The sequence below is a fragment of the Anser anser genome (genome assembly GCF_964211835.1).
Source record: "Anser anser genome assembly, chromosome: 2".
Lineage (NCBI taxonomy): Eukaryota > Metazoa > Chordata > Aves > Anseriformes > Anatidae > Anser > Anser anser.
This window is the reverse complement of record NC_139721.1, coordinates 137268018-137411121: the sequence shown is the minus strand read 5'-3', so window position 1 is coordinate 137411121 and position 143104 is coordinate 137268018. Positions and strand designations below refer to the sequence as shown.

Sequence of the window (143104 nt, the reverse complement as noted above, 5' to 3'; positions counted from 1 at the left end):
GACGTTTAGATGTAGAGCTTAGGGATATGGTTTAGTGGAGTACTTAGTGTTAGGTGGAAGGTTGGACTCGATGATCTTGAGGTCTCTTCCAACCTAGAGAAATCTGTGAATCTGTGAATCTGTAAATATAACCTGTGGGGCATCAGCACTGTGTTTCAGTGTTCGTGGCTGTATTGAGATGCCACACGCTTACAGCTGTGTAAGAACTTGAACAGGAGAGGGCTCATGTCATGTTGGCAGTGGCTGCCTTACCACCTGGGGACAGGGAACACCTGTCCAAGAAGTAGGATATTGTGGTGGAAGTGGAGGAGGAAGAGTAGAAAGATAAGACTATCTGGGAAAGAAGAAAGTTACAAAATATTTCAAATATTCCAAATTTATCTTATTGCTGTTTGTGACACTTTCTGAATGTATTTTTTTCTTATGTCCTCGCAATTGCTGACAGGTGGTGATTCCATCATGCCAAATGAAGGATAGTTCTTTCAGTAACAGATATGTGCACAACAGAGCAAAAAAATGCATCTGATGGAGATTTCCTGTCCCACAGCCGGGCTGTGTGCACCCTGCATGCTTAAAGGCAATAGAGAAACAAGCAACTCCTTACTTTGAGTGTCGAGGAATAGAAAAGGGGCAAGAGGGAGAAAAGAAAGGGTAACCAGGCTGAGCACCTTTCATTTACATGTGTGCTGCCATAGGAAAACTGCCTGGCTTTGTCATGTGTCAGGGAGGTCCATGCTGCAAGGGGGATGCTGCTCCCGAGTAAGCAGCTGCTGCTGAAATCTTTGTGCCATCCCCTCCCTTCATCTGCACAAATGTCCTGCATTTTGTAGCCCTTCCAAGAACTGGACTCACATTTTGTGTACTTTTTCTGCATAGGCAGCTATGCGTTGCCTTTGTCACACTTACAGCTGGAAAAAAAAACGAGAAACTGTTGTTGCTTTCTTGGCAAGCTCCCTCTTCCTGATGCTCGTTGTAAAAGCATTATGGCACAACACAGACAATGCAATGATCCCCTAGATTGCCTGGGGGACAATCTCTGTTTTAGAGCTTGAAGGCTCTAAAAGCATCCGTGGCTGGCTTGGTTTTCAGTTTGACAGATCGAGACTATTTTGAAAATGGACAAAAAGCAGTCAGAGGGAAAATGATCTTCCTCTAGTATTGCTCGTGACTCTAAGACAGAGGAATGAATCTGAATGGAGGAACGACTGCTAACACAACAAATTAATTTAAGAGGACAAATTCAACAGCCTGCAGAAGCTGGGAGGAGAGGTGCCCAGGAGAAGCATCCCGTTTGGAAAAACAGTTCAGCAGAGATGAAGCAGTTTCAAAGAAGCAGCACCATTCTGCCCTCCCTTGGGGTAAAATTAGGATCATGCCATAGTAGCTACTCAGGCTGCACAAGGCATATACTGGAAAACCTGAAAGTCAAAGAGAAATAAAAAGTGAAAGCAGAACTGGTACCTATGGGTATCTACAGTTGATTGATGCAAGTAGAGAGGGGTAAAATTAATCTAAAATAGAATGGAGCAACATTTGCTGAAAATAACGTTGGCTAAATGCCTAAGATTGTAAGTAACAAGCTAAATTTGCACCTATATCTCTCTTATGAAAGGAAGGGAGAGAAAAGAATCACTAGGAAGAGGAATAAACTTTAAGGACCTCTTTGGTGTGGCTTTCACAGAAATATTAATAGTGATTGATGTTTAAAGAGATGATGAATATTTAGGAGGCAAGGCCACACTAGGAGAGGGAAGGAGTAGCTTAAAGACTGTTTAGGCGAACATTCCTTAATGGAAATGGCCAAACTGTATCTGCTTGAATAATTACTATTTTTAACCAAAAAAAAAAAAAGAAGAAAAAGAAGAAGTTACATAAATAGTGAGGTCCCAGATGACTGGAGAAGGACAAATGGACAAATGTCATTAAGGGAAATAAGCTTTTCAATAGTGGAAGAAACTGTGGTCTGGAGAATTACAGCTTAGGCAACTAAGTTTTTTTACCCAGAAAGATTCCAGAGGAAATTTCATTCCAAGAACAGTATAAATTATTTGAAGTTTAGAAAATATAAACCAAAAAAAAAAAAAAAGGAAAATAAAAGGAAAAAAAGGAAAAAAAAGGAAAATTAGATTAACTTAGTATAGAAAAGAGACATCTAAGTGAGCCCATAATTGAGTAATATGAAGAGAGATTTGGGTGGTTTTCTAGGTTGCCTGTGGGGGTAGAGCAAGGAAAAAAAAATCGGTTTAAACCAAAGCAGTGAAGACACATTTTAGATATTAGGTCAAACTTTCAAATGTTAAATATATCTAAGTAGTGTCATTTGTAAAATGGAGTGCAATTGGCAAGTCCCCAAGGAAGACAGTGAAGTTTCCTTGGTTTCACACCTCCCAGCGGTGAACTTTGCCGTGAGTCCCCTGCAGGCCTGGTTGGCAAGACCGGCTTCAATGGGTCGTCCCTGCCGGTGGCTGCTCAACTTTAAATGGGAGCTGAAGTTTCTTAGCAAATCTCTCTTAGATTTGAGCTTGCAAAGCTGAGAGTTGTAAAGCACCCACTGGGAATGGTCTGGATAGAGGTGAGCATGCATGGGTCAGAGAAACAACGCCTGCACATCCTACCTCAGGAAAGCAGGACAGCCCCGCACTGTGCAAGCCTTGAGCTTAGGAGAAGCCCCCTTCATTTGGCATGATGGAGTCACCACCTGTCAGTCCCTTTTTTGGTCCTGAAACGTTGCTATATGTGATGCTGATGGGTTCACCCACACTGCTAGAAGTGAGAGTGACCCCAAGGTTAGGCAAATCAATACATCGCTTAAAAAAAAAAAAAAAAACATTAAAAGAATTACAGTTTCTGTTTGTTAGGCAAATATTCCTACCATGTACAGAGCATGCAGGGTAATGGGTTTACCCTGACCCAGATACAAGAAGTAACTGAGGCGCGGGCACAAAATGATAGTTAAGCCTTGCCTGTGGATTTACATCTAATTTAACAGTGGAACTCCTCCAAGGGATGCCAAAGCTGAGCAAAAGGTGAGCAGCAGCAAGGCACATATGTGTGGTTACCAGGTCTGTGACAGCCTTGGCTGCCTGAAGAATGTGACATTTGTGCATGCGAACACAGGCTGTGCCGGAGCACCAGGCAAACCTGCAGCTGGAAGAAGGCCACGTGAATGGGGGGACTGAGATGGAAGGGAGATCTCCAAGCATGGCACAGCTGACTGGAAGAGACCGAGTTTTTGCCCACTCAAAAACAAAACAAAACAAAAAAAAACCTCCCATATCTTAAAATATATTTTATAAAAGGGCTGAAGTCTGTCTTAAAACTCATATGGACGTTTTACTCCCCTTTTCCTTCTGGGCAGCTTTTCCAAAGCCTCCCTGGCCCTCAAGATCAACACTATTTCTGAATCTCTATCCTAAACTGTCTGCAATTTATTTATTCTTTGTTTTTCTTGTGCCAACACTGTCCTTAACTTACCATCGCCAGGGAGGAGCCACATCCCGTCTCGGGCTTTGTTTTGCTCTTAGTCTGAGGAAGGCAAGTATCCGTCGTTTTGGAGCCATGCATGGTGCAGTGATCCCCATCCTAATGCCCAAAGAAGCTGGCTTGAAGAAACAGGGGGGGATGCAGCCGTGTCAGGGGGAGCCTTGCTAAGCGGTAGAGCAATGGTATTACTTCTGGGGTCACTCAGACTTTCCTGGAGGATATTACAAGATAAATAACAAGTTAGGAATGAATCTCCTAGATGGAATAGATGGGAAGTAGCAGCAGTCCCTGTGCTGAAGCTGAGAGCCAGGAGAGGATGTGGTCGGTAGGACAGGGCATATGGGTAGCAGGAATTTGATACAATATGTACATCCAGAGCAGTGTCTCTGTAATTCTCAGGAAAGATGCAGCATGCTGCCCCCTCAGTGACTGACAAAGACAAATTAGGACAGAGAAAAAAAGCTGTTCTGCCCTGCCTCTACCTCTGCTTCACAGTCCCCTCAGACAGGTGACACACAGGGAGAAATCATCAGGGAAGAAATACTGTGTCCTCCACTGACCCTTGGCTTTATCCTGCAGATAGGGCATTCCTGTCACACTATCTGCATCACTACGAGATTTAGGCAGAATCAGTCCCTTACTACACGTTTTTCCATGAAATAATAAGGTCAGTCTGTCAATTACATTTTTCTGATGACTTCTATGAAACTTGGATTTTCTCCTCCTCTTGCCAGCAGCATTTTTTTACATTTACAAACGTTCACACTTGGCTGTTAAAAATTCATTCCTAAGTCTAGATATAGGTACCCAAATAAATGCAGGCTCAATCACAGAGCTCTTGCTTCTAGAGAGGGGGCTGCAATGTGTTGATATCTCTGAAACCAAAAACACTTTTACTTTGTGAGCCCATAATAGCATAGCCTGACTTGAGGCAGCTACCCCGAAAATGTTACCCTGTAGAAATAAGACCATTGCTAATACAGTGAATGTATTATTCAAAAGATTCAAGATAAATGTTACAAATCCCAGATTTCTGAAACCTTTCTCCAAACTGAAACTTAACCTTTAACTTAAAAATAGAAGACTACGTGTGTTTGGACAGAGTGCCTAACAATATTTTTCATATTGACTGTTTAAAAGGGGAGTGAATCTGTGGTTTTGCTCTTTTCACTTAAAGTTCAGGGAAAGAAGAATACAACGTGCATACACAGAGAGAAAAATCTGCAAGCTTTGCAGAGCCATCACTTTTGATGTCTTAACCAGGTGGCAGAGGACACCAGTGACAAACAGCAGACAGTGCAGAGACTGGCAGCTGTCTGTTTGAAATGTTCTGAGCTTTGTGCGATCCACTTGGGCTCGTTTCTCATCTCATTCTTCAAGAACTGCCACACACTGAGCCTGCACGATGCCTGCAGTGGGCAGGGTGCACGCAGATCATCTCCAGGGCCTGAAGGCCGGGACTGCAAGTCGCCCAGGTTCAAGATGGCAAGTCGGCAAACACAAATTCTGTTTCCTTATTGTTTGCTCTTACCCTTTCTGTGTGATTACTGTTCTTCATGAACGAGAAGGGAACACTAATTCTTCAGCAATTCACAAATTAAACAGAGTTACACAGAGCCGTACTCTTATGTGCTGTGAAAAAGAATGAAATACAGCATTGTTTTTTTCTTTATTTGCCATTTCTTAAGAAATAATACATGTCCATTGCTGCAAAACTTATTCCAACACTAAATATATCTTTCAATGGAGGTTTGGCACAATTGGTTTTTAATGTAACTGTTTGCAAAGACGGAAAGGCAGAGGAGAAAGCTTGGCTGACCTAATATAATTGTAACATCTCATAATACCTCCAGGATAAAATATGAGTAAAGCAACTCCTCTAAAACGCAGGTTGAAGACTGGCTGTTGGAGAATGTGTTGCCACAGTCGAGTGTCATAATGTTCCCAGGAAACACTTAGGTATTCAGATAATGTCTCGACATGTCAGTGCAAGAATATATCTGTATTTCAGTCATAGGCCAGCCTTGCTTAGATGCAAATACAATCTGAACTGGACTCTTGCCCACAGGGCTGGACATTGGCCAAGCAGTGAACCCCAATGGGAAGAAAAATTTAAAATCTTTCCATCCTTCAACAAGTAAAGATGTTCAGGTGAAAAGTCTGCAAGATAACCTAGTCAAGCTCCCTCCTCGTAGTACCCAGCACCACATCGTGCCTGTGCTGTACGTTTTGAGGCAACAGGCTTCTAAAGTGCATTTCCTTGTGCACAGTGTGCGTAGTAATTCTCAGGCTCTCAGAGCACTGCAGGCAGAGCCAACAGGGTCTTCATGCTGCACTCATCCTGAGAGCCCATTTTTAATGTGGAATACCTGCTTTTGTATGTATTATTTCTAGAGGTCTTTACAGAGGTGCCAGGGCAGTTTGAGTGTGTGCAAACAGACTGCAACAGTCTGAGTGGCTATAATATTTTTGGATTCTTTTCTTTTAACCCGGTTACAGTGTGAGATGCAAATGCACGCTGGGTTAAACTGCTTTATCCCCATTTGTGAATCTGGCACAGTGGCTAAGGATCATGGTCCAAGAACAGTAGCATTCCCAGGCTTTGTCCCAGAGCTGTTCAGCATCAGTGAGTAGGTGGTGACGCTGCATTTCTAACACCCACTTAGTGTTAGCAATGAACAGTGAGACCGACACAAATGCAAAAAAAAAAAAAAAAAAAAGGCAAACCAGAATGACTTGTTTCTAAGAACTGTGACTAGAAAGAAGAGCAAGGGAATGTGATCTTTTCCCAGCTGAAGGGCAGGTCAGATTCATCATAAACCACTTCTCATTCTGATCTGCTTCTTCCTCATCCATGAGAAATTCTCAGCAGTAGGGTCTAACTTAAACTGCCAGTGTTCAGTCTCCAGGAGGGAGCACAGGCAGTTGCCTTGGTGTGGTGAGTAAATGTTTCCTGTATTTTTGTGCATCTGATAATGTAAGAGCACGTGCCAAGAAGCAAACTCCAGTGAGGGTGGGAACTCCTTTCTCCTATGAACCTTACTGCCACTGAGGCTTTCCTGAAGGATGGAGAAACTGAAGCCAGTCCTCACACTGTCCTTGTAGCAAAACAAACAAACTGAAAAACAGTCTCTTTGGAGACTTTTAGCTTTGCATTCAACATCAGAAAACAAGACTTGGTGGCTTCACGCCATTCCCAGCACTGGCCAGGACATGACTAACGCTGCAGGTTTATGCTAAATGCAAACCATGGGTTATGAAACAATTTCTCATCCACCGAGTCCAGGTACACAGCCTTGCTGCATCTTGACATTGATCCTCTTTTCTCCTCCATCCCCAGATTTCATGAAGCTCGAACTGTACTGCACAGGTGGAGCACCCCAGGCAGCCTCTGGCCAGGACAGTTGGCGTTGCAGGGACATGGAGCAGCTACGCTGGCTGTGTGGGCACAGTTTAAGTGCATTGCTGTGGTTGAATGAAGCAGATCTTTCCCAGAGTTCTTGACCCTGATTTTTTAAATAGTACAGTAAAGGTCTTGGCCCAGTAAAATTACTTTCATTTGATAGCAAACTCAAAATTCATTTATAGACCTTCCCCCATCTTCTGCTGAAATCACGAACATAATAAAAACTGGCTCACATGAACACTGTGTGCCCAGTGGAGCAGGTCTGAATTTCTCATTTCCTTTCTGCTCCTGCTATAATTAAAATAAAATGTTTGATCTTCTTTTGGATAACATTTGGAGCTAGTTTTCTGCAAAGGTTTGATTGGATCCTTGAAAACATTTTATCCTACCATTGTACAGTTGAAAAACTATCTAGGACAATCTTTCAAATTAACAGCATATTCCTCTGTGTTTGCAGTGGAAAGTGACTTTTCTACAGCTGAAATGGCATGACAAGTATACGTAGAAAGAGAAAACTATGTGCTGTCAGTCATCTGCTAAGCAGAGAAAGCCCCGCAAACCTGTTGGGCACGGATAATACTGTGCACAGAATGGAAAATTAAGATTTAAGGTGGGGATGAAGAGCAGGCTATGTTTTATTTATGCATTCTCGGGTGCTGAATGATAACTGCTAAGCTTAGGTAAGTAAACATCACAGGCACAGGGAAGAAAGACTAAAACACCCCTGTGTGATGATGGCCTGTTTCCTGCCACTCTCAGAGTCATGATTGCCCCCTGCCACATGAATCCAGCCACTCTTCAGAAGCTCTCCACTACGTGAAGCTGACTGCCCATGGTGCACAGATGCACACTGCCTCTGCCCATGCCTGGTCCACCCACCTGGCAGCATCTCCCACTGGTACTGCTGGTCAGTACCAGGGTATGTTACTGGTTTGGTCCAGATTTTTTTTGGTCTTATTGAAATATCTATGCTTTAAAAAGTGGACCTATACTGTAATGCTTGGACCAGCCACCAAACAGAAAAGCTGTGTTGGTATCGGCCCAGTAAATTGCTTGATGTGATACTTCAGAAGGTCTTAGGTGGGAAGGATCACAGGAGATGCCCCTGAAGGGGTCAGACACAGAAAAATAATGAATCATTGTAACAAGGTCACAATTGTCTTTCCCTTGTTGCCAGCTCTCCCCTGCAGAGGAGCCAGCTCAGCACTTGAGGCTCCCAGGGCAGTCGTGGTTTGTGGCAGCAGCACTTTTCCCTGTCAGTGGATTTTTCTCTCTTGAAGGTGATTCCCCACATTGACTCACAACTGGTTTTAAAAATGAGATTCTTCTAACTCTGAGACCTTATTTGAAAACCTAAAATGTTACCATGAGAGGGGCAGTGATATCGTCATTACATCCGAGGGTCAAAACTCAAGGTTAGGATGTAACCCATGTCCTGGAGAGCAGATCCCAGCTGTTCAGGCAACTGTGTCCTACTACTTATTTTATTGTTTCATTTTGAAACTAGTAAGGCTTCTCGACCTAACATTGACCTACCATTTCCCAGCAGAAGGTTGTTAACAACAGCATTTATGCAATGGAAAGGAATTTTTAATCTCTAGTTTGTCATTTCAAGAACAAATTGAAATTATCACTGATAAGCCCCATCTTAGCTTGATGAGACATTTATAAAGATGGACAGGTAATATGTTACCCCTACAACTATGGAGAAAAAGTGAAGTTGCTTAATAAACTCTACTTTTGCTCAGTTCTGCTGCAGCATCCAAACCAGCTGAGGTTAAACAACCGTTTTGCTTGATTTTGAGAATGTGCTGCACAATAATAAGGCTTGATTTCCAAAAGGGCCAGAGTTCAGAACTTTCTAGATATCAGGTGCTTTCAAAATGCCCTATTTTTTCTTACTCAGGAACTTGGAAGTGTGTCCATCCAGATCTTCCTTGCATCTGCTGTTATTTCACTTGTGGTATTTTCCCCAGGCTTCCTGTAAGTCTGCAAAGTCTGTGTTCCGGGATACAACCCCTTTCCTATAATGGGATCAACATCTGAAGTTGCACAGCTTGTGGTTCTTGCCTCGTAGTGCCTGTTTGCCTGCACCACCGATGCTTGCTCACAACCCTCCACTTGCTGATCCAAGGAAAGAGCATGGGAAATGCAATACCCAGATCCTACTCTCCAAGAAACTCTGGTAAATGTGTTCAGGAGCAGGACCACAGGTCCACTTTTACATGGTCCGTAACACAGCATCTTCTGCTCCCTAAGGCATGAGAGGCACAGTACCCAACCCAACCAGCAAATCTATTCAGCGGTTTGTTGGTAGTGCCTCCAGTAGGTCAACACCGCTTCCTCTGCACACAGAGAGACTAGCCTCCTTGCATACAGTAGGGTGTGGGCACTGTGTCAATGTCCCAAAAAGATAAAACAGCAATGAGGACTGATTATATCCTGTGAGCTTAAAGGTTTAGAGATTTTTGTTTGTTTGTTTGTCTTGTTTATTTATTTATTTATTTATTTATTCTCTCAAACAGAAAGCTGAGCATTGACTTCCTTCACTTCTGTCTTGGATTGCTTGGTGAAATTCTCCTCAATTTTATGACATTAAAGCAGGGGTATAGTTTTCCCTGCTCTGGGGTGATGAAAGCAGAATATGGGTCTGGAAGGTTAAGGGCTGCCTAGAGGAGAAACTGCTGCCAAGGCTTTCCTGTTGGGTGCAGGTGTAATGACAGCCTGAACTCTCCAGCTCTCCTTTCCCTCTCACTTATTTTCAGAGCTCACCTGAAGGTTCACTGCTGCCTCATTCAATCTTATTTAATGAGGAAAATAATCTATTTAACATAATTCACAGTCTCAGAAGTCTGACTGTGGTAATAGAGAATCAACTAGCTAATCCTCGCATTAAATTTCCAGTTTAGATTTTATGTTACTTGTGTCAGTTCAAGTCTTTTTAAGGTATCTGAAGATACTGGAGACTGAAATGTCCTTCTGAAAGATAAAATGTCATTTCTGGAAGACAAACTTCATCTTCGTAAATTTTCAAACCTCTTGTATAACTCAATATTAACTATTTGAAGTAAATATGACATTGAAATTAGCATGTGATTAAAGTTTAAACTATGCAATAAAGTTAAGATTTGGCATATCAGAAAACACTCCAGTGTTTCCAGACTTAAACAGAAAAATAAAAATGTTCTGAGATTGCCTTTGAGCAAATGCATCAAAATATGGTCATATTCACTCTTAACCTTTCTGTGAACAATGTCAGTATCCTCTGGGTCAGCCTTGCAGCAGCAGCTCCCACTGCCTCTCCTTCTTCTTTTTCCAGCTGTTTTCTTCTGTCTTGGACTCCTAAGCAGAGCTGGCATTTCTCTTATCTCCATGAGCTTCTCCGCACATCTAAGCACGTAATTCTCCCTTGTAACTCCCCCAGTCACTGGCTCCTGGTGTGCTCCACAAATAATAATTCTTGCTGACATTAGCAAGCCATGTTGCTCTTCTGGTTGTTGTGGATGCTCTCCAGGTGATCTGGCTGATAAATATGGTTCTGCGAAACAGCTGGACTCTTACCAAAGCTCCTCTCTGTACTCTCCTTCCCATGCTCTGTATTGCTGTATTATCATCCGGTCTGCAAAATGTTGTAATTCCCTACTCTTTCAACAGCAGCCATGAAGTTTATTCAGTTTTTTAAAGCAGAAGGAAACAAACTTCTTGTGTCCACCCTAATGAGATTAATGATTTCTTTCTTTTTCTTTGCAAAGTTATTCAATTTCATATCACTGTTTCCCTCTTAGTTCAGTCCTTGCACTGTTAGGACATCATAAAACAGCTCACTGAACATCTTTCACATTTAACTCAGTTTGCTGGAAGAATTTTTTCACGACCTATAAACGTGAAGTAGAAAATTCATCCCATGTCTACTAAGTGTAAAAAAGGACAATCTAAGAATGCAGTACCATTTGCTACCAAGTGAGAATCAATTCAATATCTGATATTACTGTGAACATTTTTGTTTATCAAAACTCTGGTGTGCCTGGGAGAGCAGGGCACTACCATGGGAGGCACAGTGCAAGCAAAAGGCAAAACTAAACAAACAAAAAAGAAAACCACAGAAGCTAAGTCACACATTAAACCACTTGCAATGTGCATAGATATAATTGCTGGGGTAACAACACTCACTGTTTTGTCTGTTTGTGGAGAGTTCCTGCTTATCACATACTCAAAACAAAAGGCAAAGCCGTTACAGAGGTCCCACACCAGAGAGGCAAAATCTTCTTGTGGCACTGGGCATGAGCTCATTAGACAAAATATCTGGCACCTTGAATCCCAGCCTGAAATCCAAACACTTCTGTTTGCATTTGTACAGTTGCTGTTCGAGGCTGCATTTTCCTATCTCCACAGCAATAAGGGTGGGAAATTAATTCCAATTATGTTTTGCATACAATATCAGGGGTCTCAGGTGAGGTGCAGTGCCAAATATTTAAATAGCTTAGTCTGGTTTGGTATGGAGTGCCACTTATTTCCTTGAGACCCAGAGCCAGAACTGCTTGCTTTCTTGTCCAGCAAAGGAGAGCAGTTCCTGTCCATTTTAAGATAGAGAAAAATTTCAGTAGAAACAGCATCTTTCTTAGCTTTTTTCATCCTGTTTTTGTTTTGGTTTGGTTTATCTTGCTTGTATAAATAAGGATGCTCTACTTCACTTTTCTTTTTCCTGTGAAAAAGAAAAGTTGAGAAAGGTTTTCTGCATGGCTAAGTCCATTAGTGGCTGAGTGCAAGTTTTCTTGAAGGAACAAATTTCACTAAACACTTGCATCCACATGTGAACTCTGATAACTTGTTTAAGCCTGTCCAGTTGGCAGACACATATCTAGAGTTAGTAAGCCATTTCCTCTTCCAGTTATATCTCCTCAATCTTTGACAGGTTTCCCAGCTGTACTACAAGCAGAATAGCTGAAATGGATATAAAAGAAGAAGAAAAGGGAGAGGAAGACTATTTCCCTTGTGTTCCCTTGTGTCCCTTCCTCTTGTAACAATCCTGCCCTACCTTACGCAGCAATGGAAGAGCGTTATTCTGAGTTGTGCATACCCTGCTTCCGGCATCTTGTGGTGCTTAAGGTATGGAGCAAAACAGCAGGAGCTGGAGGTATAAAAAAGTCACTATGGCTGTGATTACCAAGATGTTTCAGCTTCTAGCCCTCCTCAGCTTCTGAGATTAGAACTGTACCCCCTGTTGTCCATCAAAGTCACAGCAACTTCATGTACATTTATGATATTCTGAGGGAGTGTGGCCATTACGGCACAATATTCTGTTTTTGAAAGTAACTGTAGGAACCAATCAGTATTTTAATTTAGATCAATCATTCCCAGGGATTTAATTCATGTTGTGTTCTTTTAATCATTTTGGTGTGAAAATTAGTTTTGTCTAGAAGAAGATATTTCTTCTACTTGGGCAGATAAGGTGGTCAACTTTTCTAGAAGCACAAAATACTGTGAAACACAAGACCCAGACTGATAGATTACATCCATCCACTGATTTCCATAAGAACAAGATTTCATTCATAACCTTATTTCTGTAGCAATAAACATACCAATTTCTTTACTAAGCTTTATTTAAAAAGTCATTTGAGTAAAAACTGTAACCAGGACATTGTGTGTGCTATTTTTATGGAGGTACTCAGGAATGAATTCGTCATGGCAGTATTTTTTTCACCAAAATTTGTTTCTTAGGTAATTTTTCTGTCTAACTCAAATATTATTTGTCCAGGGAATACAGCTGTGACTTAAGTATAATCTAAGAAACCACTGACAAAGCAGCATTTTACATGCAATGAAATTATTTCTATTTGCCCCCCCCCCCAAAAAAAAATAAATTAACAAAGACATTGTGTTCTACAGTTAAAATAAGTAACTAAGTGTCTCCATACAAGAATCTGGGCTGAACCAACTTAATTGTCTTCTAAACCAATTTATTTAAACCTTTGCCACCTCCCAAAACAGTCAGATGCACAGCTGGAGGGGGAGTCAGTGTGACAGCATAAGGAATTTGAATCACGCTGCAGGATGACGCTTTACTTTCCATGGGACAGGGAATTGGTCTAGCAACTGATATGGAAATATTGCTGTAAAAATAGATCTTTAAAGTCTGATAAGGAGTCCTCTAGCTAGCATAGGTGTTCTTACCCCCAAGAACTGATTAGCTGTACAACTTCCCTGGCTATTTGTCTGTATTGTGCAACGTTTTGTTGGAACGGATAAAGCAGCATTGCTTAGCAGCTGCAATTATTTCACCTAATAGATTTATGGCATTTGAGAACTACAATCAGTCAGATACTCTCTGGAGGGAACATGTAGTTACTTAAAAATACATGTGAAATATTTAGGGTGAAGTAATTTGTCTGGCACAGGGAACGGTGCATCTGTATGATCTAGTCCATGGTCTGTAACTGCTCTTTGCTTCGAAAGCACTTTTAAGGCTTATTTGACTTGATTAGCAATGTAGAATAAAGACTGAAAATTTGAAAAAGAAGCTGATGCCAAAGGCATTCACTGCAGAAGCCCATTCAAAACATGCAAGCAGTGTGACAAATCCCACCAGCAGAATATATCAGTGTAACAGCACTGACTTCAGGGGAGTAGTAGCATGGAGAACCAGCCTGGAAATTTGTTAATAAGGGCAAGATTAAAGCACACATACATGAAACTTTGTGTATTTATCGGTAGCTGCTCTTCAGCTGTGTGCATTCAAAATTTAGGTCCTCAGATTTCCAGCCGACTTCAGATATTTAAATTTCTGTAGATACACACTTATTTTTCTCTAGTTGTGGGAGCTGTAAAGCCATTTTGTTCTGGAGAGGTAGATGGAGAGATGGCAAATACTTAGGTTTCTCATATGAAATTCTCCTGGTTTCTGTCATCCAGGTCTCTCTTTTTTGTGTATTCCATTGGAATATAATTATGTTACTGATGTCTTTCACTTCCAACGAATAGAATCATAGAAACATTAAGGTTGGAAAAGACCTCCAAGATCACCTGGTCCAACTGAACAGCTACCACCAATATCACCCACCAAACCATGTCCCTAAGTACCATGTCCAACCTTTCCTTAAACAACCCCAGGGACGGTAACACCACCACCTCCCTGGGTAATTTTGTAATACTGAATTACACAATACTTTCAACAGTAGAGACTGGGAAAAAAACAACTAAAACTAATCTGTATGGTGAAACTGGAGTATTTATGAGGGATGTGTGGATTTATAATTTTTTACCAGAGGAAGGCACTGACAATGGGTCTTCACGTCTGGGTAAGGGCTGTAACTATTGAGCTAAGGGATGAAGCGGTAGGAGTAATATTATTTAGTACAGACTTCGCTCCAAGGAAGGGTTCAGAGTGGAGATTCCTAGCTGAAATGATTAGTTAGCATTCTGATGAGACTCACTAGAGTCCCTTGGGCCCACTTGCAGCACACTGTTGGCTACCTGAATTATTAGCTTTCCTGCCTCCAATTTGCTGGCAGCTAACCTTTTCAGCATGCAATTTAGGACATTTAAGAGTGTCATCTGAGGTTATGGCTTCCTACATTTGGTCTGCGATGAGACTGTTATCCTCAGTGGATCTCAGTCTGAATTTATTTCTCCTTTTGTTTGGTGAATCACCTAGTAACTAATAATGAGGATTTTCAACATAGCTGAAGCTTTTCTGTACATGTTAAAGTTTCTACTGCCACCCAGATGAGCTGCCACCCAGTCACGAGGATGGGGCATGCAGAGCCCACCAGAGGCACCACAGAGTGCTCCGTTACTCACCCGGTCAGTGCTGGCAATGCTTTTGGTGTCATTTCTCTACAAATGATCTAAATCATCTTCTAAATGTTCCCAAATCCTTCTGCCCAGGGAACAGAAATCTGAGGATGGCTTATAAAGGGAAGCCTCCCACGGGATACTGCCACAGGGCCTTTCGGCCAAAAATATTTCTTAAATGTTAACCTTAAGGGTTTATTCGGGCTTTTTGCATCTTGAAATTATGTTTTCTACCAGTTCAGGAAGAACATCCTTTTCAATATTTATTTGTTCAGTACAACAATGAGATCTGGGGCTAAATGCTACAGATAAAAAGGAGTTTGAAGTAACTTGCAGAAGTGCAGCCAACACCTCTAAGTAAATGCCATGCCCACATGACTCTGGGTGAAATGGCATCAACCATGAGAGTGCCATTTCTCTTGCATCTTCCCAGTCACTCTCTGTCCTTTTCTAACCTGATAGCCTCCCCATCCTCTCATTCTTACTGTTAGTGATTCTGCAGCTTGGCAGAGGCTTTTCAATGTGCAAGCATACCACCGGCAGAATCTCTTCCAGTGGGCTGCTAACAGTTGGCATTAGATAAAAGAGTAATTCTAGCCTAGCTTACTGAAGTGTTTTCCTCCCTTTCCTTGTAATTCATCTGAAACAAACATGGAAGAAGTTGAAGCTGAGGGCAAACAAGGAGAAGTCCTGTTACCTGTCTATCCTTGTGGTATTTCTTGAGATATTAGATGCAGAAAATCTGCATCTCAGAAAACTGTCAATTCATGAAGTAAAAGCAAATGTTGTTTATATCTGGGAAAAGGCTCAGATGGAAGCTCAGGTGCTGTTCCAAATATTTAAGCCATCCAATCCAAAGGAGATCAAAATGGTTTAAAAGGGTTCATTGCCTTGTTGAACAGTTCCTTGCATTACTAAGCCAACAAGTCACTAATTTCCTCATTAGCTGGAAAACAACCCCTATATGAAAGGTGTCAACAAACTTAGAAAATTTGCTAAAAGGTAGATCAGTATTCTTAATTCACCCAGGACATTGTACAGGTTTTCAGCTGACTCGTCCAGCTGACAAGTGCCAATTCATAGCAGGTATGGGTCTTTCCACAGCAATAACATCAGCAGTCAATGTGAGACGTCATGAACACTTACCTGTAATCTATAAGCAGCTAAGCTTTGTTGGGTGCACTCATTGCAGTCTAACAGTGGTCTACCTTGGTAATTGTTAGGTAGGCACAATTAGTCAGCAACTATATAACATTAGTGGGTCATAATCTAGGCTTATGGTAAATTTTCACAGAAATATTAATTAATGAAATTAATTAATTAATGAAATACTAATTTATCCAGAGTACCTATATATGAGCTAAATATCCCTCACATGAAAAGAGTGATCTCATTCGCTTTTTAAAGATAGCCCCAAAGTCTCTGAGAGCTCTGAATATAAACTCCTTGGTATTTTTAACAGGCTGGAAGGAGAGTAGAGAAAATATTTCTGCTGTGGTATAACTTGAATTTTGTGTTTTTAAATCCCCTTTCAAGCTGCTCCTTCTGAGGAGCCCACCAGATGTGGGCTTCAGTAGCATGGCACATATGCCTGCATGCAAGGAAGCAGACACACACACACATATGCTATATTGATTCTTTTTTTCTGGAGCTGGCATAATCAGCACAGTTTTAATAACTTGACAGTTGATGATCCATCTAGCTGAGAATCCTCTCCCCAGTACAGAAGAAAGCAACGGTGAGCACTTGTAGGGCATGCAAGGAAGGTGTCTTCTGCTCAGATTTTGGAGATGGTAAAGCAGAGCCAGGGTGGGGAGGGAAACAGCAACAGCCATGGCCAGTGCTCACCGGGGCTGTTGAGGAGCAACGTGTCTCACAGAGTTCCTCATCTGGAAAAGAGAAGACCGCAGCCCAACACAGCACTGGAAGGTTTCCAAGCCCAGTCACAGCGACAGGAAGGCGCAATGCATGAAGCTGTGTGTATGTCACGGGGAACTGGAGGGCTGAATACTCCTGAGGTGCTATAATGTACAGGCTGGAGCTAAAAATTGGTGTTACTGGAAGATGAGAAAACTTGTGCTTTGCAGGAGTAGTTCAACCTTTACCTCAAATCATCTCTGATTGCAGTGAGCAATGAGATAAATCTGCTTTTTTCACAATTTTTCAAATTGGGTCCAATTTTACATTTTTATAAACTTCCCTATCAAGCTCATTGAGTATAATTTCCTGTTCTGTTTTCCAGTAACTGGTGAAGCGGTACCTCATTTCGTTGTGGGATATGTCAGCTCTGTGTGGCATTGGAGCTGGAATGAAATAATAAGAGGAAATATATCAGGGACAGGATAAGTTCTGTTCCATAGCGGAAATTGAAATTGTGTGGTTGTCCCACAGCATTATATGACCAGCCTGTCCAAATGCAGTCCAGCCTTATTCAAACCTGGTTTCTAATAACACATAAGGTGATCACTTCCTCAGTACACTCTGCTGCCAAACCCCAGTGGAAGAAAAAAACGCGACAAGAGCTGGGCTTCACAGCATTGTGACAGCAGGACCTGGGAAATCTGACTGAAATCTGTCTGAAAGTGAATTTATTCCACCTCTGAGCCATAAAAAATAGTTTCTCAAAAACATTAATGAAAGAGAATGACTTTACACAAGGAAAAGTTGTATTTCAAAGACCATGCATTGAATGTTTTTGAGCCATAAAAATGAAAAGAAAAAGAGAAAATGGACAGTCCTCAGGACAGTTTAAAGGACTCTGACCTTGGAAAAAAAAAAAAAAAAACACACAAAAAAAAAAACAACAAAAAAAACTTGTCTCAATACCAAAAGAATTACTTTAGTATTTTACTGATTGCTACTTTTTAAGAACATTTTCTGGTTTAATTGATGTTCTTAGCTGGTTTTCATTTTTTTTACCAAGAACATGTGGGAAAAGTTGTTAAGTAGTGCTTATCAACAGTAAAAGGCAATAAAGTACAGGCTGAGTTACATGGGGGTACAACAGTGTAAAGCAAGAACTTAGGGGAAGGAAACAAATGGAGCAAAACTGGTGTGCTTTTCTGGAAGATGTCATACTTGGTTGTGGTAGGGCATGTCTGAAATTAAAACTGCTGATGAAAATGGAAAAGTCAAAGTTAGCTAAGAAGGTTTTAAAGCCAAATCCTATAGTATGAAGTTAATCTTTACTCAACTGAAATTCCCCAAAACTTCACTAGGATTATTAGCTGGAAAAAGGTTGGAGGGTTAGGTATTTGGATAAGAAGAACATGGTGGAATGCTTCTGGGTTAGGTTTATGGAACATCACATAATAGTGGGCTATAAAACCAGAGGTTATAATAAAAGCAAACTGCAAACACTCTTTCTATTTTAACTTTTGGGTGAAAATGGGACTTAGGAATTGAAGGAACAGTCTATATTTCTTGCAAATGCCTCTAACTAGCCAGTAGTTTATGTTGGAAACTAAATGGGTGACAATAGCTTCTTTCACACTTCAGCATATTAATAGTCCTTAATTTAAAAAAATAAATGCCTGATCCTAAGATTATGACTTTACAAGAATAGCCTATTGCCTACATTTTGTTTTCTGGGCCCATTTTATATAATTAGAAAGAGGAATCTAAGTGAGCTCATTATATGTGTACATTTCTCTGCATAATTTGTTTTATACATCCATCTTTTAGATGACAAAACTTCAGGGACCGAGTCTTTTGCAAAATATCACATACATTGTCAGTCTAAATAAAGAAGATAACCTCATGCAATAAATACTGCTGAGCAACTTCAGCAAAATAATGTGGCTACATCTGCAGCTTGTAAAATGTGGCAGGATTTTATTTTTTGAAACATTTTTGAGGTTTGGAAATGAGTCAAAGATATCTGAGGAGACTTCCACCTGTAACTGCCTATGTCATATAATGCTGCAATACCTGCTCTTTCCTTTATGCCAGATTCTAAGCCTGCGTTCAAAGGAAAAGAATCCAAATATTCAACATAGAGCAGAAAATGCAAGCAAAGAAACTAAGTATAAAATAAATTTATTTGTTTGTTTGTTTTGTTTTTTATAAAATAAAATTGGCTGCCATTTGCTCTGTTTGCTTAGAGTATGGAAAAAGTGTGCTCAAAACAATAAGCAAGACCGTGAGTTGTGCCCTGAAGCAGCTAAGAAACCACAGTTGGTAACTGGCTTGTGCAGTTACCAATTATAACTGATGTGATTCTTCATTTTTACCGAGTAACTGAAGGAGTAAAAGCATTGGTTTGTTGTTGTTGTTTTGTCTGTTTGTTTGTAAGAAACTATTCTGGAACTTGTCTGTGTGTAACTTGAGGCGTTTGGTGCATCTGTCCATCTGACTGATAAGTTATTGGCGGATGATATGGCTCTCTAAAAAAATAGGGGGGTCTGTTCGTTTGTTTGTTTTATTTTGTTTTCAGTAGTCCCTTGGTTGGAAACATCTGAGGCAGAGGTACAGTGACATGGACTGTGTGGAAGAAGCAGACAAAGCTTTATATATATTACTAGATCCTCTGAGGGCTTAGAATCAAAAGCTTTGGCTAGCTGAATTTGCCAGTGAGAAGTCAGATATAACTGATGCTGCTTGACCAAAGCTAAAAGGGAACTACCACAGTGGACAGAAGATGTCATATATATATATATGAAGTAGTAGTAGGTCTTTCCTCTGTTTGCAAGAGAGGAACCCATTCCTAGTTGGGTTTTGAGGCCCCCAACTTAAGCCATGGTATTATCTCGATCCCCACATGTCCCTGATACCATCAGGAAGTACGATCTCTGGGTAAGATGGTTTCATGCACCTGGAGGCATGAAGATGACATCAACAGGAATTCAGCCCTTCCAGAATGAGGTCACATGGTGGTCAGCGCGTTAGAAAGAACCCTCTCCCAACCACTGCTGTATCTGGGATTTGGTCATTGTAGCTTTCAGACAGAGCCTGGAGAGGTTGATTTCACAGGATTTGAATCACCCAAAGTGAAGTTTGTCTGTTACAACAGTCTTTTTGTGCTGTTTCAGGCAAATCACTTATGTCCTCAAAGATGTAACTTGAAAGTAACTTTTCTTAACTTCATGAGAGCTACATGTCCAACTGGACTTCGGAAGATGCATCCTTTTTCCTGCAAAAAGGTCATGAAAGAAGCTCCCTTGTTCGTCAGGGAGCACAATTAGAGTCAACAACCCATCACCTGGGAGACTGTGCCTTCAGGCCTAGCCATATGCTTGGTGCAGAGATGTCTCCAGTTTTCTTGTCAATAGAACTTCTAAGTTCATGTGCAGTGTCAAGCAAACCCAGCTTTACATCTGTTCTCAAAGTCTGTCCAGGACAGAAGCAGCCTCCATGCGTTCATGCAGGGCTGAGATTGAGCTAGTAACTGCTGCCTCCAGGCTGGAAGTCTGGGGGCACGACGCAGAGACGCCTGAGCTGGTTCTCCAGGAATTTATGTGGCTGTAACACTTTTTTTATTTTTTTGTCTGCACTGCTCCATTATCCACTGAACCTCAGCCCCTAATCCCCTGATAACAGGAACCCATCTGTAGATTAAACATCACTAATTACTGCACTAATGGTAGTGATATAAGCACTCTGAATGGACTCCTAGGTTTTGTAGATCTTCAAATGAGGTAACATCTGTTTTTGTCTGTATTTTTTCATCGTCTCCTCAGTCAAATGACCGTACTGATTTTTCATCTGCCAGGCTTCCAATATTTCTCACTGATATGAGAACTGTATATGAAGCAAGTATACATGAAATCTCTGAGTAGACTTGGTCACAGAATTACAAAAGGAAAAGCCTTTCTGTTGAGAAATATCAGTCTGATTGAGACAGACTGTTTCATGAGAACATGTTTCTGTCAACAGCATCAGCAGAGAAAAGAACAAAGCATTTTTCTTCCTTACATTCAATATATTTTGGTTGGACTTGATTACTCTGATACTTCTCTTGGTAAAAATGATGCACTTGAAATGTAATTCAATCTTACAAAACTAGTCTTTCATTAAAAAAATATTTTTTGTTGTTTTTGCTTTTGTTTTGTTTTGTTTTGTTTTTCCCAGCCTAACAACAGAAGAAAATATTTGGTACTTCAGGGTTACCCAGAGGACAGGAATTTCATTTTTTTGACAAAGAGCGTTGCTTACAAGGTCTACATTTCACATTTGTTGAGTGCTCTAATTGCTTCTAGACTGTGTTCTTGGAAGTTCAGGAACTTCCTTACAGGGTGGCTTCTGTAGAAAGATTTCCATCAGTTCGTGGTTTACTCTTGCATTGGTCATTGTCAACTGTCAATATGCTCGTGAACCTCCCTGCTGTTTTTATGCATGACTGGATCCATAGGAACCTAAATCTCTGGCCTTTCCCATGACCTGCTACCAGGCCACCCCGTAAGGGCTTTCTGATTCAGGTCGTGTGAAGGAAACCAGTGCAAGAATCATTGCACAACACATAAGGTTTATACGCATTTTCCCATGCCAATCTCCACCCATCCCAGCCACTAACCAAATAGTAGACATGTTTTCAGACTCAGGTGAATACGATAGATCTTTCATCTTCCTTGTATTCATCGTAACATTTATGTCTTCCTCCTTTTTTCAGCAGTCAATTAATTGAATTATCAGAAACTGACTGGATTGCCCAGAGATTTCCAAAGTAAAGACAGTAATGAACAGCATAGCTAGCATCTAATTCTCTTTTGGGTTGAACTTTGAAAGGGAATTGAGAAATAATTTACAGTAATATCACAATTTGTCCCAAAAAATGTTAGCAAAAAATCAGGAAGTCATTACCAGAAAATAAAGTCTTCCTTTTTGGATGATGTCAAGGATGAATTTGGTGCAACATCTTCATTAGCTGAAAGGACTGAGACTTTGACAGTTGCTATATATTCATCTCATTCCCATTTTTGTGATTATGTGACATGGCAGCACAGAATCTGACATAAATAGAAGAAAAAGGAAAAAAAATATATATATATTAAAATAAAAAATTAAAAACAGCCTGTTTATCCTGGTTGATCTTCCTGAAATATTTAAAGCTAATTGTATCATTATGAATAGAATAGAAATGTTTCTGTTGGGTTTTCAGTAGTCCACTTTTACTGGATTGCTTTCCAATTGGATGACAGGTGTACATGAAATTCAGCCTCTGGCCACCGAAAAACATCACCCTTACTTTACACTGCTTTGTGGCCTCTTCCCATGGCCTAGCTCTCTTAACTGAGCTGACAGACCTCTCTTTGCACTCTTTACTGGTCAGTCTGCTTCCTCAGTTCTTCTCTTTCACATATACAAGTATATGTATATGCATGAACTTTTGAACTTTTGATTGACTTTTAGTGCTTACGAAGAGGCCAAAAGATAGCTCTCAGGTCTTTTAAAACCTGCATATTACCTAGCCAGCTGCTTTTAGGGCTGCCTGTAAGAAGCGCTTGCAATTTCTTTTTTCTCCAAAGGAAGAGACCTATCCTCTGAGTCCTGGCCTTGGACCGTGAGCACATTCCATTCTGTGCAACCAGGAACCTTCGAGAGCAGAAGCATTCTGGTCTGGGTTTTACTGGAACTGGAAGCAGCAAGTGAAAGGCTGTGTATCTTAGGAATCTGAACAATTCAATATGTCAACACTATTTGAAGATCCACGTGTGCGTCATGTTCTTGTTTGCAAGCTAATTAGATTACTTGTTTTGAAAGACGGATTAATGAATTAATCACAGGGTGCGGTGGACGTTTTTTCTTAATGTTCTGACACTAATTTAATATGAGGGCTTATGAGGGCTTTTTTTTTTTTTTCTCCTACTTATGATTCATCTCTGAACTGGAAAACATGGAAAGTGGAAATGTGAAAATGATAACCGTGTTAGAAAATGAACGTGGTAACCATTGCCATCTTTGGCACAGCAAGTTTTCTTTCATGTTATCTGGAATTGTAGATAGTACCAGCAACCATGGAAAGGGGAATGATATGAGAGCTTTCTAGTTAATAAATCAGAGCTGAATGGAATAGGGTGTGGTTTGATTGCGCAAAATGCCAGACAGGTTTGTTTTGCAAAACTGAAACCACAGGTGGTTCACATCTTGATATCTTCTCATAGTACAGCATTTATGGAAATTCTGCCATATTTTTGCCCTTATTCAAATTAGCTGAGTTTTGAGCAACTCCTGTTAGTACTGACCCAAACTCACTGACTCAACAGCAGAAGCCAGCAGAGACTGGGACCTGGACCTGGACTCTGCGTAGAGCAGGAGACCTCTCTGGCCAACTGGCAGCCGCACCAAGTCGGGCACTTATGTGTGCATGGTCATTTTCACTTATTTTCCTGGTTTTCAGCTTTCCAGTTTTAGACAGCTCCTCACATAATGGGCCAAACTGTTCATGTCCTTCTCTTGGTCACCTAACCCACCGAGCACAACATCATGGGGTCCTGGCAGCTGGCACACAAGTAGGGAAAGCATTTAGATGTTGGGCAATACCAAAGCATGCAGTTCTTAGCAGGACAATTGGCATGAACAATGAACAACCTGGTCTTCTGTCACTTTGAAAATGAAAGGTGGAGCCAGATTTTTGAAGATATTTACCTTAAGAAATAGAGAAAGAGATAAATGTCTAGGGGCAGAGATAAGGTGCCCTAGGCATTTTTTTAAAAGTGTCTGGGAAATTCCCACTATATCAATAGGAGTTACGTAGCTAGGTACCACTAATCAAACACCTTTGTAAATGTGGTCTTTGTTTCCTAATCCCTTCTGGTTCCACCTTCAGTGTGGCAGACAATCTGTGCAGATAGATACAGGACATACAGTTCCTTCCGCAGAAACCTTCTTTTGGTTCTCCTTTGTCACTAAAACCAAGGAAATGACAGAGACCAAACTATAGCCTGCAAAATCTTTATTATTAGTAAAGGGGACGTTGTAGAGACTAAGCATATCCCATAGGGTCTCTCTGAGGCAAGGCAGAGTTTCCATGCCTGTTGATTAGGAAAATAACCATTTTTTCCTGAAAATTGAATGACTGCTAAATGGAAACTTAGCAGACAAAACACAGAGAAAGACTGAGTCCTAATCACGTTTAGGAGTGTGACTATCCACGTATCTGAAAGAAAATATGAATAGGTCTTACAGCAGTGAATGGATTCTAGTTATAACGCATCCCATTGCTAGGTATGGTATGTATTTAATTGCATATTGCAATTTCTCTTCACATCTGCTTAGTTTGAATGTAATATAATGGAGAAAAAGCTGCCACAGTCACTCAGCAGCTGCAAAAATATAGAAGTCGTGCTTTGGTGTGCTTTATGAGGCATTTGCTCCAGTGCTGCTGAGACTTATTTCATCAGCTGGAAAAAAAATATATATTCCTTATTTTATGTATTTGGATGTCTGCTGAAAAAAATATTCTGAAAAATATTACCTTCAAGCTGCTGCTGACTACAGTGATGCATTTCAAAGGTCTATTAATAGTGTGTGCTTCCACCTGAGAGGCCAGATAGCTCCTTCTTGTTTCTTTTTGCTGTTTGTACATTAGCTGGCGTACGGTAGTGCTGTAACATTGCCGCGTGGCCAACATGTTTCTCATTGCAGTGCTCAAAGGATGTAAATCCATCTTGTTGCTTGGAGTCTCCCTCACCCCACAGCCACGTCCCCATCCCCGCCAGGAGCGGATGCACCAGCACTGCCTCCCTCCCCATGCCCTGCTTCTCCTGCTCCGCAACCTGCGTGCCCCTGTGCCACCCTGCCCAGCTTTGAGCTGCCCATAGCTGCAGACAGCACTGACTCTGACATCAAAACCAAGCCTGAGGGCTGTGCCTCATGCTAGTAATAGGGATTTCCCCAAAAAATGGTTAAGGAAAGCACCCCGAGTACCCAGAAGTGTGGACTCACACGGGTCCTTTGTTTTCCGGTGGTGTCCTCAGAAAATTGATTTGCATTTCCAGGACTGGGTTGCTCTTCACTGAAGATATACTCATACTCTTAGGAAAATGTGGGCTGAGAGGAATGTATCTTCACATGTCATCTGGTCCACCCCTGGCTAACACACGCTGAGCAAGAAGCCAGGCATTGAGTTTCAGGGCTGCTGCACAAGCACCGTGTGGGCAGAGACTGTGGCAGTGGGCAAAGCAGGGGCAAGCCAGGTGAGTCAGCCCAGGCTCTCCCTCCTCCTTCCAGCCAAGGATTTCCTAGCAAAGGTACAAGCATCACCGCACAGCTTGAAAAAATACCTCTTGTGTCCTCTTCAGCCTGCAGATGTGACTTTTATTTTCCACTGATTTACCTTTCGCAAGTGTTGAAAACACACCTTTCCTATTTTTGGAACCCTCTGAGCTATTTCATGGAAGTTTCTTCACAGGGCCAAAGGTTTCAGTGACACACTCTCCCAGGGTGTTTTGCTGCCCCAGGGTCCAGAGACAACCTCTGCAGTGGCAGCAGGTGAAATGAGAAAGCCTTCAGCATGCTTTAGTGAGGAAAATAGAACAAAAAGAGCTTCTTGAAAGAGAGAACTTCAATCCTAAATGCCATTAAGCGCTTGCTATCACATTCAAAGGTGTAATTCTGTCTGCTGGAGATAGGAGTATTAACTACAGGTGTCTGTTCAAAACTGAGGCAGTAAGTTTGATGATTCTCTGTCAGCTCCATTTCAGCAGGTTTGGATAGATCTCTTTTGTTGTATGTCTGGAGATCAAGAGAAGCTTTCCACCAGCATAACTACAGAGTGCAGTCTGTAATCTTTTTTCAGTCTCAGTTTTAAAAAGAAAATACAAAATTGAAAAAAAAAAAAAAAGAGTTCTACTTCACCAATGCATTTACCTTTTTCTGACTGTTTGCAGCTTTAAATAGTTCTGTGAATATCAGAATATATTAAGATTCATACTGTACAGTCTTCTTGTATCACAGCTTAGATTAATTCACAGTAAAAGGATGCAGAAATCCTGTTAGGAGATCAGCTAAGGAACCCATTTCAATTGGCAGTAAAAGACATTTAGATGAGGTGTCCAATAACATTTAACATATCAGAAAGAAAAACATCCAAGCTATCTAATGACTTTAAACTAAACTAAGGAGATTTAAAAATTCCTCCTTTAATATATACACATCAGTTTATCTCAATATTACTTTATATTTTAATAGAAGAGTGTCTTGAAAATGATGTAAAAGCTACAGTTCTTTTTAAAGTTGCAAAGAACAATCCCTGATAAAACCTCATCAAGTAAATGCCTTTAATACTAAGGCAGATATTTTCCAATGTTTTTCTATAGTAGGCTTCATAGTATTTTTGGTACTGATCCTATCTGGAGACATATCAGTGTAAAGAAATGAATTAGTGGGTTATTTCCCAGCTGAGAGGAACCTATTGTTTCACCAGAGCACACACAGTGGTTGTGTGGGCACTAAAATAAAAGTAGGGAATAGTTTCACTGAGATTTTTGTTCATCGGCTTGCACCCAGGGATAGGAATTGTCAGCACAGTTAAGGCAGATACACGTGCTGCTGCAGAAGAACACTGCTCTGTGCAAGACACTTTCCTGTGTTTGAAGGCAGTTGTTGGAGTGTTTGGACTCGCTCCAGGTTTTGTTGAAATCATGGGAGAGTCCCTCTGGCTGGCACAGCGGGAGCTGTACTGACTCCTTGTACTCCAGCGTGGCAGCCCGTGTCCCTGGGAGAGCAGTAAATACCATTTGTCATCACTGTTTTTCTCATCTAACTTCCCTCCCACTTTTAGAGAGCAAAAACAAGGAAAAAAAGTTTTGCTGGCGTTGCGGGAAAAAAAAAAAAAAAAAAAGGAAAGAAAAAGGAAGAAGAAGAAGAAAAAGAAAAAAGAAAAAGAAAAAGAAAAAGAAAAAGAAAAAGAAAAAGAAAAAGAAAAAGAAAAAGAAAAAGAAAAAGAAAAAGAAAAAGAAAAAGAAAAAGAAAAAGAAAAAGAAAAAGAAAAAGAAAAAGAAAAAGAAAAAGAAAAAGAAAAAGAAAAAGAAAAAGAAAAAGAAAAAGAAAAAGAAAAAGAAAAAGAAAAAGAAAAAGAAAAAGAAAAAAAAGAAAAAAAAAAGAAAGAAAAAGAAAGAAAAAGGAAAAAGCCTTGCTAGACTTACTCCTTTCTCCTGGAGGCATTTTTATAGAATATTCTTTTTTAACATCAATAAAAATCAAGATTTCTCTTTGTTGAAAACTACAGTGATGATGGAATGCCTGATCCTTGTTTGATAATGAGGTATATTTTTCACACTTTACTCTCTTGACTCTTTAAGTAGCTTTTATTAGTATAATTTATCCATTTTTTCTGGCTTCCCACCCACAGAGAAAAATATTCCATAGAGAATATTGTTCATATGCATTTATTAGTTACTGTGAATTCTAGTACTGCATTTCATAATAACCTTCAAAAAGTTTAATCTTGCATTGCCCTCTTAGAAAAGATCCTGCACGTTTGCTAAGCAAGTATTAACTCACCTCCAAGAAAGTTCACTGAGCAAAAAAGTTGTAATTCAGCTGGCTGATATGTAAGAGAATTTAACCTGTAGTTAATATAATAAAGCCTTTGTTGAGGATCTAGCATGAGCAAAAATAAGGCTTAATATTGCTCACCAGGCTGAAGCTGGGCCCCACCAAGTGAGATGATCTGATGTGCTTTCAGTTCAAACTGTCTTTGAAACCCTGCATACAAAAGCAAATCAGCTGTGCCTGGAAGAGCATCCAGTCACCTGAAATTACGGCCAGTCCTGTCAGTACAAAGGGAATCTTCATTAGAAGGGATGTATTTTGTTCCCACACAATAGACACAATGTTTTATATTTCAAAACTGGTCTTTAACCTGTCTGAACCACCCCTCCCTCCTTCAAATATAGTTCAGACTTAACTGAGGATGCTCACTTCTCTGGCATCAGTGTGGAAATCACGGCTCACGATCACATCAGTTGCCTAATACCTCAGACAACATGGTTTTGTACTTCTTGTTTACATCGATTTTTGAACATCATTGCTGTTCATTAGTCTTCATGTATTATGATTAATACTCCTTCTCCGCAACAATTAAGTAATTTATCACATGATAGACATTACTTTACAGGACCACCATACACTGAAAATTTAGGCTTGCTTCAGCAGAAGCAAGTATCTCTTTGCTAATTATCAACAGTGATAGTTATGCATAATAATATAAAACTTTCTAGATAGATAATGAGGTAGATTTTGCTTTCAATAATACCAGTGTAAATGCTTATTAATTCTGGCACATCCACATTGCAGTTCTTCCAGGTGTTCACAACCATAGCTGGAGTAAATTTATGTTGTACAAGATGACGAAGAGTTGCCCTCAGCGTATAGCTGACTTTTAGGTTTAGGGACTAAATTTATCACCTGTGATTGAGACACAAATTCACTGTTTTTTGTGGGTTTTTGTTTGTTTGTTTTAATGTGGTCCATTATGTCTAATGAATGATCGTTCATTAAAACATTACATGCTTTCCTCCACCTCCTAAGCTGATGAGGACCAGTAGAGAAATGGAGACATTCCTGGCACTCAGAAATGCGACTCCGGGAGTTCCACCCAAACTCATTGTCATTTTGCTCCTGAAGCATGTAATTGCGAGAAAGTCATTTACTAGGGCTAGTCACTGTCAAAATGAGACTTGGTGAAATCTTCCTTGCCGTTATTTAACCTATCATTAAAAGAATTATGTTTCCACATGGATTATTTTCTTTTCTCTTCTTGATACTTGAAATTCCAGTGAAACACAAAGAGGAAGGCACTCTCCTCCTCCTGGAATACTATGCAAAGCAATGCCCTGAGTGTTGCAAAAGGGTAAAGATAAAGAATCAGTGCAAATTTTCATTTTTATAGTTTCTGATATAATTCTTTGCAAAATATCAGTAAGAGAAGAACTGGAATCCTGGGTTGCAATGGAAAGTTAAAGATCAGTGACCTTATTTGCAATGGCATTTAGTCAAATCTGCTTATTTCAGCAGCTGCTGCTGAGCGGCAAGTATGATGTAAATCACTAGTCATGAGTTTCAGTGGAAGTTTGCCTATGCAAGACAAGACGAACCCAACTGATTATAATCACTGCTTCCCTCCTCTGCAGTAGAAATTTGTGTTGTGACACACTGTAGCTGCTGGACACTGGCTACTATAATAAAAGTTAATTTGCAGGATGGTGTGGGCTGCATTAATTTTCAACATGGCAAAATACTAACAGTTGACCCAACCTTGGGCTAGTGTTGTTTCATCAGCAAGCTGAAGAAGGAAGTAAGTCATGAGTCACATAAAAGGCCATAGATAATAGAGAATTATTTAGGTTAGTCAAAGCCTCAGAAGTCTGGCGGGATATCAGAGTAACCTAAGAACATTAAGCAAAGCAGCAATGTGGCAGCTGAAATTCTTTGTGGCTGAAAATAAAGAGATTAAGGCAGTTACCTCAAAAGAAGGTGCAATTTATACAAGGCACAATAGTGTCCCTAAGAGACTGAAAGGAGCTTCTATGGCCTCTGCCCTAGTCTTCTCCCCAAGTCCTCCAGAATGCTCTACAGCCTGCCCGTCAGGAAACCCTGCAAGAATAAAACCTTGGGTTTTAGGTTAAATTCCTGTCTGACACTGGTTGGATAAGGGATTCAAACCCAAGCCTCTGATATTTCACTGAGTATGCTAGAAATGGGACCTTAGACTTTGAACTATGTTTTTATGCAAGAAAAGAAAGAGCGTGTGAAGCAGCCGCACAACAGAAGACTGCAGCTGCCTCTGCCATGGTGGGGATGGAGCCCAGCCCATCAAGTCAGCTCTTGCTAAGCCCTTTATTTGGCCACAAGCAGAAGAATATCAGCCTCTCGGATCCCTGCCAGGATGAGACACCACCTGGGTGTCACCTTGTCCGGGACATGTTGTATCTGACCAGGCACTGACATCAAGAAATAAGCTGAGATGGAGCAGTTCTCGACTCTGGGGCTTCAGTTCCCACATTTTCCTCAACAACCTCTTTATATCCCAGGTCCACTTTTGCATTTGACCTTAAGATATTTCCAAGTGATAAAGAGGATTAGTCCATTTCTCAAACATGTATCCCAGAGTCATGCTGTTAAAAGACAGTCGTCCTCTTCAGCTAAAAAGTGTTTAAACAGAACTGCAACTTCTGAAAAGGGCTGCTGTTTCTAACCCAGTCCACAAGCTCCAATAAATGCAGGTGGTGTTTCCCAAATGACAGTGCCAAGCATCTAGAAATATTTCAGAGGGACACTCTGGGTTGCTGCTCTGTCAGCACCACTGAAATTCACAGCCTGAGGGAAGGGACGGGGGCAGTGTCCGCAGTTAGCATGCCTTGTGTTCCCCAGGAAGCACCAAAGCCTTAGCAGCCTCCTGGGGCTCAGCAAGCAGCCCTAGCCCTAGCCAAAATCCTGGCGGTGTTAGGCCAGCATGCCCCTGGCATTGCCTCCTCCTCAGGGCTGAGTCACAGGACAGGGTTAGGCTGAGGGATTCATTGAAGTAAGGTGGGGTTTGTTTCTGAGGTCAAGAACCAGAAACAGACTGGTAGGAGCACTACAGCTGACTGCTTCCATCGCAAGTCCAGGGCTGAGAGAAAAATCAGTAAGAAAACCAAATCTTGACTAGTTTTGCCAGCATGTTCCCTTTCTGAAATGGGGATAAAGCACACTCCTGAAACTTTCTAACCAAATGCCGACGTAATTTCATGCAAATAGCCTGCTACCCTCACAAAAGCTATTCAGGTAGCGCAATGTCTTACAGGACACCCAGCAGCAGATTGTCTCAGCTAGGCACGCTTTTGACAGCAGCTCCTTATGCAGCCAACTGAGCCATAAAAACTGCTGCGGATGAATGACATCAGTGCAACTTGCAGGCTTCCTTCACATGAAAACCTCAGCGTAAGGAAATGATTTCAGAGACAACTAAACTCTGCTAGTCATAATTAGTAAATAGTAGGTTCCATTACACTTATTGGTGTATGCAACTAATTCACAGTAATTAACAGAATGATGTGACAGGACAAGCTCTTATTTTTCCAAAAAAAAAGATTTTATTAACAATACTTATGGATTCATATTAGAAAACACTGTAGGTGAAATTAATCAAAATTCAGACGTGGCTCAAGTATAAAACATACAAGAAGGTGCAATAATATCACCACAGGCATAATGTAACAAAATAAATGCAATAGTTCCTCAAAATAGGGATTGCACGAGATTTGCAGAAGCTTCTGTTTTTCTCTTTTAACAGCCGCCACATAAACACAAATAACAAGACCCTCATAACGTAAGCAGTGTGGCCCCGTAAAAAAATCAATAGAAATATGCTGATTTATTCCTTAAGAGGATCTGGAGCACAACATAGTTGAAATTTCAAATGTCATGAAAAAGCAATGGCTACGTTTTCATTTTAATATCCACGTAGCTTATTCATTGCCTTTGTCAGAGTACTTGTCAAAGTATCCCTATTCCCAATTTTCTTCCATGGGATGAACCAGACTTAAAGTTTATACTTCCACCATTATGAAAGCTTCTGAAAGCTTTGACTACCAAAGTGACTGTGAAGGCTAGTCTACTGAAATGATAGTGCCAAAGTATGTAAAATGGCAGGGCTACTAGCCTCTGAATACTCTTGTGAAAAATTCCTTTTCTTTAGCAAGCAGAATATGCCAAAAAAAAAAAAATCCACTGCAGAGATTTAGCTTTGCATTCTCCTTAGTTATACTAAGAGACAATCGATTTTTTCAAATCTTAATTAATTTGTAACTGCTGAAATATTCTCCCAAGGCAGTAGTAACATTCCCCCATAAAAACATGGAAATCTAAATACGTGGCTTTACCAAAGTATTACTGTGAATACAACAGAGTAGAAGAACCAAACCTAGGTTCATTCTGCTTCTATTAAATGCAGTCCTTTATAAAAAGTAAGTTGGAAAAAAATGCAGTTCTGAAAGACAGAACTACATGTCAACGTATAAAACAGTGTGGAAACTATGTTACAAAAGAGGAAAGTGGAGTCAAGAAAGTGTTTCAAACATTCAAGTGCGCATTTAGGTTTAAGACTTCAGGTTACGTGTCTGAGGCTTTTTAATCAGTTTTCTCATCATCTTTCTGCGGAATACATCTGTTGTCTTTTTCATGGTTGGTTTCTGACTCCCTGCTAAGAAAATAAAGAAAGTAGTTAGTGAAGCAGTATGACAAAACTGTTACTACTGTTCATTTTTTGGATTTATTTATTTATTTATTGTATTGTGCTGTTAAACCTGTTCACCTGATAATAACAGCCATGTCAGAAACTGCAAAATGTATTCTCAACACCCTATTCTCACACATTGCAAGGTTTAGAATGCCTCCATTTTGGCACTGGGCCCCTGTTTTGCTGTTCTTTTTCCTGTTCTAGCTGCCCTGTGGTAACACCAGAATGGGATTAAACACCTTTCTAAATTGGGGAAAAAAAAATAAAATAAAATAAAACAAACAAAAAAACCACCACCACCACCAAACTATTACTACATTTCTTTGGGCAAAAACAGGGCAAAGTCTAAAATATAACCAGTGCTTGTGGGGGGTGAAAATGTAAAATAATTTGGGTTCCTGCACTGAATGACGTTTCACACAGATGCTGTGGAGCGGTCAAAGGCAGCAGTCGGGTTATTTCCAGAAGAGCTTATGCAACTGTTTTCTTTTCTCCTATAATCTTCTAAAATGAAATTAATCAGATAGTTTTTCTCTCCTAAAGCTATAGATCAATGTAAACAGCAGCTGCATATTTGCACAAGGAAGGTTAACTGATCTCATCTTTAGACTCAAGAAGGTAACAGGAAAGATACTGGGGAGGGGAACTATAGGAGCAGGAGAGAAGTGGATAAAGTTGCCTTAAAGATTTGGTTAATGTTGCTGTACACTCCCAAGCTATACAAATTAATATGTATAGCTCAGCATTAATTAGTACTAATTATGGCCTCAACTATGACCTTTGGGTGACCACGCCTTCCTGAATTTTGAAATACCCAAGTTAGTGAAAAAGCTTATAACCGATCCTCTGGGCTTTGCAATCTGCTGCACCAGGAATGAGGTGGATAACATTTTTTTAATGTCTTTCCTCCATAAGGAGAGGGAGCGAGGGAGAACCCCCAGAGCAAACCTGGCTGGGTGTGTGCAGGATGCTGAAGAGGCATTTTCCTGCCTCCTCTCTCTTTGCACGCTTAGGCTGGAGCCTGGCCCTGCCATTCCCCAGGTAGTAATAGGTGCAAATTAGGTAATCGCTGGCATCTCTGATAGACCTAGCACGCTATTAAAGCCTGCCTTGTAACGCCAGAATGGCAGAGACACACTCAGACTTGTCAACCACAGAAATATTACTGCCATGAGTAACTGGCAGACAGCATTTTCAGTTCTGAGGACTGTGCTCAGGGTAAAACCCCTGCCCTGCTGGAGCTCCATGGCCACTAGCTTCAACAGCCATGGATTTCAAAGCCCAGAACTAGAGGATCTTCTCCTGACTTAAGCCTTCTACACATCTTAAATACAGCAATACTTGGACACTGTAAATATCTCATGTTTAAAAAAGAGCTGGGATTGGTGTTTTATTTTTTTCTAAGGCTAGATATGTGCTAGATACAGCCTTAATTTTTTTTCCCCACTAGTATCATTTTTTAAATATTGTGCTCTGTCTGCTTGACTGCTCTGGAAAGCAACATATAATTATGCTTTTCTCTCTGTTGTTGATTTACATATCAAATTAATTAAACTAGAGTATTAAGACTTGTAATAGCTGGTATGAACATATTACTGCAGGTAAAAGCACAACTGTTTTGACTTAAAAGCACAACCAGCAGCTGATCTGAATAAACCAATATAAAAAAAAAAAAAAGTCAATCATCTTTCCCAGCCCTTCCCCCCACACAGAAACAGTTGATTCAGCACAAGTGATGAAGCAGGAATCTTTAGTAATGGGAATGGGAAATGGGAACGGGAAATGGGAACAGGCAGCAGGGAATCGAGAGGATGGTGACTGCTGAAAATGCTAAGAAAAAAAAAAAAAGTAAATTGATTTCACATCTCATTTTAATCCTACTTTAAAGTATCCAGAAGAAAGTGAGACCTTAGTTTTCTCACTGGTACTGACCAGTTTAAAGACTGATACCTTGTGTGGTCTAGTAAATTAATTAGTCTTTTTGAGAACCTTTCTCCACATCTCATTCAACAATGGTTTAACGACCTCACATCATACTTTTCTTGTCAGAAGGATTTAGTGTTGCATCTCAGTTTTCCCTTCCTTTGAAAATACTGAATTCCAAATTCCAAAAAGCATACATTTATAAAAAAAGAAAAAAACAACAAGGTGAGTAAAAGAACACTCTGGACACCTGTTACTGAGATCTGGATTGGTTTATCTGCTTTCGTCTGATAAAATACAAAAAAAGAAAAAAAAAAAACTTACCTTTTCCACAGACATTGTAGCAATCTGTTTCAGTAACAAAGTTATTGGCATTTCCACCACAGCCAGTGTATTTGAACTCCTTACATGATTTACTCTTGGTGTCATAGTAATAGCGAGGCACAGAAGAAGAACACAATCCTTCATCCTTTGGGCTATAGCATAGCAATGGACCAGCTTGAAAAAGGGGAAAAAAGAAATAAAATTTTGCAACTTTTATGCCTGGTATATTAAAATTTACCCCGCAATTAATTTGTTGGCTAAACACCTATTACTCCCATTGAAGTGACACAAGCATTACCAATGACTTCAGAGACTTACTGCATCTTATTCCTGTGAGTTGTGAGTTTGAGAAAGCACCAGACAGTCCCAGAAAATAGGTTTACTAATCCACAAGTGAAATTCATCAGCTTTCCCTACATGCAGTGCTACACATGGGAGAGCTGTGATGTTCACATAGTCTAGACAGCAGGCTGATTCCACATCTATATACAGGAAAATAACAATGATTCCAGTGGAATTACCTCTGTAGATGAGATAGGCACTATTTTGTCTACCCTTGCTATGCTTTTGCCAGCAAACCCTGCCCACTTTCTGCAAAAAGTACAAAAACACACCATCTTTCTCACAAGAATCATGTTTCATAATGCCTCAGCAAAATCTTCCTTCTGTTGCTGGAGTCCTTTTACCAATTTATTAGATGTTCAACAGAGAAATCAAAAATAATTCAGCATTCACCTAAGAAAATGGTGACAATCTGTCACCAGCCAAAAATAACTTTCTCATCAAGCACTGATGAAGCATAGGCAGCAACAGTTTTGATCCGTTCTGGTAGCTCTCTCTTCTTCAAAGATACTGTCAAAGATAAACCAGATGTTAATCTGGTGATTAGGAAAACATTTGCCTATAGTCACCTGCAGATAACTACTCTCTTTCCTCTTTATGGTTCGTACAGAGAGACAGTGGTCAGACGAGGCAAAAAACTTCTATCAGGAGTTGAACTGGCAAGTGCCAAAAATCACAAGCCACCTAACAGCATCTCTCAGGCTTGAATGTATAAAGGCACTGCTCCTTTATATTGGGATATCAGTTCCCTGCCCATGGCAGCCACAGTGTCCCAGACACCTGCCCAACACCGATCTCCAACCTTGCTGCCCTTCAGGTTACATAGGCACAGCACTCTGGAAGGAAAGAGACCCGCTGGGTGTTGCTGTGGGCAAATTTAAGGTCACAGTACTACACTAACACAGCATTTTTGTTCTCTCAGTAGCAGGCAGCCGAGACCAGTGACACACAAAAGCCTGCAGAAAATTATAAGCATCTGTTTCCCAGAAGTCTTCAAAAACACTGCTGTACGGGTATCCAGAGGAAAATACCAAATAAAGTATCGTCTTCGTATCGCTTTCAAACCATCTAGTTTATTAAAAACTTGGAACAACCATTACTTTTCTCTGGCAGACAGTGGTCCACACATGACTGCAAATCTCTGAAGTTGTTGCCGTTCCCGTAACAGCCACCATAGATGAACTCCTCACACCTCATCGAGCTCAAGTTAAAGGCGTATCTTTTTAGATGACCTCTGCAAGGTCCTCCGTCAGCCTCCATCCGGCATAATTTGGGCACTTCTGCAACGAAAACAGTTTCACCCTCAGTGAAAGCCGACCCTTTGCGCTCTCCGTCCCGAGCAGCGATGGGTGCAGGTTGACACCAGATGAGACGCTGCTATCCTGGTTGTGGGCAAGTCCCCAAGCCTGCAGTCTTAATAAAGCGGAACAAGCTTTGCAGGAGGAATCGGCCGCGTTCATCAGCTGCTAGTTATAAAACTAAATTGTATTTTAAAAAAATAACACGTAAATCCCTCGCGTCTCCTCTGACACAACTCCCTCCGGCCCCTCAGCAGCAGCAGCAGCAGTTACTCGGCTCGGGAGGGGTGGATGTGTGGGGAGGAAGGCTCCGCTCCCTCCAGCCCCCGGCCACCCCGGCGCTGCCCCGCAGCCCCCCGCCGCCCCCCGGGGTGCCGTCGGGCCGTCCCCCGGACTCACTCTTGATGGTCCAGCAGCTCTTCTCGCAGTCGTCGAGGGTGAGGAAGTTGTTGGCGTTGCCGTGGCAGCCCCCGTAGGTGAACTCCTGGCAGCTCTGCGTGTACCTGTCGTAGTACCAGCGCGGCACCAGGGCGCGGCAGGGGCCGTCGTCGGGGGGCAGCAGGCAGGCTCGCTGCTTCTCTGCGGGAGACACGAGCGCCCGGGGCTGAGGCCACCTCGGCGGCGACCCCGGCCCCTCGGCAGCCGCCCCCGGGGCCCGCTCCTTCCCCTACCTGTGAGGCTGCGAGGCGCCAGGGCGGCGCAGGCCAGCGGCAGCAGCAGCGCGGGCAGCGGGAGGCGGCGGCCGGCGGCCATGTCGCGACAGCGGGCGGCGGAGAGAGACGGGCAGACAGACAGAGAGACAGGCGGGCGGACGGACAGACAGACAGACAGACACAGGGCGGCGGGGTCCCGCGAGCGCTCGGCGCTGCCCGGCCCGACGGCAGCGCTTTATATGCGCCCAGACGGCTTCCCCGGGCCGCCTCCCTCCTTGCGCGTGTGGTGGGAGGGGAAGGGCTGATTCAGCGGGGCAGCGGGGCCCCGATCACCCGGCCGTCACCGGGCGCGGCGGGATGCGCCCCTGCCCCAGCCCCGGCGCCCAGGGACGCCCCCCGACCCGCCTTCGGGGGGGGGCCGGGAAGGAAACAAGGGGGCTGGGGCGGGTGGGGGGGGTGTGGGGGGCCGTCCCCGGGCTGCTCCAGCCGCCGTCGGGGGGCGGCGGGGAGCTGGCCGGGGTCCACGGCTGTGTCCCGATTCCCTCCCCCTGCCGTGCCCCGCACGTTACGGGATGATGCTGGGAAAGGATTTCATGTTAATCACGGAATCCGGGACGGGGCTCGCAGCCAAGGTCCGCGCTCGGCCCCGCCGCGGCGGCTCCCGGCGGAGGGCGGCAGGGCCCCGGGGGTCCCTCTCCGGGGGGGCCTCCCCCCGCCGGGCCGGGCACGGGCTTAGCCGGTGCCACCGGACACAGCGCCCACGGGTGCCGCTCTTTTAACGCTGCTTTAACTCGTGAATCCCCCCAGAAACGAGGCGCTGTACTGGAAAACCCGTGGTGCTGAGCGGGTGAAACCCCTGGGTAGGTCAAAAAGAGCTGGATTTCAGGAAATATCGCAGCTGGGGTTATTCTGAAGATTTTTAACCCCAGCAGGCAAGCCGGTGTGATGTGGCAGAGGAAGGGGTGAGCAGCGAGCAGCACGCGTTCCTTCTCTGATCTATGAGAGCCATTACATTAATTAGTGCTTACTCCAGATTTAATACAGTATCAGAGATAAGAGTGCCTGCAAATTAGTCACCGTGTTCTCCGTGGATAGCAAGAAGCTAATCTGATCTCCTGTTAGTCTCCTCTCCCCGCACAGCCACAGTGCTGGACCTCCAGGCGGGCGCTGCCGTGGCCGAGTTGCGATACGGGGCCCTGGAAATCCACGGCCTGCGGGGACAAAGGCGCAGTCCTTTGGAGTGTGAGGAGGAGGGCTTCACCGCACCCTGCTTATCTCAGGAACTCACTTTCTCTCAGAGTTTTCCTTATATCATGCGGGATTACCGCCTAGTTTTCGGACAAGATTTTGTTTTCCAGAAAGGCAAGAAAGAGGAGCAAATTCAACCCCCCAAACCTAAGGGGAAGGTCTAAATGGCACCTCTCTCAGTACTCTTTCAGAACTGTTCCTTTTCTCAAAAATCTCCAATTGCCAAAGGATAAGTGCCTGTTTTAGCTCAAAAACAAAAAGAAACACAAAAAAGCACAACAAACAAACAAAACCCTAGTACACTTTGAGGCTTCACCACAGGACACATCTGCCATGTTTTATATATATAACATACTTATATATGTTCTAACGTGTCCTCATTTTTTTTTTTGTTAAGCTTATTATGCAGAGTGACTGTAATAAAGCTTAGGTGCCTTCAGTAGGAAATTAAATAAATAAAGTGCACGTTTCCTATTTCCAGAGAAACTCAAAAGGGCATCTTTCTAATATTAGGGAACTCTCAAGTGATTTTAATATGACTAGACTAACATCCTTTAGCTTTCACCGGATTCTGTTGGAATTGCAAAAGAAGCCATCGAAATACCACTTTAAACAATAGCAGCAAAATGAATGCTGTCATGCTAATACCGTTTTCCATTTCCTCAGTGAATGCACACACACAAATCAAAGTTTGAACTAAACTCACCTATCCATCAATACCGCAGCACAGTGTAGCATTTACTCAGTTGCTCCTTTGCTGTAGCAGCAATCGGGTTCACTTAGATTAGGAAAGTATTTATATGAACTAGAGAAACAGTTAATGTAGCGAGTGGTAGAAAGTCCTTTACTAATCGTAGTTAGCAGAGTTAGTAGACAGAGCCGGCAGACAGCTCGCTGTAGGCTTTCCACCACAGGGTTATTGATGCCAAGCTGCAACTTTCCTGTTCCCACTGCCAGCCCCTGTTCCCCTGCGTCCCCTGCAGCCCACCACCCTGTATAGCCACCTCGCAGTGTGGGCAAAGGCTGTGCTGGGGAAGGCCAAACAGCTCCTTCCAGCTGTTTTGGCTGGCACGAGGACCAGCAGCTGCTGGGCTTTGGGCATGCAGCTGCCAGTGGGGGTTGTGGGGGTGTAGAAATTGCCTACCAGCAGCTGGGGATAACAGCCAGAGGGATGGACGGGCAGAGGAACTGATTTAATAGACTGGCTAAAATAAAACAGATACAAACCCTGGCGGTACTATAGGAGCAGCAGTGGAGGAGGAGGAGGTAAATGTTGCACTGCTGGCAGCTGTTTACATCTGGTGGGTGGGGAGAGGACAAAGGAGTGTCCCTATGGCCATAGGCAGAGGTGGAAAGGAGGAAGAACTGCCTGCAGGGGCCTTTGCAGTGCCCCAAACCCAGAAGGATTCATACAGACCCATTTTAAGGGCTGCATCCAGGCCTGCAGCTTTGTTCAGTGTGAAGGTTCGTGGCTGTGCAGATTCAGCCTCTGCTGGTTTCATAGGAAAGCGGCTGCTAGGATCAGAGATGCCAGGTGCTGTACAAACTGGGTGGAGGGACCAGCCTGTTCAAGAGCAATCCCCCTGTTTGGGGTCTAGACCTCATCGGTATATGAAAGTACAGGAGAATTTCTCAGTTCCTTCTTGTGCTTTCTGAACCCATCAGATCTCTCACAGAGCATCCCCAGTCCTCAGCATCCACCACAGCTGCACAACCCGAGATGCTCTGTGCAGGCCGGGCATGGCAGCCCTCTCACGCAGAGCTGCAGCTCTGCCTTGCAGACAAACCTACCGGCCTGGCCTGGACACCTGACCCGAGAGCAGTTCCTTCCCCTCTCAGCCTTTTAGTCCACCCCACTCTCAGGTTTAATGCACGAATACTGGGGAATGCGCCCAAGCAAAACACCTGCTGCTGCCTCGCCTCCCGGACCAGGAGATGCAGGAGCCCAGGGATGCGGGCGGCATCACCGTGCGGGACGGGAGGAGCGGAGGGAAGGGAGCTCAGCGCTGGGACTGCGCACCCGGCCGCATGAGCCCCCCGGCCGGAGGGGGACACCCTTCCCGGAGCCCTCCCCGTGCACGCAGCCCCGGTGTGAACGCCCCGGCGCCCCGGGAGCGGGGCCGGGCCGGACGGCTGGCCCTAATCCGGTGAAGGGAGGATTAGCCCGGCGGTTTAAAGGCCGGAGCGGCTCGGGGAAGGGGTGCGAGGAGCGGCGGGGAGGAAGCGGCGGCCGCGGAGCAGCGGGACGGGCCGGGACAGCCCGGCGGCACCCTGTGAGTGAGCCCGGGGGCGGGCCGGGGGCGGCCGCCCCATAGCCCCGCCGCCCCATAGCCCCGCCGCCCCGCAGCCCGCCCGGGGGCTCCGGCCCCGGCCGGCCTCGCTGCCCAGCGGTAACCTTTTGTCCTCCCTCCGGGCTTCGGCAGCGTAAACCATGCCGGCCATCAACATCGAGGACCTGAGCGAGAAGGACAAACTGAAAATGGAAGTGGAGCAGCTGCGGAAAGAAGTCAAGCTGGAGAGGCAGCCGGTGAGGCAGCGGCCGCGGGGGGCCCCGGGGCCGGGGGGCGAGGAGCCCGGCACCCCCCGGGAGCGGTGCCCGGGGCAGGTCGGGCGAAGCCGGGCGGGGCGGAGCGGGAGAGCCCGGTCCTGCGAGGGGCAGGGGCGCTGAGGGCCGCTCTGCCCCCGTGTCGCCCCCAGCGACCCCCGGCCGTCGGGAGGCGGCCGCCGCCCCGACGTGCGGCTGGCACCGGGCTCGCAGGGGGAGGCTGCGGGGAGAGGGGGAGGCCCCGAGGGACCGGCACCCGCCGTTCCCGTGGCCTTGGGTGCGGCACGGCACGGCACGGCACGGCACGGCCCCCAGCAATGCGGGGGGAGCAGGAGAAGCAGAGCCCGTCCTCGCCCTGCCCGAGCGAGGGGCAGAGGGCAGAGGGGTGCCGCTGCAGAGCCGCGCTCCGTCCTGCCGTGCCCGGCGGAAAACACCGCGCTCTTCTCCGTCCTCGACGCTTCTTCCCACGGGCGAACTGGTTTTCCAGTGATCTTTGTTGTTATTGTAGTATTTCTGCACGGTTTCTATACGTGGAAGAGCAGAACTGATCTCGCTCCATGATAAAACTTTTTTCTTTTTTTTCTTATTCTGCATTCCAGCAGAAGCAAACTCATCTAAGTAAACACTTCTATTTAGGACTAATGCGCATTTATGTTAGGGGATCAGTGGAATTATTCATGCGAATTAGCTCTAGGTACTTAGCCCAGAAAACAAGAAAGCCACAATTACGTTTTAGGTGCCAGTTAGCTATGAGTGGGTGTACACGTTAGGTGTGGTACGGGTGACAGCTCCAGCAGTGCTGAGGGCCGCACATGCAAGTACTACAGACACCTAGATTATCCCTCAGAGAGTTCCCAAGCAACCGAAATATATGCTGTAGGACGTATAGATTTTGATTTTCATAACAACAATTTTAAAACCCTACCTAAATATTCCAAATAACCCAAAAGACTTTAGGGAAATAGGTATTTTCAAACCATCTGTAGTAAAGCACAGACGATGTCCTCAATTTTACCAATGCTCTATACAAAGTTTCACTGTGAGAATGCAATTTGTGTAGTAGTTGTCTCAGTCCCCTGGTAGCTCCGTTACAGGTGTTACAGGGACATGGAAGTGCAGAACCCACGCTTCGTGTTGCCAAAAGTGCAAATGTTTGCCGAAATTCTTCTTGACCTCTTCCTATACCTTTACAGCTACACCATGGCATAAGGTGCCCTGACTCAAAGGAATGGGTTTGCAAGGCACAGCAGAGCAAGGCACAAGTGTAATGGGATTTGCAGATCCACATTCTTCTCTGCCGTAAGAGAGCTGGAGGTAGTTAGGTCTTATTCCATGCATGGTTTGGTGTGGAATTAACCATGAGTTATTCTGACAGCTTAGAGCCAGTGATACTGCAAGTAAATTCACCATTTCTCTTGCCATCATTTTGCCTTTGCAGTAATATACAATTTACAAGGAAGGCAACAAATGGGCCTTAAATTAGAATTTAATGAATTCTAATTTAATTAAGTGCTGACTGACTGCTGTCTGCACAGGGACTGTGGGCAGAAGCAGGGCACATCTGGGAGCGTGTCCTTAGAAATGTCCCACATTCAGGCACCTGAGGACAGTTTCTGCTGCCACAGGGAAGGGAAATGGCAGGAGCGTGTGGTCAGGGATCCTCTGGAGCTGGTGGGACTCGCTTGCGTGCCCTCAGGCTCCACACCCACTGTGGCTGCACCTGATGCATGCGCTGCCTTCCGAGAACAAAAATAAACCTGTTCCTTCTTCACAGGCGGGTGTCTGTGCAGGCCTGCCCCACTGGGTGCTGCTTTGCTGTGACTGGCATGCAACGTGTCACGTGTGTTATGCCCTTTCTTAACGCGGAAGGGTATTTTATTAACCGCTGTTTCAATTAACCCCAGGTCACCTGTAAGTACATTCTTTCCTAGCTAGTTCTTGACCACCATTTAAAATGTGTGGTTGCTCCCATAGAACTGCAGGGTGGGGATTTGAGTTGCCACCGAAAAATCATTGTTGGATGTTTTGTTTGAGAAAAACATGTGAAGTTACGTATACTTGGAAAACAGATACCACCACATTGTAGAACTGAGATTTTGCTGTGCCTGAACACGTTGACTATAAGACATGCTGGGGGGAAAAGCATGTGGTCCTCAGCTTAATAAAACTATACTGGCTATTTAAAAAATGTAAGTTTAACTATGAGGCAACTGCTGTTCCAAGCAGCATACACATTTCCAGTGATGCTCATGCCTTCAGTGAGTATCAAGCCGTGAAAAAGTGGAAGGAGGCTGAGTACACACGCTTAGTGCTGGCTCTGTGGTCAGATCACCTCTGTTCAATGGGCAGGTAAATAGGGAAAGATGCGAATTCACCGTGGCGCGGCTGGGATGCGCCCCACCAGCTCTGGCCATAGCCCTGCCATGTGTTTGTCCCCCGCTCCAGGTGTCCAAGTGCTCCGAGGAGATCAAGAACTACATCGAGGAGCGGTCGGGCGAGGACCCGCTGGTGAAGGGCGTCCCGGAGGACAAGAACCCCTTCAAGGAGAAAGGAGGCTGTGTCATCGCCTGAGGCTGCCGGTCCCCAGCTCCGCCGCTCCTTGTCCTACACGCTCAGGAGCAGATCTTCTTCTCTCTCTCTTTTTTTTTTTTTCTTTCTTTTTCGTACAAAAAAATAAATAAATCTGAAAGCAGCCTAGCTCGCCTCGCTCCCTCCGCACGGCCGGGTCCTTTCGCTTTCGCCACCTGTTTACCGGGGGCACGCCGGTCGGCACTAAAAAAACCTGCCAGCCCCTCGACGGCCTGCCCCGGCCGGGCAGGGGAGCCTGCGGGGGGCCGAGCCGAGCCGAGCCGAGCCGTGCCGGGGCGGTGCAGGGCCCCCCGGAGCAGGCAGCGGCCCTCAGCGGGGCGGAGCGGGGCAGGCGGCGGCGGCCATGGCGCTGCGGGGCTGCGGGCGCTGGGCGCTCCGGGCCTCGGCCCTGCGCGGCGGCGGCTCCGGGCGGCGGCACCGCGGGCACGGCACCGACACGCCGCAGCACGGCGCCTTGCGGGCGGCCCTCAGGAAGGTACCGGGGGCGGCGAGGGGCACGGCCGGTGCCGCGGCCCCCTCCGGACGGAGCTTCCCCCCCCCCCCTCGCCCCGGGCCGCCGTCAGGGGCGGGCGGCGGCAGCGCGGAGGCTTCCTCGGCTGAGCGCCCGGGGGCCCGGCTGCCGCCCGCCGGAGGGACGGGGGGAAGGGAGGAGGGAAGGGAGGAGGGAAGGGAGGAGAGCGGGCAGGGCACGAAACGGCAGCCCGGGACGGGACATGGAGGCTCCGTGCCCCCACTGCTGTGTTCGGGAATGCCGAGTGCCGGGACAGAGCCCGTTTGCCACGGTGGTGTTTCTAGAGGGGTGCTAAGGGGAGTAAGAGTTAGTTTTCTTGTGAAACTAAGTCAGGGATCGAGGGGAAAGGAGGCACGTTGGGTAAGGGGAAATGGGAGTTGAATGCCAAATGCAGCTCTGGAAGTGGTGGTGGCACTGGTGAACTCTGTTTGTTCCCAACAGTGAGGACACTGACACCTGCAGAAGGCTAAAGTGTAATGAAGCACACCTGTCAAAGTTAGATAATTAGGTGCATTTATTTATTTTATTTATTTATTTGGTAGAAAGTGCTGTGTTGGGGCAGACGGGGAGGGCTTGCTGGGGGAAGTCAGATGGGATGGGAGGGGATGGGACGGGACGAGCTGCATGTATGTGAGAAATCTGCCTGTGAACTATGGTGAGTGAAGTGCTGAAGTTCAGTACCTACCACAAGGAGTAAGCACCATTATCATAATAACAGCCATATGCAAGCAAGCCTGATGTGCACTCAGAAGTGGGCATGATGAAGTGTAAGGGGTTGTCCCTGATGTGCCTGGAGATAAACTTTCAGCTCCTGCCGGGTCTTGCTCCATAGCTTTTTAAAAACAGGGCACGCTGGATTGCCTGATGTCAGCTCCCTGTGACTTGGGAGCTGTGCTGTTATGCATTTGATGGAAGCTTTTAAAAATGACATGAAGAATCTTACACTTTCATGGATAAATTGATCATTTTTCAACTTTCTCCTCTTTCCCAGTGCACTGTGGAGAAAAAATAGTGCGGCTACTTCTGATTCATGCGATTCTTACTTCAGATTTCTCTTTCTTTTGAACTGACTTTCATACTTCCAGTGTTGAAACAGGATATTGCAAAGGCCATTTAATTCATGAAGCTTTCTATGACTAAAACTAGGCCTCTCGGCCTTGAACTTTTGCAGTTGTCTGTTCATTTTCTGTATAATACAAAAAAACCTGGTGCACAACCAGTCTGCTCCCTAACAAATTAGTTTCATTAATCTAAACTCCTGGACCTTGTTCAAAGCAGGAATAAGCTGGCAGAGGAAGGATCAGTAAAAATGTTGCAAGTGAATCCTGTCACCTGGATGCGAGTACAGGCTTGTGTTGCAAATACCGCAGCGTCAGGCTTGTGCTGAGGCTGTCTGTCTGTCTGTCTGTCAGTCAGCAGAGTCACCTGCCTTCCTGTGACCTGTGTCACTCAGCTGTACCTCTTCTTTTGCTGTGGTCTTCCTGCACGTGCAGGGAGGACAGCAAATACCGCTCATCGTTGCACTTTGCCTTATCTCAGATCCGTGGCATTCCGAAATAGAACGAGGCCAAGGCTTTAGTGAAGGCAGTCGTCTAGATCTGGGGGGTTTGGAAGGTCCTCTTTTGTCAGGAAAGGATTAAGCTGCACATTTTTCATCTCAGGCGTTGGCAACTTGGCGGTCGGATGAAAACGGGGAGGAAAAGTGGCAGCATTGGTATCTGCTGGTGCGAGGTTTGCTGCTCTGTCATGTGCTACAAATACGTGGACTTTTTTTTTTCGCATGCTTTTATTTTATGGCTGTCCACAAGTTTCTTGGGGTGCAGCTAACGGTATGCCCTGCCCTTCTGGGTTTAGTGCAGAGAACTGCAGAGCAGGCTGAGAGGGAAGCTGATGCTGCGTCACTGCATGCGTGCCCATGATGCACGTATTGGAAAAAAACTTACAATCAGCATCGTAAAACCAGTTTCATCCTTGTCCTGTATTTTACAAAGTGGTTATATAACCCTTATTTCAGTTTTTGTCTGATCATATAGGGAAAAAAACCACCACACTAGTTTATGTCAAATCCAGTCTAATGTTGTTTACCCCAAAGCTTCTAGCAATCAGTGTTTATTTTGGCTTAAGTTAAACCTGTCCCCTGTGAATTTAAGATAAACTGAAAAGTAAACTCTTTGGGAGAGGATGACCACTCAGGATCTGTAATGCATTTTAAATTTAATGGTTATGTAATTTGGGCCACTCTTTCCACTAGACAAATCCAGATGCAACTACCAGAGAAATTAAAGAAATGAGCAGTGCAATTCCATTAGTGAGAACTGTTATTTTTTTGTCTCAATTTATTTTATTTTTTAATCTATTGAATTAATGTATTTTAAATGATCTGTACTTTTCCAATTGTTCTGAGCAGGATGAGGAAGAGACTCCTGTAATTCCAGGGAGCTGTTTTTAGCAAGGGTATTGAAATAACCTTGTGAGTGGTTTCCTTTACTACTTTATAGGTCACCACCCTTCCTCTTGGAAATTGAAAACGTAACTTTTCCTTACCTTGTTGAACAATGCTTACAGTGCACTGGTATCCTACAGTTTAGTGCAGTAATATAGTATAACTGGCTTGAAATAAAAAGGTTTAAGCTACTTTAGGTGTATGCATAACTGTGCATATATGTATATGATATGTGCATGCACATATCCATTTTTGTTTTCCTCTGGCATTAGTAGTAAGAAGCTTTGGGAAATAGGTTTGAAAAGGATTGGCATATATTTCGAATGAGGTGCATCTAATATAAATGAGATTTCATTTTGCATCTGGTGCTGGCTTGGTCTATTTACGCTGTGTTACATCTCTGTAGGATAAGAGGGATTCATGTGAAAGTGAGACTTCACCAAAGGGCACCATTGGCCTTATTAGCCACACTTGGGTTGTATGTCTGGCCCAAGTCATTAACAGCATCATGAGTTTCTGTCCGTTAATACAGATATTTTTACAGGAATTAAAGCCTCTTCATATTAGAGCATGCAAGAGCTGAATTAAATATTGATTTTCACTATAACTTTCTAGTAAAATTGAGGTAAACTTTATAATTTTTGTAAAATTATATGTCAACTTCTGACATTCTACAAAATACTGAAAAGTATTGGATGGAGTTGGCTTGTTCATCTTTTATAGCAAATCACAAAAATACAGTAAGGAACAGCCAGGTAGTTTGCTGCTGGTATTACAAATAAATCACTTAAAATTACTTTCTCACTAAATTGAGAGGGAGAAAAGGAGAGAAGAAAGACACAAAAGAAGCTGCAAAGAGTTGCTTTTAAATCAGAGTTTGGGAGAATAAGAGAAGGAAAACACGAGCTTCAGCACAGTCAAGCAGATCCTGAAGAAAGCTTTTTCCAATCACCAGAAGAATGTCTTTTAATATACAAATACTTCATTGTGTAGCAAAAATGCAGTAAAGGCAGTTTAATAAGCAGCGTGTTTACTTGTTGCACAGTGCCAGAGCAGTGCGTGCATGTGAGATTGCAGTTGCTTTGTCCCCCTCAACATAATTCATGTGAGAACAAATTTCCACTGCGTATACTTAGTCCTCAATGAGCATCTTCTAGCAGGAGAACTGGGCCTGAGGGATATTTTTGTGGTTCAACTCCAGCTATTATTATCCTGTATTGTTGTCACACCAGATTGGAGTAGGCAATACAGGTATGCACTTCAGACAACTAAAATCCTGTCTTAATAAGCAGTTTATGACTGAGCAAATGTCTGTGTTTTACATAGGTTGTGCCATGACCATTCAGAAAGTAGAACCTTGTTTAAATCTTTTTAGGTCCCATTTGTGTGGAAATGTGTGATTAAATCTCTTCCCCCTGCCCTGTGGGCACACTGATGAACATAGCAGCTCCCAGCCAGGTATCATAGTGCTCTGAAAGCCGTTCTTTCAGCTTGTGTTGTTCTGGACTTTGATTTTCTGGCAGATTTTTTTTTCCTGTTAAGGCTCAAAGGGAGTGTGAAAACCTGCCTCTGGCTCCAGTCCCTGAAGATCAAGTTTGATAGGTGAGCACTGATGGATTATGCGAGGACACTTCCAAGATACTTGGTGTGCTGCTTAAAGTTATTTTCTGTCCTACAGCCAGGCTTGTGCATCTAGTCAACAATTGTTGTATTACCAACCTACTTTAAGAACAAACGATCTCAGGTCACTTGCTGTGATGACATCTCCTGAGGTTTGTGTTCCCTCAGAAGGGTTTCGATGATTAGTTTTTAACTTCTCATAAAAAATTAGAGCCTTAGTTAGACTGTAAGAGTAAGTCAGGGCAAGCTTAATGATTTTAAGTATTTCCAGAAATATCATTTTAGCTGCAATCTGCCATTTTATGTACTGCAGGCTTCAAAATATGCCATGTAAACTTGAGGTTGGGCAAACTAGTACGGGTGGCATGCTGTATTCCTGAAAGTGCCAGAAACATCTGAAATGACAAGGTACAGGCAGTTATGCTGGGCTTTGAGGAGAAGGAAGCAATGGGGAAGCCAAACTGTCCAACCTGAAGCTGCTCTTGGTGGATGGTCTGCTCCTGGGAACCTGGGGAGAGTAAGCTTGATGAAAGCTAAAGGACTGAAAGGCTGGAGTGTGGTAGGAGAGGTGCTCTGATGCGCCCTTGACCACACCTGCTGGTCTTTGGTCTCCGGCACACTGCAGAACCAACAGGATTTTGTCAGGAGTCCTCTTCCTCCTCTGCCAGCACCCCCAAAACTGGCTGTGGGCAGGAGGCTGGATTGGAGCAGTGCTACAGTGTTTGAGAGTGGAGCTTCTCAGGCAGATTTGGTGGGGTCACAAGTGTTGCTGGTAGAAGTTTGCAGTGGGATGGGCACTAGGATGTATGTCATGATTGCATTTTCAAAGACAGAAGTGAAAATCAGGAACACCTCCCTTATTCTTGAGAAGAAACCAACCTTCCCAAGGGTAAGCTGTAGATCACCTCATCTGGAGAGAAATGTGGAATGTTTTATTTCAACTTAGCTTTATCCCAGCCGCAAAGCAAATGATAAATGGAAAGTAGATGGAACAGGCACACGCTGAGTAAAAATGTTTCCCATGGTGCTGGAGCAATGTGGTAAGTAGATTCTGTGTAAGCTTCTTGTGGTTGAGACGACAGTCCAAATCTCTTGTTGATGAATCAGTATTAAGAACTAGCAGTCCTTCAAGTGAGGTCAGCTGTTTTAATCTGTGAGGATACCCCAGCTCAGCTGATACGGTGATGAGCATAGTTTAAGTGCCAGCACATTTATAAAATGGCATAAGTTGTGAGTCTCTGGTGGGTTTCCATTATTTCCATCTGCAATTTGGCATGTGCGGAGCCATGCTTTGAATAGCTCCACAGAACACTTTTCTTCTTTGATGCAAGATTAAGAGAAGGTAAAGGCAAAAGGGGAGTTAGTATCAGTTCTGAATATATTCTCTTTTATCTAAGGATTCATGATGTGGGTCACCTGGGTGCAGTCAGTAAACCTTGTGTTATGCCCAGGGCTGTTTCTCTGGGTGCAGGTGTAACAGCACAGATACTCCTGCCTGAACGTGGCCCAGTGATGCACTAACAAGTCCTGGAAGTACTACAGGAGATGCTGCTCACCACTTCTGGTCCTGACTGATGAAGAAGCACCATGAACACCTGGAAGCTCTGCTAATGGAGGTCTCCTGAAGAAGAAAGTCCGTCAGTCTGGACAAACTGTATAGCCCAGCCAGCACTTCATACAGTGTTGCTCAAAACAACCAGTCTCTCCAAGAGCTACCCAGTTTTCACATTGCACTTCTACCTAGGTACAGCGTTAAGTTCTGGGCCCTGTCATGGGGAGCAGTGTGGGTGGAAAAGATGGATAAAATCCAGGGGTACACCTCTTTCAGGTTGGAACCCATCATTGGAAACCCACATTTTCATGATGTCCTAATGCTTTTCAGTGGAGAGGTGGCCTGATAATGTGTTTTGTTCATGCAGGGGTGTAATCCAGAGCCAAATATGAATAATCACAGTTCTTAGGAACAGCATTTGTGGTCACTGTGGCTGAGTCTGAATCTAGTCAAGTGCTGGCTGTTTGGAGGTGGAAAAGGGAGTTTCTTTGATCTAGTTTTTCACCATAATGATACCACATGTGCACAAAAAGTCCCTCTGACTGAAAGAGAGGGAACAAAAATGAGCTTTATGCATTCACATTAATAACTATGTAAGTCGCAGGGATAGCACAGCAGTGGGTTTGGAACAAGTAGCTGTATGGATAAAAGTTCTGATATTTTAAGTATTCTCCTCAAATCTTCTTGTGTTTCATAACCAAGAAACTGTTTCTGCTAAGTAGAGTTCCATTTTCAAAACTCAGAGATTCAGAGAAGCCTGACTTGTCTCTGGCTGTGGACGGACATGAGGAAAATACTGTGGCAGTAATGAGGAAAAAGCATTATTCTCTGCCCAGGTAGAAATTATATTTTTATATGCCTCTCCTTGGATGCTATACATGATTATGTTTTTGTATACAGGGTATATATGTCCATGAATATCATGGAACTGGAAGTGTGAATATATTGTCTAGATCCCTGGGAGAGTTTACAGTTTTTGCAAAAAGGTCATGGTAAAAAGGAACAGAATTTATTGTCCGAGAAGAACACAGAGTCCATCATAGCTTAAACCCGATGATGCTGAGTATCAGGGGTAAGAAATGCTCCTTTTGATGGCATATTGCATTGCCCATTATGGTGTGGTTGAATGGAGGATGGTTGAATGGAGGATGGAGCAGATGCTACAAATGAGACAGAGGAATAAATTAAATAAATAAATAAATAAAACCTGAAGGGGTTCAAAGGAAAGAAGTTGAGAAATTCGCTGGAACATACACACATAAGCACTTTCCTGATCTCAGGAGGTTTTGCAGATGTATTCCTTTTCCTACTTTTGCTGGAGAACAGGATTCAGCATGGTAGTTGCAGGTCTTGGAGTCCAGAAAGGGAGGCAATTTTGAGATCCTCCCATTTTCTACCATATTGCTGAATAAGGTTGTTGGAGGTGTTGTGGTTGGGAGTATGCAGGGACTGCAAAAACTCTCAGGTGTGTGCAGGAGGGGTTTGTCAGTGTGCGCGTCCTTTTGGGTTGGGAGGACACAAGGAAGGAGGAGGGTCAGCTAGGATCGTGTAGGTTCCTCCCCAGCTAGAGCTGGTCTTTCAGCATCTTATTCTTCAGGAGAGGTTAAGCTGGGCTGGGCTCCCAGGTTTTAGACTGGACCTTTCAATTTCTTCACAGGGTGACAGCATGTGCCAGGGTTACAAAAGCTACCTTCTCCATACAGGGTAGAGGGATAGCACCGCTCAGTCCTGCACTCCTTGGAGGACTCGTAGGCTTTTAAGTTTTAGGTAAGCAGTGGCAAAAGCTTTATGGTTGTTTCAGGGTTGATTTTTGTTGTTGATTTATTTATTTATTTATTTGCCTCCTGAACTAAAAACTGTAGCCAGATGTGTCGAACCAAAAGATCTGCAGTATTCAAATTTCTGAAACAATAATCAGCTTTGCTTTATGTATTATGTATGCGGTAGGGAATTGTATCACAGTGAAAGCGAAGAAATGCAGTGATTTAAACAGAAGTGTGTCCAATTACAGCCAAATGAATAGAGCAGAAGAAATTGCATTATACTCATAATGTTCTTGCTTTTTTTGCTGGAAATAAAATAGATAGGGACAGGTATGTTTTATTATATAATAAAATGCTGCCAAGTCTTATGTTATAGGGCTTTTCCCTCTGCTGATTTTTTTTCCCTTTGGGAAAGGGAAAATTTAATTTAGTAGCAATTTGTTCCTGTATTGGCTGATCTCTGCAGTCTTTAGTACCCAGTGCTGTAGCAGATTGCATGATTCCTTGTTGCCTGTGGCATGGCTTAATTGAAGGTACAAAAAGGAATTACAGTGCTATAATTAATCAAGTTTAAACACGTCTCCCCATTTCTGTCTTACATTTTCGAGCACTCAGGAATTTTTTCTGCTTTCCTTTTCTCTGAGTCTACTGAGTATTGGTTTTGAACCCGCTGGATGTCCTCTGGAAGCTGAGCTCTGGCCACAGCTATGTCTAAAGGCAGAGGAGAAGGGCGAACGTGAGCCAGGCCTGTTCACCCTCACTGTGCCGTAACGGACCAAAAGTAAAAGTATCCTAACATACCTGAGGTGCTAGCAATGACGTGTTATCTGCCCTTTTCAACCACCTTCACAGCAATGAGCTGGAGTGACTTTTTCTCCTTAACTTTTAATGTCTCGAGCTCAAATGCTGCCCATTGGGAAGGGGAAAAGGGGAAAGCTGAATGATCTGAAGTGTGTGTACTTATGATTAAATGTACCCACATGCACAGGAGGGGGTATATATAACGTGTCTGATGAGCGTGATTGATGTGCTGTTTTATTCTGTCAAGCACTTGGTACATCTACAGGCAGAATAAAAGCGAAGCAACGCAGGCCGCAGACAGCACGGTGAGCAGAAACGCAGGCCCAGCGCAGGGGCTGCGGTGTGGGCCTAACCTTGGCTCTGTGCACTGACACCAAGTCGGGTGGTTTCACTAGCAGGGGTCAAACCAGTGAAGTGTTTAAACGTCTATGGAAGGCTTTTTAGATAAGGAATTAAATATATATACGCACACAGTCTATATGGCTTGGCTTTCCTTTTCCTTCTCAGTGGTATCTTCTGGCTCGTTTCAAGGGTCGTTTTCATCCAGCGTTTTTTTTCTCGCCTGGCTGATCACATCTTGTCCTGCAGATGTCATTCAGAACGGTTGGTTCTGCACATGAAACGCGCAGAAAGTTGCGGAGACCAAACTGAACTGAAAGGCCAAGACATCATGGTATGGGCCTTTAGACCCTCCCAGGTCTGGATGTTTTCAGGGGGTGGCTGTTGGCGGACGTCCTGCCTGGTGTATGAATGTCTGGCACGTTCTTCAAAGTTGGTGGATAAAGTACAAAGTTTTGAGAGCAACTTTCCTGCCTTCCCTTTCAAAGTTGTCCTCCAGCCTCTCATTTCTTGCTCACAATTGTTCATTTAGTGTTCAAAAAGCTGCTGATAAGAACAGCCCATCCTGCTGTTTACTACAGCTTATTTTTGCAGGGTTTCTGTTTGATTACTTTTTAGGTCATGAATTTCAGTCTGTGCATCTCTCCTTTATTGAATGTGCTTGTTGTTTTATCAGTGAGCTTGTTTACGAGGGCTAAATCAGTCACATTTCATATTAGGCGTGTAAATCCTCGACTATAATGGGGGGGGGGGGGAGGTGTAACAAAAAGAGAAGGAAAATAAAACAGTGATAAAACTTGGGGGAATTTCTTAATTTCTTTCCTTTAAGTTCAGTAAAGGCTTTTTAAAAGGATGTGGATATGTATGGTAATTCCTCGTTTATTTTTGTTTTTGACAAGGGGAAAACAAGATTGAAAATTCTAAGTACAATAATTAAATGTCCTGAAAAAATATTTTTAGGAATTATAGAGAAAAATACAGAAAGAAATCAAAGCATTCTTTTTTAAACATTTATGTGAATGTTTAAACCACTCCCTCTAGATTCATGGCTAGTGCCTGTAAAGTTTTGGGTTAGATGGATACTTAATTACTGTGTTTTTTTCCTTCTCTTTCCCCCATACTTTTTGCTACACTTATGTCATGATTTAATATCTTGATGATGGTTTGAAAGTATTCTGAAAGACTTTAAAAGTAACTGCCTTCTAAATTATAATTTTAGAACTTGTTGGTTTTGGGTTTGTAAAATGAGTCATGCTGCTTAAAAAAGCTGAAGTCAGAATTGCTTCATTTTTGTTCTTTATTTTAATTATCTAGCTATTCTGCTTCTAGGACTTTTTTTTTTTTTTTTTTTAAATCCAAGTGTTTTTCACAGGGTCATGAAACGGATGGCTGCATTTAAATTGAACTTTTCCAGTTCAACCCTGTATTATTGTGGAAAACATTTTCTTGGTTTGTTCCCAGCAAGAGTCTGATGATAGCTCCGAGTACAGAAATTTCCATGTTGCTGTTGAGGCCTGGTCCCAAATCCCATACTCAAATAGGGCAAATTCTTCAGTGACAACTCTATAGGCAGTCATTTGCTTGGATGTTAAATTGTACATTTAGCTGAATAGCCCAGTGTGAATACAGAGTAAGATCTGCAGATTGTATTTGAATGCCAGGTCTCCCATGATGTGAGCACAAGGGAGTCTGGCCTTCTTCTACATGCAAGGAGGGGGAAGTATTTTGGCAGCCTCTAGGACTAGTACCACCTTGACAGGACCACTTGTATAGTGGTGGGTTACTTTTTACGTAGGTCTCCTAGGCAAGTACTGAGATACACCAAGAAAAACATGTACATTTTTATAAGACAGGGAGTGTGGGCCAGAGGCTGAGAGAGAAATCCCATAGTTTTGGGTGGCTAGCCCCATTATTTCAATCAGTGATTAAAAAAAAAAAATTAAAAAATCCCCAGATAAAAGTCCTGCAAAACTTCCTGGAAATCTTCAGTGAATCAGCCTGTACTGGTTGTGTATCCTGAAAGAGGAAGCGGTAGGTTGCAGCCTTGCTGTTGAGATTACTTCAGACCTCAGACAGACTCGTAATATTGGATTTTGTTTTCCAGAAGAAAGTGCACTAAATAAGTTGGTGTGAGCAGGCAAGGCTCACGCCGCAGGGAATGATTTCTGCCCTCTGTGCGGTTCAGTCGTCTGTTGTGTGATGGGGTTATTTGTAACCTCCTGTGGTCTGCTACGTCCCACCCAGCCTCTGCTTCTGCATCTGATCTCGTCAGAGACCGAGTGATGGCCTCTTCCTTCTGGGCACCGACCACCACAGACCCAGGCTCATCATGTCCAGGTTGGGTGATCCAGGCCCCCTGGCAGCTCATAGCTCCTGCCGTGTTCAGGAAGAAGACAAACAGCAGCTATTAAACTGGAAAGCACGTTCTGGTGCTGCTGTTGCGTCCTGTGGTTAATTTACGTGGGCTTGCTCTGGTAGCACATATGGGCACCGCGGTGGATTTGGCTGCCTCAGCTCTTTGAGTTCTTAGTTGTGGGAAAATACTGCCTGTCCTCACACCAGCATCTGTACCGTGCTGCGTTGTCTTGCAGTGCAGTCATTGCCGCCAGAGGTTATGAATAAAATTACCAGGAGAAATGTCTTATCGCGTGCTGTTCATTATTTTCATTAATTATTGCTGGTGTCAAAGGCAAAGGTCTCTCTAGTCTGTTAACTCCTTTCTTTCAAGTCAGTGTTTTGCTAATTGTCCTGATATAATCAAGGAAGAAATGTCATTAGCGGTTTCTTATTTGTTTTTGTTGTTATTTTTGTTGCTTTAAAGATCCCATTAATTGTGTTATCTTTAGTTGTTATATTAATAGAGCTCAGTTCAATTACTGTAGCTTGATTTAAAAGAAAAAATGCTCCTCTTAACCTGGTATGATATGACACCCCTACATCCGTTTAATTTTCTTGATAGAAAAGTATCTTTTCTCAAACTTGTGCTTCGCTAGTAAGACAGTCTAATTTCAGCTTAGGTATAAATCACATGAAGCTGTAGTAAAAATTTCTATCCCTTTGTAAGAATTCAGATTAATGGTTGTTGGGTTTTTTTGCAAGATTAAGGCCATATATCATCCTGTTTAACAGTGTGCTGAAATATTGTACTAGCACTGTACAGTATTGTAAGGGATAGATATGAGAAACTGTGTGTTGAAATGTTACGGTCTTTAATTTCTAATTTGAATTGCTTGATAGAAGGTAAACTCACTGGTGAATAATGGAAAAAAATCTTCAATTGCTGTAAAGGACATTTGTATACACTCTTAGTATCCAAATTAATTAAACTACAGTTTTCACCTTTGTAGAAATAGCATGTTTTGGAACACGTGGAGAATTTAGTGACAATCGCTAATGTTTCTGCTGGTACAGTATCGGCACAAAATACTGAGCACTACGTGAAGGAAAATCCCCAGGTGTGTGGTTTTGTTTCTTTTCTCATTTAAATAGTACAGTAACTTCCAGGGGTAAATAATGAAAGCATGCAACTATCTGGCAGTATTCTGGGAAGATATTTTCATTACTCTATTTTAAACAGAGACCAGGATAATCAAGACCAGAAAATCCAAATTTCTGTCTTCCCCCTCAGCCCTCCCAGCTCCATTTCCCCTTTCCTGAGCAGGAAGCTACAGGTGTTGTTTTCACAAAGCTTTGTAAAGACTGCATTAAATAAAAAACACTTTTATTTTTCTTACTGTCATTCAACATGAAATGAACCTGTTGTCTTGATCAGTTTCCGACTGGGCAAATAGCCAGTGTTTTCTAAAATAAATCATGGTTGATTCCACCCACAGTAGTGATCATAGTAGTGATGCAGACTAAACCAAGGCTGAATTCTTTAGTTCTACGTCTTTATGGGTTGAATGAAGCAGCCTGAAAAAACACCAGTCCTATACATGAGAATTACCATGTCCTCACAGTCAGGAAAATAACAGAATTTATGTTGTGGTTTACTGTACTTTATCAGCAGGCTGAAAAGATACATGGCTCCTAAATAGATGTTAAATCCCAAAAGCCACTAAAATTTGGCCAGCTAGATTAAGTAAAAAGATTTCCTTTGTGGTTGGTAATACCTGGTGGACAGCATTTATGGCATGCAGTGTCAAGATATTTCTACAGAGAGGAGTTTTAGATCTTACTGCAGTCAGTATCCAAGTGATGCATGTCTGAATGTCACCACCCATGGTTTCCACATTTCTCCTGATAAAGCATATAAAATTAAACAGACCTGGTGCTTGGCTTCTGCCAAAAGTTTGTTTCTGTGTATTTGTCAAACATGGCATGTATAACTTATGATTTAGTTTAAGGCGCCTGCAGCAGTTAATGCTTGCTTCTGAAAGCTGTCTGCACTGAAAAAATGTAGGTTAATTCAAAATTAATTGCTTAACATTTAAATTGATTAAAGCTTGAAATATTTCTCCAAGGGCATAGCTATGACATTTTGGCAAAATCCAAAGGAAGGGGCAAGTCAAATGGCTAGGTATGCAGAGTGTTTGACCTACATCCAAATACAACCATTTTAACAATGTTTTTAGCACATGTTCTGTGAGTGCACGAGTTCCTCTGGTCATTCCTGATTTGACCCTATAAAACCTCTCTCTGTTTCAGTATATGAAGGGGTGATAATATCCAATAATCAGTACTAAAGCATTAGCTGGCTGACCAGCACTGCAGTTCTCCAGCAATGTGGTTAACGTTGTATGTGGTAGCACAACGGGAGAGGTTCTCCAAATCCCATCCACAGTCTCTGATTGCCCCATGGCTTCCTCCTTCCCTCAGATTCAGTGTAAATTACCTGAGGATGTGTGTTTTCTGGAGCCTTATTTTAATGAATAATACTTTTAAAGGAATGAGTTTTCTCGCCTGAAAGTAGGTTAGTTTGTTTAAAGTCTTATTTATGATTGTAAATAGCACGTGTAATTTTTGTGAGCAATTTGTGTCTAGAGTATAAAAGCTTTTGACAGAACCTGATTCACTGCTTTTCAAAAATGCGGTTACAAGTGGATGGTCGAGTGGCTAAGAAATGACTGTGAATGTTGGTATCTGGACTGTGATGTTCATTTTTTCTTGAACTAGGGGACCCAAACCATTTACAATTTGTGCAGCGAGGTTGTCTTCATCTTTTTGTTGTGTCGTGCGAGGTAGATCTTGTTTTACTAGACGTGACAAACTTTACCTGGTAATAATTAAACTCTGGCTCTGTCAGACAACTTGAGTTCTGCTCAAAGGCACAGAAGCGAGCAGTTTATAATCTGCAGGAATGATGTAAAAGAACTTCTCTAATGCCTTAGTCATTCTTCTGACTCCATTGAACTTCAAAGGTAGCTTTGTGTGTAGACTGTGAAACGCTTGGCCCAGTACCAGCCATAACAAACACAAAATGATGTTAGTATATTCACTGCAGACTTTTGCCAAGTTCCATCAAAACACAGGGGTAACTTTCTGTACAGGCTTCATAACGACTTTGAGGGACTTCCCTGGATGTTATCAAATCAGCATTATTGGATGATATTACAAAGAGTACAACCAAAAGCTGCTTCACAGCCCTCCATGTGAAGGGTCCGCACACTAAAATCTGAGCATTTAGGATATGGCAATACAGATGGCTGAACGTGGGCTGTCCTAGGTAGTGTCCTGCTGAGTATTTTGTTAGCGTTGGTCATGAGGCCTATGTTATTCAGTATAAAAGAGGGAGAGAGAGGTTGTAATTACCGAACAAGTTGAACACTCAGTGTATATGCTTCTCAGAATTTGGTAAGAGAAGTGAAAAAGTAATTTCATGTTACCAACAGTGAAGTATCCTTATTTCTGCGGCCAACTGGGAAGCAGAAAGCAGCCATATAAGGGCTGAAATTCTCCGAAGAATGTGCAATAAATAGGCAGCTGAGAAGAGCACTCCACAGGGTCTCATAAGCACAGCACTTCAAGAGGGAGAGGGATCTATTTCCAGCTTAAGGAATAGTTAGCACCACAGGACTTGTTTATTTAGTGTGGGGAAAAGACGAAAAGTTCTTAAAATAATAAATTCTCTCTTTGTAAAACGGCATAGCAGTAAAATTGTGTTCATGGGCTAGAGACATCATATTGGGGATTGGTGTATGGTTTGGTTTGGGGAACATGGGTGACTGTTTTGTTCTGCTTTTGGACGCCCTTGTGCGTGCTGACCCAGGTGTGTAGAGCACTCAGAGGCCCAGCAGAAGCACGTGCCAACCCCCAGCTTGGCTTGTGGAGGTAGGCAGAGGTGGGCCCCGTGCCACTAACGCCTTTTGAGAACTACTGGAAACGCTTCTGCCTTGTGACCAGTTGGTGGGCAAGGGGAGTCATGCCATGCCGTAGGGGACTGTGAGGCACAGAGCGCCATGCAACAGTTCTTCCAGGCCTTAGAGCTCGCCTGCAAGACTGCAGGTTACACATTTGGCTCCCTTTTCATGGCCATGAAAATCTGGGTCTTCATGGGATAAAACATCCAACCCTTGTGCTCTGAAACCCCCAAGTGTTCCTGAACATACTGGCCGTGCTCCAGATGTGTTTTGTTTGCAACAGCGGGAAGTAAAGACAGCAGCCTGAATAGAGCAAGTGCAGGAGCCCAGCAGCTTAGGGCATTGACATATGGAAGGTATGCAGCAGTAGCCCAGCTGAGAGTTGCCAGCCTTGGTGTTGAGAGTTGTCCAATTTCCAGTCTTGAGAATGCCATAAAATCTGGAAGAAGGCCAGATTTTTCCAGTGTATGTGTTGTCAGACACTGTTGCAGACTGGACACAAGTGCCTTGAAGAACTCCAATGCCCTTGAGAGCATTTCAGGCAAAGGGAAGGGAGCCGAAGCCCGTTGTAATTGTTTGTCTTGTGTGCCCTGTGTGGTTGTCATGAAAAAGGCCATCAACCCTCTGTGTCAGGGTCCCTCTGAGGACAATACAGGTTTCTATTCCTGTCACATTTTAGAAGCAGTACCGAAAAAGGTAACAAATGTTGAGAGACAATTGTCATTTTCGTAGGTCTTGGATAGGCTTAAACCAGCCCCGATGGCTTCCTGTTGCAATAGGTCCAATTGCTAAAAGAACTACTTATATTTACCCCATTGCATCTGTGGTAATTGTTGTGAGTGGGTGGAGAATAAGGGCATCCAACAGAAAGTAAACAAATTGTTGTGCTTTCAAAATGTTCTCTGCACATTTTTTTGCTTTTTAAATTATTTAGACAAAAGTAGTCAAAGGTGTTTCAGCAGGAATGTCTAACTTTTAATTTATTTTTCAAATCTAGATCATCGACAGGGAGATTAATCCCTTTGTGGACAAATGGGAAGAAGAAGGACAGTTCCCAGCACATAAAGTATTTAAAACCCTGGGACAGGCTGGATTCCTTGGTGTGGATAAGCCAACAGGTAGGAGAGTGTACAGCTCCTGAGTGTTCATGCTGACGGGGATAGACACATTGCACCATCTCAGATAGCTTTTGCCAAAGAATGAAAAATGTACTTTTATTCCCAAGTCACAGGCATGCTGCTTACCAACTATGCAGATACAGAAAATGACGTTGCTAAGTGCTCAAGTTGATATTCTCCTAAATATAAATGTTTAAAAAAATTAGTAATTGTTATTTTAAAGCCAGTGAAATAAATGTCACTTCAATTCTCAACATACAAGCTGTCTAGTGACTTCACTTTCTTCTGGATCAGGACGCATGGAATAATCTCAGTCTTCATGAAAGAAATCACAGTCTGAGTGCATTGAAAGTGCTGTAAGATTTGGCCTATTACTTAAATTTAACTTGTAACATCTACATCATTGTAATGTATTATGTCTCACCATGAAGATGAGGTTTGTTTGGGTTTTAGACTATTATATCCTAAACTGTCCTTGAAGTGCACTATTCCAGACAGCAGCATGTACAGAACAAGAAGCTGATGATAACCTGTCAAAGAGCAAGGTTCACAACGCTGTTCCTATAACTGTGAGGAAAAAGTCAAGAAGTCCAGAGGCATAGTTGGTATTTCAACTCTTCAGCTAAAATACATGTTGCAAGTTTTTTCATTTGCAAGCAATGCAATATATATTTTTTCAAGTACTACTGATAAATGTGCCTGTCAGAATTCTGTTTTTTCCCCCTTTTTTTATTCATGGTTTGAAAGTCTAAAACAAAAACAAGTTTGCATCCTGAAGTGGCAATGTTTGAACAGTTAACTGCAAATAATCATAGAATGGCTTGGGTTGGAAGGGACCTTAAAGACCATTCGGTTCCAACCCTCCTGCCATAGGCAGGGATGTCAACCACTAGATCAGGTTGGCCAAGGCCCCATCCAACCTGGCCTTGATCAGAGCAGCTCACACAACCTTAGCTATGCCACACCACATCATTATGTTGCTAAGGGACAGGGTTTGAACTGTGGAAAAAATTATGCCTTTTTACCAGTTACTTTCAGAGGAAATTTTTCTTCTTGAAATGAACTTTCATATTTTTATACGTTCCAACTTGGAAGATTTTTCTCTAGCTGTTCAGCCACTGGAGCTCGCAGAACTGGTTAGCTGTGATTGTCTGACAAATCCAATTAGGTCTGAGCTGGTACTTCTTTACAAAAATGCTGACAGTTTGAGATTACATTTAAGATTTATTTAAAGGACAAATAGGATTATTGGAGGAAGGAGAAGAATAACACCTCCACCTTCTGCTATAATTGTTTGATAGGCAGATCTGAAATATGTCTCAGTGGGGTCTGCTTCAGACTGCTAATATCCATGTTGATTGTAGTAACGCCGCCTTGCATTGCTGACAGATTACAGCTCTGTCTTTGTTGTTATATGCATCTCAGGACATGCAGAGGCCTCCTCTGGGGTAAGGAACCTCAATTGCCAAGCATGCTGTGCATAAAACATTGTAGAGGTAGGAACTTTGTATAATACTCACAAAATAGCTAGAACAAGAAATAAATTGAATAAAATCTAGTGAAGAAGGAGCATGCAAACGCAAAGATGGGCACGGAAGGCTGACTGCACTGACTACACTTGTTATACTTGTGGTTAAAAATATTTTATCCTTGGTTTTGACACTAGGTGTTAATCAAATTTGTTGGGTCTCTGCAGCTGCATTTTAACAAAACTTTTGAAAAACTGGATAAATTTCTCAGCGACATTTGGTCCATCTCACTTCATCTTCTGGAGCAAGATACTGTTACATACAAAAAATGTGGCAGCTTCTGCGAGATGCTGCCTTTGCAGTGTTCAGCGGTGCAACAGGATGACCTCAGATCCAGCTTTGCTCTGTAATTGTACAATAACATTGGGCACATCCTGAAAGTCGTGAAACTCTTGGGAAGATAAGTGAAACAGTCAGATGGGTAACAACACAGTCTCAATGTAACTTACTTTGGCAAAGCATGAAATTCTTCATCATTTTTTGAAGTGCTTATGCTTGCTGTATGACCGGTGTGTACTAGTAGCAGTAATTTAAAAAGGAAAAAAAAAGAAAGAAAAAAAGTAAGAAAAAGATCTTTTATACCCTGCCCAGCCACTTCTGCCATTTAAGAGATCTTAAGAGATTTGAGGAAGCAAAGAGTAGCCGAGAGTTTGGGTGGGATGTCAGGTGAGGTCTGGAGGAGGGAGATTAATTGGTTGGAGGAGAGCATTTGAGCCATGTGAGTAACAACCTGCCCTACTTTCCCTTTCCAGCACAAACCAAAATTACCATTTTCCTGCTGCATCCCTCCAAACCCAGATCATAATGCACTGGTGAAGAAGCCTAACTTTTTCAAATGAATAAATTTAGTAGCAGCTGCACTTTTGAAATAAAACATTTTCTGAATTTATTTTCCAAGGTCCTTCTGTCAAGTAAATTATTTATTTATTTATTTATTTTGCTGTATAATTAATTTTGAAGCTTTCTGATTGGGCAGGAACGGTTCACAAACTTGTTTTGCTTAGATAGAAGGAAACATCTGCTGGACTTCCGGATTGCTGAAACTGGACTGGTTCCCGTGTAAACACCATGCCATTCGTGAACAATGAGCTGCTAAACGGGAGGCAGGTTTCTAAAAGAACATGCCTTGCATGTGTCCCTTATCGTTGGAAACTTTCTCTGTGTGGAGAACTGATTTGGGGCACGGTTTGCATTGCAAGGGCTCCATCAGTTCCCACCAGATGCAGTTGTGGACTACAAACTTGTCCATGTTTTTCCTGTATGCCTTTTCACAGTTGTTAATGCTTAGAGTAATATTTGCAGTAGTACAATAGTTCAAGATGTTAGTTGCAGGGGTTATGTAAACACTAGGCAAGGCCAAGCTGTACATATATAATTGGAGAGCCCTGAGGATGAACAGTGCATTTAACTTACTGTCTGGTCAGTCCTCGGCCAGAGGAAGATTATTTTCTTTGAATCATTTCTCTGCTCTAGTATTATTTACATGACTCAAAAATAGGGCATACACCTTTTTTTTTTTTTCCCCTTGGAAAATGTGTTATCCTGCTACATTAGGAAATTCTTCCTACTTGTGAAATAAATGGCAAAAAAGTGAATGTTATTTATTAATAAGAAGTGTCTTTTTGGTCTGTGCAAAAAGCGTTTTACAGAATTGCTCAGTTCAGCCTGAAGTATTTAGTTTGAGGGGGAAAAAAAAAAAACAACATCTCCTTATACTTTTTACTGTTCATTTATGCTTACTGTGTGTTTCTCCTCAAGTTATAAAGTGTCTGGGCTGTCGAGGTACTGACAGTCCCAAAACTCAAGACAGAAAATATTAGGGTAAGGAGCAAAAATATTTTAAACAGTCTTGGTAATTGGCCATTGGTGACTTTGCTAAGGGAAGCGGGCAAGACATATTTTTTGGAGTATTTTGTGTGCAGATCAGATGAAATGTTGGAGTAAAAGCTGAAAACATCCACACAGTCCTTTGTAATCTTATGGTTTATGAATCAACGCCTTGGCTGTTACTAAATTTTAGGATGCGTTGCCAAAGACAGGCTCAAAATTTGCTGTTACGTGCTTGCATAACTCTACATGTCCATGTGGATGACTGAAAGTTTTTTTTTATCAGCTGATGCAAAAGTGCAGGAATCCTCCTGTAAAGGCTCAGGGAAAGCAAAGGGGAAGGAGAAAGAGGTTTGCGAGAGGGCTGTGTCCTTCTGTCCTGCTTCTACATATAGCATCACATTGAGATGTGAGCGATAATGATGCCTGCTCTGGGTATTTCACTAGCAGTTTCACTGGCAGTCCTGTAGGAATATTGAGTAGAATGTGTTTGTATGCACAAATGATTATGACAGTATGTCCAAATAGTAGTTTTCATTTATCCCTGTCAAACAATTAGCAGTGCACTTGCAGAAATACATTCTTAAACATATCAGTCAGGATAGAACGGTGTAAGACTTCCCACAGAGGAGAAAGTATAGTTTTACACTATCTCTTCTCTGTACTGCTGGGATATATGCCAGATCTGGGACTGGATAAAGTAATAAGCAGTATGTTCTTGTCACCTGAGACAGATAAGCATCTGATGGAACAAAACACATTTCGAATGATTGATTGCTTTGCAGTTGGAAAACGATGCAATGTCTTGCTGTACGAAAGCCTGTTTATTGCACGTTTGTGTGTTAAATGGGGGAATATAGATCTGTGCTATCCTCTGAAGTTAATTCTGCTATTTTCTTCACAAATATACATTTCTCTTGTAAGAGGAGACCTTATGAGAGTTTGGTAGTGGAAAGTCACCTTCAAAGTGCGTGGGGGAGTTCACTCTCTCTTTTTCTCCTGCCTGTAACACTAAGCCTTATTATTATTTGGAATTAGCAAAAGAAGGACCTTGGAGGAACAGTGAAGTCTGTCACTGGAAAGGGATTTAGTAGTTCTGATTAAATGGGGTTTTATGATTTCACAGAGAGTAAATGTAAGAAACTTCTGAGGTGTATCTATGGGTAGAAGCTAATAGGGATAGAGCTGCCAGAAGAGAAGTCTTTGCCCCCCCCCCCCCCCCAAACTCAGGAGTGGAGCAGCTACAGTGCTTGTGGGTTTAAGCATAGCCAGCTGAACTGACCATCTGATCTTTTTCTTGCCTACAAACGAATGCAACTGGATGTTAATAATAGTCGTGCTGTGGAGGTTTGGGAGTGTGAGGGCGTTGTGCTACGTGTTAAGATGCCCGTGAACCAGTAAATGAGAGCTCTGAAATATTTATCAGTTACAAGGTACACCTGTTCTGCAATCAGAAAAGAGCCTCAAAATAGCCTTTGAAAAACAATAGACTAAAATGAGTCACCGCTTTATTTGAATTGAATTGCTGACAAAATTAGTGATGGATGGAAGTGGTGTGGAGACCTTAGTCAGATAAGTGTAAGAAATTTCAGGTGCTTATCTGGCCTCCTTAATTTTAAGGAAAACATTGTTATATGTGTACATATAAATTTTACATGGTGATCCTTTTATTTATTTTCCCTCTCTTGTGAAATGGAAAAGCGTAGGATGAAATGCAGTTGAAAATGGTAGCACGGAGACTGTTTGCTGCACTTCAAGGACCAGCATCTACCTGAGCTCTGTTCCTGGTCAGACAAGGGAATGGGTACCTGAATTCCCTTTTTTTTTTTTTTTTCTTCTTTATCTGTTGTTTTGGTGGTTGTTGGGGGTGCTGACTCTCCGCAGGATTTAGAAGCCTGAGTGCCTCATTCTTTGCGGCTGGTTAGGGAGTGCACCAGCACCTCTGGGAATAGCTTGTTCAGCTATTAAGAGCAGTTTTGCAGAAACACCCGGCAGAGAACAGATTTACTGAAGGACAGCAAGTCTTTCTGGAAGAGATAATCTTCCTTTAAGTGTGTTGTTGATAGAGAGATCAGATTAGTTCCTGGGATTCTACTTTTGTACTTGAGATAAAGCAAATCCTCACACTTGTGGCTTGAATGCAGGACAAAGCAATACTTCATCCAATTCAGGTATGAACATGCCAGTGCTTTAGGGGCAGACTAGGATTTTTTGAAGCCTGGTACGTGTACCCAGGTGGTTACAGGCTATGTCAAAATGGTATCGGGGGGGACACAAAAAATGTCTCTTTCCTGGAAGAAGCTAGAAGTGTCTAACTGTGATCAAATGCTCAGCTATGCCCCTGCAATTAAGTGCTTGAACTCCCGATGCTCCGTTCCCCCATGGCAAGCCAGATTTGCTTCTAGGTCTCACAGGCTTCACACAAGCTGACAGATCCCCGTGGTGTCTGGAAGCTGACTCACAGCACTTAGTTTCCGTTTGTATGAGAAGCAGCGAGAAGCAGCTCTCCCCGTGGGTATGGTTCTCCACCTCCCAGCCGAGAAGGGGCCATCAGCACGCTGCCCCGCTCTGCGTAGCGTGCCGGGCTGGGCTCCGGGGCGTGCCAGGCTGTACGTGCAGCAGAGTCCGTCCTTCTCCCTTCTCATTAACTTTACATTAAGTGTGCACCAGCTCGAGTGCGTTGTATGAAAATGAGGCTTGTTAATGAGGTTTCAGGGTTGCACGAAACTATAAACACTACAATACCAAGTATGTGTATTTGGGGGAGTGCAGTCCAGAAACGCAGACTTAAAAGCTAAAGCTGTGACATTGTTTGAAGGTCACAATGCAAAGGAACATTAGAGTGGGAACCTTGATTTCCAGAATCTACGAAGAATCTTTTTCCAGAAGCTATGGTCTTACTTACTACCTAGCTGGTTTTGTCTTTTTTTACATGCTGATGCTTCAACCTTCAGCAGAGAGGATTCTTCTCTAGCTAATTCTCTACTCCCTAATGCAGAAGTTGTAGTAATAACAGTTTTCTTATTTCAATGAAGAAGTAAGAAGAGGACCTGTGTACGGCTCGGAGGTCTAGGTGCTGAATCAGGAGCCCAGTCTAATCTGTGGGGAAGGACTAATTGGACTAATTGGTACTGAATGGGACCAAAAGCCAGATGGCGTTTATCAGCCTAGCATCATGACAAAACAGTGGAAGAAGCAATCAAGATTCCTGGTAGTAACTTGTGATCGTTTATTTGGGGATGTACCTGTTTCAGAAGCTGTGGACCAAACATACTCTAGGTTGGGTTGAATGCTTCAGTTAGATTTTGTAACTTTTTTTTTTTATCTTTGTGAGCTATTTCCTCCTGTTGCTGTGCTTCTGAAGGTCTCTATGTACAACTTTGCTTTGAATTTATAGATTTCCATAGAGAATTGCTGGGCTCAGGTGTTTTTGAGCAAACAGGCAAATCTGCTAAAAATCTGTTGTTCTTAATTTTGTGATTGTGAATAGCAAAAGAGTGTACATCAAGGAGAGAAGCTGAATAGATTAAAGAAATATGAAATATTACAACACCTGAAAAGAATATAAGGATTGAGACAGTATCAAGTAAGAGATACCGTTTGGGAGTTCCCATTAAAAGAATTGAGTTTATCCCTGTATTTCAGTGGATCAAATGGCAAAACTGTCACTTGACAAAGCTTGGGCCAATGAATGTGCTTACATTAAAATAACCTTCATCTTAGAAGTTTCTTTAATTTACATGTCACTGTCTTTTCCCAGTCTCAGAAGTTTGACACTAGATTCTTGGCATCTGTCATGTACTGAGATGGAATAACCAGAATGCTTTCTGAAAGGTTTAGATACACCCTTAATGCATTGAGACACGTCAGTACATTGAGTGGGGGGAACTTATCATTGTGAAACCTAGGCTTGATTCACTTTTATCCACTTGCTTTTGCATTATTAACTGCTGGGAGCGAAGGTTGGTTTCTTTCCTGGGACTGAAAGTGGGAAAAATATTGTGAAACAGTCATTCTGAGGTTGACATGGAAAATCTCTGAAGAACTGTTGACTTGTCAACGCTTGCAGATCCCATAGGTCAATAAACAGATCACAAACTTTGAATGACAGCTGGCTTGAGAACATTAACAAGACTGCAGAAAGATTGCATTGTTCTGAGGTAGGTGTTTTTATGCTCAATATTTGAGCAAGATAAGCTGGTGTCCAGCCTGGACAAACCAGAACACGTGTAGCTGAATAGAAGAAATAAGAAGAAAAAAAAACACATACCACCAACAAAAAGCCCAGATATCTCTTTAGTTCTAGTTTTCCTATTCTGATCTAGTTTTTCTAATCCATAGTGACCCAGGTGATGCAAACTCATCATCACATTATTACGGAGGCATCATTAATAATCTAATCCATGGAGATACTGCATAAGCTCTTAGTCATTCCTGGCAGTGGTAAGGAAGTTCAAAGGTCCACATGCCAGTAAACTTTCTTTTCCTATAAGTGAAAAACAGGACTTGGCATTATCTTTCTCCCTTTCTGACAGGTGGTTAACATTGCATCCACCTTTGTGAATCTTGTCCTTACCCTTGCAAGACAACTGTTGGACTTCCCCTGCTGTAAACTGGACTCGTGGGGACAGTGCTAATCCTTTTTGACATTCATCCCAGCAAGGAGGACAGACCAAGACGCAGGCACAGTCTGCATGTGACTAGCAACTTGCATACAGGAGAAGTAATGCACACAGCACTTCGTAATACCGTATGCTACATGGTAATCAAAAGATGTCAGAAAAGGATACTGGTACAAATAATTTAGCTCCTTTGTGCTTACTACATAGATAAGGTTAGAGCTGCCTGTTTGCAGCTTCCTAATTTGAAGGAGTGGAAAAAGCGAATTTTGAGGTAAAGATGCAGAGAACTGAGGTTGCAGTAGTTTGTAATCATGCGATAATGTGTGGAATAGATATCACCATTTCACAGTGAACCTGGAAGTGAAGCATACCTAGTTGTGTGACATGGGGCTCATGTTTGTTCTGCTTTGAGGTCTGTTTTGATTTCACTGTTTACCCTCATGTAATACTGTTTTGATTTCATTGTTTGCCCTCAGGTAGTACTGACAGGCACATCAGAGGCTGTATGATACCCCCTAACAAGTGAAGTGGGAAATGAAAAAAATGTTTGCTTATTTTTCTGAAGTACTTCTAAAATCTATTACATTGGCCGGAAAAATACTTGTAACCTATGCCCTGGTGTATTGGCACAATCATGTTGAAGTTCTTTTATAAGCTTAGCCTTAATAATACACCAATTTGTAGCTTTGTGGTTGGTCCAAAGAATCAATCCATTTAACTTCATATTCTCAATTGATTAATTACATTTTAAAAATATACAAATTGTTTTTGAAGTGGAGATACGTTGACGACAGGAATGAGTGAAGCTTTAAAACTTCAAAACCAGTTCTTTTGACTGGGCAGTCTGACCAGTGCAGGACAACTACTTGGTGTGTTTGTGGAGAGGCAAGCAGGGATTTCATGCCATCAGAACTTGTGTCTCATTATCTCCTGTGTGCTACTCAGTTTGAGGATTGCTTGAGTTGTAAGTAGGGTGGGGAAACAGCAGGAGGCTCAGGCATGTGTGAGTGAATGCTCTGTCCAGCTATAATCTGACCTGATACGGAAAAGTAATACTCCATCCTGAATTGTACTTGGTAGTGATAAGCATGATTGTATATATGTTATACATTTATATTATTTGTTGCAGTAAAGTTTGTTGCATTTTATACATTGATTTTTATTTAGAGAGAAGGATTTTTTTTTTTTTACATTTTCTGTTGTTTTAAACCCTCTACAAAACTACAAAGAAATATGAATTTAGTCAGTTCAGGCAGTTTGGTTTTATCTGGGACTGTTGCTGTTTCATTCAGGGGTATAAACAAAGTGATGAATGTAGTGTTTTAAGTGCTCAGGAATGTATGGGCTTAGCAGTGAGTTCTCACCAGTTCTGATCGACTTTTCTGTCCTAGATTAATTTTCTTCATTGTTTTTTATTCTCTACAGAAGAATTTTGCCACATTATACCGCTGTTGAATGAAGAATGAGATGTAGATGAGTGTTCAAAACCATGCCAGTGTGATTGCTACCCATACCATTTCCCTATAACATCTGAGAGCAGTGTGTATGTGTTGTCCGTAGCTTTGGGGCTGCATAGGTACAGCAGACGAGTAGCATGGACTCTGCTTCTCCTGCACCACCCTTGCAAGAAGCGGTGTCCCGTTCCCTAGCATTGTGCTGAAATTTGCTCTGAGTGCCGGAATTCAACTCGGTAACATTTCCCAGGAGCTGAGGGGTTGGCAGTGCCTCAGGGCTGACCATGTCCTTGGCCTGCCACCTACTTCTCAAAGCTTTGATCCTGTAGCACAAGATATCCTTTAGCTATCTTGTTTAAGTACGTGCTTAAGTGCATTGTCTGGTCTTACTGCTTGGGTTCCTACAGGACAGGACACGTTTGTGAACTAGTTGCCACTTGGTGTAAGGTATTCACACTTTAGCTGTTTTTCCTACTATAATCTATAACGTCCAAGGAAAACAATAACAAATGTTTCCTGCAAACTGTAATCCAATATAAAGAGGACAGTGATAAGATATGATAAGCTGATAGCTATTCTTCTCAGAAGCCTGAATAACAGCAAGAGGAAATGATTTGATTTGTTGTTGAGTTTGTCGCATTTTATTTTTGGTGCACGTCACAGGACAAAAAACAAATATAAGCAAATGTGTTTTTTTGAAACTTTAATTTCTTTTTTTGTTTGTTTGTTTGATTTACTTATTTTTTTTTAAGGCCTGCTTAGGACAGATGCTGTCTATACATTAAGCCAGAAGCTTAATGTAATAGTATTAGTGGGTTGTGTTTATATGGTCTCCTACTTATTTCACAAGAGTGATCTCAAAATGGAAATGCGCACAGCAAACTTTCAGGGCAAACTGGATCAAGTGTCATCGCAACTCCCCCAGGGGACTGGTGCACAATAAAAACTAGAGATGGGAAAATATCATAATCCCAGGACTCTGTGGAACAATATAAATATTTAAGGGGTGAAAGGAACACTAAGCAGGACTTCTGGGTTGTGTGTGCAGGACAGGACAGAGTTTATTACAGCCTTGCCCCTGCCTTGTGGTGCCTGTGAAATCTGAGTAGCTATTTCAGTTATTTTGCTGCTGACTTTGTTGGAGGAGACCTTGGGAGGAGACTCGTCAGAAGTTTATTGGGGCAGAGGTTGAGGAGTGGGCAGGGATAAATGGGTGTTAGGACAAAACAAAGGGAAGAGGCCACAAGAGGGTGCGAAGATTTAACTTTTTTTTTTTATTATTCTAGGCGCATTTGGTTTTGTGTTGCTGTTTCAAAGCCACAGTCATCTGGAGGCAATGCAGCTTCACCCTGTTTGAAAAACAGAAAAGAAAAAGTGTTTATCGATTTAAAAAATGAAAAAGAAGGCTGAATTAAAACTTTTATTTTAAATTTTCCAGCTGTCCACTCAAGAAACCCTTGAGATATCTTCATCTTCTTTTTTTTTTTTTTTCAGTAATATAAAAGAACAGTTTTAGAATGCGTAGAATTGCTAAAAAGTGTCTGCTTAAGTGTTGGAGTTGCAGGCCAACTGGAAAGGACACAGGGACTGGGGAAGCGTTCTTCTAAACACCAGAATTGTTTCTATGCTCAAATTGAAAACCACTTTCCTGTTTTACAGAATTAGTTTTGAAATTGGACTTCAGTGTCAGTTTGGAATTATTTCTTTTTCTCAAAAAATAGTCCATTTCATCTCGCCTACTAATGCATCCAGATAAATTAATGAAGTCAGGGGTTCCTAACTCCGGCCAAACTGCTTGGTTGGCTCTGCCCTTCCCTGGGGTTAGCCGTTTTGCAGAGGTTATTATCTTGCAATGTTTTCTGCTTTTGTTGCTAATGTCTCTTCTGTGTTGTCTCTCCAGCAGATATATGGGAGACTAGTTAGGAAAGACAGTACTTCTTGCAGGACAGATGTATTAGCTGGAGGCTGTGCTTGTCTGGTACCTTTCTGCCTTTCCTGTGATAGCCTAAAAGAGCTGCTTCTGAAGGAGTCTCTAATGCAACAGCTATTGTTTCCCGTAAGACCACAAAGCTGCTCTGTGGTCTTGTCTGAGCTGGGAAATGTCTCCAGAGCTGGGAAGCAGCAGCCGCGATGACGGAGGAGCTCTGGAGGAGGACGGGGGTTTTCCCTGGGACGCTGCCGTGAGCGCAGCCACGCACTGGCCAGCACATCTTTTGCATGGCTCTGCTAGGTGGAGGTCAAGTGGAAAACCTTCCTGGTAGGGTGACAGTTGGTAGGGTGGTGGGACAGCAGGGAACTGAAGCAACAAGGTACGTGGACTTTCTGATTTCAGTGAGTGTTTAAGGGCTTTTTCTCCTTAGTGTTCCTAACCACTGCTTCTGTTTGTGTCAGAGCCAGTGTTACACGTTGTCTGATGGAAACAAACCCAGAACTGTAGGAAAACACCTTGAGCAGCATACAGGAAAATCGGTTCACAACCTATTGCAGATGTCTTTCAAGTTCCTTCATGGTGGAATACCTGAACTCTGTTGTCAGCTGACAGTGCATCAATTTCATTTCAGTACCAGAAATCTTTCTGGTGATGGGAGACATGTTTTTGGTAGGACTTTTTTGGCATGGGACCTTTGAAACACTATGACCTGTCTCTGTGCAGTTTCCTTTGGCCTGTGAAGCTAGCACAAAATGTGCACTCCCCCCAAACCTCCAGCATTTACAAATTCACTTTGCTTGCTTCATCTGAACAGGGAAGCAAAGGGCAGAATTAATGGAAAATTTCCTTGAGTGAGTATAACAGGGGCAGATAATTGAGTTTTTATAGCATCATTAAATGGTTTAAAAATCTCCGAAGGTGACTTTAGTGAGAATTTTTTCTGCTCCCTAGTCAGAGGAAATGAATGAGACTGTTACTCTCACCCTCCCTTTATCATTCAAGAGCTGGGGTCCTTTGGTGGAGCGGAAGCTCCATGAGTAATAAGACTACTGAAAGGAATTGGTGGTGTTGTTCTTTTTTTCCTTTTTATATTATGAATAACTAGTGAAACTCATCCCACAGAATTGTAGAGAGCAAAGTTTAATAGGAATCCAGAAGCTATTACACACTTTATAGATGGTGGGGCCATCCACAGATGCTTTAGGGAGAGCAACTGTATTTCTGATCATCAGCTACTCACTCAGCGGGTGCCAGCACCGTTTCACAGCTTCCTACACTCTCTGTCTACTGGGCGGACCAGAGCTTTGGTCCCAGCAGCAATATTGTAGTCTTACACCAGAGATCTGGACTTTATCTTGTGATGTTTTTCAGCTGAGATGCAAGGTGCATCCCTAGTGCTTTGCTTGGACAGCATGGGTATCGTTGTGTGGCCGGGGAGGAAGGTGCATGGGGGAGGGTGAAGGACGTGTTGGCACCAAGCTGGTCCAGAGCCTCTGGGGAGTCAGGTCATCCACCAGATTGTGGCATGGCCGGGGATTTGTGGAAAGAGAAACAGCTTCTGGGGAACTGCTAGAAGGATGAGATCCACTCCAGTCTCAGTTTTGCCAGGAATGAAAAGTACAGGTACTTAAAGTACTAATAATAATCAGTGGATATTCCAGCTTCTCAGAATCATCCCCCAGCCCAAGATTAATTTTCGTGCTTCCCTCCTTTTTCTTATATTGGGATTACTATGATCATATTTTTTACAAGTCATTACCATTCACATGTTTTCTAAATCCTACCAGCAGTTTTCAGCCATCTTGGTCTATTTGTGTTTTTCCGTTGAGCCTCTTCTCTCTTTCTTGCTGTGTTTTCCCCTCTTAAGAGGACTCAGGTGGGTCCATGTGTTACTGCTCTAACAATTGCAATTTGCCATTTCTCCTTTTTTAACTTCCTTTGGGAGGAGTAAGGGTAATTTTCTTTTTTTGTTCGTGATAAACCGATGAATTTCTGGGCATAAGTGGAGGAAAAAAGTTTTGTTTTTTTTTTATGATCAGATATTCTTGGCATTGCTAAAAATGTTAAGGTCCTGAAGGCTGAGGAAATTGAATCTTTTTTTTGTCATCTACTTGGTATGGATTTACTCTGCAAAGCCAGTGCCATTTCAGAGAAATTTAGAAAGATGGACTTTGCTTCATCAGGAAAGCTTATTAAAGATTAAATTGTATATTTTCTCCTCAAGCTAGTAACACGCTGTGTTTTTTTTACCTGTTCTTTTGTTTGTTCTTGCTCAGTAACCTTTACAGAAATTTTATTTTGGAAGATAAATAGAATATCTTACTCATTCAGCATTCTAATAGGGATTTGCTTTCCAGGTCTCTCTTCTCATAGCCGAGCAGTTCAGGCTAAATCCTGCTATCATGGAAGTCCATGTTTACAAAAGAAAACAAAAAGCCTCTGATTCCGTTTTATTTGATTCTTGTTTGTTTGTTTTAGGTAGAATGCTGACTTTTTTTCCCTTTTATTTTAAAGGAAGGCAGATGAACGGGCAGCAGCATGGGAGCAGTTTGCTCTTCTGTGGCGGACAGCAAGAAGCCATTAGCTGAGCTGTCGCCTGCAGCAAGTCAGGAAATTCTTTCCAGTGTGTCCAGATGCTTCCTGCACACAGCGCTGGTGTCATACTTGGCACGTGGTTAAAAATAAATAAAGTCACACTCGGACTGCTTTTTATTTTGTGTTTTGCCCAGTCCTCTGGCACTAGGGAGGCCTTGCTGGTTGGCCAGTGTTGCTGTGCATGGGGTTGTTTTGAAGAACGGAAAGGAGCTGCATAAAATGTGATCATGTCTAGCTGTTGAAAGCCTTTCATGTTTGTTTTTTTTTTTTTATCTGCCTTTCTGTATGTGTCCTGCCTTGCTAAAAAGATAGTTAAGGCAGCTGAAGCTTGTAGCAGTGCAGCACTCAAGGCGGGGGGGGAGTAAATGTTGGTATCTTTGCGTTCTGTGTTGGATTTGAGCTGACCCTCATACATCCTCTGAGCACTCTGTGGACTGCATTTTGTAGTTGTACAAACTGGACGTCCTGTCTTGTGCTTGTAAAACCTCGTGCTTGTGGACACTTGGACCTGTAAAAGAAACCAGGATGCTACATTTCGGCAGGTCTTTCCTGGGCTTCCAGTCACCACACTGATGAGATGTCAGGATAAACCACATAAACTCTCAAAAGGAAAAGCAGTTGTCTATGCCGTCTCCTTATCTTCTTCCAAACACAGTTTTGGGAATCCTGTCCCCTGTCTCTGTCCAAGTTTTAGTTGGATATCATCAGGTTCCATAATCCCAGAGGAGGATGTGAAACAAGAAGAATGCAGGATGAAACAAATACCAGGAGGAAAACACTTAAAGTAGAAGTCATTTCAGCAGGAAATGTCCTATTCCGTCCAGCAAGCTTACTTTGGAACTATGATCATGATGCTTATATCTTTGTTTCTGACTTTATTCCGTGCTACTGAGAATCCAGTTTCTTCTTTCCTTGAATATTGTCTGAGAGGTATATATTTTGGTCTTTGAAAACTTTGTCTGCAATTACAAAATGCCTGCAAAGGTGTTTTGAGATCTGCAGGCTACTTCTTTTAAAACTGAAGAAACCCTCAGCGTTAGAGATGCCCACTGAACATGTCCGTGCAAACTGATGTGCAGGAGAACTGACTCGACCCATAGACTCGCTGCACTGTGTAACCTCCAAGCAACTCCAGGTATTTCAGAGCAGCATCTCTCTGTGATAAACCGGAATTTGGGCCTTTGTGTGGTTTGTATGGTGCTGCCCTCTCAGTTAGGGAAAGGAGGGGAAATCTTTCAGTTAGAGGAGGGGATGGCACAGAATGGAATGGTGTGAATCAGACTTTCTCCAAGGATAATTTTCAAGCAGGTGTCTGCCGTGTAATACATATAAATGTATAGAATTCCAGAATCTTCCGTCTGATCTTGCTAAAGCTTTAACCGGTTTTAATTGTTCCCATGTTTCAAGTGACTTGAAAACAATCTGAGATTCCAAAACTAAACCCATGAGATGATTAGACTTGGAGATTTTACTTTTGCAGTGACTATAGCGTAGTTCTTTGTACGTGGTTACTGCATGATGTGGCATCAGGAGACAGCATCAGATCTTTTGTCCTACTTCCAAGCTATCTGGGACTCAGGATGAGCACTGTGAGTGCAGCTGCCCTGCATGGCTTTAAAATGTCTTGCCTGGATTTGGGGTAGGTTTTTGTTGCTTGTTGTAGTATGGATCTTCTTGCACACGTGGATTTATTGAGGAGAAGCTAAATAGAGAGTGGGCATATTGACATGGCTGCTAGTTTTGGAAAGCAACCACTGCCTCTTTGCCTGCTGCTCCTTCAAGCATCCATGAGGCCAGATGGAGGGAACCAAAGGTGGAAACTTGGGGTGTCCTGGTTTGTAGGTGGAGCAGCACATGTGAAGGGTGGTGGTCTCTGACACTCTCTAACATCCCCTTTGCTGTCTTTTGAATGAAAATGCTAATAGTGCTTAAAGGGGAAAATTAGTTCATATTTAAATAAAATTCCCCCTTCCTTTCAGTATTTTATGGGTTCAATGGGTTGTGGTGAGCTATGTTATGTAAATGCCTCCACATGCTGAATGATCTCATTTTCCATGTGGGAGTATAGAATAAACTTCAGAACACAAAAGATTACAAGGAAAGGTGACATTAATTATACAAAATTACCATCAGAAGGCAGATTATTATACAGAACATTCTTTTTGACATTGTGAAACAGTTTTTAATTTAATATTAAGTTTAATCTGACAACACTCAAAAATAACCACAAATCTCTGCAGTTTAATTTCTGACAAGGGAATATCCTTAAAGTTAGTTATTAAAGCATACTAATGTTTTTTGGGGGAAAGGATTTAAAGTCTAAGGTCTAGTGAATAATAATAAAGAAGGGCTTAATTGAAATCAGTAATTTTTAGTCATAACATAGCTCAGTAAGAAAAGATGAAGTGGAACAACACCTGGGTTCTTCTCAGTCCCAAATACCTACTAGCTGTGAAGTAGTTAAGACATTTGACATGAGAATGCAAACATAAAAGTTTGAAAAAAACTGGGTTGACATTTAGTTGGTACAGTGTTTAAAAAGAAAGAAGAAAAATTAATATAGAAAATTAGAGAAATTGAAACTTAATGTAGATAGCAGACACCGATTTCTCAGAGGCCATGGTTGCAAAATGCGTGCAGTAAATCAAGCACTGGTGAGGTAAGGCTCGTGTTTTGCAATTATCACTGACTTTTGCGATGTACAAGCCCTTACAGGATTCCTTTTTATCACAAATCAATGCCAGGGAAATACTGGCTTATTTTAAAAGGAAAAAAAAAAATAAAAACAATCCAAGAGCTACACTTAGAGAGTTTATTAAAGTGCGATGGAAACTTTCATATGGTTATGATTATTTTTGCTTATGTCTACAGGCTGCCACTAAGAGCAGGGCTCGTGGTGCTGGCAGGCTGGAGATTCCCCCCTGCAGCTGGTTGTTGGCCCAAGCCAGCCGTGGGAGGAGGCAGGGTGACGGGGAGCTGAAATGCAGAGGTGGCAAAGGCAGCTGGACCCTGGCATTAGGAGTCTGCGTAGCTGTGATGAATGTGGGGGAGAGAGAAAATTCCTGATCGGGATGGTTTGTGATCAGAACAACTTGGGGGGATTACTGTACTCCAAGATGTGAAAGATGCCAGCAGATGAACCATGCAGAGAAGTGCTTACCTCCAGTATCCCACTGTGTGCCCCCTCAGCTTCCCCTCTCCCTCCCCATTTTTGTCTGTGGTGTTTTTCAGTCACATTTTGTTGTTGGGAGAGGGGTTAATTTCAGTGAGATGGGGCATGTTCTCAAAACATATTAAAAAATGTTCTTACTGCTGAGGCATCAGGCTGTGAAATCACTTGGCAGTGGTGTTTTTATTTCATCTGACCCTGGGGAATCTGAAGGAGACCACAAATGCATTTTTAATGATCAGCTGCAATTTTATTTATAAGTAATGAATTGTAACTGATCGGGGCTTCATTTGGGGTGTAGAAAACAACAATATGAAGTCATTCTGAAGTGCAGGGCTAGATGAAAATATCCATGTTCGACATAGGAAAGCAGAATCAAAGCGTTGAGTTTTTCTGGGTGAGATGTGTGTCGCAACCTGCTCTGCAAGGGGCATAGGCTTGAGGGATTGTTGCTAAGCTTGTTTTCAAGACGGTGCTCTGGGAAGACCGTATGTCAGCATCATATCTTGTTCTTACAGCAGTGCTTTAAGTGCTCAGGCTGCTGGCTGAAGCTCTCCGATAATGGAAGATAGCTTCTGTATTGTTTGCCCGTACCTTTTTATCTGCTTAGGGGTTAATATCACCTTTGTTTAAATAATCTCTGGGCAAGATAAACTCTCAGAGGCCTGAGTGCTGGGTATTGTCATTTTCCTGTTGAACATTAGTGAGAGCTGGGCATGTATTTTCAATTTTAATTTCTTGAAAATTGACTTCGTGATTGCAAGAAGGAAGCGATGTGATAAACATTGTGCTTCCTCTGTGGTGTCTTCCTTAGCACATCTTTCCTTGCTGGCTCCTATCAAAGCCTTCAGCTACTTCAAACGGCCTTAAAGCAAGTAACTACATTAGTTGGACTGCCCTAAGTGCTTAGCTGCTGGGGGTCTTTCTCCCTGAACGGTCACACTGGCACAGTGCAGAGTAAGGGAAGGACAAGACAGGTGGCAAATCCTGCTCACAGTGGTTTTAAAGGCAGCATCCTCGTTTGCTTCAATGAGTCCTGGATTAAAAAGCAGGAAGCATATCTTGTGTAGCTGAGGGAGCCGTCTGCATGTGCCAGCTCTGGAGAAGGTCTTTGGAAGGGAGTAGGTCACCAAAAAATGCTGCCGGGAAGCTGTGATGTGTTTTACCTTGGTTTCCTAAGAAACGCTCTTATGTTATTAAGTGCTCAGTTTCCTTTAATACTTTTGGATGTTACCGAGCTTAAACAGATTAATTCAAGGTCCCAGGGATAACCAGATCCTGAATGTCTGAAGAAGTCATTAATGGGTGAGAGGAGCAAGGTGAGAACAAATGCCCCAGTGAGAGAAACATGACGTTGTGAGCTGAAGTTGCCTGCTCCCTTGGCCAGATACCTGTCTTTGCTGCTTTCTTGAGCATATTGGTGTGCATCTGAGAGTATGTGGATGGATACCCACAGGTTGGTGCGAACACAGCACCTGGATCTCTGCGTTTTGGACAGGGTTTCCCTTGACACGATGGCAGGGGATAGTACAATCTAATTCTTTTGCTGTGTTGCCAGGCATAGTAATGATCATCACCGATGACATAAATATTTATGGAAAAAAATTTCATCCCCTCTTTCCACTTTCAGTGACGGTTTTTATCCTCATTGTTTCACTGCTCACTGTCAAATCACCCGTTTGATTCATTTTTCGTCATATATACTCACCGCTCTGCGCTTGTGGGCTACTCTAATATTGCATATATTCAGGTTATTGGGAGAATTATTGTGTTATTTTTGGAGGAGTGCTTTTTACTGTATATTGTGCACATTGTTAATACAGTGTTTCTATATTGCTTTGGGACAGTATGTTATTATTGTCAAATGTGCTTTTTCTGTGTTGGTTCCACAGCAGCAATGCTTTTTTGATATTTTAGAAAAGGTTTCACTGGTTAGTGTTTTTGTTTTTGTTTCCCCCCCCCCCCCAAGGAAATCTTTATAAAGATATTTGCAGTAGTTGTGCTTTACACATTATTAATACATTTATACATATTTTACAAAGCCCAAATATGTTAAAATAAAATTAAGGGTCAAGCAGGAGCCCACAGATCCAATTAATGTGTTCCAGTAAATGCCCTTAAACCCTCTGTGCAGTGGGAATGGGGCACAGAAAACCTCTCCTGATACTTATTTCCACTTATTGCTTCAATATTTAATTATCATGGCTTAGTTGCTGTAATTCTCAGTGAGTTTTTGAAAGACTTAATTTGAAACTAATTGGACTAATGCACCGACCGTTAATTATGCAGGCCAGCAGATGGAGGAACGGTGGGAAGTCAGTCTTTGTGGAGACATTGCAGGTCAAGGCCGAAGCTGAAGTATGTCTGAGTAAAATCAGGCAAATCTCTCCACCTTCCTCTGAACCCCTTTGCTGGCATCTGCAACAGGGGAAGATGTGGGTGCCATGACAGCCTTGGTGCTGGGCTTGGCGCTTGTCCTACAAGGAGAACTGAGGTAGGCCTCAGTGGTGGTGCTCAGTCATGTTCTCTGTAACGTGAGCCACAGCGGCGAGACAGGTTTATATATATATGTGTGTGTGTGTGTATATATATATCCCAATGTTATGTTAAGACACTTGTACACGTTTTCCAAGCTTTAAATAAGCATTATTGGACATTTTTAATTTTAATGTAAATTTGAAAGGGGAAGACAATCACATTGCTTGTGAAACATCATCTTTTTTACCTGATGCCCTTTCCTGACAGGTTTTACATGTGTAGGTGATCTGTGGGGGAGGCCTTATTTCTTTGCAGGAGCAGGGTGCTTTTTCTTTGGCTAGTGAAGGTACTGCTGGTTGGAGAAGTTTGTCTTCAAGAAGTTAATCAGCTCATGAAATTTCAGTGAAGCATTACAGGCTCTTGAATTTTGCATTCTCTCTGCTGGGCAGCTGGACATTACTGTAAATTTGCAATAAATGTGTCATTGAAAATTGAGAACTTGCCAGCTTGGTTACAGTGAGGAAGTTTACTCATGCTCTTTCATTCGTGCAGTTTTGTGTGAGCATTTCCTATGCTATCTCAAAGAGCATTATATTAAGAGCATACACCTGAGTCTCTTTGTGGGCTCAGGAAAAGGTGTGAAGGGGAGGCTCAGATCTCTCACTTTTAGAAGAATAAAAAGTAAAATTATGATTTTTTTAAAAATATGTTTTCCAAAATAATGCCTTTTTTTTTTTTTTTTTAATCTGCATAGTTGGTTCTCGCATGTGGTGTTAGTCTGAAGTCTTACTCTTTAGGGAGCATTCAGAGGTGGGATTTGTGGGCAGGGGAGGTGCTGCTGCAGCATGGTGTGCAAATCCCACCTGGCTCACTGTTCCCCCTCTTCCCCGGGGCATTGCCAGAGAGCAAAACATTTTCCCCACCTCAGGAGAGGATGGAGGAAGCAGAACTGTCTCCAGAAATAAGGGTGGCTATTTTCATGTTTCTTGCAGGAGCTGGTGGCTGAAGAACTCAAGTCCATAGTAGAAAGGGTGACTGCAGTTTCTGTTTCGGATTCAGAAGAAGAAACAGCATGAGTGTTTATTTGCAGTAAAATCAGTTATCGGATCTCCATGCATCAGCTGCTCCAATTGCTAAGTAGCAATTGAGGATACTCCTAAGTGAGGTGTCTTGTAGTTTATTATCTGTAGTTAATATAGTATAAATTACTGACTAGGAAGGCTGTGTTTCATGTGATTAAGAGCACAGAAACAAAGGAGTGCTTTTTGGCACGTGCTACGTTCTAGTGGCAATAAAAAGAACCTGGGTCTGATTTCAGTCTTTTAACTTAGTCAGCTTAATTTCTTATGCTTTAGTTTTTCACAAATAAAAAAAAAAAACTGATTTTTTTTTTACATATTGCCAGAGCCAAGTTCATTTTTTAATACTCTTACGTGCTTTGTGATCTTGATTTCAAACTTTATTTTTTATAAACCATCTTTCCATGAGTAAAAGATACATTTTCAAAAGCTGTTCTTCTTTGACTGTTGGGATAACTTTGCTGTGGTGCTGGACTGCTTCTGCCAGCAAGACCTCTAAGTTCAGTATGTAGCACCAACTTTTATGCAAGTGAGAGCAGTATTTCATCCCCTCTTTATTTTCATTTTTCTCTATGCTATAAGGCTGCTGTCTGCAGCTCTTTACTATGCATACTGCGAGTCATCACCATAGTTAGTAGTGAAAACTCAAAAAAGAGGAAATCGACCTTTCGTGAGTTTCAGAGAATTTTCATCTGCAGCTCCAGACCCAAATCCAAAATCAACCGTATTAACTGGATCCTATTTTACCAACACTGAGAGGGATTTGGGATAGCAGCTCTTGTTTGGGCATGTCTTGGCCTGAAAGTTTATGGCAAACTAAAATGAGTTCAGGGAAGAAAGGAAGAAAGATCAAAGGGCTGATTTGTAGGAGCAATTACGGAGCTCAATAGCTGAGGTAGGGAGTGATAAGAGGCTTGTGATTACCGTGTGTGTGTCAGGCATAAACAGGGGAAGGGGGAGCCATTTAGGACAGAGGAGGAAAAACTGCTAGCAGGGTAAACTGTGAGATTGTCACTTACTCGCCAAAAATTGTAACTGTTGGTGACATACCAGCTGTATTAAATGGCAGGAGATTAAACAGGCAGTTGGGACTCACTCTTCTTGAGCTTGTGGGATTCTTTAATTTCTTCAATTCTTTAATTCAAATTTAGTGGCAACTAGGAAACTGCTTGAGTATGTCATCCAACTTCATGTTAATATGGGTAATTAAGTTCCGTGCAGTAATCCAATAACCAACTCCCATACTTGTGAATAAATTAGAGAAGTAGATTTGGGCCTGTGACCTTTGGATCTCTGTAGGTCGCTTCCAAGATGAATGCAGAAAGTTGGTGAGGACAGCAGATTTCTCTGGATAGTCATTGGAAAACGTTGTATCCCTGAAGGAAGGGGTAAAAAGCAATGGGAGACAGTTGAGATATTGTATGTATCTGTATATGCTTTAAAAGACACCAGACTGGAGTTTATACAGAAGAATGGTTGGCATGCTTTTTGGCAAGATTGTTGTAATGGTTAATTACTCTCACTGATGAAAATCTGTGTCTTATTTCAGGGCGTAGTTTTTCTATTTTCAGGATCATGTATTATCTGCCTTCTTCCGAATCATTATATTGGTCATGGGGTTAGGTAGGAATGACCAAGAACTACCATACTGATACCAGAAAGTAACATACCGATGTGCATTTGTTGGCAAGTATTCGAGGGAGTGACGCCACCAGCAAGTATCAGGCCAGATCAGGTAGGTAGCACCATTCGTTTTTGGAGCTGGTGTGGAGCACTAACTTCCCAATGTGTGCTCGTGCCTGATCTGGGCTGAATTTGTGACTGTGGAGTCCTGGCTTCTGCTAGGACTGCTTGTCCTCAGTAGTGCAACTATCTGCGATGCTGTCTAGGTTATGATGCTCTATAATTTTTTTATGTTTTTTTTCTTTTTTTATTTAGATGACATTTAAATTAATTCTCTACATATTTTTTCCATGAAACTCAGAAGTTACTGTAAAGGTTCTGCCTTTGTTATAACAACAAAATAACAATGCAATGAGTCATTTCAAATACAGTTTTTATAACTTAGTGTAGGAAAAGCAGTGAGTAACGGTAAAAGCAGGCAATTCTATAGTTAATACTTACATATGAAGTATGTAAGTAAAAATTCAATAAATGAATATTCCTAAATATATACAAACTACTTTTGCATTTAATACATCTGTAGAGTTCCTTGGCTTTATTTGCACATCCTCAACTCTGTGTTTGTTTAATCATCAGCAAAAGCATCTTTTTTATTGGTACATACAGATACAAATGTCTTTTTTCAGTGAACAGTGTCACAGTGTAAGTAATGAAAAGTGAATGTTAGGTTGGTACTAATAACAGACAGTTTATCTTCAGAATCTCCATAAATTTGTTCAGAGAAGGTGTTTATTAAACAATTTCAAATACATATTTAGAAGTCTGTTCTCAATTAGCAGGCAAGCAAAAAGTCAATTTATGACTGAATTATTTGCGATAAACATTTCAATTACATATATAACTTCATATAACTATATAAATTCAGGTGTAAATACTCAGTTAAATCTCTTGTGAATTTCTTTAAAATATTTTTTTCTCTTTTCTTTGTCCTCTTTTTTCTTTTTTCTTTCATTTTTTCCTTTTTTCTTTTTTCTTTCTCTTTCAGTTTTTTAAAAAAATTGTTCTGTTTCTGTGTAAGAGAAACCCGTCTCAGGGTATCGTTGAAAATAGTGGAAAATGTGAAGTCATTTATCACAACATTAATGAGAAAGTAATCTCAACTGTAAGCAAAAAAAGATAAAGAAGGAAACATCAGTCTTCTCATAACTCCTCTGTGACAGCTTGTTCAGACACAATGAAGTTGGACAGTATACGGGATGGGAAGACTTTTAAAGTACTCTTTACGGAACAACCACCAAAAGTTCTAAAAACTGGTATGATTTTGCTCATGCCTTTTGCTATTCTGTCATCTGAAAGACCCAAGTAGGGTCATTTGCCACTTTTTAGTAACAGTTATTTCTTAACTTGTCCAGTTGCATTCGGGCAGTTGTGATTCTGTGAGGGAAGGGGGAATAATGGGAGTTAAATTATGCTTAGGCTGAAATAGTGGCAGCACTGCTGAAAGCAGAATGGTGTGACAGTCACCATTGCTCCAGGAGTCTGAACCTGTCTGCCTGCTGTCTTCTGCTTGCAGAAGGTGCAGTGGTTCATACATGCGTAAGGTTTTATTTACCAAGAGGGATCTCCAGTAAGAGCATGTACCAAATCAGCCATGAGGATTCATATTTCCTTCCACCCCTTGCTTCTTTGAATTAGGTTTAAAAATAAAATACAAAAAGCAGGACACTTCCTTCTCTGTTGTTTTTTGTAATGGAGAGCATCACTCCACCCATCTGTCTGCCTTCCTTCCCCATGCACTTCCCTGAAATGAATCCTTCATTGTTTTCCTTAATTAATGACATTCTTCCCAGGCTCAGGTTGGTGGGTTTTTTTTTGGTCGGCTGTTTTTTTTTTGAGCATGTGACTTTTTCAATATTGTGGCAAAATCCTGTAATTCTTGTATCAAGAGACTTACCTGTTATACTCCTGTTGGATTTGCAGCATCTACTTTGCCATAGAGACCATAACCTGCACAAAAATTTAAATGGCAGGCAAAAGTACCTTTTCCTAAGTTACTTTCTCCTTCCTTGCCATCCACTTCCATGCCTTTTATCAGTTTTGTGGATCATGCTATCATCACTAAGGTCTTTTTGTGTGTTTTTTTTTTTCTTTTCTTTTTTCTAAGTAGCAAGATGTTTTAAAAGAAAGTCAATGGTATATTATCTTCCAAAGGCTTTATTGCCTCACGGGCCGTTTATTTAAAAGGCAGGCAAAATGCTGCTCTTCTTATGCAAGGAGATGAAAAAATGAAGGTAGGTGGTTGTGTAAATGAGGGAAAAGAGGTATGGGTGTTTGGTCCCTTTCGTTCAAACGGGGTTTTCTCAGCAGGAGTGACCTGATAACAGGTAACAACCTGCATTTCCAAGGTGGAGCCTGACCATCAACAGCAAGGCAGCGTGGGGAGCCAAAGGCTTTTCGCTCAGCAGAGCACAGCGCTGGGCTCTTGTTGGCCTCAGCTAGAGATGAGATTAAAAAGAAAAAAAAAAGGGGAGTCAACAGGGAAACATTAGGGATAACAAAATTCCAGTATGATTAGTTTTTATATAACCTTGTTGTTGTACATTCTTTGTTGCTGGCGGGATGAAGAGAGGGGGCTCCTGATCCAGCTGTAAAATCTGGATGAATTTGTTTGGTGTGGTTTTTTTCCCCCGTCTTTTCTGTGTTCGTAATCAAAACAATGAGATCAGCAATGTCCATTCATCTTGGTAGGGCATTCAAAAAGCATCCCAAATGTGATTAAAAAAAAAATAAAGAGAAATGTTCAGTTGCATAAGGAACAGGGTTGGTGGTGCACAGTGCCCCGAGCTGAGTTTACGCTGAGGGGAACCTGTTGACAAGGGAAAAATTAGGGAGAGGTTTCATTCCAGGTCAGCATGGGGAACACAAACCAGAGGGTAGGATTTGTCTGAAGATTGATCCTAGCTCTGGGAAGTCAGCATAGAAGGACACACTGAGAGATGGAAAACAACTGAAAGAAAAATAAAAATTATGTCAAGATGTCATGTTTGATTTATCCATACTTGATCTCTAATAAGATTAACCAGTTTCTTAAAGTTCTTCATTCCTATATAATACAGTTTTTAGTTATTATTTGCTCTAAGCTATTAAGCCTTAAGACTAATTTTTCTGGAAGCTGACAGGCTGCACGCAGCCTTTCAAGTTGCAGGGCTGGATTAAGCAGGACTCCAACTGTACCAACCACTCCAACACAAAATCAGAGCAAGCCAAACCTTGCAGAGTGAATTGCAATTAAATTGCAAGTGGGAGACATTTTCTAGTGGTAAAACATTAGACAGGGTACCCTCAGTCTGCAGCAGCAGAGCTCCAAAACACAGGAATTTCCCTAAAATGGTAACAGTTTAAGATTTATTTATTTTATTGGTTTTGTTTTGCTTTGCTAGTTTTTCTCTTTATGGCAGTATTCCTAACACATAAGAAGAATCTGCACAATAAGGAAACGGATGTAATTATTTTGTGTAAACCTCCCTTAAACACAGAGGATAGTGGCTTTGTTTGGTTTGAAAGTGTAATTGCTAAGGTCTGTGTTTTAGCCTGCTCTTTAGGTAAGTTTGTATTTGGCGCATTTTTCATGTCTTGCTTTAATTACTTCTCGGTTTAGTCCATCCTTTATCAACGTTATGCTGAAATTTAGAGCTACTTTAAAATTAGGTACAGACACAATGTGAGAGGGATTTCAAACAAGAAGTAAAAGACTCTTCGCTGATACTTGATGTTGTAAGAAAAGCAGAGCAAATCTGTAGCTTAGTCATTGCAGTTACCATGTTTGCATAAATGTGAACAGAAGAAATGAGCCACTGTTTGGTTTTTTTGTTTGTTTGTTTGCTTGGTTGGTTGGTTTTTGTATCTTGATTTTCTGAAGTAAGAAGATGAGATAATTCTTGTTTGACTTGTTTTATGTCCCCTGACTTGAAGTGCTGAGGCTGTAGCCTAGGGGTTACTTTGATCTTTTCGAGAAATGAAAGAAAAAAAGCCTTTATTTATTTATTTATTTGTTTGTTTATTTTGAATGGAAAGAGAGCTTCAGCTTTACATTTGAGGAATAGCTCATGTAATTTTTTATTGTTTCAGTGGAGTATAGCATGGTCTCAAACCTTACTGCTAATTTTGAGGCCATTCAGTATTCAAAGAACAGTGTTTTTGTTCTTTCCTCAACTATTTTAAATGTGGAGTGAGAGCTGAGTGTAAATTGATGGTTTTGGTGTGGGCTTCCTCATTCTTCGTGGTTCAGTGTAACGATGTAGTTGCGAGGAAGGAGGCACAACCACTGCTTCTTTGCTCGCTGTTTAATTTAGAGTTGCTCAATGTGAGAGTTCCGAATGCTGAGAAAAGCTGTAAACTGGCTTTTTGTTAAGCATAATGAATTAGCAAATAGTTGTAGTCTGTAAAAGGAGAGAAAACATGATAACAGTGCAGTTTGCTCAATATCTTGAAGTTTACGAGTTTTAATGCATTTGTTATAATTCCATGTAGGACGTGGCAGAAGCTTCAGAGTGGATCACCGATTAAAACCTGTGGCTGCTTATGTATCATGTTGCTGCTTCTGCACCTAACTCTGGATTTTATTATGCTAATGCTGCTGAAAAAGCTGCTTCACAGATTCAAGCAACTTGATACGGCTCTTGGGCAATTTATGAAGACAGTCTAGACTCCACCAGGCTAAAGGTGCACGGAGATTTTGAAGGTTTCCCCATGGGTGTGAGATAAGAGTTCTGTGGAAACGTGCCTGTGAGCTGGAGACAATCCAGCACAGCTGTCTGGGCATCTGTGGCCTCAACCAAGCGATAGGGTAGAGCGAGCGATGCGGCCGTCCCAGCACCTCAGCTTGAAGCCACGTTGGAAGGTCCAGCAGCAGTGGCCTCCCTGCACATCAGTTCAGCCCAGCACGTAACTATGGCATCTCTGAAATACCTGAAAGCTTATCACCAGCTTTTTGGAGATCTGGCTTACAAGGAAAATACTTTTTTTTTTTTTTTTTTGACAGAAATAGTGGCTAGGAGGCCAGCAAAGGCTGCATCAGCAACCTCAGTGGCTACGCAGTCAGCTGTGCAACCATGCTAAAATGTGGCAATAAAAATGTGATAATAAAATCCCGCTCGGCTCACTCTGTTACAGCCCTGTTCTGCTCAGCGGGGTCTCCAGGCTACAGAAGCCTGTTGTGTTAATGCTGGCTGGCTGCAGACATTTGAAAAATCAGACAAATATTTGTGAGGCCATCGGATATGTTTCTAAAATAGCGCCTCCAAAAATTTTGGCATGGAGATCTTCCAAGATGGAAAGAGATGTACCTCTCATGCCAAAAAGCCTTAATGTATTAACATAATTTTATAATTGCGTGTTCTGTTTCTGGAGACGCTTACACCTACGTACCGATAAATTGACTGGAGTTTTTTATTTCAGATGTTTCACTGACTTATTTAGAAACAGTACACACAACACTGTAATCAGCTCTTGGTATCTGATGGATGGTTGCCAAACCTATCACGTTTTTAAAATTGTTTTCAATTAGATGGATCTAATGGAAAGTGCATGGAACAACACAAACTTTAAAAAATAATAATAATATGTAGTCTTGACAAGTGCATTTTCCTTCATGAAAAGCTACCTTTCCCTTCTCCATCCATGCCAGTTTCCATCTGCTTGTGGATGTGTGGGAGAGCTGAGGGATGGCTCCGGAGCATTTGTCTCCTCAGGAGGAGAAGAAGGCTGCAGCCTCAGTGGTAATTGTCTTCTGCTGTGAAGGGAAGGTGTGTTGTTGGCAAGATCATTGAGCCATGAAGATAACTCAGTTATTTGGCATCACTTCTGAGACTGTTTTTCAAATATCTCTTGCAATAATTTCCTAATTTCTGGGAAAAAGGACTTCTTTTTTTTTCCATGATTGTAAACTCATTGCTCCTTTAATTTTAGAATGTGAATACTTTAAATCTCAGTTTTAGAGCCATCCTATGAGTATATACAATGCAATATGTTTTGATTTTAATATATTTCAGCAGAATTATTCAGCATATGCAATAAAATAAAATTGCAAATTTCTTTGCAAGTTTACCATGTGACCACATATTTAAGGTATTGTTTTCCTGAAGAATACATTTATTGCTTTGTTACTCTACTGTGATATTTTAAGAATGCAGATTTAAATATGATTTGTTGTGTAGCTGCTTTTAAAAAAACAAAACGATAGAGGTGAACAGCCATCCTCTGGCATTCTGGGAGCTCCTGAGCTGCTGCTGAATGCATGAACATCTCTGTTCTAGTTCCTGAATGATTTGTAAGTTTTAAAGATAGTATTGACGATTAGGAGAGGTTTGACTTTCGCTGCAAGAGCTTATACAGTCAGCAGCACAAATGCACTTTCCTATAGTCTTTAATTGCCTTGGGCTAAACCTATTTTCTATTTTCGTTGTAAAAAATTAAAAAAAAGAGATCAATAATCTGAATAAATGTTAATTTTTTGGAGCATAGCACAGAGGATTATGGAATGCTCATAGAAATAATAAAATATTTTGAGTAGAAAGTTCTGAAGAAAACAGTCTTGGATGGAGAACTTGATTTCTGGCATGCTCTGCACTATACTGGCAGTCCTTGCACTTGTGGCCAGTATCCCATGTAAGACACACCCTCCAATTTCAAGGTAAATAATAGGAAATAGTGATGTAGCATTTTTCATGTTGGAGACTGAAGTTCAAGTTAGAATCCTGTTGTGTTAGCATTTTTACAAACAGAGAGGGATGATCCAGTTTATGATATAACATGTCTGACATCATAAGAGAAAAGATGTACACAAAGTCAGAGGCAGAAATAAGAACTAAACTGTGGGGGGGGAGGAATAAGAATACAACGTCATATTATAAAAAAAAAATCTGAACTTTGTCATTTTTCTTTGACTTTTTTATTTTTTTTCCAGTCTGAGGTCGAACTCGTGATGTTTCCTCATAAAATGAAGACAGGCTTTTTGTCTTAGAGAGCAAACCGCAGCCTATTGCCCAGAAATAGGGGTGCTCTTGTATTGTTTTGTTTTTGCTAGCTCAAAGCAATTTTAAATCCAATCAGATTTCACAAACTCAACAAAGCAGGGAACAGGTTCTCCATTGCTCTCTGCCACATTTGTGTCACCCCTGTGGATGCAGATGTTGCCAGCTGAAGAGAATTTTGGCTGGTAATACTTGCAAACGAGGAAATTACTTAATGACAGTGAAGCACGCTTATACCTGTTGCAATAGTTTGTAGATGGCTCTTTAATAATTTGTTCGCAGTGACAGTGCTAGAAGTATGTTGATCTACAATGTGACATGTTTTGGGATGGCAGGGGATTATTATTTTTTTTTTTCCAGTAACTGGTCCAGCTTCTCGAGGACTTTGGGGAACAGCCACTGGAAAACCACTTGGTCCTGTACTCCTGTGCTGATAGAAGTCCTGTGGAAGTCTCCGCAGTGTACTTCTGTTTTGAAGCCTGAGCTGCTGAACTTTTGCTTGCTAGTCTGGCTCCAGAGAATGTCTGAACTTCATTGTATTAGTACACATATTTCTAAAGCCTTGTTTTGCTAGAGGTTTTTTTTTTTTTTGAAAAAAAAAAAACAGCATTTCTCAAATTTTTCTCTGCCCTCCTTCTAATTCTCAGTTTATAACCCCCTGTGGAGACTGCAAGTTTTGGAACTTGTGATCTAGTAAAATCTTTGGATGTGACATTGTGAGCTAACTGGCTAAGTTTTCCAGTACAGCTTTCCAACAAGCTATTTATCAGCTTGAACTTGAATAAAAGCTCTTGTAGGAAAGAACGTTAAACAGTTTTCAGCTGCTAAATAGTCAACCTTGGTATTAAGTCTTGGCAGAGAAATTTTAATAAGTAGTAAATTTAGTAAATCCGTTTAATCCCTGGCTTATATATTATTGCTTTTCAGTTTAATTTTTTATGTAGAATACAGAATGAGCTCTGGATCTTTAGAATATTGGCTGTGTGTCCTGCTGCCTTGAAGAAGTGAAAGTAAATTAGTCTGCTTTTGTGGTCAGAGGGTTTGCTACAAAACTGAGTACTGTTTCTTTCGATTTCAGATCTTGACAGCTTTTCATCAAGCACCTAAAAACTTCTTACAACCATATGTACTTGTATTCAGTCCTGTCACTCCCCTTGTCTCTCCTTTGGGTTTGAACTGGAGTTCTTTGGGGTCTGTGTGCTGTCTGTTGTTAAATCTGTTCCCATTTCTTTGACCCATTCACCTACAGGATGTTGAATTTCTGTACGTTACTGTATGTTACCGAGTCTGAAGGCACATCTCAGTGACTCTGAGGGCTGATTCACGGTGGCGTCAGTCGGACTGGAGTGGACACGCACAGTGTCAAAGGATGTTGATGCAACATTTGCCTGTTTGTCAGAAGGGTGTCAACCTCCAAGTTGGAGAGGAGCAATATTCCTTGCTGGATGAGCCTGACTCAGAGAATTAAACTTCGCATCCGCAAGAACAGCTTAAACTAGGTGAACACACAGCATGTCGGAGCAGTGTATGTGCTCAGCGTGTGCAAGGAGCTTGGCAGCAGTTGCTGATTGTCTGACCCAAGCAGCAGGGAGGTGATATATTCTTGAAACCAAGGTTATGGTTTGTTTATGAGCTTGCCCAAATAGAAACCCCATGAGAAGTAGCATGACTTTGCCATCAAAGCTTAGGAAGTGTGGTATTCAACCAATACACCTCCGGATTTCATTTGTCCATGTGTTTATTTCCAATTTTCTTTGTGCTGTGGTGTTTAGTTGTACTGACATTTTCAAACATATAATAGTTGAGATCTGTACTTTTTAACCTTAAAAAAAAAGTAGGATGGTTTAAGTAGGCGTTTGTGGAATTGGTGTTGGGTTGGAGCTGAGAGGGAAAAATAATCAGCTTATAAATCGGCAGAAGACAACTGGGGAATCTGTGAGCAGTGATTGCATCAAGTTTTTCTCTGAGTTAGAGGTGATGCAACAGCTGTTGTTTAGGACAGTATGCAATCTTGGATTTTCTTTTTTGTCTCTCTCTGTTGGTGTTCCTTGTGTTGCCATGTTTCATATCATCAGTATTCTGCAGCTTAGCCTTTCCTTCCTCATAATGTTGTTTATATACAATCTGGGGGGGATTTTTGTGATTTCTGGAGAGCTCTGGTATCCTTCTGAGTTTGAAGATACAGGCAGAAGTGATTGCTGGCTCACAGAGCAGTTAGTCTTGCTGCATGTCCATTTAGAAAATAAAGCAAGCTTATAAATTTGTGAGTGAGATCCTCATTAGCTTGTGCAGCAGCTGTCAAGCAGTGATTTAAAATCTGTTGCTCTGGCTTTCCAAAGCAGTGTCCTAGACAGCTTTGTACCCTCTTTAAATGTGCTCACACCCCCTAGCTAGGCCCAGGCCAGGCCAGCTAGGCCCAGGCCTGCTCAGTGGCTTGTTCTGTTTGCTTGTTAATATAAGGGGTTTCTTATATTTACACTCTGAGAAAATTTTCTACTGTATTTTCTAGTGTAGCTTTGTCTTATCTAAAACAGCAATAGGCAGATCTGATCACCTTATCCATCTCAGTGAATTTGGTTTCTGAATTGGCAGCAAGGATGACTTGCACATTAATGAGTGTTGTGGGAATACACGATTTGCATTGTCAGTGGCTCAGGGGCTGTCCTGATGCTGCTAACCATGTGTGTTTGAAAAGGAATGAGCAGCCAGTCCATATCTTTTTTTTTTTTTTTCCAAGCAATATTGGATCACAAGACTAACATTACCAACTAAAACTTTAGCTCCCAAGTCCTTATCTGCCTTGGATTTTTTGGATAAACTAATGAGCATCTGTGAGAGATCAAGTACTTTTTGTGGTAGATCACCAAACAAAATTGTAGAGCACCATAATCCGTCCTCCTTTAGGACAATTTTTTGGTCAAACTGAGGGAGTTTGACCCATCTGACTGAGCTAATCTGCCAAGGGGAACTTTGCACCTGATACAAGGCTTTTTATTTGTTTCTTTATCTGTTTTTTTTTTTTTTTTCCCCATGGATTGATCCAGTTGAAATAGCCAAAAAATGTGTGTGTTGATCTCAACAAAGCTGAAATGCATTCACAGTGTTTCTGTTACATGAAATAAGAGGTTTTATTCAATACATCCAGCAGAATCAAATAAGGCTCAAAAAGTATCTTCCAGTCTTGATCAGCCTAGACTTTTCAGGATGGGTTCATGGGAAATTGAACACCATGGAGAGCACACCTTTGGCAATTCTTTAAATTACCTTTATGTAAAGAAGAGGAAGGGAATTACGGTAGGATTTATATACTGTCCTGTCTGATTACATTTGCAGTTGTGTAACCTCAGGGCTCTTCGTAGTATTCTGGAGTTGAAATTTTTGAACGATATTTGTGACAGGTGAGTAGGGTTTGAACACTTACATTTTTCTTCTGTTGATTCAAAATCATAGGCTGTGATGAAAACTGGCAATTAACTCTGTCATCTTGGTGTCAGATGTAGGATTCTCTCAGACCTGTCTTCGGGATGGGAGGTGATTCATGTTTTGTTTGTCTTTCTAGTCGCTAGAAATAAGAGCATGTGTTGTGTTTTTCTGTTGGTGGTGGTTGTTTGCACTGAGGTAGGTGGCAACAGTAGAAATAATACTGCATGATCCACTTTGGTATAGATACACCTTGTGTGAACTTTGGAAGCTGTGTAAGCAAAGAAATTATATTGGCAGTGAAGATCCAGCTACCCATATGACTGTGTGTTTTCATCCTTGCTTTTTTTCAGGCTTGCTCACATTCTTAAAACACTGAAGATTCCCCTTCCCGCCATTTCTCCTTGATGCAACTCACTTATAGATCCTTTTCACCTCAGATACAGTCTAACTGACAGCTACTAGGTGGGGTTCAGAAGCAGTTTCCAAATAGAAACACTAGTAAGCTCTTACAAAATTTGGACTAGAGCCTTCGAGCCTGTTTCATCGTTGAACAGTCATATTTGAATAGGGAGCTTGTAGCTGAACAAGGGACAAGAAACCTTTTGGTCTCCACAAAAATAAAATGATCATGTGGAAGTCCTCAGCTTCTCCTTTGCTTTTGTAGGTCCTTTTTCTTAGACATTCTTCATGTTTTACTATTTTCTCCGCTGATCTTCTCAGCAGTGTTTCTCTTTTCATGTGGTGCAGCTGAAGATCAGGTACTCCTGCTTTTTTATTTGTATTTTTGGACATTATCTTTGTTGTCTGCCTACATTCATATGTATAGGTCCTGATACCCTAAATTATTAGATTTACTGGAAGAATATATATCTGTATCATTTAAAAAACACATTTATTTAAACTCACTATTTTTTGGGCTCCCACTCCACTGGAAGTGTTACGATCTTCACAGGGTAGAAATAAACTGCTTGATATAAAATAAGGAGCTTTTTTTCCTCAGGTTAAAATAACGTGTGGTGATGGTTAGCAGAAGAGCACAAGGCAGTACACAGACCATGGTGTGGTGGGTCCACTTTGGCCAGCAGCCAGACCCCCACCCAGCCACTGGCTCCTTCTCCCTCCTCAACAGGACAGGGGAGGAAACCCGAAGGAAAGGCTCAGGTGTTGACAGGAGGACAGGGAGATCGCTCGCCAGTTACCATCACGGGTGAAGCAGACCTGGCTTGGGGAAAATTATTCCAATTAATTGCCAACTAAAAAGGAGGATTTGTGTCCTGAGGAAAAAGAAGACAAATTGAAATAACACCTTTACCCCCCATCACTCCCTTTTCCCCTAGCTCAGCTCCAGTCCTTCATCCCAGCTCCTCTATGTCCTCCCCAGTCCCAGTCTGCTGCTCCTTCCTCCCTATGCATCTCCCCTGCTCCAATGCAGCTCCCTCCCATGGGCTGCAGTGCAGAATTTTTATTTGTGTGTTCATGTATGCTTGCTTTGGGTTTTATAATTCAATTTCTTTGTGTAAGAACCTGAAATCAAACAATGGACAAGATAGCAGATGAATCCGATTAACAGCTGGAAGTTGTGCTATTGTCAGCAGAACAGCAACAATTTGAACATAGCGGAGCTGCCTTTTTCTACCTGTTTTGAATTATAAACATGTCAGTGCCATTAGACTTCGTGCTTGGTTTTGCTTGGCTTTGTTCTTTCAATATTTCTCACAAAATAAAAATGGAAATGTAACCAAACAATTCTCTCAACGTCACTCATCTCAATTTAAAGTTAAATGAAATATTTACCCTAGAAATGTTTTACATGTGAATATTTGCATATAACAAAAACAATCAAATCTGAAATTGGTTTGGTTCCTTTAACTGTTTTTCCACCAAAAATTATGTTGGGCATGCTGTTTGCTTTTCTGAATGAAAATTAGATCAACCTAGTAGCATTACACCATTGGGCAGATACTTGCAGGAGGTGTTTTGTTGATGGAAGTGGCGAACACAACCTTCCTGCATACGAACAGTACAAATTATGTTTACAGAATTAAACACTCTTTCTGTGAAATGTTCACCGGCATATCTTCGGGAGGTGGAAATGAGAACGGTCTGTTGGTTTTGTCTTGGTCTGAGGTGAATTTGTGCTGGAGGAAGCTGAGTGCTGCTGGGCATCTCCGTGTTGGTGATCATGGCATGGATATATGCCGACATTCGGGGTGGCAGGGATCGTGCCTGCCTTCCTTCCACAGCAGCTTCAAAAGTGGTGTTCCCCACAGTCATCCATCAAACCACTCGCGTTTCTCCATGAAACCCTTTTCTGCTTGGCTTCTGGAGCAGAACTAACGCAAAGTTCGGTGTTGCCTCCTCCACAGGGTTCCTACAGTTTGCTTCTGCCTTCCTGCCTGTCTGCAGCTGTGGTTGTTTCTTGTGTTATCTATCCCCAGATTAAAAAGTATTTGGAGCGTGCACCATCTCTTTGCTAGGGCTTCCCCTTCCAGCTTCTCAGCATCTGAGGCTTTGTTCTCTTTCTTCTCTCTGGTAGGAAAATCCTTGAATATCACGACTTTGAGAACTGCTCTTTTACAGCATTTTGTTTTTAAATTGTACCACTTAGTAACTGCTCTCAAATGAGAGTAACTTAAGTCTATTATATCATTATTTATAATGCATTATGGTACAAACAAGGGATGTATGTACGGTGCACGCTTGCACAAAGTGGTCCCCCTTAGGTTCGGTTGTGTGCGTAACATTCCTCTGGTGAAGTTGTTCTGGGTAAATCATGAAACTAAAGTTTTGATTTGTGAATGTAATTAACAGACAGGAGTGCAAATGTTTGGTAGGCAAAACAAAAGACAAAATTAATAACAGCTGCAGTTTGGCAATAAAGAGACAGACTATTTAAAAAAAATCAAGTGGAAAGCATTTGTCCAGTACCAAAACTGAGGTTATCTGTTATTACTCTGATGCTTTTCCTGTTTGCTGAATGTTTTCATATTTAAAATGTACTTTATAACACCCAAGTTTTCCAGTCCACCCCTCATTTTCCAGTGCTGAGGGTAGTGCACAGTTACAAGTTTTCATGTAGTTTCAGGAGGAAACTACATTGGGATTATATATTATGCTAAAGATGTTCCCCTATTACTGTCGTTTGACTGTACTGCTTCAGCTCCCAGTAGGAATTTAAATGTTGTCTGTGTCTTTAAGAAACATGTTTTATTTTCAGATAAAATTGTTGAAAAGTAGCCATTTTGTAATTCTGACAATCCAGACCATTTGGACAGACTTAGGGAGAAACGTTACTTGAAAACTACACTTAGCACTTAGTCCATTCCATTTGTGCTTTTCCTTCTCTCTATAGAAAAAAAAAAAAAAAAAAGGCACAAAGACAGTCTCCGTGAGTTTAGGAAAAAGATGATAGAATACAAAACCCTCTGTTTTTATGCACTGTGGTGTTTTGATTTATAATTAATGGTGTTTTTGGAAAATGTCAAAGGTCAGTAGAGGGGTGAGCTCAGATAGTGCTTGATGTGAGCAGGCAAGGACGGAAGATGGTCATCTGCCCCGTATTGGGTGTGGGGGTAGGGAGATTATATCTATTTATTTGACATTTTCTTAGCTGGTCTTCAAATGAGTAAAAAGATGAAAATGCTTCCTTATCTAACATTATCTAATCACAACTACTCAGTCAACTAACGATGTCAAGCAGGAGGCTATTTCTCACCATATTTCCTCTGGAATAAAAACTATTTAATACAGTTAGAAGTTACCTCATCCATCATAGAAACACAACGCTTTTCTGTGTTTCGCTGTGTGGGGGTTTATCAGTGCTGGGCTTAGGAAGGAGGTGAAGAATAATATCCTCTTTAATTGAATTTGTGGAATGGAATGTAGGGAGGAAGAACGCCCTGGGCCCTGGGCCATCAACCTTGCGTTAATGAAAAAAGCTTTAATGACTGCGACGACCAGGTGCCAGGATATGAAGTATGCATATTTGGTATTGTGCTTCTGTCTAACGTTGATTTTTGAGCTACAGGGGCAACTTCACGTGTGGACACCATGTGCATGCAGTCTTGTTTGGCGCTGACTTGACTGCTCAGTGTGAGAAAGATGAGTTCCACTTGAGTGCTGTGAGGGATGAGAGCACACAGAGAGGGGTTATCATGGAGAAACAGAAGCACGTCTTACTTTGTGATGATTTGTTCATGTGTCCTTGCCGTTAGAAAGAGTGACTTTTCCTACTGATGCCATTCTGAGCAGCACTTTGCTTTTCTTGCTGTTTCTGCTAAAAGTAATGATGCTGCTTAACATGTCCGGGGTGACCTGATGTGCACAGGGGTAATTAGAGCAGATGTAATTTTAAATTCAGGTTTTGTAAAGAGTAGCGTGATGTCACTTTTCTGAAATGAAAGCTGATAAAATCAAATATTTAAAAGTTAGCAGTAAAATTGCAGTTGGCAAATCCTTGCAGTAGCAATACTTTTTTTTTCTTCTCACTTATGCCAGCTTATAACATCAGTGTGTTCATTTGTTTTTTCCACCGAATATATAATATCCAAGTGATAGATGTGTTTTTTCCCCAGAATATGGCGGCATGGGCTTGGACTTCTCGTATAACATTGCAGTGGCGGAAGAGCTGGGAAGTATCCGCTGTGGAGGTATTCCTATGGCTATCGGGGTGCAAGCTGGCATGGCTACTCCTGCTCTAACAAGGTAATTTCCAGAATGTTTCGTTTAACCTAAACACCGCAGTTTGTGTGTTTAAGCCTAAAACCTGTCCTTTTATTATGTAATAAAAAGCAAACCACGTTTAATATTAAATGATGTGTTTCCAAACATAGAACTGCGGTGCCACAACCAATTAAAACAATCTTAATTCCAGAATCCCACTGTTCATGTTTGTGGCTTTTTTTTTTTCTTAGCCAGGTATCCCCATGCAGTCATCCTCTAAGGCTGCATTTAGTTGTACTAATTAGGATGAGTCTAATTCTGTTTTATAATTTACTGGCTTTTTTTGCAGCTTCTCAAGGTGCTCCTTGCCAACTTTGACTTTTCAAAAATAATGATCAGGATTGGTGTAAGACCTGCTAAAATTTTATCACCTGTATCATGCTGCTTAAGTACTCCCATTCCAGGCAATTACTCATCTTTCTTTTTCTCATTTGCTTGCGTCAGTGTTCACCTTTTATGACTTGCTATCACTCAGGCTCCTACACCTTTTGAAGCTGATTTTTCTTTTTTTTTTTTTTCATTTTTTTCTTCTTTCCCTCAGTAAAAGTGGCAGTTAACAGCTTCTCCGTATTCATTTAGTAGCTTCACAGACATTCTGCATCAGAACAGCAGCTTGCAAAACTAGAGGGAGGTGACACACCGGTCTAGCAGTTTGTCCCTGGGACATGGCTACACCTAAAAACTCTGGAAGGTGGTGGTGGGGATTACATTCAGATAATGGAGATGAAGTCAGAAATTTTTCTGCACAGAACAGGTATACAAGAGGGGAGTATTTGCACAGAAGAGCATTTTAGTGTTTGTTGTTTTTGTTTGTTTGTTTGTTTGTTATCATTCTGAATGAAAATGTCTGTAAATCCACCTGTAGAGCCTGGAATTCGGACTCCATCCCCATTACATCCACCCGTCCATCCATTCTTGTTCTGGCTATGTGTGACTTTGGAGGTCTCAGCCATGGGAAATCTTCCTAATAGTTTTTTTCTCCTTTGTGTAATGCACTAAAATCGTACTGAAAGCATGGAGATCATTTTGTCTGTTGCAACAGTAGCTTATTTATAGTCCAACAGAGAATAAAACTAGTGTTTTAAAAGACCTCCAAGAATACTATCTTGCCCCCATGATAGCCTGTTATTCCCAGGGTTTTAAAAAAATCTGTGGGTAAACAAAGACAGAATTTCATTCCATTGCAGGAATTTTTGGCTTTATGCTGCTCAGTTCTGCTTCAGTAAAGCAATGAAACTATGTACAGTTGTGCTAGTAAAATACTAAAGAGGATGCTCTCAGAAAGTGAATGTGAAAATGTTATTAACATGATGACATTTGTAACTGAATTGCCATCTGTATTAGCGAACTCACCATTTCCTCCACCGTTAAGTCAGTGTCGTCCTACTGTAAGAAGTAAAAGTGAAACTTGGTATTAAAAAGAGAATGCTGGCTGCTACAGGAAGTTTTGCACTGGTGCAGCTTCACTTCATGCAGTATAGGGAGGGGGTTGATTGCTTTCCCTGGGTGATGCATTTAAATTGCGTTCACCACCTGGATGGTTTCTTTAAAGCTATCTCTGTACTTTGGTGGTCCCAAACAAGTTTGAAGAGTTAATCCAAATTTTGCATCTTAACTAAGCATCGTGATACATGATGCATTAATGATGCATTAAGTAAATAGTAATACAGGAATCAAATATCATCCCCTATAAAGCTTTAAAATGAAGTCTGAAGCCCTTTGGTGGCTTTCCTAAATCTGTGTTTTATTCAGCTTTCCACTACGTACGAGTGCACCTGGGAGCTGACTCAGTGAATGTGATGTGTCAGGAAGATACACTGCGGACATAAATTACAGATGTTTCCTCAATTAGGTATATAGACAGTGCGGTAGTTTGAATGGATGGATGCACGTATGCGTATGCACACACACATACAACTCTTTACATTTTCAAACTTTAGAAAAATAAAGTCTTAAAATATCAAAAGTTAGGATGCTTCCTGGTGCTATTCCTTCTACTTCCATGGGTTTCTTGCTCCAATGAGAGGCTGTTGCAAAGCTGAGATTGCAAAGATCTTTGAGATATTCAGTTAAATGAGAAGTACATTGTAGTAACAGTTTTAACGATATAAGCTACAAAGAGCATAGTGATTTAGAAAATGTTGCTCATATCTGTTTGCCTGTTCACGGTCATACCCCCTTTCACTTCATTCTTCATGTGTTTTTTTTCTGACAACCTTCAGAAAGTTAAATGCATGGTCATACTTGGAAGCAACCCTGAAGATTTTGATTTATATGCACTTCTATTGTGCAGACAAATACAGAGGAAAATAGTTGTGCTTTGCTGAAAGATGCCCAGACTGCTCCATTTTTTTTTCCAGATTCCTCTAAGTGAAGCAGTAGCACTTGTAAATTTGAGAACAAAATGCAAAATATTCTGTCAACAGTGACCTGACCTATGATGTGTCTGGTTCTGAACATAACTCTGTCAGATCTTTCAAATGCATTCCAGATATAATACCTTGCTTGCTTTCATGCTTACAAGTAGAGTGGAGAAAGCAGCTCTCAGCTCAGGCAGTGAATGAAATACATTTTCCTGTGCTTTTAAACAGACCTGTAGTGATCCCTAGTGATACCAGATCAGCATAAAGACCTTTTATCTCACCAGTAGGCATTAAACTTTGCTTGATTTTTCTTTCTTTTTATTTATTGGAAGACACTAAGAATAGCGATGATATTTTGATGAAGTGCTTTTCTATTTCATCAGCTTATTCATTGCAGATTCTTTCTCCATGCTGAACAGTGTCATATCTGAGAATTAATATATATATATATATATAAAATAAGATTTTACTGTCCCTTTTCCTGTTTGCTGTAAGGGAGACAAGTTGCAGCTGATGATCAGAACAGCAGCTTTGAAAAGCAGGATCATCCACTTAATCAGCTGGGAAAACAGTGAAAATCAGAAAGGTGATTTGAGAGCCATGGGCATAGTGTAAAGGGAACAGTTTTGTGCTCCTTCAGAAATAGTGTCACCTGTCTCTCATTTGGTACTTAATCTGTCAGCATGCCACTTCTTGTCCTGAGCTATAATGAAGACTGTTTCAGGTGAATTGCGTAGAAACAAATAAAGGTTCGGTTAGCTGAGGAGCCTGAAAGAGGAGATCTGAATTATTTGTACTACCCACACTTTTTCTCTGTTTTTCCAGGTCTTTTTTCCAGTGCCCTTTTGGGTGCAGCACTGTAAGCAAATTCCTTCCGTCTCTGGAGCTGGCACGGGCCAGAAGCTGCGTGCCCATAGCTGTGCCTGCACTGATAAGCCTGGTGGAAAATCAGAAGTTGTCCACACCTGGGCTCAAACATCTAGCCTGGCCAGATCAATACAGGCACAGTGGGGCAGTATCAAGCAGCTGCTTCTGAGCTAATTGTTCTTAAAACAGCTTCACGCTGGTACCGTACCTTTGAGGGTTCTCCAGCTCCTTATGATGGCCTGGCCATGCTGTCTGGTGGGCAACCTTGAGGTCTCCAGAGCTGGTGTGGTGGCACCACATGGTAGCCCTTAAAAACAGCATTGTCTGAAAAGGATAATCTTTAATTTGACTCCCGTTTTACAATACCTGCACTTCAGTGCAAAATGCATTCTTAAATAAATAGAAGATTGACGTAATTGTTCTTAACCAGAACCCTTCAGGTAGTCAAGAGGGACTTCTCATCTGTATTCTTTGCAGAATGTTGCTGTGCCGCAAACTGAGCAATTTATTTCATAAAATCTTCAAATAACTGAAGCTTAAAGGCTTGATAAAAACGGGGAGCCAGAACACTTTTCTTATTGCTTTTTTTTTTCTTCTGATGTCTTTCACAAAAAGTAAATAAGTTTTTCTAAATGTGGTATTTTAAAACTTGCATGTCTTCTTATCTTGACGGAAACAGGGACTCACAGAGAGAAAGCTGATTGCAGTGTGGATTCTTTTAAAGCGAGGTTATGCAAATTACTGATCGTAAGGAAGCTTCCATGCTACCCAAGGGTGCTTGCTGCTGTTCGTGAAGTGTTTTTTTTGCCATGCCTTTAAGAAGAATTTCTTCCCTTTTGTTTTCTCTTTTTTTTTTTTTTTTTCATGTACACTGAGGACCCAGAGTGCTGCTAAGCTGGGACTAGACCTCAAATGGTAGGATGCCTGTGCAGGATTACCCTGAAGCAAAAGCATTCCACATGGCTCATGTCTACTGCATTATTAATAGTTTGAATCTGGGGGCACAACAGAAGGGGAATTGGGACAAATTCACTTCTTGCTAGTATGTAAGAAGGAAAGAGATGGTAGGCAAGAGTGAATCCCTTCTTTGGGTAAAGGAAATCATCTTTATATTCCTGGGAAGTCCATGATCAAATTGATGTGTTGTCTTTGACATACTGTAGAGCATTGCATAGATCATCTGAAAACTTTGTTTGGTAAGTAGTTTTTTTAAAGTTGTTGCACTGTCAAGGTCTGGCTTCAGCCCTTTTGCATTGATGTGCATCAGGATCAGCGTTTTCTCTCACAGCCGTTCTTGAAATGAGCATTTAGAAAACCTCTTGTCTTCAGGGATAGTATTATATTCCCTTTTAAGTGGTCCAGAGGCCCAGATGAGATTTAGGAGTAGGCTATATTTCTTGAATATGTTAGCTCCAGTGCAAGAAAGCCTGAGTTGATCAAATGCTGAGAGCAGTATTAGAACTGCCTGCATTTGCTCATATTCAAAATTTCAATTATCACTTAATAGTGTATCATATAATGTCAGTTCCACTCAGAACCTCCCTTACTAATTTAATTAATTCACTTCAGCTCAGCATTTTTCTCCCAGAAGCATAGGAAACAAAAGTGAGTAAGATCTGTAGCTTTAACAGGATGATTAGCAGCCCAATTATGTCAGAACAGTGATGTGCAGTAGACATACTTTCATTCATATTCATATTTTCATGCAATGGAGCAATATAACGTGTCAGAAACCATATTTTTATATGTATTTGAGATTAATAGAACTGACTGCTATTTTCTAATTGGCAGAGCACTTAAACAAAACTATGTGGATCAAGGAAATGTTCTTACATCTGTATTTCACCATAATTTTTTAACCTTTTACCCGCAATTTACAAGGTTGTATATCACTGTCATTTTTGTGTCTGTATTCATCACATTCCACCAATGTAGCTTACCAAGCAAGAGCAGGAGCAAGAAAGGATGGACCACTCCCATGCAGCTCTTCGTTTCACCCGTGGGACTTCTCTTTTACCCAACATCGGCAAGGAGCTCTAGTTTATTGACTGTAGACTCTGACTATAGATTCTGTGTGTGCTTATCTATAGGCATGCACATTCATGAAAATGTATTTTAGAGGGATGCTAAGGCTGCAGAGTTAATGACATGGGAACCTGTGCTTTGGAATATGGCCCCAGAACGTAAAGCAGACATAATCTGGTCTGTCTTGAGCCAGAGCAAGGTCTCTTTGCAAACAGTGTCGTCTAATGCTGGAGCTATTAAACTGGAAAGAAGTGGGTATTGCATTTATGCAAACGTGATATCTTTCTGGGATGTGTTTAAAAAGGGTAGAATTGTACAGAAACAACATATTTCTAATGCGGAAGCTAGCCATTTGCTGGGCTGCACATCCTTCATGCAAAGCATGAGCTTCTGAAGATAGCATTGCCAGATTATTATTTTTTTAATTGCAAAATAAGTTCTCCAGCCTCATTTTTGGGAAGAGCTGAACTGTTTTCTGGAACTTAAAACAAGCAAACAAAGCTATCAAACGCAAAACATTATTCTGAGGAAAGTTCTTGTCATGAAAATCCTCTGTTGAAATAACTAAAGTTTGGCAAAGTTTTAGGCATCTGTAAGCGTTGCCAGAAATCCCTAATAGGCAATGCTGCTGGCTCCTCTCAGAATCTAAGTTTTTTTCCTGTTGTGCCTTTTTTTTTTTTTAAGCGTGTGTGGTCTAAGGAGCGTTCAGCTGGCTGTACTTGATCATATCCTAAGGAAAAAAAAATACACTGCATAACAGACCAGGGGGGATTTTTTCCCAGTATGCTTGGAGAAGAAGGAGTATACACTCCAATCTCACTTCTTATATTTATTTGGGATTGCAGCTCTGATTGTTATCAGCAGGGACAGGGCGAGGAGCTGAGTTCCCCGTGTATACAAAGTGAACATGTCTGACAGCTCCCACGCCAGTCTCTGGCCTTCTCATGTTCTTTGGCTGTTTTGTGGCAGAGTGAAAGCAGAGAGAAAGGGTCAGCCTTAGGTAAAGTGGCATTGCTCCTTTGGAAGTAGGGTGACAGTATTTTAACAAGAGAGCCCAGCTAACTGCAGCCTGCTCAGGCAGCTGGTGAGCCTAAGGAGATGAGTGGAAATGCTGACCTGAGAAGCCTCTTAGAGGGGACTGAGGAGAAACTTTACTTTAATGGATTTCTGCTCATAGAAAATAGGTCTCACAACACAAGGACGACTTCTTGCTGGGACAGGAGAGGTTCAAGAACAAGACCATGAACTCACCATTCAAGCTGCAAGACCAAACCAGTAGAAGTAGATTAAGAAAAAATCAACCATGAAACAAGATGGAGCACACTTTAAATGGGCACAGGCAGCTAAACTTTAGGAAAAAAATCTTGTTCGGGGAAGGAATCACTGTTGCTGGGAGCCTTATTAATAAATAAAACCCTGTTACACAGTAGCCCTCGAGCTCCTTTGCTGGCATCCCTCTGGGGAGGAGGGACTTCCCTGGGGGAGAGCAGGCTGACCCTCAGCAGCCTCTTCTACCTTTTGGAGGGGAAAGGACGAAGGGAAGACAGACATTGCTTCTCTAATGGTCTGATAGAACTGTCTTTCTGCAGACAGTTTACCCTTGCTCTTCCTCCCTCAAGGGTGCCTCCTCCTTTCTCCCAGGGACTGGGACTCAGCAGCCCCCTCTGGTCCCCAGGGGAGCTTTTGGTACCCCTGGCATCTCGCCAAAGAAATAGCAGTCCTCAGAGCAACTGCTGCTTTTCTGAGGCCTGTGGCATGTCGAAGAGATGTCTGGTCCTCCTTGTCTGGGGAGCGCTGTGGCCTGCATGTGCTGGGCGAGCAGCTGGTGGCCCTGAGCATTGGCTTTAGGTGTTTTAAAAGTGGGTGTTCATTAGTGATAATTAAATTAGGTTCCTCTGGGTAAAGGTTTTATCAAATACACCTAGCATTCCTTTTCCATCTGCTGACAGATTTGGCTAGGAAAGGCCACTGTTTTGACAAGAAACGCTGTAGTTCTCAATTTCTCACTCCTTTTGAAACTGACTGGAATCATAGTCTAAATAAAATGTGCATAGCACATATTAATTAATAATATGTCCAAGTGTCTTTTTTTTTGTTGTTGTAAAATGTCATCAACAGATCATTGTTTCCCTTATTATTTTGGTGGGGACTACAAGAATGGCTGTGAACAAGCAATAATGCATTTGACTGTATTACTTAAATGCAGATGTGGGATATAAATATAATGTACAGATATTTGCAGAGGGTGGCTATCACACGTCATAACTTTTCAGCCACCACTAAAACCAAGCAAAGAGATGGTGCAAAAGTTAGAAGATACGCAGAGAGGAGATCCTCCATCCTGGCTGGCTGCAGGCCAGCACGGGAGCATTGTGATTCTTGTAGGGCCTACGTTTGTTTAGATCTGATAGCTCATAAAGTAGCAGTCGTAAAAATCAGATTGAGGACATCTGAACCACACATTTCTCTGGCAGTAAGATGCTGGAATAGTTGGAAAAGCCTTGTTTAAAATGACTGTGGCTGCGCTTCCAGTGACGACTTTGATTCATGGCTTTAGACAAAGTCTTTTCTGTCTTTGGCTTCAGGATAGATTTCACCTAGTCATGGACAAATTGATCACTGTCTGGGTAGAACAAAACTCATACGTATCTTGTAAACGAACTTTATCTTCAAAAGCTTTTAATATTCTATCTTTTCATTATATTGCTGCAGGTTTGGTTCTGATGAGTTGAGAAAACAGTTCCTCGCACCAACTATAGCTGGAGATTTTGTGGCTTGCTTGGGAATCAGTGAAGCTGGAGCTGGGTCAGATGTTGCAAGTAAGTTAACCTAGCAAATTGCCAATTTTAGACAGTCTGGCATTTTAATGGAAAGAATCTGGTTTCACTGACCCTTCCCCTTGCCACTAGCGCACATAAGAAATACAAAGGGCAGTTTGGCATCGTGAAGGCAAAGAAGTAATATTTCAGGAGCAATAACGCATACATCTGATGCCTCCAAAAGCAATCAAATTGAATGTGTTTTTCAATGAATACATAGACATAATGTCAGTGAGTAAATGGATATGGGCTGAGCACAGCAGATTAATGTGCAGCTGCCAAGCTGACCCTAGATTTCTCCTAATGTTTTCATCCTTCTGCTTCTGTTACCTCCCCTGTTCTGACTGAGCTCACCACTTGGCAGGGCGCACTCCTGCACCTCCTGTAGTTGCACAGCCACCGTCAGTTGTGCAAACCTGTAGACGTGTGTGATATGGTGTGTGGCCTGTTCAAATGTACAAAACTTGCACTTCCTTAAAACAGATGTCCTCACTGAATGTGGACAAATTGCAGAGCAAGTCCCTTCTGAAAATGATGGCATCACACTTTTGCAATAAGTTCCTCCTGCTCATTCTTACCTCACCTCAGCCCCTTCAGTCATTTCTGCGCAGTGAAAATGTCTCTGAATTGGCAATTATTTTATTTAGAGCTAACGAAGAATTTGCCATGTCAAATGTATGAGTTTAGTTATTTAGATACTTTGCATGAAATTATTTTTCTTGTTTCAGTACAAGAATGTTTAAAAACACGGACAAATGAAACTACCATTCTGAAGTGCCTGAGGCAGTAGTTAATTTGAACAGCTGCATTACAACAGATTTTGTAGTAAAAGATGTCTCATCTAACTGTGGATTGTGGGCATCGAGGTAAAAGAAAATGACAAGAAACCACTTCAGAGGTTTTGTTATTTGGAAGCAGGATGGCTAAGCTGAACACACCACATGCTTACGAATTATAGACGTCTTCTTCCTGCAGACAAAATCACTGAGTGATCAACAAAACTGATTCCTATGTCCATTTCCTCGATCGAACTCATGTTTCCTTCTCAAGACAAATAGATAATTTTTCAGTATTAGACCAAAGGTGCAGCAAGCACTTTTCAAGGGAGTTAATGGGGATAATGAAATAAAGGGACTAAATTTCTTGCACAATCCAGTATCATTTTCCTTTCTAGTTAACTGATTTTGTTCATAAGAAAATTCTATCATTTTTATAGGCTTGTTTTCCATTAAAGTAATCTGAAGTTTGAGGTTTTGTGATGTAGGAAACACAACATCATTTATTTGAGCTAATGTCTCTCTAGTTTAATTACCTGATTATCAAAACTTCCCAAATATGATTGTAATTTTTGGATGTAGTGTTCCAGATAATAAGTAACATAAATATTCTTTCAGTTGCATGTTGCTTATCATCTAGCTTAATTGGCATGACACACTTGGATTAATACAGTTAAAGAAAAATTTGGAATGGACTAGGATTTATCTGATGAACTCATACTGTCAGTGCCACAGTAAGACAGACTGCAGGATGAAAAGATGATGCTTTTTAGCTGTCATGGAACATCTGATCCTTGCTATAAATCCAGAAACCAGCATGCAATGCTTCTAAAGGGTAACTAAATGGGCTACTTAGGCCTGAGGAGCACTAGCTTATCTTCTCACTAGCACTGCTTTGCATGTCTCAAGGATCATCATCTCCAGGCAGCCTAGCTTTAAACTATGTAAAACTATGCTTTAAACCATGTAAAACTGTACTTGTTATTCTCTTTGGTTTCTCATGTTGTTATTGGGATGTTTTTCTCCCTTAAATAAAAAAAAAAGTAGCACTAAAGTAAAGCGACTGTTCACACATGAAGCTTGGTGACATGCTCCTGTGCTGGGAGCTGGTGTATTTTAAACTGAAGAATGGCACAGAGTAGGCATCTGTCGCAGTTTCTTCTGCCGGGTCCAAAGTTACTGAAACTAGTGAAAACACAGAAGAAAAAGATTTTTCTCTACATGAGAATCAAAAGGTACCTGCAGTTAATTTTTTCAAAATTCAACAGAATAAAAAGGACTGTGTATTATACTCTTACATAAATTACAAGTCAATTTAAAGGAGGAACTGCCTGCTTTCAAATGTAGTCATTGTATTGTGTACATAATATTGACAACATACAACAAAACTAGCACAAAGCTTGAAAAGCAGAACAGTACAGAACAGTCAGGGTAGGAAGTCTTTACTCTAATTTCAGGGTTCATGGTACCACAAAGCATAAACATGCATCAGTTCTTTGTCTCTTTCTATCTCACCGTTATTCCTTAATTTATATGATGTTTTGCTGATAATCTTTGCAGGTATGTTAGAGCACATCATGGAAGAGACTTTGTCTGTGTTTGAGTTAAGTCTTGCAGACACCTGCACCAAGTAATCTCTTTCATGTCTGCCTCTTCAACATAGATATCTTGCCCCGTTTCCTCTCAGTGGAATTCAGTGTTCCAGCTTTTCTGAGTTTAGGTCATCTTTCTTGAGCATAAAAGGCCAGAATTGTACATGGTGTCTGTAATGCCACAAATGCTTTTCCAGCTCTAATAGAAATATATTCGGTTACACAGCAATTTTCTGGCTTGTGAACTGTGATTAACTATGTAGATCATATTCATTACTGGTTTTCTACTGAGATATTTTAAAATGCAGCAGTAATTCTTATTACTTGTGCCTAAGTGCTTGTACTTGCCATGTTGTCTTTGAAAACTCATGGTCGTTCCTTTCTTTCTGCCCGATACCTCAGTTGTCTGTGTTGGTGAAGTCTCCCAGGTTTGCGATACCAACAAATTTAGTTGGTGTATTCCTGCTCTTCTTCTAAAGGTCATTAAAGGAAACATGCAATAGGTTTCATCCAAAGGCTGATATCCAAGCTCCAGTAGTGCCCTCCCTGCACGTCAGCACTTCCTCCTTTAATGCAACCTGATGTAATTTCCCCTTTGCCTATTTCCTTACCCACATTTCCACTTTTGTCCTAATTTTCAGCTTTACATAAAATCTAACTCATAGTTGCCTAATAACATAATATTTTAGTTTGCTTGGGTCCAACAGGACCTGTTTTCTTTTCCAATTTTCTCTAGAAAATCCACTTTTGTAATAATTGTATCAGGTAGGTTTGAAATAAGGTGTCACCTGTAAATTGAATTCTCTTTTGTTTCCAAGTGTATTCTGAGGCTGTGAAGATTACTATGACGAACAACATCTGTTTTAACTAATTTTAATTTTGTACGGTCCTTCCTGTAGATGTCTTCCTTTGTCAGCTATATTGGGAATCTTTTTGTAATTGCATGCAAAATATTTCTTTAGTTTTGAGGCATCCTCAGCATGCCTCATGCTATTTCTCATCCTCTTTTTCTTTTGTAGCTGAAGCCTTTTTGTTTACTGCCTTAATCTTTTTGGATTTTGTTGTTTTTCATCTGCAAGATTTATCTCAGTTTGACCTATGGCAGTTCTTACCTTCTGACCTCCAGATTGTGGCTTACTTTGATGATTAATCTCCTTACTTTCCTGTTTTATGAAGCAATTATTCATTCAGTTAGACTTGAAGCTATTATGTGCAAGTTTTTTCCCCCCTTTTTTTTTTCTGTGCTGATGATGTAAATTCCAGATATATGTTTTCATTTTTGACATAAAGGATATGTGTTGCCTACCTGTGATCACAAGTTTGACCTTCAGAGTTGAAGCCAACCTTGCCTTTTGTCAAATCTATTTAGATGCATGGCTAGAGACAACAGCACACTGGAGAAGAAAACTTGATTCTCAAATATGGTGTGATTTGAATGGTGAAATAACCAGCTCTGGTTGCTTAGTTGGCGCTAGCTGCTTCATAAGCATTTCAATGATGTCAAGTACCTTGTTGTCTTTCCTAGAAGGGACCCACACAGCATACTTTGTAAGCTTTTGAGATGTAGACACCACACGACCAGTGATGTGGGCCTGCCAAAAATGAGTTATGGAGCACCCCCTCTGGGAAATGTAGACTTTTTCCGGGGCCATGCTCCATCAGGGAGAATAATTATAGTCAAATACGACAAAGGATCTTAATAGCCATATCACTGAGACTGAGTCCACTTGACTTTAGTAAATTGTTAAGTAAGTTTTCAAAGCCTGTCATATTTTATATTTAAAGTTTACTTATTGACTTGGTCGTCTTTCCTTAATTAAGGTTGAAGATACTAAATTCTTCATAAGTTGATTTTAAATAGTCATTTTTCAAGTACTTGAAGCAAACTGTCAACCATCACACTTGAGAATACTTGAACATTCCCATTAGTAAGGCATTTGTTCTTTAATCTCTGTTTGGGAAGTTAGTCTCTTGTGACGCCATGCTTGCAAATACTGTTTATATTTGTGATTGCGTTGTAGTACTCAGAGTTCTTCTGCAGGCCTTCCAGGCAACCTCAATTTAATCTTTTTAGTAGCTGTACCATAACAAAGGGATGTGTGATGTAAATCACTATGTGTTCTACCACCCTTTTACGCTAGTCGTGCCATGTTTCTTATTCCTGCTCTTTTGTGTCCTTCGCGTATTGTTTAGTCTCCATGTATATGACTGTCCAGAGTCTGTGTCATATATTAACAGCATCAGTACTTCGGATTCCTTCACTTTGTTGGCCTTCATTATTATTCAGATTCCACGTCAAGTCCTTCGGACAGATTTGGCATACCCCTTTCATTAAATGAATAGCGAGATTGCTGCTGGTTTTATTCACATTGGTTGTTGAACAGCTCTCGCTGTTCATCGTTACACTCTTGTAAGTTCATTTATCTATAGCTATATCTGCAAATTCCTTCTCTTACACTATCACACAATTTTCTCCCACCATTTTTTCCCATTTCTCCACTAACAAATCTTTCAGCCATGCTGACCTCATCCACAGGTAGCCACGAGGTTTATCCTGCAAATGAAGATCAGGCTTATGGTTTTGATTTGTTTTGAGTTTACAGGCTCTGGGAAGAAGGTTCATGTGCAGATTGAGGTGGGTGTGTATGAAGGTATAACCAGCTGACTTTATTGTGGTTGCTCACTCCACTTTGTGTCTGACTTCTACCCTTCAAGTCTGCTGCCTCAGTAGGTGGGCTGTAATGCACTTTATAGTCATTAGATTTACAAGTGTTACTGGGGGTGTGCTTGGGTTCTTTCATACCATCACCAACTTAAAGCTAGATACCTGTTAGAGAGCCTTCTTAGCTGGGGTTTCAGTGGAAGAAATTAAATTTCAGGGGAGATAAGCCAGCTCTTTGGAAATTCTGCTGGAGTGTAAGTAGTAACTAATGATTCATTCCTGCTGTCTGTTGCATCCAGGGCTGCTTGCAGTGATGTGAACACTCATGAATGAAAATAGCATCAGGTTTTTTTATGCCTTGGGGTAGAAGTAGCAGGTGTTTAGAACTCCTTCATGTACAGACAACCTTAAGATTTAAACTTTGCCTTCTAAAAGCTTACTATCTTTGAATTTATTACGCCATTCTGACCTACAGCATGCAGGAAGTGCATGTATATATATCCTTATGCATACACAGATATTGAGGCTTGTGTTTGTTTAAGTTGGGTCTCTGAAATTAATGGCCTCCTCGGTGACTAACGTACACAGTGACAGAAATGCGTAATAGATCACCTCAGACTGAAATAGTTCTGGCCTGAGTTTTTGGCAACCAAATTTACTTACAGAGAGCTTTCCGCTTTCATCCACTGGGATGAAGACTCCACCTAAAGGAGGGTGAGAGAAGTGGTCTGGTTTCCCTGGCTTGTCTTCAAAGAGAGTTGTCCAGGTGGGTCTGCCTTTTCCCGCCTGGAAGGCTTAGAGGGCTTGGAGGGCACAAAGTGAAGGGGGTGAGTGTTGACCGTCTGTCTGAGAGCAAGGGAGTGACTCAGCAAGTCATGCAGGGACCAGCTTATCCTTCCTTCACAAGAATAACCATTTCCTATGTTTTGAAATAGATATCAAGACAACAGCTGTGAAGAAAGGCGATGAATATGTCATAAATGGTGGTAAGATGTGGACGACATCTGGGTGCCAGGCGGACTGGATGTGCCTGCTGGCAAATACGAGTGAAGGACCTCCTCATCGAAATAAATCTCTCATATGTCTGCCAATGGATCTACATGGTAATAACAAAGAACTTTTTTTCTTCTAATTTGGTTTTGTTGGTGTTTTTGTGTGTGCATGATACAAGAAGGTAAGGTGTTTAAGATAAAGGACTACACCCATAAATGCTCTTCTGAATTAAATGTTTCATTGTCATACTAAGTTGATTCTGAAATGCATTTGTACCCACACTTCCACGAAAAAAAAGTAGGGGAAAAAAGCAAATGAGAAGGAAATCGAACATTTCACAGACTTCAGTTTGGGATTCCCAAGCCATTTTATGTGGAGAGTTATTTTTCCCCAAAATAAATTTAGAAAACCTGTTCAGAGACATTCACATGGGAGTATTTCATAACCTTCTGTGAGAATGAATCGACAAGTTAAATCACTGCCAAGGAGAAAATTAATGCCTTAAATAAATCATTAAAAATAGAGCCATTTTTTTAATTACAACATCCAATGTCTTTTAGTTTTGAAGAAGTTCCACAAAACCTTTATTTTGGTTTTCTGTCCAGAAAAGACTTGAAGTTCCAAATAGTCCTCAAAACAAATAACATATTATTCAATTTCCATAGATCTTTGCTACATATGAACAATATGTAAAGTGTTCTCAAATTATATTTCCCAAATACTTTTAAACTGTAGTTTGGGTGAAGACAGTGAAGAAATACATCCTGACCTAAGAGGTATAAGTTTCAGTGTCCACATGGGGTCTGTTCCTGAGTAGTCTGCAGATGCTGTGGCAGTATTTTATTGTATGCATAAAGGACATCATTAAAAGAGGATAAAGTTAAGGTTACGTTGACAGAAACATTTTACAGTGAATTTTCTGGCTATTGAAATTTAAATTTGAATAGCTTTAACACCTTTGAAAGGTTTTAAACCTTTTTGGCTTCCAACATCCTTGAAAAACACAAAATAAATGAGGGTATCCCTAACTGCATTAATTGAGTTTTCTAATTTCTAGAAAATAGTCTTTCTCTTTTAAAAAGATCTAGTGATTCTTAGGAAGTTCTAATCTTTAAACTGGCATGATAAATATGATGATGGGTGACAAGAAAATATTAAAACGTGTGGCATTTTTGTTCATTCAATTTGGAGTATATTTTGCATGAAATACATGTCATTATCAGCATTTAACATGTAGGGAAGTCACCATGGTAGTGAAGTGAATGTCTATGTGTTTACTTCAGGGTTCAGACTGAGAACAAAATCTCAGGTCTCCAGTGTTGCAAAAGAGTGATTAGAGCACCTTAGAGCTTCTTACAAGTGAATTTGAATACGGAGTAAGTCAAGGAAGGAAGCAAGGTGCTTTGGGAATTAAGCTAGTGGGTTGTGAGGTTCTAAACAACTGCTCATGCAAAACCGGCTTTGAATGGAAGTTCTCAGAAGACTCAGCTGATTCACCTGTTGATTTTGGCCAATAAGTGATGAATGAATGTGGTAATTCAGAGCCAGAATCTCCCAGAATTTCCCGATGACCTTACTTATCAGTCATCTGCATAAAGAGTTGAGTTTTCTTTTTCATGAAAAAGTCAGAGTGCAAATGCAATACTGCTTCTCTGAAGTCAATTCTCCAGAAATACCAAAGCAGCCAACCCGCTATTACAGGTGGATCAAATATTCACAAATTGACTCAGAGGTTTTCAGGTACTTTGCTAATTCAACAAAGACCTGTGAATCATTGTAGCTTTATGGGGGGTTATTGTTAGGCCACACAACCTATACACAAGCCTGCTTTACCTGTGGTAGACATATTTCGAAAAATAAAAAAAAAAATTGCTAGAGTCACATGAAGTTGATGTACAGAGATGTAGAAATCTTCCTAGAAATATAAACTGTAGACCTCCAAGTGTTTTTCTGTGTGATAGATACAGATATGGACCTCCAGAAGGGTCATTGTACCCTGACTGGTGGCCTTTTGAAGTATTGAGATGGCTGATTGTGCTCAGTGGGTGGAATTTCACATCAGAAATGAAATTTTTCAGGGAAACAAAGAGGAAAAGTATGAAAAAGGCTGCCATTTGACACAGATGTGAGCAGGAAGCTCAAGCTGCTATGTTACATCCTAAGGATGTGTGTCTGCCAAAGATCACACTCTTTACAGGGCAGCAGACCAAGACTGTACAGGAAGTGTCTAGAGGACATCGCAGAAGGATGCACTATCAAGCATCTATAGGTGTAGGTATGTCAAAACTCAAGAACAAGTGCAGTGGAGAAGGCGTGTGTTATGTCTGACTAACTGCTGCAGTCTCCAGGCTGTGTGGCAGGGCATTGAAGAGATCCGTGGTGCAATGGTAACTCATTTCTTGCTAGCAGCTGGGAGGAGATGGGAGTCCAGCGTTTTTCACAAAAACCTAATTGTTTCATACATGCAGAAAGTGAGGTAAGGAAAAAAATGACAAGTATGAAACAAATTATTAGCTTCAACAACCAGTAATTATTAGAGATATAAAGTGGGATTTGCTTCTTCTAATTTTAGGTTTGTGCAGGGTCTACTCTGGGTTGAAGAAAATCATGGCCTTGATTTGACAAACATTTCTGAATACCTCTCTTATAAAGGGAATTTTGATAACTGTGGTTAGGTAGGTGTAGACTCCTCGTACTAATGATGTCTTAAAAAAAAAAAGTCGATTTCTCATGTGATGAAAGAGAATCTAGCACAGTATAAAGCGTCTGTGCGTAAGATATATAGACAAATGGCTTGCAGCCCCAGTCTGGGACATAGTTGTGCACTGGTTTGTCCTGTGAGTCGTGAGATAGTACTTGGATAAATTGCAAAGAGGAGATAATAAAGAGAAGAGCATCCAGGAAAGGAGAAAGAACATGTTTCTCAAGTTGCAATTTAAAATGTGTCTCTTTCCACTTGTAATGGCACTAAATGGTGGCAGGAGAGAGCGACTCCCTTTCTCCCAAGATAGAATAAAGGAACTAAAAAGAGATTGTCAGAAGTTCTGGAGGAGTGGGAGAAAGTGAAAAATCAAGAACAAGTTCTGGAAAGAACTGCCCATGAAGAGATAGAGTAATCCATCTCAGTGATATTGGCAGAAGTAGTACAAATGGCTCTGCTAGAGTGATTTTAGTAAGGCAGGCACTTGGCCTTGCTAGACTGAGATATGTGTGTTATTAGATAGCTTGTCGTTTATTTAATGCAGACGAAGTCTGGGAATTATTTGGGCAAATGATTTCTACTGCTGCTGATAATTTTAAGTATATAGTACTTCTTCTGAAGAGAATTAAAATAATTAAATGAAGTAAAGGAAGATTTTGATGTCCGTATCTTAGAGAGACGATTATGTATCAGTGTCTTCAAAAAAGAGAGAATGCAAAGCATAGCATATGCTAGCAACAGACACTACGTGAGACTGATGGAGATCGGCCTCTTTCTGAATGAGAAAAAAGAATCTCAGAGCAAGTGAAACTGGTAAGGCTCAACAAAGGAGGCAATGCTGCTAGATTCAGGAAACTTGAACACACCGCCCAATCTGTAAGAAGTATGGATGGAAGTCTTTAACATGTTTAGCAACTCTAACCAGACCTGTAAGAGCTTCTTCAGCAGTTGTTACCTTATGTGAGCCTGGGGAAGCACTCAGTAGGACTGATTTAGCAGTACAAAGAACTGCAGTAGTTGCACTTCATCTAGCAGAGTCCTTAGTTAACATCCCAGCAACAAAAGCAGAAAGTGCATCTTCACATGGGCAAGGAGCAATGATTACATAAAAGACAGCTGGAAGCAGACCAAAGACATGATCTCTGAAACTCTCAAAGAAACCAAGCAGTGATATTCCAACAGGAAAAGATGTTCCAGAAATCATTTGGGCCTGTAGATAGTTTCAGTGTGTGTTTGTTTAACTCTGATTTTAATACAGAAACAAACCACAAATGCTTTTCTGGCGTGACTGGGTGCAAATTGCTGGATAGTTTTCAATCCAAAAGTCAAGGATTTTTATACAGATGTTCCAGTTTTCTTCCTCCATTGAACAGCTATCAAAGGAAATATTCGTAACACATTATCTGTTTATAGATTGGCCGATGGAGTAGTCTTGAGTGGAAGGTCTGGAAGTCGATGTGGATATTCTTCTGAGAGCAGACTTGGCATTTGGAAATAGTGTCAGTATTTCATCTCTGCTTTGCTGAGAGATGAAACTTTCCATAATCTTATTCAGTGCTGCCAGAGAGGATGAATTTGAAGGAAATGACTGCAAACTCCTTCTGCCTCCAAAACCAAAGTAATTTTCACATGGCTGAAGGCCTCCTGTCACCAGGAGCTTGAGAGGCCTGTTTTAATTCAGAAAGAGGTGTGGAAGCCAAGGAAGTACAGAGAGGGACCACAACATTTTGTGCAGTGACCAACTCTTATTAAGCTGTGTTAGAGAGTAGTATAGGATAGGAAAAAATAGAATGAAGAGGAAAAAAAAATACCAGAATCCCACTCTGTCACAAAATTGGTTAGAATAGCATGTCTGTGGATAGCAAAATGTTTGCTTTTCTGTCAAACCCATAGAAACTGATTTGGAGAATGTTTCTTCTACCCATGTTGACTTGGCAGATGTAATCGGCATGTTTTGCACAGGTCCTCATATCTACCTGTTGGCCTCAGTTTGCCTCTGAAGCATTCTTGATTTCCATGCAGAATTTTCATGTGTTAAACCCAGAAAAACAAGGAGATAAAGGCTGAAGACTTAAAGGGAAATAACACAAAAATCACTGATGTCTGTCTAATTCTTATGGCACAGCGGTAAGCCGTGCTTGCATCTAAACAATAACAAGGAAGAACTTGTGGGGAAAAAAAAATCTCGCTGGGAAATAAAACAGGAAGGATTCCTTCCTGGTGTGATTACATAGCTGAAGTGGCCAAACCTGAAGCAGTTTTGAGATCTGGATAGAGATTGCAACAGGATTTCCCTACAGGAATCAGTCATCTCCAACAGACAGCTGCACATTGGGTCAGAATCTATGCTGTATAGGGAAGTCAGTGGGAAAGCATACCCTCTTCACAAGGATGTCAACATAAAAACTTCAAGGAATGAATCACGATCCTTATAAACCCTTCTGTGACTGTTTAAATGCACTAAATAGTCTTTGTATGCCGTCATAAAATACGTAGTCTTAACAAAATTTTGAGTTGATACAGAATTGTTGGATGCTTGTATTTATAAATTGGAGTCTAACCTTTTTATTACTAGGAGAGAGTGATAAGATTTGATTATAAACCCTTTCTTCTACAGGTACCAGAAGAGATCAGAATGGGTTAGAAAGGGAAGGATAAATGTGGAAGAAAGAGAAGGAAAAGAATTTCCATGAGTAGAAATTCTCTAGTTGCAGCTTAATATATAATTCTGTTTTCTGCCATTATTAAACATTTATTTACTATTTCACTGTAGTGCAGGCACTCAGCAAATACTGCTAAATTGAATTCCAACACTTTATTATAATGCACTAAAAATCAAACATAAGCGAATAAATATTGTATGTTTTCCAGACGTACATGAAGTAAGATTACTACTAGTAAACAATATTTGGGAACATAAGGAAAATTAAGACCTTTAAAATTGCAATGTCTGATTTTCTAGTCAAATAAAGTGGAGAAAATTCTTAAAAATGGGATGAGCCAACTTTATTATTAAATTCCAGATTAATATCATGTTTTTCTTCAGGCATTCACATTGCTAAGAAGATAGACAAACTGGGCATGAGGTCATCAGACACAGCTCAGATCTTTTTTGAAGACGTAAGAGTCCCCTGCAAAAACCTCATCGGTGAGGAAGGAATGGGTTTTACATATCAGATGTTGCAATTCCAAGAAGAGCGGCTGTGGGGAGTAGCCACTGGTAAGTCATCGTTCGTGTTGCTGGGGCCTGGCAGGAGCACAGGGGTCACCCTTACTGCATGACTAATAGCACTTTCCTTTTATTGCAAATTATGACCTCTTACAACCTGTTTTTGAAATCTGTCATAGCCTGAATACAGACAACCTTCCCTTTTAGTAGGAAAGCTTGAAACAGAAAGAAAATATTTTGTGAGGTATCACAGAGCCTGTTTTTGATTTTCTTCTTTCTTTCAGCCTGTTCTGCTGATAAGAAAAAACAGCATCATGTTATGCTGGCTACAGATGTAGTAAAAGGGTATAAAAATACTGGCATGAAATAGAAGAATGGTGACTTTTCCTGTAGTGCAGTAAGCAATGATGTTTATCTTTATCCTAGATTTTAGATAATTAATTTAGTGGCTGTGTAAATACAGGATTTAATAGCTTTGTTTTTACAGATCTGTTTTGTCTCAATACACATCGGACGTACATGATACAACACCAAATTCGTTTCCCTGAAGATCTGCTGCTACAGAGTTTCTGTTACTCTCAACTCAGGCCATACCCAAGTCCACATGTTTGAGATAGACAGATTCTGGATATTCCAGATAACCAGATCCAAGTCTGGATTGTGTATCTTCAGCCTTCTAACCTTCCCCTTACCCCATAGCATTTGATTCTTTAACTTAAATGTAATGTGGTTCACTATAAGAAGATTGAAGATTGGTCCTCTTTAAATTTCAGGTTTGTGTAAATAATCTCCTCAGACCTGTACTTCTGTGCATACACTGCCTGTTCCTGTCTTGGTGTGGCTGGAGAATGGGGAATTGTACAGAGTGATTTTCTGATTCAGTGACCAAATTTAAAAAAAAAAAAATCACTCCCTGTTATGGGTTGATCCCAGACCAAATATTTTGGAGTTCAAATGCTTAAAACACCTTTGGTTTGAGCCAATGTTTTTAGTTCAGTCTGAGATAAATGGTACATGTGAGGGCTGTTGTAGCAAAGAGTAGGAGGCCAGGCTTGCACAGGATAATGCTGCAGACTCTGGCAAGGATGAGATGCCCTGTACTGCTTCGGCTTTTGCAGTGTTCACAGCATTCATGGGATGGAGATGAAATGAGTTCGGATCATTCCACATGAAGTCTCTAGGCCTAATACTAAAAGCATGAATTGGGAATTGCCTTACCAAGGACAGTGCTGTAACCAGGGGCTCCAGGTTTTGAGAGCAGTTGGCCTCTCTCCTCTCCTTGTTTTTAAAAGGTGAATAGTCCCGTGAGCCTGTGCCTGTCCTCCTCATTTACACAAGGGCCCCAAGCACCAGGCAGTCAGGGTGTAATTGCCTGCGAGCTGCAGGTGCCTGTTCGCCATGGCCTCCGCAGGCCGGGTGGCCTTGGCTCTGCCGGCAGCACTGTGCCGGAGGCCTGGAGCCTGTGCTGAAGAGCTGCTTGCACAAAGCCATCACCATTCAAGCGTTGGATGCTGGCGTACACTGCAGGCACAGTGCATGTTCAGGTGGCAGTCATGGAGAGCCACATGATTCCAGTCTGAAGGGGTCTCTGGTGGTCCCCTCATCGTGCCTCCTGGTGAAAGCAAGGCTGATTTCAAAGCTTGATCACTTTGTTCACGGCCTCGAACAGGCAAGTTTTGAAAATCCTGAGGAAAAGAGTATTCCTGCCTAGGCAGAAATGTGACAGATCCAGTGAACAGAGTAGTTTAAAGCAGTTTTCGGTCCTTGGGGGTAGATAGTACAGTAGTAGCCTTGGTGTAGGAGTGTTTATGCCTCCAAGGTGACCGACCTGTATTTCTGGTGCCCACCATCAGAAGTCCCTCAAGTATCTGACCTCAGATTTCTTTGCTTATCACAAACATATATTTTCCAAAGCTTGGGATTAATCTAAAGGAGTCAGAAAATCAGGCAGTTTGGCAGGAGGCTGTTTTTCTGCAGACATATTTTACCATCTAATTTCTCTGTGAGCTTCATCAACATAAAAAGAAGTCTTTCACTAATCAATGACAGTGCTATCAAACAGCAGTTACCATGTCACGTTAGGAGAGCTTATGAACAGAACAGAAGAATTTGCCCCACTGAAATCTTTGTGGGATTTTTTTTAATTTATGTAGATCTACTGTGCCTTGTGCTAATTACCTTCGAGCTGTAGGTAATTCGAGCTGTAGGAGAGCTGTATTTCACCTCTCCTCATACGCGTGGCTGGTCACCACAAGCCCTGCTGCAGCAAACAAGTGAGAGTCCCTTCCTCCTCAAAGCAAAAAGCCACTTCTGAAACATAACCAAAGTTTACACAGACCGTAAGGGCTCGATTAAGCATTCGTATGCTCAGTTTGGAGTCTGTGTTAAACAAAACGATCATAAACGCCAGGTTGCAGTGACATTCCCGGGGCAGCAGAGTCGTGTTAGTCATGCCCCGGGCGAGAGTGATGCGTGGTGACAGCATCAAAACACAAAGCCCAGCAGGTGAGATCACTTGTGTTCAAAACCACCGGCAGCTTGGTGCTCTCCAGCTTTGCACAACACCCTGGCAGCCCATGCACTCGTTCAGGAAGCGGGACACCAGGTTCCAATTTGCCTTGTTGCCAGAATGACGATGAGCAATCTGGGAAGGGCATCTTCGGTCCCTGCTGCCACCAAGGGAGATGCAGCTCCATCCTACAGTGTCTTTGCTAGGAAGGAACCAGGCCGTGCTGTGCCCTCTGGGTCATTTTTGCTTTTATCCACTGACGATCTGACGTAAAATGCTTGAAGAGCACTGGAAGCAGGAACAAGGCATAGGTCTCTTGTCACATTACAAAATTCAGAAGAAACCAGTTGTAGTAAATGAGAGAGTTTGTCAGAGTAACTGATGTTCAGAAGAGAGACGTTTGCCTGATGGATGTGGTTTGTTACACCACAATGTTACAGGCACTGCTAGCTTCCAGTCCTGCAAAGAGTTTTGCATTGGTGCAACCACAAGAGTTTTGCTGAAGGCTCAAGTATTCAAGACTATGTGCATGCCTTCAGTAATTTCATGATTAGGTCTGCGTGTGTTTGTCCAAGTCCTCATTTCTGGCCCTCAGAAGGACATTCCTGTGCCTTCCCAATTCACGACCATTCGTGTGACACTGAAAATTATGTTTGTTTTTTTCTGAACACTTCGAGGACTGCTCTTAGCTTGCTTGCTTCAGCTGCTTCCTAAAACTTGACAGAGGCAGTTCAATGCCACTGCAATTCTTTTCTTTCTTTCCTTCCTTTTTTCTTTTGTTGTTGGTGGTGGGTTTTGGGGGGCGTTGTTTTTTTGTTTTTCCTTTTATAAAGTTTTTTTTAGTATGAAATATAATGTGGTTTAGCCTTCTCTTTGTTTACTGGTTATCTTCATTGTGGCCAAGTATTAGAATGTGTGTGGGGAGTTTTCTTCCTTCTCATTCTTCTTTCTCTCTTTCTCTCTTTCTCTCTTTCTCTCTCTCTTTCCTTCTCTCTTTCTCTCTCTTCTCTCTCTTTTTTTTTTTTTTCTTATTTCCTTTTAAAATATTTTTTCAGTGAAAGAAATTTAAAACAGATGGAAAATGAATTACCTGGAAGGCTTTTTATTTTTATCAAGCCTATGTTTTTCAAGAATTTTACTTTGCAAAATTTGGTCACAGGTGTGCTCTTTTCTTCCAAGTGGCATGTTACCAAAGCCGTTGGTAAAAGTCATTGCCTTTCCTGCTTCATTAAAGGGGAAGAGCTGCCACAAACCTCTCCCGTGTTGTGACACTCAGCAAACACCATCACTTTGAGGACCTGTTGCCCTGACCACAGGAAGGGAATGTTACTATGGCAAAAAGCAAACAGTTTTCCTGTGAATTGCTTCACTTGGAGGCCAAGAGGGAGTTCAGCATGTGTGTGAGAGAGCAGAATGGCACTTCTCTAATGACTTCTATCTGCTCCTGTAGCCTGAGTTTTATGAGCACCATTGAGTCACAGCAGGATGACAGATCCTTTTGCATGGGCAACCCACGTCCGTAAGAGACAGATTGTTTAGCTCAGTAGAGAGGGATCAGTGACCGCGTAAGAAAAATGTTTTAGTTTCCTTTTTTTGTTGGGTGGAGAAATAGCAAGGCAAAGTGTGTTTACAGTGAGCAGAAGTTTCAAGTGGGAAAATGTAAGTTGGATGGAAGTACGAAGAAAAGATTGTTCTGCATCTGGCAACTGCAAGAGCTTTCACAATGCTCTGCTATCTGGTAGACAGCATGGTCCCTATCCTGCCCCTGAGTGACATTTCCTGCGTGTGCTGTCAGTCAGACAGCCTGAGGCCAGGTTTGCCTGAGGATGGGAAGAACATTGTATGACAAAAGAGGAAACAAACACACCAGTACAGTAAAAGAATGAAAGTTTAGAGAGAAAATGAATTTCACTGGTGATAATGTCATTTCTCTATATTTATCATGCAACTGGCAAAGTGTTTTGTGCTATTATGTTGTAATGGGCTGCTGGCAGTCGTGGTATTCATGACATGCTGTGTTTCATTGCTGTTTGCTTCACAGTCAAGCTTTGCCATTTCAGAGCTACGCTTATAGCTCTAAATACCTGTCCTGAGAAAATCTCCTCTTTTTATTTTTGTGTGCAAATGGCAGTTCCTGGAATAAGCAGAAGGGCAGTGATGACAGCCAAGGAAACAAGGGAGGATGGGTTAGCTGAGACATGGGGCAGGAAGGAGGCAGTGAAGCAGAGAAGTAAGCACGGTGAGAACAACCCTCCCGTGCTTCCTGCTCCCAGCCCTGGTGCGTGGTGACAGCCTGAGCAGAGATGGACCAAAACCCCATTGTGATCTTCAGCCCTTTTGCAGCCGGGACTGACGCAGGTGCTGTTCTGCTCCTTCCCACCCAGTCCTGCAGCTGCTTTGCCATTTCCCATCCGGATGCTGGCAACCAAATGAGCCATGCTGGAGCACCTTGCCCTGACAGACCTATTCAAGCCTAATCCCATGCCCTTATCCCTCCCACCTCTCTTCTGCTGTCCTAGCACTGGCACGTACTGTTTGGTTTCCCTCCCAGCAGCACAGCCTCAGCTTCATGCTTCCTGGTTTGGGGTATGGAGCAAGAGGTGCCTGGACGCTTCTTGCTTTTTCTGTAGCATCTCTCCAAGCTGGAGACCATAGGTGTACAAGCAAAAAAGCTGTTAGCATCATACATCTTACAGCATTGTGTTACGTGGTCTTTTGGGAAAACGGGGGTGTTCCTTTTGTAAAAGAAATGTAGCTGGAGAGAGCGATTTATTTTCCTGTCCAGAAAACCAACATTAGAGTGGCAGCACAGAATTTACACAGAAGAAAACAAGACTTTACTATATATGGGTTTTTTTGTTTGTTTGTTTTTCGAAATAAACAATGTGGATAGTTGTTTAAGAAAGGGGGGAGAATATTAAGGGAATGAGAAAAGGCGTTCACCTCATGGGATGTGGTGGGGACAGGATGCAAAAAGCAGTGCTCTGTGGAAGAGCTAGTAAATGACCATGGTGGGAAGCAAAGTCTGCATATGAGAACAGTATAGGGATGTATATGAGGATATATGAGAGCAGTATAGGGATGAAATTTAAGTAGAGGTGGTCTCAATATTGATGCAAAAAAGAAGAATGGAAGCACACCGGGCTCCTGTGAGGAATTTGCATGTGGGTACCTCCAGGAGCCATGGCAGGTGGGAAAAGGGATTTTGTAGTAGTCCAAGGCCTGGCTGAATTTTGCATTTCAGATACAGATTTTTGTTTTTCAGTTTCTAAAGGTGTGTGGATGTGGATACGCATATTTTCAAAAGAGAAAATGTGGTACTTATCAAACAGATGGGTTTGTAAGCTCTCTCTCTACTCTCCCTACTGCTTGCCACAATGACATGGGCCCACGTTTGCCAAACAAAATTCCCCACAAATTCGGCACCTGCTGTTGTCCTAGCAAAGCTGCGACAGACTGAAAGCCCATCCCATCACTTCAAGGCTGGTTTGTCTTGGAAAGAAAACACTCTTCCTTTTTCTTGTTTGAAACAGGGTCGCTCTAAGGTTGGTCAGAATAGAAAAAATGCAGCAAACTAGTTCACTTACTTCAAAGCAGTCTCTCCCATCTCTCTCACCTGTTTTCCAGCTGTGTCCTATTTTGATTCTGCTTCCATTAGAAGCACAGCTTAGGATTCACTAAAAGGGGCTGTGAAGCTTCATATTTTCTCCTTCCTTTCTTTATTGGGATTGGATCATGGAATGTAATCAGAGTCTGTTCACTTTCCTTGATCTCTAAATAGATTTCTGCCTTCTTCCTTGAAAGCTTCCCTGAATTTACATTTCTAGAGCATTGCTCAATGCGCACACTGCCTGCCTTCAGATTTTATTTTGGGATTATTTCTGCTGTTCAGGACACAGGTAGCATGGAAAGCAGGAGTTCCACAAGCTTGTGGTAGAGCCCCAGATGGCATATTAAGGGTAAGGGTTACATGCTTGTTATTATGTACTGCTCTCTGTGACTTTGCTGCATTCCTCCCACTCCCCTTCATTCTCCTCTGAGTTTGGCAGTTCGGGACTCAGGTGGAATAAGGATAAGGAATCTGTTTTCAAAGGTACAAGGGAATGCCAGACTTTTTTAGGAGTTGAAATTCTGCACCCCAAACTGAGCATATGGAATAATTTACTTCAGGAAACCTAATGTATTGTTTGGAAAAATGTATCGTTTGTATTGGGAAAAAAAATCGTTTTCAACAGGAAGGAAAAAAACAGATCTGGGTAAAGCTATGTCTCGTTCTGTGCTTTGCTTCGTGAAGTCCTGACACCGCTGGAAACAATAATACAAGAAACCATTGAGTACACTCGCCAGCGAAAGGTGTTTGACCGGTCTGTGCTGCACAACCAAGTCGTGCATTTCCGCCTGGCAGAGCTGGCCACCGAACTGGAGCTGCTGCGCTCGCTGCTGTACCGCACTGTTGGTGAGCGCCCACATCTGCCCTCCCAGACGTGTTTTTTCTAATGCAAAGAGCATTGGCAGGCTGAAGGAATATGGGGAGATGGTTGCCAGGCAGTGGTCAATAAGTGCCCTTGTGTAACTGTGCTTTTTTCATCATTTTTTAGCTCTCTATGTGGAAGGCAATGATGTGACCAAGTTTGCTTCCATGGCTAAGCTAAAGGCCGGTCGTCTGGCCCGTGAAGTGACTGACAGCTGTCTGCAGTTTTGGGGAGGAATGGGATTCACCAGTGAGGTGCTGGTGAGCAGGTTTTACAGGTAAGCGAGTGAGTGGTGAATGTAGGAGGTTTCTTCACTGCAATTTTCCCTCTTAAATACCCTGCTAAAAGATCACACACCGGAAAGGCCACCAGCTCCTGGCTGATGACTGTCCCACTGAACAGCCTGTCACTGATTTATGTTGGAGCTCTGACTGCAGTCCTTGACCATGCCACAAAATGGCACCCCCTGTCCCATTGACGTGGGGGTGACTGGTGTCGGGAAGTAGGCTGGCTCTTCCTTTGCCAACAGTTGGCCAAACTACAACTATGGGGTTTGAACTACCCACAGGTTAGCTTGAATTTCAGGTAAAGAAAGTAAACTCCGTGTTTTCCCTGATGGTCCTCGGGCATGTGCTAGGCAGTATGACAATGAAAAGAGGCGAGGCCTACCAACAAGTGATTTTTTTTTTCCTTTGCTCTGTGCTTATAAGCTTGATTACAGGAACAGAACTAAAACAAAGAAGTAGCTTTTCTCCTAACTCTGAGGGACCAGTGAAAATCAACTTCATGTTTTTTTCCATATTTCCACCCTAAACGTGTGTCTGAAACTGGAGTTCAGCACTGGACTCCTGTGGTGAGCTCCTGCTTCACTGCAGACAGAGGGACTGGTCCTGCCCACGGACCTGCAGCAGTCTCTGAGAGCAATCTCCATGCGATTAGTCATACTAGGTACCTTGTGAGACATCTGAGAGAAGTAGCTGCTTCCCGCAAGTTTTTAGATCATTAAAACAGCATTTTTTTGCAAATTAAATAAGCCCCATGCCAGGGCCTTGAAATTTTGCAGTGTATCTACTTCTACAGCAAAATTCCCTCTAAGGAAATAGTTTTCCTGGCAGCCGTGCTGGCCTCATGTCCTATATTGTGTTGGAGGACCAAAAAGGAACTTAGATTTTGTTCTAAGAGCAGATCTCAGTTCAGCCCTCATAATGCAATACCTATTTAATGGTTGGAAAAATTAGTGGTTCAGTTAGTTCAGAGCTTTAGCAAAGGCATCTGTGTAAAGTGAGAACAGAACATGTTGAAAAAATACTGAAAAAAGCGTATTTCTTTATAATAGATTGATTTGTTTGGAGTAATGAGAGCTTCTCCCCAAAAAAGTAGAAACAGAGTGTTGAAGAGTGGCATGTAAACATATCAGTGATTTCACGGCAGGTCTCTTCTGTACTTCTCTATCCAGTACAGCAGAGGAAGAGATACCTTCTGATGTTTGACTCCTGTCCTTTACTGGTTGATGGGATAGGGGTGGGGGACATGTACACCAAACACCCAAGTCAGGCCTTGATGCCCAACCCATATAGTATTGTTTATAGGGTATAACACTATAGGTAACACAGACACTTTCCCTTCCAGCAAATGGAGTGACTCAGCTCTCTGTTCTCCAGTATGCTTCTCTGCATTGTTCACCCTGCCCTGGATGGCAAAGTTGCGGGACAGGGTTCATCAGAAGTAGGAGTCAGTCTTTCCACTTTTAATAGCATTTCACGAACAAGAATGCCATTGTGGTAAATCAGAGAGATTGTTAACCTTTTTTGACTTAAGGATACCTGAAAGGTAAGGACTGCTGTGTGGTGGTGGTTTTAAGCCAGCTGTCAATAGGATGTTTTTTCTTAGTTACCTCTTTCACCACCTGTTCATTAGCAGCTAATGGTCCTCAGTGATGGAGGTGCTGAAAGCTATTGTGGTAGGCACTTTGGATAAAGTGAATACTTGTCCTGAAGCATTTGCTATCAATGTAGAAATGTGTAGACATTAAGCCATGTACATGTACATGTATATTATTGCTAATTGTGGACAGGGTTTTTCTGCGTGAATTCCAGAATGGTTTCTAAGCACATCAGTACAGTCACATTTTCCCTGAGAAGAACTCCAGAGTATTTCCTATTGGTATCAACTGTGTCTGCTGGCTAAAGAAACCTTTCTTTCTGCCTTTAAAACAAACAGTTTTAAATAGGGCTAAAAGTGGTGTGTTATATATATAGTCTAAATTTTTCTGTGAATCAGTAAAATTCCCTCATTGAGTAACCATAAGCACCAGGAAGGGAGAAGTAAAGTATTACCTAAATAAACAATTACAGGTTCAATTTAGAATCCTGTTAATCTGTAACGATAAGCAAAGCAGCGACTTTCCTAAAGCTGTTCTTTTTTTTTTTGTACGGCAGTCTGAGTAACCATTCACGTCACTGTGGTGTTTGTAAAGTAGCATGCGGGAATTATAATAACTGCACAGTGTGATATCCAGTCACAATGTACAAAGATTTTTGCAGCATAATACTTACCAAGATTCCAAGGAAATGTTAGTCTCTGACACGTCAGGCTGTTTCTATTCAAAGAGTACACGGCATAATGCATGGTTAGTGCATTAAGTCTTTGAACTTAAGTTACTGGTGTTAGTAGGAAGACACTAAACAGACCCAGCACAACACTTTGCCAAAAGACTTTATTCACATCAGTCCATTTTAATCATTAGCCTTTTAAACTTTGTCGAACAACTGTCTTTTCTAAAGTATTACACTCTAGAATGTGTAGTTGAAGATAACTGTTTCACCATGTACGTACCTATAATGGGCTGATTTTATATACTTAAATGTTTCATTTTCAGTTGTAGGGATTCTGAAGAGAATGGGTTTGAAAAAAGTTTTGAGCTCAAATATCAAAGAGTTTAACAGAAACATATACACCAGTAAGAGTGGACTTTCCAGACTTCAGCCTACTAGCCTGGTTCTGCAGGAGAGAGCCAGACTGGAGTTGCATTTCTTTTTCTCTCTCGTACATTAAATGCCTTAAAGACATCATGACTTGGGAAAAATCAGTTATTGAACAAACCTACCGTCTATATGAAAGCCCCAGGTTGTGAGAGACCAGAGGGAGAGAAACTTTCAGAAGCAAGTATATTGCATTTATTTCAGGCTTCATAACATGACTTTTTTAAAAAAAATTCAGCTAGTGATCTATATATTTGAATAATAATTGTATACACTTCTATTGAGATATGAAGAATGTGTTGACTGGAGATCTTAAAAAAGTGTTGGGGAGTTATTTGTTTGTTTAATTTAAGATCTTTTTAAAGTACTAAACACTGTGTCTATCTGCTGCCAGTGCTTACAGGTTTTACTCTTGTGGGGGTGTGATGGGGAAAATACTAAGATTTCTTTCCTCGGTGCATTGTGAAAGACTAAAGAAAGCAATAATAAAAAATCTTGATGGACTGTTCATGTGAAATAGATGAAGTGCACATAGCTGCAGAAGAAAAAGGATTCTTTTTTTCCCCAACTGCCACCTAAGTATTGCAATATGAAGTTTTATTTGTAATTAAGAATAGTTGAAAATCAAACTTCTATATAGTTTTTAAGTGGAGTATCTTTTGACTAAGGAATGCATTTCCTTATAAATCATTTTTATATTCCTTAAATGTTTAAAAAGTCAATTGAAATACCTTAATCGGTTTCATTTTGTATAGTCTTTCATTCTTTATAAAGCATGTCTAAACTAGAATGAGTTTAGACTATTGGGTTTTTAAATCAGTCTGTGTCGTTATCACAATTTATGGTTGTACCAGACAAAAACAAAACCCATCGAGGTCTGCTGACAAAAATCTGCTTTGAAGTCAGTAGCTAACTGTTGGGACAAGACTTAATAACTGTTTCTCAGTGATCTGTGAAAACAAATACATAGTTTCAGGCTTTTTCTGCAGAGGTCTTGTAAGAGATCTAGCTGAGTCTGGAGGTGGAAGAGATCACGCAATATTACACATGAGGATACATCAGTACATTTTGTGGAAAAAAGTCTTGCCAGTAATACAATTGTAACACAGTGTGTGTGGGGGGGGGGGGGGGGGGGGGAATTGTTAACCTTCTGTAATCAGGTGGAATTTGTGCTGAAAGGAGGCAGCATTCAAATAGCCTTCTTGGAAGCAGTGATGGTTTGAAGCGCATAGATCTTGAGAAGGATTTAGCAAAGTGCAGTACCAATGGTCTCCTTGCCAAGAAATCAGGGAGCAGCATCCCTGAGGACTGCTGCCATGAAGTCAGGCTGATAGTGAAAAACAGAACTGGAGTAACCAAAACCCCCACTCTCACAGGTGCTCACTCTCTTCCCCATGTCAAAACGGCACCAGCAACTCCATGAGGCCCACCAGAAAAGGGGAAGAAAAAAAGACTTCTTTCATTTTTGCAGAGCTTTAAAATTATGTGGAGACATCTGCACTGAAGGTAGTGCAACAGCTTCCTCTCAGGGTGTTTGCAAACAGAAAGGGCTTTTTAGATCCTACCGCCGTATGGCTTTTGAGAGGAGAACGTAACTCAGAGTGGCTTCCTGAGCAGGCAGAGCTTCTTGGTTGTAGGCAGCAAATGGTGGTAGGATGCACAACTGTACAACACTACAGTTTTACTGGCTTGGGGCTAGAGACAGATTTAGTGTGTGGTGTTAGCTGTGGTCATAGCACCTGTGTAGCATATTACTAGCTTAGAAGCTGTATTTGTGGTCACTGTGAGATCGGTACCTGTCCCTACTTCATTTTCTTATCCTGAAAACCAGCCCTGATTTCCAGGATTACTGACACCAAAAAGTTTATAAACAAGGTGATGGGCACAGCTTGGGTAGTGCAAAACCATAGCTGAATCTGTGGATGCAGAAGAATAAACAACAGCCAAAAGAGGGAAGTTAAAACTCAACTATTGTAAGACTTAGTGCTACCGAGATTGGACTGAGACACACAACTCAGCAATGCATTCAGGCTGTAAGACAGAGGGTCCCCCTACAGATGCATTCCCAAAGGAGATTCTGTGTTAGATAACTATGGAGACAGGAAACTTCATTTGACAATGTGGACGGCCCTTTTTGTCCCCTTTGCTACCTAACTAGAGATTATTGGTAACATGGACTGAGGTTGGTGGGTGGGAAGGGCTCCTCACCTTCCCTCTGAAGTACATTTTTTTTTAGTTAGCATTGAGGTAATCTTTTTTTTTTTTTCATCTGTCTATTGCTGATGTGTCAGGTGTGGGGGATTTCTTGACTGAGAGGAAACTCCTTGCTGGGACTGTTTGTTTTTGTTTGTTTGTTTTGAGGGGATGCATTGAGGGGCACAGAATGCAATGGCTGTCTTTTCCTGGGGCAAACTGCTTGGGCTTTCTGATCCTCCACTCCTGCTCTCCAAGGAGAACGGCATTCAACAGCATCCCTCAAAATTACACCTTTTGTAACTGCTGAGTATGTTTTGAGCTAGTTCCTTACCATCCTTGATAAGGGTGAAGCCACTGCAGGTCAGTGCTCACCTCTGCAGAGTTGGAGGTAGTTCAGGGCATGCAGTTCTGCCATGGGGGCAATGACAGGCAGCAGAGGACTCAAAGCAAAGCATCGCAGTTTCAGAACAAAAGCATTCCAGAGGAAGCCTGCCTGACACAATACAATTATAATATTTATATCTATTAAAATATGTATATGCTGTATTAATAGTGAATTACTGATACAATATTAACAATCAAAAGATTTACTTACAATAAATAGCTTACATACAAGCTTACATTACCATGTCATCTTTCCCAGCTTCCTCATCGGGTTCCTGGCAGAGTAGTTAGTCCTGTGGTTTTGTTTTCTTACATTGAGAGCGTGTCTTTTTTCCCAGAAGAGGGCTGCTAGATTAACATAATTTGAATCTTTTGTCATCTCGGTCCTCTTAAACTAGGTAAAACCTTCTGTCCCGTCTCCATGGGGGAGAAGTTCAGGAGAAAATATTCCTCATCTCACCCACAGAGACAAAAATATAATTACCAGCAATTCTGTAAAGACAGACACAAACACACACACACACGCAATCATGTGAAAGGTTCCTTTTTTAAAATACATTTATATAATATCTATCTAATAATAAAAAATATCTGTCGCACAACACCAAAGCCAGATCTTACTACTGCCTATTTATAACTTGATATAAGCAAACCACGTGTCCAGGACTCCTACTGCAAATGGAGGATTTTTATCTGCATCACGGAAGAATTTTGAGGATTACTTGCTTACTGTTGCAATGATGCTATGAAGATGCAAAGCACTGGCAGAGGCTTTCTACAGCCTGAAAAAACAGATAGCACCACAGCACAAAGAACAACTAACCTGCTGTTGTTCCAGCTCTGTTGTCTTTACCAAAACCCATAGGAAGGTGGGGAATTTTCAGGATATTGAACTAATAAGAAGAGGTAGTATAACAAAATTTTGTTTGTTATGCTTTGTTTTCTTCTCCCTAAAGAGGAACAGAAATTTGTGAAGACAATTGCTTGAAGTGCAGTAGTTTGCATTCTGGCTAGCCAAGGGAACTTAAGCAATACCATCAGGGATGACTTGGCAATATAAATGGTGGTTTTCAAATGAGTCCAGTTAGAAATATCAAATCAAAAGTAAATAAGCTTAGAGCAGCTATTCATTTTTTAAACAGAGAAGCATCATACTAACAAAGATTTAAACTAAAGGCATGCTGGCTCTCACATAGCCATTAGGGAGACCAGAGTGTTTTGTTTTTTTTTTTCAGTGCAGAACCTTCTGTATAAAAAAGTACCATCCTCATACAATTCTACACTACCTTATGGATTTATCAATACTTCTTTTACCACAGAGTCAAGCAAAGCAAAGTTCTGCAACATGTTTTGCTGCTACCCCTGCAAAAAAAATCCCTAAAATTCAGTTAAAGTTTTGGCAAAGGACCAGCAGGGATGTTGCAGGAAGTATCACAGACAGGCTCACCAGGAGGAGGTAGTGGATGAGGTGTTCTGCAAACAACTGGCAGAAATACGTAGTACATACGCACTTGGGAAGAGCTTGTGATGGTTTACTTGCGATTCCAAAGTGATGGCACCTTCTGCATGGACGCTGCATGAGCTCTGGCTGGGCTTAAGCAGTGACAGTTGTATGCTATAAGTTTTCACTCATTTGAAGAGGAAAATATAGTGTTATGCCAAGTTAAGGTTACTTTTGAAAGAATCTGAAAACTGAACGTGCTAAATGATATCTAAAGCCTCCTGATTTTGAACTGGCAGCATCCCTGTGCACAGAGGGTATTCATGGTGCTGACACATTTGTCCACACCGTGTATGTACTTCTACAAACAAGGGGATTAAATGTAGTAAAAGCAGCTTTGTAATAAATGCAGAGGAATACATGGGCATGTACAGTTCTGCACCTGTTCCATCAGTATAGGATGCAAATGTTTAAATCTTTTTCTTTATATTTCTACAGGGACTTGAGATTAATGTCAATAGGAGGTGGTACTGATGAAACCATGCTTTCTATTATATGCAAATTCATGGAAACTCTTCCAAGCAAGTAACGTCTTCACTCTACCTCAAAAATCAAAGAGCATGGATTTTTACTGCATACTGAAGGCAACGCTTTTCAAGGGTGAAATAAATAAAAAAAGGAACAGTACTTTTTCCAGCAAAATACATGTATCAATATCATGATACATGTTCTCCAATACAAAATTCACACTGATGGGAAACAGTCTGAAAGCGTGTGGCCTACTGCAAGATTTTTTTCTGGTTTTGGTGAATTGCGGCTTTGAAGCCTCTCGTGATCCACACTAAGCACCCAGAAATCTTCACAGAATCATAGAATCTCATCTTTTTTAATCAAGGTATAGCTACATTTAAGAGCATCTAAGCCACCAATTAAAAAACATAACTTCCATATGGGTACAGCTATAATTTCAGTAGTAGCGTAATCTAATTACACTGTAACTTTGCTTTCAAGATCAATTAATTAAGTCAAAAAATATTCCCAGTCACGTTCGAGTACTGGAACAATGATTTTGTTCAGTTACCACTGCCTTCCATATATTTAAGTTTCAGCACATAAATATCAAAATGAGTTCCTTCAGCAAAAGCAAGTCAAAAATCACAAGCCTCCTGATCCAATGGTGGCACAAAATTGTCGTCTTCATTACCTTCACACTGACTCGTACTACTTTCTGGCATACATGTTCAGTGGTGGGAGTAGGGGTTGATTTTTAGTTTTAGAATTCTACAAACAACTGTTTAATTGTATCAGAAATTTTGAGACCTAGAGTTTTGTGTGCAATTATGAATGAAAAAAATATTAAAAATAAACACACTGTGAAAATTGTGTACTTATTTAAATAAGATTGTAAAATGTATATGCCACACTGAAGTGTAATGAATATTACACTATTAAAATAACTAAAACTATTTTCAAAATTTGTGTGACTTGTTACACAAAAAAATCTCACTGAAATACACATCTACTATGATGAGCATCAGTTCTTCATATGATCTTTAAACCTCATTCTTTACATTTACTTGCTGATCAGCCATACCTTCAAAAACATCAGTAACTCTCCTAAAACAGCCATTTGAGTCAGAAGAGACATTATGTCTTACTAAGAAAAAAAAAAGCTTCAGTGGAATTGTCCTTGTAACCAAGTGGGTGTGAGTAAGCATTTTCTAGGGAATCTCCAAGACACTGTAAGATTAATAGACCGATAGTCAGAAGATTGTGTTGTATTTCCTTCCACCTGGAAGTAATCCATATAGTTGCTAGGTAGAATCTAAGTTACATTAAATTGAGAAACAATATATATTGTGTAAAAATTTCATACAGAGGATCTCAAAACCAATAAATAGGTGCAGTATTCTCATTCAACCCCTAGTAACTGCAACAAGTACAGTCAGTGCTACTAGAACTTTTCTGGTATATACTCTATATTTTATTCTATATGACCATGCCATAGCATCCTGAAGTTTTGCCAACTATTTGTGAATTCCAAAGACCTTCAGCGTAATACTCTTGTACCAGAAAAGACAGCTCCAGAGGAAAGTTCTAAGGCTGCAGTGCATGGTTCCCACCAACTGCCATGCCTCTTCTCTTCATGAAATACTCTCATAGGAGGATTTCAGTTCAGATTTTAAACTGAAAATTGACCTTTTAGGAAGAGAAGGGAAAACCACTACAACCTGTATTTGCTCTAAAAGTAAAATAATGTAACAATATAGATGTCACAGTCTTTAAATGAAGAAACAAAGGAAGGCATAGGTTTACAATTTTTCCCTATTCCTCCTCCCTCAGCCCCAACCCACAACAGAAGAAATAGCAAGAGAGGAAGGAAAGGAGGAAGAGAAACCCTATTTTATATGAATTTCCTTTTTACCTGGTTAGGAACAGTTGCATTTTAGTTACTTTTATATAAATATTCAGATTGTGTGATTTACATGTAATACTTCTGTTCAATATGAAAACTAACATGAAAAAAACGTAGCATACACCTCCATTTATTTTAATAGCACACAACACACAAGTCTAGCCCCTTTAATGCAGTACCATCTCCAAAGAACACTGGTATTCTACAGCAGAAAAGTATGTATACAAACAACAATAATGAGAATACTCCAGGGCATTTTATTTGTTAGAACATAATTAAGTTATTAATCGCAACGTTATACAGTATTTCTAGAAAAGTCATTCAAAATTAGATAGTTTTCATATCTAGAAAACAATTTTTTTTGAACTCTGAACTCAGCAATGTAATAGCTTCAACTATTAGAAACCATGTGGTGAGCTAAAGCTAAGTGTTAAAAGTAAAAAAAAAAACTTAATATGACAGCACCTCCAACAGGTGCATCATAATATACTTCAATACAAAATTAAAAATACTCAACCTCATATTTCAGACATGCAGTGTAGATTAGGGACTCATCACTGACTGAAAAGTAAAGAAACTAATGGTAAAAGTTCTAGTGATTCAATGGAATCGTTACGTTTTGGATATTTTAAATATAAAAGGAAGCACTTGTACTGTGTCCATATCTGCTTAAAAGAACAGATGTGCAAGCATTATTGGTCACATTTAAATGAAAAATCCAGTTTTAAGTAAGTTCTCTGCAAAATGAAAAGTTTAAGCTATTCAAACATGTAGACTAATAAACCTATCCATCTGGGCATCGCAAAAATAATTTGAGGAGGGTATCACTATTATTTTTGTTACCTCAGGCCAGCCTTTTAAAAAAAAACACAGATAGAACCAATTCAGAAAGATCCATGTATTGTTCACGCTTTTGCAACCTAAAAATTAGTACATGCCTGAAACTGGAGCTCTAATTTAGAGCATGGTCCAGAATGAAAAACAAAATGTAAGAGAAAGCCTAGTAATTCTGCAAATACTTCACATCTGAATAGTCCTTGTTTGGGGGGATTCTTTCATTTATTTTGTTTTTAAATCAATTGTAAAAACTTTTTTCCTAAAAACGCAACACAGAATTCTAGCAGTTTCTGCGTGTTTACAAATAATTCCCCAAAAACAGGGGATAGTGGGAGAAATTCTGATACATTAAGAAAATTATATATAACATTGCATTAAGTATTAATGCAGTTTACAACAATTTCATTGTGTTTTATCAACAGAATGTGCCAGTTCAGATCAACGTCTTCATTAATTAAGACTTCTATGGTTGAAATTACACAATTTAAACTGAAGATAACATGCATCACCTCAGTTTAATAATCCAGTATATTACAAAAAAAACAAACAATGAAAAGAGCATCATGTAGCATAAGAGTTTTGTCTGGCTCCCTCTGGAGAGTGTTCTCAGTCTGCCCATAGTTGCACCTAGCAGCCCACCTGTAGAGTCAAAATCATTATCCTACGTTTAAACAACAACAAAAAAAGAGAGAAAAAAAAGAAAAAAATGTTACTCTGAGAAAGCAGATTGACCACAAAGCTTAAGTATATATATTTTTTTCTTCTCTCAAATCTTCCAAAACTAAAATTATTTCATAGGTAGTTTCTGAAAATTAACCAGGAAAAAACTTTTGCTGATTAATTTATCCAGAGATTTTTTTTTTTTGCTTAAAGATTGCTTTTACATGTGGAAAAAACAAAGCATTTCTGACTTATTTCTCGCTTCCTTCTTCTAAAACACAATTAAACATAGGACTGCCTTTTTGATAATACTGTACATTTGCTGATTCAAAACAAATAGTTGTATCTGAAGTATGAAAACCTTGGATGTTCTTTGGAAATACTGCACTCGCGCAACTATATGAACAACAATATCGCTGCTGAATTGGTCACGTTTTACAGCCAGCAATAAGCTGTCAACATTTCCATAGAATGTTCTTGTATGTAGTATGAACATTTATATGCTACTAACTTCTCAATCCCGCCCCATTTTTAAAGACAGTTAGTGACTAAACACTTACCATTTCTGATAACATTTTGTTTTGGTTTTTAACTTCTGTTCCAATTTCAATAGAAAGCTATTAAAAAAAAGGGGGGGGGGGGTGTTAAATATGAGTAAACGGTTATACATAAATTAGAGAAGCTACTCTAAAATAGGTGATATCACTAATGTTTTCCCAGGTAAAATGTGAAAGAAATACCTGGTGCTTTTGAAAAACAAACACAAGTTATAAAAATAACAAGAACAGCAATCCATCAATAATCCTCAGGAAAGTAAATATTTATCATTTGACTAAGTGAGTTTAGAGGGTCACAGAAAGTACTCAATGCGTCTCCTCCCCTTTTCTCCTTTAACAGGGAATTCCTTATCAGAATTACTGTATCGACTTGCAAAAACTTGAGATCCAGTCAAGTGAGTAGCAATTATCCACATCCTGGAACAACTGTTACAACTCTTGGCACAGAGGACCAACAGCACTCTCTTCGACAGTGTTGCTGGAATTGAACCTGTAACCTGCTGATGCATCTCTTTTGATAAGCTGCTATACTGTAATTGCAATTTTCTTCCGTGAAAATGTCTATTCCTTCTCCGTTTGTGCCACGAAGCAACGATGGCACAGCAGCACAAGAAGGCAGCAAGTCAGTCTGTCCACAGACTGTAGCCATGGTCAGCAAGGGCTGGTGATCACCCGGCAAGTTGACAACAACGACACAGGTCCAAGGTCAAGCCAAAAAGTCAAGTCTGCAGGTCAGGGTCAGAACCAGGGAGGTACAAGACCAGGCACGGACAGAGCTGCAGCACAGCTGTTGCTGTAGCAAAGACGGGGGCCAGACAGCAGAACCTCAGCTCGCAGCAGCTCCCCAGTGAAGCAGGGGTAGCCCTCCTCAGGCCCCAGTGCCTTGGATTAGTCAAAACCCGCGTGTTTTTGTGGCACAACCGCAATCCCATGATTTCTTACTGCCACTTTTCACTGCCACCTATAATCAAGTCACCAGTCCACCTAATTTAATTCAGCGTGACAATATGACTGTAATTAAATACTTACTGATTTAATGGCACTGACTTTAGTACGCAGACTTTCTGTTAACCTTTCATTTTCTTCTTCGTACACGCTGTATCCACTGTTGGTATAGCCGTAATTACCCGACGGTGCTCCATCACCTATAAATACAACAGCCAGCAGTTACAGACAGAAAACACCACTGCAGCAAGTGCCCTTCACATGTGAAAAAGCACTCTTGGCATTTAACAATGCATTTCCTTAATCAAAATGAAGCAATCAGGAAGAGGCGCTGCATGCTCCCGAGAAATAGATTCAACCTTTTTCAAGCACAGAAGTCATCTTTCCAATATGCAAATCAAACTAGGGAAGACTGAGGAACGACTGCACTTTAGTACCGTAATTTTTTTCCTGAGAAAATGTTTTCAGATGGCTTTTATGGAAATCAATCTAGGTGTTACATGGAGATGTGAAAAGCAGCGCTGAGGTCACTACATAGAGCAGTAAGCCTAATTCAAAATAAGAAAGTTGAGATCGTTCTCTAACAAAGAATAACAAAGACAACATTTGATCACACCTGCCGCTGAAGGACAGAGCATACTCTGAACCTTACACGTGTTTCTCTACAAACAAGACCTTAGACCAGAGGCCAGGCCTCTAAGCAGAGGAGCACACTGCCACTTCTGTCAGCAGTCTGCAATTCTCTCACTCCTGCCTTTGCTTTCTGGAGCTTCAGGACAGTTATCCAGACATCAGACTCTGCAGAGAAAGCAGAGCAGAATGGAACTGAGATCAGTCTCCTCAGCTCCACGTACTCCCTTCCTCCAGCCTCTCCTGAAGGCCTCTGACAGGCACCAGCTGGACAGCAGCACTGGGACAGCAGCTAAAAGGCTGTGTTCAAGCCAGACAAAGATCAGCCCAAATATAAGATCTGAAACCACAGAACAGACAAGCAAACAGAAAAGAACTAGTAAAAGCTTTATCATAAAGATCCTACTAGATTAATTCCACCAGCAGTCCGGTTATAACTAATTGGTATTTACGCACGAAGTCAGAAAGCCACAGTATGTGTCTGAGAACCTGTGGTTAATTCCTCTTCAATGCACTTTAAGGATTTTTGTGTTTGGATGCTGATTTTCTTTTAGAGAAAAAACGAGAGAAAAGAGACACACCAATGACATTCACAGATAAAGCTATGTCTCAATTGGTTTCACTGTGTGCTTTGCATACATGGTATTAAAATTTGTAAAAGAAAGAATTTTTGATAACAGATATCATTTTATATCAAGCCATAAAGCCGCTCACAATTACATTTTTTTTAGCTTGCACTTGTAAAGAGTTTTTTAAGTTTTATTCTGTTAGTTAAGCTAATGACAAACGTACAGTAAGGCTCGGCAAAATGTGCGTTTATACGTCATCAATCACAGTGAGAGCTGAGGGCTTTTGCCCCCTAAGTCATAAGTACTGATGTCAGTTACAGAAAGTTGGCTAAAATTACATCATTTAATATGGCCAGGGTTGTTCCCGCTGTTTTGTTTTACAAATGCATCTAATACAGTACTTCCTACCAAGTGATAAGCAATTCTGAATACATTTTTAAGTTAATATACCATGTAGCTTCAGGCCACAATACTGTAATTGGATGGTTCTGACATAGATGGCAACATAGCAGATGTGAACTACTTGTCCCAAAGCTTTCGAACAGGCACGGCTACTTCTGTATATGAAATAAAAGGACTGTGTAGAAGGCTGGCTACTACTGCCTACAGGAAGGACAGAAACTCCAACATGGCAGCTCTGCGGACTGTCTTGCAGTACCACACATTGATAGTTCATGCACTGTAATATAATCTCAGGCTAAAAAAATAGAAGTACCAGGTAGCTGGAGTCAAAGGCAGAAGTACTTGTGCCCAAATTCTACTTCCAGCTCATTAACTAAAATAAAAGGTAACTGCAGACTGACAGTTGAAGTGTCAGGGCAAAGCAGCAGATCTTACTGCACGGACGTTTAAGTCTTCTGCTTGACCTTCCAACAGATTTTTGAAGAAGTACTTTTGGGATACCCCTTAAGGCACTGATTGCCAGAGACCTGCTAGAAGAAAGTGCATTCTTTCCCCCAAGCTCTTTCCAAAACCTTCCATGGCTTCACTCTTTCAGAAACACCCTCACAGGCTGCACGGCCTTCAGCCCCAGTTCACACCCAAGAACGAGCTGATAGTTTAACAAGAGCGGTGCAAGATCTGAAGGCCCGAGTGTTCGCAAACACCCACCTTCTTACGATAAACACCCCAACACTCTCTTGATCTACTAAGAAGCGTACCCAAGATTTGCTTTACTTTGTAAAGATACTATCAGACAACACAAACAGGAAATGGAAAGTAAATCTAGAGTAGCACTACTGACACACCTGCTTTAGGTATATGGCATTTGTCAGCCCCTAAATATTCACTGAACACACCCCCTTCTAGGGCCAGATCTCAGCCAGAAGCCTCCCAGGCACGAACACACGACACGACCTAAGCTTCACCGTGTGGGCCCAGCACCTGCAAGCCCTTCGAACGCCCCGCAGGAGCCCAACCCTCCCCTCCAGCCACCAACGGGGCTGCCGGCCGGGGAGCGAGGCCTCAGCTTCCACCAACACCCGGCACGAGCTCTGCAGGGACCCCCTCCACCTTCCCACCTGGCTGTATTTTGGAGTAAACTGACATCCATTTTTTCGGTTGGTTGGGGTTTTTTGACCCAAACATATCGGGAAAATATAGAGAAGCACCAAAACTAAATCAAACCACCAAGAATTCGGAAAGGGCTTGCGTGAGGAGCGACAAACCCGCCCGCCCACGGAGACCCGGCCCAACAAACACCCAGATGCCGCCACCGGGCCGCGGCATATCGCGCTATGTCGCGACATGTCGAGGGTTGTCGCGGCCCGCAGGGGCCTCGGCCCCCCCCGCCGCCGCCCGGGCCGGCCGCTCTTACCCAGCCCCGCGCGCCTCATGGCTGCGCCCGGAGCTGCCGAGGGAGGAGGAGGAGGAGGAGGAGGAGGAGGAGGAGGAGGAGGAGGAGGAGGAGGACGGGGAGCAGCCGGGTCTCGGCGCGGCGGCCGCCGCCCGCCTCATTCACCCGGGCAGCGCCACGACAGCGCCCGGCGCCGCGCGGCCCGCTGGGCGCCGCGGGGGCCGCTGGGAAATGGAGTCCTCGTCGTGCCGCTGAGGGGAGGCCCGGCCCCAGCACAACCGGCCCCCCTCAGAGCCTGGGAGCACTCACAGCTTCGAAAGAATAAAGTGTGTTAAATGCAGCCTGCCGTGAATGTATTCAGTGCGTCACCTATTAAAGCATGCTTTGGTGTTGGAGGGAAAAACAAACGTTGCCTGCTGTAAATGCATTCACCTATTAAAGCAGGCGTTGGACTTGAAGAGAAAAACGAACAAATGTGGGCCTTTGCCTGCTACAACATTATCACTGTCTTCAATAAAACGATAACGTACTGATGGGCTTGCGAAACAGTCACAAAAATAAATTTCAATGCTGAATGGAGTTCTGTTTACTTATTTTGTTTACCACACAGGCGTGCTACTGCAGTGTACAGCCATACAGCAGCTCAAACTGGGAAGCTGCAGATCCTGTTATTACTGAATTACATTGCCAATTACAACAAGCTACCATACCATCAGCTCACGCATTGATTTGGGCTGTTTGTGTGCTCGTAGGACTTGGGAAGCCTGGTATTGGACCAAGACCTTTTTGTTATTGTACAAGCTGTATAAACTCGTCCCAAAGCTCCTGCTTCAACGAGATTGTGATGTAACAGGGGTCTGTAGGCAAGTAGAGCTGCAGAAGGAAGAATAAAACTACACTTGTCGATATGAAGCCTTATGCCCTTCTGCTGATGCCTTTGTAATTGCCGTAAGACAGCCCATGCATCCTTTTGCAGAGGACAGAAACAGAGCTAATTACACCGTTTCTTTTCTCTCCACTTGTCAATGTGAATTAAGACGTTAATCAGTATCAGCCCAACTTTAAAATAATTGTTGAGAAGCTGTTCATTTATGTGCTCTTTAGGCACGTTTGGATGCCCACATCTCAAACAGCACTGTAAAGAGTAAAATGAGTGTTAATACTTGTTAATCTAAATAGTTTATCAAAAACTTCAGCTAAGGCATTAGTTGCATGTACGAAGTTGAAGAAAAGGCAAAGGAGAAGTAACAAACTGCAAACCTGTCCTTCATGTTCCACAGCATGAAGCAAATATCTACCGATTTTTGTCTGGAGCTCAGCAGTTCTTACTGGAGTTTGCAAACTGCTGTCACTTATGAATTGAGACTCGGTTTACTTCAGCTCATGGAAATACATCAGTTGTCTGAAGAAAGGGAAAAGTACTGTCACTAGATTAAAGATTCTGTTCATGATAAAACCACCTGAAGTTCACAAATGGGCTCATTTCCTAACTTTGCCAGGACAAAGAGATTGCTTGAAGAATTAAATGTTTAAAACAGCAAAATTGAGATGTTGTAAAACTTATGGAAACTGAGCAAATTCTGATAAGAGTTTCTTCATGAATGCTACAAATTTGAACTAGGGCTCTCTTAGGAACAATATCCTCTTCAAACACAATTATTGATTTATTGTTATGGTGACAGTATTTGCAGTAATCATTCAGAACCAGAGGGCTACCCCAAACTGCATGGGGTGTCCCACATGTCCTACCAACTGGAACCTTTTCTTAGTGCTCCCATTTGTTGGTTCTCTTTACTCTCTCTGATTAAACCAGATGCACGCATTTACAAAGCAAATAGCCCATATATTTTATTAGTAGATTACTCTATGACTCTATCACAAAAGCAATAAAAAGAAAAAATAAAAAAAAAAAAGAAGGAAGCTGTCTGAAAAGATCTTGTATAGTCAAACTTCCAATACACAGGTGAAAGCCTGGGAATCTTATTAACATGATAATAATAATGACAATATTATCATTGAATTATTAAATAAGTAACCAAAATGTCAATGTTCTTACATGTTTGATAAACAGGTTTGCACAGTCATCATAATTAACACTCTACTTTCAACAGTTTCAGGTTGTGAAAACAACCTAACAAGTTAGTCATCATTAGAGAGTTGAAAAGCTGATATTGCACTATATTATGTTAGTATCAAATATTTCAATGACTGTTTTGTTAAGTTGTAAGCTGTAATTATTTTTTTAAAATCTGCTACTTACAGCTTGATCCATTATGCAATTAAGTAATAAGTGATGAGACATTTCTGAATAAAACTATTGTATTAACCATGTGGTAACAAAACTAGATCACAAAATAATTAGGATTCAGTGTCTTCAGAAAGGAGTAAAGAGCATTTTTCATCAGTATCCTTTTTCACGTCATATCCTGAGTTATTCTAATGGTATTTAGGAACTGAGAGCCCTCAAAATGCTTCTGTTAAAACAAACTTGGTTCAATCAGTCAGGTGTCTCCTCCTGTAAAACCAGCATTGAACCTGGGATATCATCAGCTGTATTCTTCCTGGTTGTAGTCTTCAAATACTGCCATCATGAATAAAGAAGATGCCGGGTGAAACCACACCTTTCTTAAGACCTTAAATGTTTGCAGGAGGCTTATCAGAACTGTTGCTGTTGCTGCCTAGAATGTCAAGCAAGGAATTAATCATGTAAATCACAATTAGAATAGTATGTGCAATTGTTATTGAAGCTCTTTAATGATGAGAACATAAGTAAATCACTGCAAATACAGACAAACCTCTCAGTTTCATCCATCACAATGATTCAAAACTTTATTAAATGCTGTCAAAGAAAACTATGTCTGTTTCTGGTCTTAATGCACTTCCATCAAAGGCAGCAACTTCTTTCTGGTTTAAGCTCTGGAGTCACCTTTTCTCGTTGTGTTTTCAAACTGTGTTCTAGGGTCTTTACATGACAACCTTTACCAAGTGTCTGCCAAAATAGCCTTTTATTGCTTTTACAAGATATTAAAAGGACAAGATTTAGCCTTTGGGAACTCCTGTTATCTTTGATAAAACTGCATTGCTGGGAATCAGGGGAGCTTCTTGAACATACAGAACTGTACTCATCCATGCCTGGGCCTTTCCATACAAAGGTTCAAAAGACCATTAAGACTTTGTACCCATAAAGAACTTCTGTCTCATAGCTTTGTACATGTATATCATTACATGTTGACAAGCCATCTAAACTCATGATAAGATTTTACAACTCACTAAATATGCTTAGAACAAAATTTACAATGTGCATTTATATATATTCGTGGCCGTAATGTGTATCACATTATTTTTTTTGCTCATGATTTCGGTATTGTCTCATTTTTTCCAGTCATAGTGAAATGTTATCCTCAGGGAAGCCTCAGGGAGATGGCTGGCCATGCACGGCTCAGCAGCAAATCACCAGCTGAGGGAAGGAGAGGCAATATCCATCATCCTGGGTAGCATCAGCAGAAAATATCTGTGATTGAAGAAAATATTTAAAGGAAGAAAATGTAGTCTTTTTCTTCCTTACGACCCAATTTTTTTTTTTGACTAACAGTGAGGGCTTCTTTCTCCTCATTTTGATATAAGCTATGTTTGGGAAGTATTGAGCTTTATATTTGCTCATGGGTAATAACATTTAAATATGATTATTGTTTACTTAATTGTTGCTAAATAGCGTGATTCTGTTTATTCTTTCCTTTAGTTACTTCTTAGTAGCACAAGCTCTCGATCTCTTCTTTGATTCAGCAGGGAACACACTCACATATCTCTGCTGCATTTTTATAGATTTCTTGTCAGTGCTGTTCAATTGCATCAGAACAGAGAAGGAAGGCTATGGACCCAACTGCTGGTCTCCCTCCTGAATTTCATTAGTGAGGGCAAGAATCAAAATTTACTGAGGTCATAGAGAATTTTTGTATTGACTTTGGATCAGGCTATAAATTTTTATTAAAATAACAACTCCACTGATTCTTTGTCTTCCAAGTAGCATATGTGTAATCTATGAATAATTCTAGTCATG

General features: G+C 41.4%; 4 protein-coding genes across 15 annotated transcripts; 2 read left to right on the top strand and 2 right to left on the bottom strand.

Moving 5' to 3' along the window:
- Window positions 1-30670: 30670 nt before the first annotated feature.
- On the bottom strand, window positions 30671-36775 carry TFPI2 (tissue factor pathway inhibitor 2). 2 transcript variants are annotated; one of them, XM_083827324.1, is made up of 5 exons: window positions 36397-36775; window positions 36125-36304; window positions 35528-35707; window positions 34086-34259; window positions 30671-31799 (listed from the first exon to the last, which is right to left on the bottom strand). In XM_083827324.1, exons 1-5 carry the CDS (start codon window positions 36476-36478, stop codon window positions 31699-31701), a joined length of 717 nt encoding a protein of 238 aa, XP_083683450.1. In that variant the 5' UTR covers window positions 36479-36775; the 3' UTR covers window positions 30671-31698. The 2 variants fall into 2 exon arrangements, with proteins under 2 accessions (XP_083683450.1, XP_083683449.1); XM_083827323.1 differs by having other exon boundaries at window positions 30671-31802; window positions 36397-36757.
- Window positions 36776-39700: 2925 nt separating this feature from the next.
- Window positions 39701-42863, top strand: LOC310895710 (guanine nucleotide-binding protein G(I)/G(S)/G(O) subunit gamma-11). The gene is made up of 3 exons (XM_083827327.1): window positions 39701-39899; window positions 40050-40153; window positions 42617-42863. Exons 2-3 carry the CDS (start codon window positions 40058-40060, stop codon window positions 42740-42742), a joined length of 222 nt encoding a protein of 73 aa, XP_083683453.1. The 5' UTR covers window positions 39701-39899; window positions 40050-40057; the 3' UTR covers window positions 42743-42863.
- Window positions 42864-42936: 73 nt separating this feature from the next.
- LOC310895707 (putative acyl-CoA dehydrogenase 6) lies at window positions 42937-132113 on the top strand. 10 transcript variants are annotated; one of them, XR_014580881.1, is made up of 10 exons: window positions 42937-43235; window positions 59086-59206; window positions 96541-96670; window positions 104656-104762; window positions 110728-110895; window positions 116533-116706; window positions 123459-123620; window positions 123763-123913; window positions 125266-125466; window positions 126515-130473. XR_014580881.1 is itself a non-coding variant. In XM_083827320.1 (10 exons), exons 3-10 carry the CDS (start codon window positions 60678-60680, stop codon window positions 125363-125365), a joined length of 1017 nt encoding a protein of 338 aa, XP_083683446.1. In that variant the 5' UTR covers window positions 50638-50653; window positions 59086-59206; window positions 60632-60677; the 3' UTR covers window positions 125366-130473. The 10 variants fall into 10 exon arrangements, 9 of the variants coding, with proteins under 9 accessions (XP_083683442.1, XP_083683440.1, XP_083683445.1 ...); XM_083827320.1 differs by lacking the exon at window positions 42937-43235 and adding exons at window positions 50638-50653; window positions 60632-60702 and having other exon boundaries at window positions 125266-130473; XM_083827316.1 differs by lacking the exons at window positions 125266-125466; window positions 126515-130473 and adding an exon at window positions 131137-132113.
- Window positions 132114-133291: 1178 nt separating this feature from the next.
- BET1 (Bet1 golgi vesicular membrane trafficking protein) lies at window positions 133292-139721 on the bottom strand. 2 transcript variants are annotated; one of them, XM_083827326.1, is made up of 4 exons: window positions 139069-139721; window positions 136138-136253; window positions 135112-135168; window positions 133292-134530 (listed from the first exon to the last, which is right to left on the bottom strand). In XM_083827326.1, exons 1-4 carry the CDS (start codon window positions 139085-139087, stop codon window positions 134519-134521), a joined length of 204 nt encoding a protein of 67 aa, XP_083683452.1. In that variant the 5' UTR covers window positions 139088-139721; the 3' UTR covers window positions 133292-134518. The 2 variants fall into 2 exon arrangements, with proteins under 2 accessions (XP_083683452.1, XP_083683451.1); XM_083827325.1 differs by having other exon boundaries at window positions 133292-134552; window positions 139069-139266.
- Window positions 139722-143104: the final 3383 nt, after the last annotated feature.

Excerpts from the sequence above, each read along its gene's own strand:
- TFPI2 (XM_083827323.1), bottom strand. The coding sequence starts at position 36,478 with ATGGCCGCCGGCCGCCGCCTCCCGCTGCCCGCGCTGCTGCTGCCGCTG. Across the intron at positions 35,708-36,124 it reads GAGCTGCTGGACCATCAAGA|AAGTGCCCAAATTATGCCGG; the intron begins GTGAGTCCGGGG and ends TTTTCGTTGCAG. Across the intron at positions 31,803-34,085 it reads CTACAATGTCTGTGGAAAAG|CAGGGAGTCAGAAACCAACC; the intron begins GTAAGTTTTTTT and ends TTATTTTCTTAG.
- LOC310895710 (XM_083827327.1), top strand. The coding sequence starts at position 40,058 with ATGCCGGCCATCAACATCGAGGACCTGAGCGAGAAGGACAAACTGAAA. Across the intron at positions 40,154-42,616 it reads TCAAGCTGGAGAGGCAGCCG|GTGTCCAAGTGCTCCGAGGA; the intron begins GTGAGGCAGCGG and ends CCCCCGCTCCAG.
- BET1 (XM_083827325.1), bottom strand. Across the intron at positions 135,169-136,137 it reads AAGTCAGTGCCATTAAATCA|CTTTCTATTGAAATTGGAAC; the intron begins GTAAGTATTTAA and ends TTTTTTTAATAG. Across the intron at positions 134,553-135,111 it reads ACAAAATGTTATCAGAAATG|GATAATGATTTTGACTCTAC; the intron begins GTAAGTGTTTAG and ends GTTTAAACGTAG.
- LOC310895707 (XM_083827314.1), top strand. The coding sequence starts at position 43,104 with ATGGCGCTGCGGGGCTGCGGGCGCTGGGCGCTCCGGGCCTCGGCCCTG. Across the intron at positions 43,236-59,085 it reads TGCGGGCGGCCCTCAGGAAG|ATCATCGACAGGGAGATTAA; the intron begins GTACCGGGGGCG and ends TTTCAAATCTAG. Across the intron at positions 110,896-116,532 it reads TCTGCCAATGGATCTACATG|GCATTCACATTGCTAAGAAG; the intron begins GTAATAACAAAG and ends GTTTTTCTTCAG.